At 39.3% G+C, this 144179-nt stretch overlaps 5 protein-coding genes across 8 annotated transcripts; 2 read left to right on the top strand and 3 right to left on the bottom strand.

Moving 5' to 3' along the window:
• Positions 1 to 2065: 2065 nt before the first annotated feature.
• Positions 2066 to 17436, bottom strand: LOC140237670 (cation channel sperm-associated targeting subunit tau-like). 2 transcript variants are annotated; one of them, XM_072317596.1, is made up of 13 exons: positions 17290 to 17436; positions 14843 to 14894; positions 13076 to 13209; positions 12422 to 12541; positions 11685 to 11729; positions 9097 to 9257; positions 8478 to 8572; positions 7909 to 7996; positions 7336 to 7444; positions 5823 to 5985; positions 4404 to 4462; positions 3895 to 4033; positions 2066 to 3497 (listed from the first exon to the last, which is right to left on the bottom strand). In XM_072317596.1, exons 1-13 carry the CDS (start codon positions 17371 to 17373, stop codon positions 3268 to 3270), a joined length of 1479 nt encoding a protein of 492 aa, XP_072173697.1. In that variant the 5' UTR covers positions 17374 to 17436; the 3' UTR covers positions 2066 to 3267. The 2 variants fall into 2 exon arrangements, with proteins under 2 accessions (XP_072173697.1, XP_072173698.1); XM_072317597.1 differs by lacking the exon at positions 17290 to 17436 and adding an exon at positions 15314 to 15353.
• Positions 17437 to 24938: 7502 nt separating this feature from the next.
• Positions 24939 to 30398, top strand: LOC140238142 (protein SPO16 homolog). Of its 3 annotated transcripts, none has more exons than XM_072318078.1 (6): positions 24939 to 25250; positions 26302 to 26440; positions 27101 to 27202; positions 27846 to 27924; positions 28144 to 28262; positions 28722 to 30398. In XM_072318078.1, exons 1-6 carry the CDS (start codon positions 25121 to 25123, stop codon positions 28864 to 28866), a joined length of 714 nt encoding a protein of 237 aa, XP_072174179.1. In that variant the 5' UTR covers positions 24939 to 25120; the 3' UTR covers positions 28867 to 30398. The 3 variants fall into 3 exon arrangements, with proteins under 3 accessions (XP_072174179.1, XP_072174180.1, XP_072174181.1); XM_072318079.1 differs by having other exon boundaries at positions 25133 to 25250; positions 26306 to 26440; XM_072318080.1 differs by lacking the exon at positions 24939 to 25250 and adding an exon at positions 25705 to 25725.
• Positions 30399 to 31286: 888 nt separating this feature from the next.
• Positions 31287 to 35419, bottom strand: LOC140238143 (NADH dehydrogenase [ubiquinone] 1 alpha subcomplex subunit 8-like). Its single transcript, XM_072318081.1, has 4 exons — positions 35230 to 35419; positions 34198 to 34367; positions 33321 to 33405; positions 31287 to 32078 (listed from the first exon to the last, which is right to left on the bottom strand). Exons 1-4 carry the CDS (start codon positions 35350 to 35352, stop codon positions 31944 to 31946), a joined length of 513 nt encoding a protein of 170 aa, XP_072174182.1. The 5' UTR covers positions 35353 to 35419; the 3' UTR covers positions 31287 to 31943.
• A 1658-nt stretch (positions 35420 to 37077) lies between these two features.
• LOC140238152 (dynein axonemal heavy chain 6-like) lies at positions 37078 to 100448 on the bottom strand. Its single transcript, XM_072318091.1, has 72 exons — positions 100366 to 100448; positions 97930 to 98222; positions 96716 to 96937; positions 96156 to 96406; positions 95596 to 95866; positions 94896 to 95030; positions 93692 to 93818; positions 92786 to 92927; positions 91778 to 91946; positions 91057 to 91328; positions 90503 to 90611; positions 89913 to 90033; positions 89199 to 89350; positions 88245 to 88397; positions 87552 to 87803; positions 86884 to 87012; positions 85780 to 85893; positions 84842 to 84985; positions 83992 to 84201; positions 83088 to 83300; positions 82537 to 82814; positions 81799 to 81959; positions 81117 to 81337; positions 80571 to 80681; positions 79144 to 79425; positions 78255 to 78554; positions 77367 to 77520; positions 76536 to 76807; positions 75424 to 75636; positions 73523 to 73708; positions 72853 to 73049; positions 72001 to 72184; positions 71405 to 71632; positions 70100 to 70321; positions 69500 to 69647; positions 68747 to 68904; positions 68471 to 68602; positions 67942 to 68113; positions 67021 to 67316; positions 66657 to 66736; positions 65638 to 65869; positions 64681 to 65049; positions 64100 to 64254; positions 63213 to 63393; positions 62422 to 62657; positions 61792 to 61954; positions 61214 to 61296; positions 58967 to 59204; positions 58368 to 58538; positions 57813 to 57944; positions 57078 to 57263; positions 56412 to 56584; positions 55833 to 56013; positions 55117 to 55296; positions 54641 to 54747; positions 53798 to 53924; positions 53214 to 53360; positions 52327 to 52506; positions 51692 to 51976; positions 50789 to 51029; positions 50066 to 50166; positions 49369 to 49473; positions 48600 to 48714; positions 48051 to 48172; positions 47470 to 47640; positions 46906 to 46992; positions 46055 to 46240; positions 45613 to 45673; positions 44698 to 44861; positions 43598 to 43633; positions 40299 to 40521; positions 37078 to 39378 (listed from the first exon to the last, which is right to left on the bottom strand). The coding sequence occupies exons 2-72, from the start codon at positions 98167 to 98169 to the stop codon at positions 39275 to 39277; spliced, it is 12663 nt and encodes a 4220-aa protein (XP_072174192.1). The 5' UTR covers positions 98170 to 98222; positions 100366 to 100448; the 3' UTR covers positions 37078 to 39274.
• A 17764-nt stretch (positions 100449 to 118212) lies between these two features.
• LOC140237548 (uncharacterized) lies at positions 118213 to 138231 on the top strand. Its single transcript, XM_072317482.1, has 4 exons — positions 118213 to 118576; positions 124775 to 126229; positions 136008 to 136242; positions 137276 to 138231. Exons 1-4 carry the CDS (start codon positions 118217 to 118219, stop codon positions 137587 to 137589), a joined length of 2364 nt encoding a protein of 787 aa, XP_072173583.1. The 5' UTR covers positions 118213 to 118216; the 3' UTR covers positions 137590 to 138231.
• The last annotated feature ends 5948 nt before the right edge of the window (positions 138232 to 144179 follow it).

Raw genomic sequence — 144179 nt, 5'->3', positions numbered from 1 at the left:
TAATGGTGAACAAATAAGTATGTTTTCGAAGGTGTTTGTTGATACATTATACCAAACAGAAACAACAATAAATGATATGAAAAGAACTGCTCACATAGGACCTGACGTGTAGGCCTACATATTGGTATCTGCTCCACGTAATGTGCGGTTTATTGCACATGATTGTTCTCGAAAACACCCCACAAAATATCCTGCATACAGAAATGATCATCCCTATTGTGATTATTAAGTGTACAAACATTTTACAAGTCACTATGATAAGGAAAAGTTGCTTGGTATAACAAATACTATTGTAGAGGTTTTAACATCTACAAGACAGTATCATATTGCTGCTTAAAGTCATACAAGACACTCGCACATCACGCGTTAACAACACACTGACACGAGACACTCACATATAGATTAGCTACCAAACCAAATTGTGAAAAGATGGCAATTTCACTTCTTAAATTTAGGTTGCCAGTATGATGGTTTGCACACATACCTGTCATTCCACCCCCCCCCCCTTTCAGTGCTATTTAATCCGTCATCTCCTCATCTGTCATCCACCTCTTCATCTGTATAACGCCTCTTAAAATATAAGCACACTTCATATTATGATGGAATCTTGTAAGTAGGGAAGAAAATTATATTTCTTTATTTATGACATGTTGAAATATAGGCATGCAAAATAAATGTACTTTTTCTATTCTAAAACCATAGCAAATAAAAAAGTTCTGATATGAATGAGTTGGTAAGCTATGAAAATATAACGTGACTCTGCTGATACACACTTCGCTTATACACACTGCACTGTGTCGCTTATACACACTGCACAGTATACCAAATCCTTTCCGAGCAATACAATATTAAAAATGTATCTTGACATGACGTGCATGATACATAAATAAGGTTGGTCACCTCAGAGTGACAATATGTACGTTATACATATTCGCCGAGCCTTTCTTCGCCATCATCATCTGATATTCTGCCTGGACGTGGTTGACACTGACACTCAAATAGCGATGTAAACAGGAACAAACACCACAATAACAATACTCTGCAATTCATTTTCGAAACTTTCAAAGCGCAATTCTTATAACAAGCGAGCGGAAGACGGAAAGAACTTGCTGATAACGTACTCAAAACCACGGATGGTGTGTGAGCAGACGACAGAAAGAACTGGCCTAACTTATCCAAAACCACAGTGGCGCTCTCATGTGAGACACATTTTCAGAAGCCTAGGCACCGAGTTACACTTTAAGACCGGGTTACACTTTAAGACCTTAACAAACGAGCTTATGGACTTCCGGCGAACCATTTCTGGCTCATATTTTGCATTTTGGTCGTTACCCAACTGAAATCGTATTATCACAGCGTTATTTTACACATTTCTTATGCATACTGCACATTTGGAACAATAACGTGAGTTCTGCGGGCATATGAGAATGTTTGGCGTCCACTGACCTAATATCTTATCACTGCAGCAGTTCTTTTTCGGTGCCGGATGCCACGATACGCCCACCGACGTCACAAAAACAGCAGGCTCAGCCTATAGTAGTACAATTTGTTGTAAAATCTTGTGCAAAATGCAATAATTTGACTGAATGTGAAAATAAATCGAACCAAACATAATGCAAACAAGGCTGGACAGTAGGATCTACTAACGAAAGTCATGTCATGACATGTACGAAAAAAAAAAAGCCTATTGATATTTTCCTGGAAGTTCAAGCGCACATAGGGCCTACAATCAAGACAGACAGACAGACACACACACACACACAGACACACACGCACACACGCATACACACACGCACACACACACACACACACAGCGCGCGCGCATTGCCCAAAACCAACCCACCAACCAGTGAACGTGACGTGATGTTCCCACCAAAGTTACAGAATATAGTAAATAGAAGCTAGCTTCTATACTTTGTTCACACTGTGTGAGAGTACCAGTACAATGAAAGCTGGCGCTGTTCGAATTTGAGGTCGGAAACCAAAGAGATTTTTCTCATCAGCTCTTTGTCATAAACAGTCCAAACACTCCACAGAAATGAATGACGGAGAGACAAAGATGGCCTTATTGTCGCACATTGCTGTAATGTGATCTCGCACTTCTTCTTTTTATCTCACACTGTCTAGCACCTTACAAGAGTACTCCTCTTACAGGGAAAAGTGATCGCATATAATTCATGAGAAAACCGAAAAAGAGCTGGGATATTTCATTGCCAGGGCATATAAATTTTCGTCGTCAAACACAACACCAGCAGGAGATATGGTGGAGGGTTTTTGTTGTTGTTGCTGTTTTTTTTTTCTCTCGAGAAAGATTAGGAAACCACTTCTCATCTGTCTATTCGCAAACTCACACCCTGCGGACTTATACTGCGAATTACTACAGTAATCTAAATGTCGCGTAACAAGACACAGAGCACACTCATATTATGATAGGACATGACCAAAAATCTGACATTTAAAAATTGTGTTTCATCAAACGTTTAGATTATGGGCTATCCATTTACATGTACAATGAATTAAATTCAGTGAATTCTTTTTATACATTCTGCAAGGCACAACACAGACATAATAACTACACTTTTTAAAAAAAGAAATAACGGAAGTACAAATTATAACTTTTTAGACTTTCTAAAAATAACAGACTGGTGGAAAATAAATGAGAAATTAGAACTATTCAACAAAATAGTTACTTAGATATAAGAGCAGTATTAAAATGGGATATTTGCTTGTCATTGTCTTTATCTGCACGCTTACCATAAACCTTATGGTATTAACTGTCCGTAACTCCTTTTTTTTCGGGGGGGGGGGGTAGGAGTGGACATCAGAATATTCAATATCCTGTGCAAAAACAAATGAGAAGATAAACAGATTAAAATGTAGTTGTACCTGAAATAGTTAGTGACGATGTTGATACAGGACGTATGGAAAACTCTGTGACGGATGTCAAAATACGTTTGATCAATATCCGCAATCAAGTAAGGACAAAGAACAAAGTTTAATGCAGAAAATATTTGAGGGCATGCACAGCATACGTACAATATCATTAATAGCTCATCGCTCATCAAAATAGTATTAGACGGACTACTGCCACGGGTGGCGTGTCCGATATCAGTGTACATCAAGATGATAACCAATGTGTTTGAAGCCAATAACGACAGGCTAATATCCCCGCTCTTCCTCTTCTTTGCAGAGAACAAAGATGACAAAGATTTGGCAGAATAATTAATGTTCACGCCGGGAGCTGCGATATCCGTCTTTATCGGTGGTTCAGTTGTCCGGCAATACAGGCGGCTCCTTCTGATGCGATGCCTTTTTGAGGAGCTTGACGGAGCGGTAGAAGTTCCTGGACTGGATGCTTTCCCTGGAGGTCCTGTCCGATGCAGGTCCATCCACAATGGTCACCGACTCGGGACGGCTGGGCGTCAGCGGTGTGGTAGCTGGTCCACCCTTCACCTTCCACAAGCGAAGTTTGTTGGCAAACGACATCATGAATTTTCCTTTACACGTGAGGAAAGGTTCAAACAGACTATCAGAGGTGAGTGAGTACTTACATGAACATGAAAACTACTTGTCAATACAGACATTGTTTTGAGTTAAAGTAGCGAAACAAAAACAACAGACCCAAGGAAATTATGGTGTAAGAGAATGGACCAATGCTAAGAATTATTAAGGGCCATGTAAATGTTAGTGTATCTTTTACTCTGCATCACGAGGACAACTTTGATTGTCGACTCGGAGACACAGTGCAACGTCATAGCTTGATGAGCTTGGCAGGTTTGCATCCGATTTTAACCAAGTCCATGACGGGTCATAGACAGTCATCACATACTAGTAAACACAAACAGAAACTCGGCAAACAACCAATAATCTCCCACTTTTAAATAGCGCCCTCACCTGGAAGCTCTGCCAGGGTGCTTCGACGTCTCTCCTCAAGGTCAAGAGCAGCTTTCTGCTCACTAGCTAGAGAACTTGCGTCATACCCAGGCTGCAACGACGTCGACGGTTCATCGCTGAAGTTATCTACACTTTCATCCTGTACATTCAAAGGAAACCCCGGCATAGAAGCAAAATAAACCCAAGCAAGTCAATATGTGCGAAAATCAAGTGGAATATGTTCTATGTTTTTAAACCAATTTATCGCGCGTTTAATAAATCTCCGGAAGGAGATACTTCAAACTATACTTTGAGTCTCTCGCATTAGTCGGAATAACCAATAGTAACCATATCATTACAATCTAATCCTCTTCAAATCGTACCTGATGTTCAATAGTTCAGATGAAAGTGCTTGATAAAGCTAATAGTTTTTTATTTGGGTCTCCTCTCTGAATTATGAATTCACACTGTGACCCATGGTAACTTTCAGAATACAACCAAACAGGATAACCATGCACACAATATTTCACCTCGTGTAACACGGACATGGATGGCCGTTGTCTGTCGTACCGCCCTCTTGCTTGGATGCCTGTGATGAAGAAAAGTGTTTAAAAAATAGTCTTCAGTGCTGATTTCTTTGTCATTAAGGTCATTTCATTCTTTGATTATACCGTGTTTAAAAAGATAAACAAGAGTGATTCCAATTGACACTAACTGGTATCAAATTTTTCTTCAGAAAAACGATGAAATCAGTGTCAATCATTCATAAATGTATATACATTATAGGCTATGTCAGATCATGCAGAGTGCCGTGTTAGATTTATCAAAAATGTCATGAAGATGATACAACTATCCCTTGCCCATCCGAATATTTTCACAGGTTCAGGGCCCTGTTTCATAGAGCTGTTCGTAAAGTTACGAACAACTTACGAGCGACTGGTGATCAATTCTGATGTGCTATATACTTATCAGAATTTCCATAATTCAGCACAAGAACTGATCACCAGTCGCTCGTAAGTTCAATTCAATTCAATTCAATGCAATTCAATTCAATTCGTTTATTCATCTCAATCATCATAAAAACAAATACATTGTGAGATCAACATAGCAAAAAAAAAAAGAAAAAAAAAAAGAAAAGAAGTACTGAGGAGGAGAACGGGGACTACAAAAAGCGATAGCTTGAAAAGGCGTAAAGCCCCCAGATTACAATGGTAAATAGAATGCATGTACATGACGAAGTGAATAGAATTTTTAAATGAAGTAAAATAATGAACTGCTTGAAATTGTACATAAAACACAGGAAAATACTATGCATTGAAATGGAAAAAAAAAAAAGTCGCTCGTAACTTTACGAACAGCTTTATGAAACACCCCAGGTTCGCAGCTGCCCTTCAATAATAAATAAACCCCTTGAAAAAGTTTGTTTAAATATGCTGGAAAATTTTGATAACCGAAAATAACCTGAAATCATGAGAAGGAAGCTTGTAAAAACTCGCTTTTACAACTCATAGAAGTCACACACACACACACACACACACACAGACTTCCTTTCCTCACTATTTTTTTAAGGTACTAGTATTGAAATAAATAAAAACAAAACAAAACATGAGCTTTCAAGTAGGCCTAAATGCGTATAGCTATAATATTTTGATGAAATATCGAACTGTCGTGGATAAATATTATTGTACTGCTTCTATAAGTTTGTAATTAAGACGTGCTTGTTTACGCTAATAGGATTCGCAAGAAGTTGATGGAAAATAGTATGAAATTCTCCTATATGACTCTCAATTGAAATATGATTATTGTTGACATTGGTCACTTCATTTTGGTATATACACGAGTGTTTTTGTTGCCTTACCGTTAGTTCGTGTGCGTATGTGCGTGTGTGTGTGTGTGTGTTTGTGTGAGTGGGTTGTTGTAGAAGGGGGGGGGGATGGGTGCGTTCATACCAGGTGCATTGGCAAGGAAGTTGCTTATCTCAGTGACATCGGTAGCAGAAGCGTGGTCGTCGTCGTCTCCGTAGGCCTGTAATTCAGGAGCCGCTACTTGGTCCATGTCCACCAACTCCGATTGTGCCGGCTTCGACAGAGCGCCGTCTTTTCCTTGATCGGCCTTCATTAGGGGGAGATTATCAACATTGTTTAGATATTACGATTAAAAAAGAGCCTCTGTGTGCATGTGTGTAGGTGGGGGGGGGGGGGGGGGTAGGTGTGTGTGTGTGTGTGTGGGCGTGGGTGGGCGCTTTTGAATGTGTGTGAAGTATACAGGGTGAGGGATTTTGGTTGTGGAGCTCCCTTTTTCACGCTCATTAATGAATATCAATAGATGTAGGATGTGTATGATATTCTTTCCTATATATTTGTCTTGTGAGTGATTGTCAATCGTTACCTTTTAAGTATATCCGAGACAATGCGTTGTAAGTTTCAGGTATGGTAGCCCTACTACATATCGACCACCCTTATTGAAACCGACCGCGTATAATTCGCGCACTGAACACTTAATACGCACTTCTCTGCGCGCAAAGCACATAAAAATGGATTGGCTTTGAATGTAGATTAGGATGGTGTGGGAAAACGCGATAATTCACTCTTCATTAATGGTTTTAATCAAGGACAAAATTTCGAATGAATATTTTCACCGAATCATAATGACAGCACAATGTAATGTCTATGGAAGTTTCTAAAAGGCTTCTAAAAAGCTTAGTACAACACGGTGTTCAATACAACTCGGTTTACGTGCATTGTCAATGCAAAATCAGCGGTCGATCCTAAAAACGCGATTTACCGCGGGGAGCTGAAACGAGGCCACGCAAGTTCGTCGGCGATATTTTTGCACTGAAACTTCGAATCGAAAAGGGAACAACGGCATTTGATAGAGCTGGATTTTCTCAATCACGTAGGTCAAGTTTTTTACGTGAATTTCAGTGTTGAATATTCTTATCAAGCAAATAAACATTAGGCGGTCGATTAGTAGTAGGTCCAACCCTACATGACTCAGTTTCTAAATCTTAAGTAGACGACAACTTGAAATGTTAAGCAGTCCGTTCGTTACAATATTATGCGACTGTGCATTAAAATTATAATGCACGCTTGCAACTTTGATTGACTTGATGAGTAGGCGCATGTATTATTTTAATGAAGATGATGAAAATCCCTTCAGACGCTGAATATTATTTTGAGATATAAGTGTAGTGCAGTATAGATAAAGCGTCAATGAAAGCAAAACGGTGTCGTCGTTCTTTTAATCATTCTTACAGATTACGCATGTCTATATATGTATATACAATACACACATACATATATATATATATATACATATATATATATATATATATATATATATATATATATATATTTATATATATATATACACACACATATATATATATATATATATATATATATATATATATATATGTCACAAGATTGGAGTCAGCATTTCTAGCAGTATATACATACTTACATGCTGGTTGCTACTCTCATCGACTTGACGTAAGATGAGTCTTTCGAGGAACTGTTTGCGCTGCTGTCGGCTGGTTAACAATCCGAAATCTGACAGAATTTTCTGCAGTCTAACAGCATAGAATGAAGAGCAGATGCTCAAGTCATATTTAGCTTCCCATGGGTCATTTATGCAGTAATGTTGACGGTTTCAGAATGGGTGTATACAATATAAAAACAAACTCTTCCTTGTCTCTCTCTCTCTCTCGATATTTCTGTCTTTCTCTCCTTCCCTCGAATCCCCCCCCCCCTTTAGTGTTCACTTCATGAGGTAGATGGTTAATGAATACCCGAAAAGTTGTTTTCACGGTAAGAAAGTCTCGTGTACTATGACTTCTAAACACTGTCACTAGCCATGTTCTTTATCATTTACAAACCGAAATGCATACAACAGAATTCTATGGTACTGAATGGGCGTGTTGAAGAAAATTCCTTGGAAATTCCATTCAAAGTAAAACCCCTTTATAAAGTGTATATAAGAGAGTAAAAGTGCAGCATGATTAGAGGGTGGTGTGTGCACTGACAAACTTGTTACCTCCGTTTCATCGTCCTGGCTAGAATCACAGGTTCCTGTTTATCAACGTCTGCGAACATGTCCAAGACTTGCCTGCCATATCGCTCCGCTAGCACAGGAAACAAAATGTGGACGTTGGCTGCAAGGCGTGTACTTTGTTCTACCTTATATATGCCAAGTATTGTTTCCAATCAGTTTACTAGTTCTGCTTTCATGTCAAAGAAAAATCTTTTGTTATTGCACAATCGTCTACATAATAACGCTATATTCATGGCTAACCTTGGAGATAGTCAATATAACATGGCTTATGAGCTCAATTTGACCTCATATAACCTTAAGCGTGTTTAAGGTTTTCCGAGACCAAGACCACCTCCATTGGAAATGAATAGATTTTTTTTTTTTTAAATAGCAATCGACTTTTAAAATCTCAGAAGTTTGAGGTTGGAACATATCTGGAGCAGGAAGGAACTTTATAGCAAGAAAACAAACACAAAAACAAAAACAAAAAAGCAAACACAAAAAAACAGTTTCTCTCTCCCTCTCTCTGTTCTCTCGGTTAAAATATCGATGTATGGAGCGTCTTTGTTTACCGAGTTTCTCTCTAACGGCTGGCGATCCAATCTCGACTTGTTCTCGAAGGGACAAAAAGTCTGGCAACTCCATTGGCACCGGTGCCATTGCAATACTGGAGAAGAATTAAACGCATTCAAATGTCACTTTCATGTGCAAGTTCATATTGACTACTGTATGGATATTTAACCTATACAAAAAGAACCCAGGCTTTCGTTTTCACCAGAACAAACAACGGACGCCCTTTTTTTATATTATGTTTATATATTTCATAAGAGATCTATGAATGAAATCGTGCTGTTCCCCCTTCTCTCTCTCTCTCTCTCTCCGCTTGGTTAGCGCATTGCCATTACCAGCATAAATCATCATGAGTTGCATTTCCCTTTTTATTCAACAGATATTGCTTGTCCTCACTCCGAAAGTAAACTCAGACAACTATACCGTCAATGATGTCAAATGAATTCCACTTTGATGGTCCGGCTCGAGTGATATTCACTTGAGGTCTCAATATCATACGCTAGACATCTCGAAATGATGGTACTTGTACATATTATACTGATCACTTTTGTGTTATAGGTCTGCTGCATCTTTGTAGCTGTGCATAGTTCGAGCATCTGTGAGCGAATAGCAGGTCTATACCTGTCTACTTGTCTCCTGTTGGCAGGCGGCTCCGAGCGGTAGAGGAAGGAGTGACTCACGATGTCCGCCGTGCGGCGCTGTCGGTTTTGAAGTTGGTGCGAGTAGCCGTAGCCGAATATTCCGTAGGCAAAGCAGATCTCGAAATCAAGGAAGGCCACGGACTGAAAGGAATTTGAATATAGAATGACGCTATCCATGTAATTAGTCCATCTGTAATACGAATTAACCAACATCGTCATAATTCCAAAAAAAAAAAAAAATAATAATAATTATTATTATTTCCTTCACTGGTTGTTTTCCGTACCAGGGCTCAAATTTCACATGTTCACACTTCCAATTGAGTTTATGTTATATTTCTACTACTAGTATCCTTAGATTACAAACCTTTCCATGAAGTAGCTCAAACATCGCAAAATATCGAGAAATATGAAATGAAATGAAATGAAATGAAATGAAATTTTTTCATATGAAATGAAATTTATTCATATTCCACATAGTGGACATTATATGATAAAATATACAGGGTATAACACATAGTGGATATAATATCAATACTATACAGAGTATATAACATGTATATACAAAATATCGTGATATTCTGAGATAAAATCACACCATGTACAAATGTGGAGGGGACTACTTAGAAGCACTGCTTGTTAAATGTAGTCCCCCTACAGATTATAGACAAAATAGTATCAAACATAAGGCTGAGTGGAATAACAAAAACACCATATATACACTATTTACAAGGGCACAATTATGAACCGTACTATGGATATACAATAAGTCATGTATATGTTACAAAGCACAGGTTTATGTATAAAGTGTTTACAGTGTACATTATATACCATTAGAATAATGAATGAAACAGAAGATAACCTTCCGAGTATACTTAATGAAAGTACTTCTAGAAAAAAATTGATTGAAGTATACATACGTTTTATTACCATAAAACTGTTTATCAATACTTATCAAGAAACAAAGTTTTGAGCTTATACTTAAAGCTATTCAAGCTGTGAGCTTGTTTTAGTGAACGATCAAAGGAATTCCAAAGCTTAGGACCAGTAAACATGAAATTTCTGTTACCAAAACTAGTTCTATTTTTAGGAAGATGATAATCATTCGCATTCCTTGTTGAGTAATTATGTATAACATTATTTTTTCGAAACATTTCCTTAAATACAGCAGGGGTAGCGTTAATTTCTACATTGTACATAAAACAACCCAGCTGAAGACGATATAAATCAGTAATCTTAAGAATACGGTTTTCTTTAAACAAGACATCAGTGTGTGATCTATAGGCGGTATTGCATATCAAACGCATCGCTCTTTTCTGCAAGAGAAGTACCCTGTCCATTTTTGTTTGTATTGCATTTCCCCATGCCATTACGCCATAATTAAGGTAAGGAAGAATAAGAGTTGAATATAACATAAGAAGCACTGACTTGGGGAGAATCCGTTTAACGTGATTAATAATGCCAATATTTCTTGACACTATCTTACAAATATTATCAATATGACAATTCCAAGTTAGCTTATTGTCAATTGTAATACCGAGAAATTTTGTAGTCTTGACTTCTTTAATGACAGAATTATCAAATATCACTTGGTCAGGAAGTTGTTTAACAGAGTTACTAAATAACATGTAATTGGTTTTTTGTTTATTTAAAGATAATTTATTTGCTTTTATCCAATTTGTTACATGTGTAAGTTCTACATTTAAAACTTCTACTAACTTATTAGGATCACTGTGAGTATAGAATATGTTTGAATCATCAGCAAAAAGGATAAAAGAGAGAACACTCGAAGAACATCGAATGTCATTTACATAAATAGAGAATAACAGTGGACCAAGAAGGCTTCCTTGGGGAACTCCACACGTGATTGGTACCGTAGACGAATTATATCCATCAATGGTAACAAATTGCTTTCTTCCAGAAAGATAACTTTCGAACCATTCCAGAGCCTTACCTCTAATACCATAGTGCGCAAGTTTGTATAACAGAATGTCATGATTTATAGTATCGAATGCTTTAGAAAAATCTAAGAACAAACCGATAGTATGACAGGATTTTTCGATTGAAGCTGAAATGGTATTAATTAAACTTAGAATGGCATGAGTTGTGTTATGTTTTTCTCTAAAGCCAAATTGGGAGTCAGATATGATGTTGTGAGATTCAAGGAAGGTAGTAGTCCTTGAATGAATCACTGCTAATTGTTCCTGGCTCTAGTGCAATTTAGTATAATTTTTATTTACCATCACCATTGATCACATTAAATCAGACAAATTTTACCCATTGCTTTAGATTGACATAACTGGTGAGAATAATTGAATGACAATAGTAACGCTTTAGTCAACAATGTATGAGTGGATGTATACAATTAACAGATTATTGTCATACCGTAATTTTCCCCATCACTTCAAGTTCAGTCATGTTGGCTTAAAGAAATTAATGTGAATTTGTTTGTATGCATGAAGCATAGGAAATGATAAGTATTTCCAGATAAAAAGCAAAGTTACTAAAACATAAACAGCATAATAGGCCTATATTCTAAAAGGAAAGTGCAACAATTCCGAACATACTTACGTTCTGTCTATATTTCAGCTCGTACGTCCCAGCAAGATACATATTCTGCAATAATGATTCAAAGCAAAGTGTCATTAACACGTCTGAAAGACATACCACATGATTTCTTTGTTTAAAATCTCCGAAATGTGAACATGCCATAAAGACGATGAAAAAGGTATGTATTCTTATACCCAAACGATGTCAACATCTTCAGTAGATCTCTTAAATGTCATACTTTGTCTATAACAGGGCACAGGGGTTTGACCGACGTGATTGCAACACTAAAACTTGCCGAGCGTATATAGTAAAGCTTGCTGTATAAGACGACTGGGATTAGGTATATCTTTAATCTCTCAGAATCATTCAAAGAGATTTGCATGGTCATGATGACTAACTCACATGTGCAATGTTCCTGTTGAAGTCTATATCACAAATTGAAATCTATAATGACATTCTAACCACATTTTTTGTAATCCCATCAATTTTGAAAAGGTTTTGAACAAATGGGATATTCACGACAGTTAGGATACACTAAGCATATGACAGCTTTGTCTAAAACAGACACTGCCAGGATGTTTACGTGAGGAAATCAAACAAAAAACAGTTTATGGCGATAGCTCACGACGAATTAACGCATAAAACACTCAATATCCTTAAATACAGAATAAACAATCGAAATTCATCAACGCTGAATAAACGTTACTGATCGGTCAATCTGGGAAAGCAGTCCATTGCTTTCAACTGATTTCGCTTACTCTAATGATGTCGTAGAGGTGCATTTCCCTGTGTCCTATGATTCGGTGAACGTGTGCCGTCTCTACCATGACCAAGTCGATGCGGACTTCATTCGACGGGTCGGTCCTGATACGAGAAATCTGCAAGAAGACAACTTGTTGGTGGAGTATAAGACTATAACATTGTCAGGTATGGAGGGAGGTTTTTAGGAATATAAACATAAGAGGTAATGTGCTCAAGTACGGCTCAAGTGGTAGGCCCTGATGCCCATGCTTTCAGGCATATACATGCACTGTAGTTTGTTCATAACACCACATTGTTTAAAATTAACAGACTGTATTTCATTGAAGAGCTCAATTCTAAAAGGCGATAAATCCCTTTTTCATCAAACAGAGAGAGAGAGATCTCTTCAGGATAAGGTTCTTTGTTGATTCTATCAGACTGTATTTCATTATTAGACATCTTTGTTTTTTCTGAAAATACGATCAAAAAGCATGGTACTGCCATGTGTCTATCCAGATTCATATATAATGTATAGGCCTACTTTAGCAATAAATTTGTTTGATCTGTGGCAATGTTATGTCTTGATAAAAAGTTACATATTGTATGAAATCTGCATTGATAAGTTTCCTTGCCCTTCTTTTCCTTATATAAATAACGTCTTCATTTCTTACCATTAGCGAGAAATGTTTGATGTCGTTGACAATGGCGAACTTGGTACCCATTGTCCAGCAGAAAGTTTTTGTGCACTTCGACAGCTTGCCCACTCGGAATCGAATGTAAAACTCAGGATTGGTCACGACTGCGTCTAATCGCGCAAAATTGCCAAAAATAGTCATCAAGGAAAGGTAGCATAAAATGTGCAAAATGACACTACATTTAATTATTGTGCGTATGTTTCAATAAGCATACAATCTATATGAACATGCCTACGTATAACATCATATAGGCTAAATTAATTGTGATGAGCTCTTTATTATACAATATCGCTTATCAATCAATTCCATTTTATTTCCCCCGGAATTCTCTGACCGTCCTGGCTTTATATAATTGTTCAATAAAGTTAATGTAAACGTATAATTACAGATTAAACATGTACAATTATTGAGAAAGTGAATGAGTGATCAAAGTTAAGATGTCAAGTGTTTTTCTTTCATGGAGATATATAATATTGTAATAAAGTATATTATGTGTTTATCTGCCTTTAAGATTTTCAGATGCGAAAAGTAATCGTCAGTAATGGCATATCACTCATGGTACAGGGCCTATACTTACTGATAACAAGATGACTGTGGAATCAATATACCAATTACGTCTCAACTAATCATTGTAGTATCAAAAGAGCAGAATGGGCTGTCATTGGTTCAATTTAAACAAGGAAAAGTAGAAATTACGCGGTGCGTAAAATATGTCCCCGCCGGAAGTAGCATTTAGTAGCAAAATGTACAATATCGGTAAAAAATCAAGGTCAAAGGTCAAAGAAGTCAAAGGTCAAAATTCTGTGTAGAAGTTTTGAAGCCCTCACCTAGTGCCATCACAAAAAGCAAACGGAATCAAAATCGGGTTAGAAATGGCGAAGGAGTAGCATTTTGTAGCCAATGTACAATATAGGTCAAAAATCAAGGTCAAAGGTCAAAGAAGTCAAAGGTCAAAATTCTGTGTAGAAGTTTTGAAGCCCTCACCTAGTGCCATCACATAAAGAAAACGGAATCGAAATCGAGTTAGAAATGGCAAAGGAGTAGCATTTTGTAGCCAATGTACAATATAGGTCAAAAATCAAGGTCAAAGGTCAAAGAAGTCAAGGGTCAAAATTCTGTGTAGAAGTTTTGAAGCCCTCACCTAGTGCCATCATACAACGCAAACGAAAGTGAAACTGGGTTAGAAATGGCGAAGGAGTAGCATTTTGTACCCAATGTACAATATAGGTCAAAAATCAAGGTCAAAGGTCAAAGAAGTCAAAGGTCAAAATTCTGTGTAGAAGTTTTGAAGCCCTCACCTAGTGCCATCACATAAAGCAAACGGAATCGAAATCGGGTTAGAAATGGCGAAGGAGTAGCATTTTGAAGCAAAATGTACAATATAGGTCAAAGGTCAAGGTCAAAGGTCACAAATGAAATTCTGTGTAGAAGTTTCAAAGCTCCCATGTAGTGCTATCATATAAAGCAAACAGAATCAAAATTGGCTCATAAATGACAGAGAAGTAGCAAATTGAACATTTTGATCACACACGGACGCACGGACGCACGGACACACGGACACGGACACACGGACGGACACACGGACGGACACACACACATACGGAGCCCGTTTCACAGTCCCCTGCTCGAACTCGTTCGGCGGGGACAATAAACTTGCACATAGACAACAAACATTACGGTTGGTTGGCCACTTTTAAAAGCTTGAATGCAATTGACTTCCCATCTGGTGACAATAAAGGATACGGGACTCATCGAGGTTCTTCAATCTCTTGCAATGGAAACTGAGCACACCACTCTGTAGATGACATTTAGATGGAAAACATAATACCTATAGGCCCTATATTGTCAGACAAGGCTGTGTTGCGGCAAGCCGGGAGCGGCAAGTTTTGTACGCGTAACTAACTTGATCACTTTAAAACAGGCATTTTGTAATATTTACCTCTTTAAAAGAATCCAGACATTCATCACTAGATCTATAATAATTATGATAAAATCGGGACTCGCAGAGCTACCAAGTCTCACGCATTCTGCGTGAGACTCAAGCATTTAGGGTCTGTCTCACGATCTCACGCATGGCACCCATTTTTCTCACGCATCTGGTGAAGTCTGCAATTTGAGCCAAAAATAAGGAGCATAGCTCAAAGGATTAAAATGATAGTTGCAATTGAAGGTATATTTCCCTTTTGCCTTTCAAAATTAGTAAAAAATAGTCACTTAAGTATGCACCAGATCGGGGTAAATTACAGAATACCGGCAGCCAATCACGGAGAGCGCAAATCGCTCTGAAAAGAGCGTAATTACGCTTGCCGATAGCAACCATTAAAATATCAATCCGATCTGCGATACGGTCCGTGATTCGGCTGTCGACGATTGCATTTGTTTACGTGTGTTTTCTTTGCTCTGTGCGGTGAGAAGTGTGGTATCTTACGTTGTTCTCGGGGGTTTCGGGGGTGTCCCCCGAATAATGTAGTTCTAGATCCTGACGATGCTAGTCTAGACTATCCGTTAAAATTTACCCGAATTTACGATGAATACTCACGTTTTTAGGAGTCGAGGATAGTCCGTATCCTAGAAATCGATAGCAATTTAGGTGAGACTATAAAACAATCACTTATCTAATTGCTGGTGCTAGCTTACAGTAGAGCTTACGCACTGTGTGGGTGCTCTTGACAGCCCACCATGTTGACTCTATGCAGTCGTACGTTTGTGGTTGAGGGGTCTAGATATCGCGCACGAAAATTTGAAATGCTCTTATAATAGAAGTTATTCCATAATCGTACCTGAATTTCTCAATGAATATCACGAAAATGCAGAAAAATCACCTCCCAGAATCTCCTGATGATACGATGACGGAGTAGTGCGCTGTCGCCGTTTGTATGTCGGACTTTTTTTAATGCGTTCACCTTCTCGGGGTATGTAAAGATCGCGCAGCTGCCCTATGTAGTTTCATGCGTGAAAGTGTCTGCCCCTCTCTGCGGCTGTAGCGTGCTTCGGCTTTCGTAGAATATTATCAACGATCGATCGAACAAATTACGAATTCTATCGGCTACGATCATACGAACGAGACAAGCGAGACGACACGTCTAGGCTACAACATCCTTAAAAAAAGATTTTAAGCTAAGGTAGGTAAATTATAAGGTAAAAAATTGGAAATTTAGTGAAAAATTTGTTCCAAAAAATTGGAAATTTGGTGCAAAATTTGTTTGAAATCAAAATTTCTTACCTGCTTTCTTCTCATGTTTAGCGGTTGTCAGGTATTTTTATTCCATGGGCGTATCGGCAAATTTTGCGCTTAGTCCTACGCGTAATATTGCTTGCTATACGCAGTTACGCTATGCGCGATCATTACGTCCCTGCGCGAGACCTAGTACCCTTACTATACAACAGTACCTACACACAACAGCTTATGATGCGTACGTGTGCAGTGATAGCGCGTATTGAGTCTGCAGAACGCGCGCATGTTTACTAGTACAGTGTACAATACGTATAGCAGTTGAGTGCGCACATGTCTCTTGACAATACGCGTATACGCGCTGCCTTGCCAAACTAGTGTGTAGAGTGATTGATCGTGAATGACTTGTGTCGAAAAGAGATGAAGGAAGGAGGATGTCAGCTGTGATGACGTCATCACGTTTAAAATAGTTCCGTCAAAATCGGCTCAATTTTCTTTATCGACGATTTACTCGAGTTATCTCGATTTAGAGCAGTTTTCCTCCGAAACCACTCAATTTTCATAAAAATTGTGTGGTCAACCTACTTTTTGACGGCCGTTCCGTTTCTGGGCTTTTTGGGGGCCCAAACGTCGGGAAAGACGAATTTCAGCCCTTCGGGCTGAAATTCATCTCTAAGGGAGAGCCGCCGGAGGCGGGGCCTTCCGCCTCGGCGGCTCTTATACGCACTAATATGCTAATTTATATGATGCAAAACCGGTATTCTGTAATTTCCCCCCAGATCGCATCATTAAGAGCTAAAAAGCTCCCTACCATGGGAGGGGGGCACCCTCCTCGTTCGCGTGCGCATGCGCGCGAACGCCGAGACGCCGAGTCATAAAAATCTCACTCATAAAAGTTTTTTGAACTTGGCATCTCTGGACTCGGGTATAATGTAAAGATTACGATTTTGAACTACATGCATGGTTCTCCGACAAAACAACAATGTAAATAGAGAGACAAGACAAATTGAATACTTACCGGAGGAGCAGTTACATAATGCGCACTACTTGGGTTGTAACCATCTTCGTCTGTCTCGACGGAAACTTGGGAGTGCTTCGACATTTTGAAAGCAAAAGAACATGGAACGACCTTACTCTAATAATTCATCTTGGCACGTGCTGCATGTGTGGGTCAGGGATGTAGACTGGCGTAAACACTCTGGCTAGTTACACCTAGCTGTCACAGCCTTACGTTTCTCTCTCGTGGCATAAAGCATGGGGAACACATTGCGCAAAGTAGCTCAAGAAATACGCGCCCGAAGGATCGCGCATTTGTAAAATTTTTGAGTGGCTCAGCGTCCATTGTGCCAGAGAATCTTCAAGATGGATTATCGTTTAGATTCATACTTGTTTAGGCTATAAACAGTCAGACCGCAACGTCCTGAAAAGCCTTCGCATTTATCGTACGCGTATGCATGGACCTCGCGGACATGAATACGTAATGAGCTGGGAGACCACATTTTTAGAGTGTCTGTAAATCTAAACGACATTATCAATCTTCATGATTTATATATCGATAAAAAGCTGAAGAGTTGTACTTTGATGAAATTTGACCACTTGAAAGGTTATGACATTTAAAATATACTGAACAAGGAAATTATAAAACACAAAATTTGCATATTTTCCATTCTTCTTAAGGGGTACATTAGACCGACGAAATTAAGGTGGACCAAAATGGAAGAGGTATAAAATGAAAGAGGAAATATCATTCTATGAAAACATAATGACTTTATGTGGACTGATCCTATGAACGGGTCAGGTTGGCGAATAAATCATTGCGTTGTACAGTTAATTTTTGACGAGATTTCAGTTTGCCGCGAATACGCGTTTCTGATTGGTTAATTCCCTCTGAGTGGAGAGTTGAACGCACCTCGCGGAATGACAGTAAACGTGTACTCTACATAACAGTAATACACTGTGTGTAGATGACAGTGTAGGACCTTATGGTGTGTGTGTGCGCGCGCGCGCACAATGTGTGTATACGCGCTCAGGTTCAGGCAACTGCAGCTGGTGTAAGATCTCCACGTAAACAACAAGAACAACACTCCACTCTGATCGACAGCTCAACTTTGGCTTGAACTTTTTTTTTTTTTGCCGGCACAACTAGATAAGAGTAGAGTGCATTAATAAGTAGCATACAAATCAATAATACAAGATCTAGCACTGTGTTTGCACACATGAGTTCTTTGGGGCTCTCTTTTTGGTATTAGAATAATTATTCCTTATTAATCCACTGTATACATCGCTGAGTAATTTATCTAATGATACCCTGGGAGCGCATGTATCTCAAATTGCCACACTATGATTTTTACTCGACGAGACTTTCAATTTTTATTGTTTTCTAAGCCAGGGACCAATTCAGTTCTTAGTGTGCTGTTATAACAGGTATATCTAAAACGTTGACTATCATTCATGTGGTGATTCAACCTATGAACGGGTCGGGTTGGCAATAAATAGAAAGCCTTGTTCTAATTTGTCTCAGGGTCGTTTGGAAAATATCGATATAATGCAGAGATATGAATAATGATTGTCGTTGTCATTGTTGTCATATCATCATTGTCTTCAATCTAATCTTTATGAACTACTAGTAAGTGGTAAGATGATCGCGGTGAGACGTCATGGTACATGTAGGCCTAATTACTATGAACATAATAGGCCCTCTACCTATAATGCTAACAAACGGCGATTGTCCAAATATTGCCTCCCGTAATCGGCTCTTTAGCACTTTGGAAAGGACAGCCGGACATAGGCCTAATATTTCGCCAACAAAGCAAAGAGGGTAGGGCCTACGCAGTGGCGTATCTGGGGAAAACGGCGCCCGGGGCAAGCACGAAAATTGCGCCCCTAATTTCTGAAAAAATGTTCAACCCCATCCCCATCCCGGTAGGGACTTTAAGTCCACATGATGCTTTTTCAAGCACTTAAAAGGGGTCTTTTGAGGGTGATTTAAATGTAATGAATTTTGATAGATTTTGGCGAGCGAGCGCAGCGAGCGAGCCGAAAATTTTTGTATTTCAGCTTACAAATATGGAATTCTTGTCATTTTTTGCTTACCAAATCTTACAGTTCTAATCAAGATATAGTGACGGCCTTATAGATAACGATTTATACCAAAAAACTGAGGACTTTAAAAAAATACTCTAAATTAGTGCGCGCGAGTGAGCTGAAATTTGTATAAAATTATGTCCTCGTCATCATCACGTATTGTTCTTATCTTTTTTTATATAAATTTTGGCGAGCGAGCGCAGCGAGCGAGCCGAAAATTGTTGTATTTCAGCTTACAAAACATGGAATTCTTGTCATTTTTTGCTTATTAAATCTCACAATTATAGTGACGACCTTATAGATAACGATATATACCAAAAAAACTGAGGACTTTAAAAAAATACTCTAAATTAGTGCGCGCGAATGAGCTGAAATTTGTATAGAATTATGTCCTCGTCATCATCACGTATTGTTCTGTTCTTTTTTATATATAAATTTTGGCGAGCGAGCGCAGCGAGCGAGCCGAAAATGTTTGTATTTCAGCTTACAAAACATGGAATTCTTGTAATTTTTTGGTTATTAAATCTCACAATTATAGTGACGACCTTATAGATAACGATTTATACCGACAAACTGAGGACTTGAAAAATACTCTAAAGTAGTACGAGCGAGTGAGCCGAAATTTGTATATTTCTCCGTCATCATTACGTTTTTTCTTATCATTTTTTATTTTTTTGCGCCCCCCTCCCCCGTATGTTCGAAACAGTTGGCGTCCTCCTTTGATCCAATCGGCGATCGATTCAGAACGAATGAAATTGCAGTCGCTGCTCCGTGTAACATTTTGCCTGCTAAATATAAAATGACATGAGTGAAAACAATAGACATTATCATTTTGTCCGCGTCATCGTCACGTTTTGTTCTTATCTTCTCTTTTTTATACAAATTTTGGCGAGCGAGCGTAGCGAGCGAGCCGAAAATTTTTGTATTTCAGCTTACAAATCATGAAACTCTTGTCATTTTTTGCTTATTGAATCTTACAATTCTAATCAAGATATAGTGACGGCCTTATAGATAACGATTTATACCAAAAAACTGAGGACTTTAAAAAAATACTCTAAATTAGTGCGCGCGAGTGAGCTGAAATTTGTATAAAATTATGTCCTCGTCACCATCACGTATTGTCCTTATCTTTTTTTATATATAAATTTTGGCGAGTGAGCGCAGCGAGCGAGCCCAAAATTTTTGTACTTCAGCTTACAAAACATGGAATTCTTGTAATTTTTTGGTTATTAAATCTCACAATTATAGTGACGACCTTATAGATAACAATTTATACCGACAAACTGAGGACTTGAAAAAATACTCTAAATTAGTACGAGCGAGTGAGCCGAAATTTGTATATTTCTCCGTCATCATTACGTTTTTTCTTATCTTTTGTGATTTTTTTTTGCGCCCCCCTCCCCCGTATGTTCGAAACCGTTGGCGTCCTCTTTTGATCCAATCGGCGATCGATTCAGAACGAATGAAATTGCAGTCGCTGCTCCGTGTAACATTTTGCCTGCTAAATATAAAATGACATGAGTGAAAACAATAGACATTATCATTTTGTCCGCGTCATCGTCACGTTTTGTTCTTATCTTCTCTTTTTTATACAAATTTTGGCGAGCGAGCGTAGCGAGCGAGCCGAAAATTTTTGTATTTCAGCTTACAAATCATGAAACTCTTGTCATTTTTTGCTTATTGAATCTTACAATTCTAATCAAGATATAGTGACGGCCTTATAGATAACGATTTATACCAAAAAACTGAGGACTTTAAAAAAATACTCTAAATTAGTGCGCGCGAGTGAGCTGAAATTTGTATAAAATTATGTCCTCGTCACCATCACGTATTGTCCTTATCTTTTTTTATATATAAATTTTGGCGAGTGAGCGCAGCGAGCGAGCCCAAAATTTTTGTACTTCAGCTTACAAAACATGGAATTCTTGTAATTTTTTGGTTATTAAATCTCACAATTATAGTGACGACCTTATAGATAACAATTTATACCGACAAACTGAGGACTTGAAAAAATACTCTAAATTAGTACGAGCGAGTGAGCCGAAATTTGTATATTTCTCCGTCATCATTACGTTTTTTCTTATCTTTTGTGATTTTTTTTTGCGCCCCCCTCCCCCGTATGTTCGAAACCGTTGGCGTCCTCTTTTGATCCAATCGGCGATCGATTCAGAACGAATGAAATTGCAGTCGCTGCTCCGTGTAACATTTTGCCTGCTAAATATAAAATGACATGAGTGAAAACAATAGACATTATCATTTTGTCCGCGTCATCGTCACGTTTTGTTTTTATCTTCTTCTCTTTTTTTATACAAATTTTGGCGAGCGAGCGTAGCGAGCGAGCCGAAAATTTTTGTATTTCAGCTTGCAAATCATGAAACTCTTGTCATTTTTTGCTTATTGAATCTTACAATTCAAATCAAGATATAGTGACGGCCTTATAGATAACGATTTATACCAACAAACTGAGGACTTTAAAAAAATACTCTAAATTAGTACGAGCGAGTGAGCCGAAATTTGTATATTTCCGCGTCATCATTACGTTTTGTTATTATCTTGCTTGATTTGGGGGGGTTTTTTTGCGCCCCACCCCCCTGTTGGCGCCTTCTTTTGATCCAATTGGCGATCGCTTCAGAACGAAAGAAATTGCAGCCGCTGCTCCGTGAAACATTTTGCCTGCTAGATATAAAATGACATGACAGGTATTGTGTGAACACAATAGACACTGTCAATTTGTCATCATCACGTTTTGTTCTTACCTTCTTTTTTATATAGATTTTGGCGAGCGAGCGCAGCGAGCGAGCCGAAAATTTTTGTGTTTCAGCTCACAGAACATGGAATTTTTTTGTGAACACAATAAACATTGTCATTTTGTCCGCGTCATCATCATGTTTTGTTTTTATCCTGTTTGATTTTGTTTTCTGCCCCCCCCCCCCCCGACCATCCTCCCTCCGCCCTTCCGGGCGATTTTTTTCTTTTTCTTCTTCTTCTTCTTTTCTTTTTTTTTTTCTTCTTCTTCGTTTTTTTTTTTCCTTTTTTTTTTCTTCTTCTTCTTCTTCGTTTTTTTTTTTCGTTTTTTTTTGCGCCCCCAAGGAGTGGCGCCCGGGGCACGTGCCCCCCTTGCCCCCCCCCCCCCCCCCCAGATACGCCACTGGGCCTACGCGTGGCATCCAATCGCCTCTTTGGAAAGATATCAGTGTTGGTGGCAGATTTCGACCTGATGGAATTTGACACCGTGAACAAAGTAGGAATAGGGCCTAATGCATTCAGCCGGCCAGGGGCATTAGGCCTAAGACATCCAACTACACTGTATGCCTACTGCAGTGGCAGATCCAGAGGGAGGCGAGGCGCACCGGGCGCGCGTTCCCGATTTAGTTTTTGTTAAAACAAAAGAAATAAAGAGAAAATGGGGGGGGGGGGGCGTGCGCCCCCTGTTAATTTTGTAAAGGCGCCTCCCCTTTACGATATTCCCGGATCCGCCCCTGTACTACTAGTATACAGTAAACAAACAAAATTAACACTGTAAACGAAGGAGCTAGGTTTGAAAATATACTGTAATTGATTTCGACTATAATGAAAAGAAATTACTGACACAAAGTACAACTGAAAAAGAAATGAAAATTAATCCACTGAAGAATAAAGCATTTTCTCTCATTCGGCTGCATGGTAGGACCTGACTCTGTGCCAGTTTTTGTCTTCAGATTCTGAAAGAAAGAAAGAAAGAAAAAAAAAGAAAAAAAAGTTTGAAAACGTTTGAGTGCAATGTGTGTGTGTGTGTGTTTTGTTGTTGTTTTTTCACTCACTCATTCATTCATTCATTCTAAAAAAAAAAAAAAAAAATTGCTGCTCCCTCTTGTGGTCATATATCACTAGCCGATAAAATTAATTTTAAAATGACTGGGGGGAGGGGGCAATAAATTTGGAGTCATTTTTTTTGGTCTCTGGGGTGTGGTTGCTGCGCTTCTTGAGGGATTCCACTAGAATTATTCTATGGCTTTAATATGTTTGTATGTATATATATTAGTGAGTTGTTATATTACATGTCTTAACTTACCTTTTCAGGGGTCTTATTATACAAGCTTGCTTTTCTAAGACCCCTCCACTTTACATAAATGCATCTACATGCATTGTCAATTTTTATTCAAATATTCTGCAAATTCTTTTAATCGCATATATTCAACAATGTATTCCTTGTTACATATTATTGTTCTTTTGTAATTTTTGTATTGTGGAAACTTTGAATAAACTTGAAACTTTTTTCATTCATTCATTCATTCATTCATTCATTCATTCATTCATTCATTCATTCATTCATTCATTCATTCATTCATTCATTCATTCATTCATTCATTGTGACGAGTCGGCCTCGCTTTTATGTACGCGCGGGTACGGTACTCTATGATCTTTTCGGGTACGGTGAAGCGCTCCTCTGATGATAATCTTTGTACTCTTTGCTCGTCGTACCTAACCTGCGGACCGTGCCCGCGCGCGGGGGGACGTTGATCGGATCCGGCCGCTCGCTGCGCGCTGCATGCATGCTACGCTGTTTGACTAGCATCAAAGACCCTAAACACACTAGATCTACGTCGTAGAAGCTTTCACCGATAGCATGTACAGTAGGCTCAATATGATGCTACGTCACATTAGCAAACTAGAAATGTTGCTACGGCGACTGGTGTATGCCTCCGCCATAATGCATGGTTCTCCTAATAGGTCTATAGTACAATGTCTTGACAATGTGTGATGACAGTTTCACACAATTGGCAAAATATTAAACTGACAGGTTTGCCACAAATGTGCTGAATGTTCACTTTCCTAGAACTAGGTTCAATTGGATGAATGATTAAAACGTCAGAGTGCAGGTATTTGGGGAACTGATGATTTTTACTCGACTTTTGACCCTTTCACAAGTTTATGCATTGAGTAATTTTCAAGGTATTGAGAAAAAGTATAATTTCAGTATCAAATGGTAAAATAGTATTATCGAAACCTGGCCTTTGACCTTTGACCCCACAGTTCCAAAGAGAATCACTGTTAGGTAGAACATGCATAAATATGTAAGTTTCATGACAATACCTTGAAGGAGGAAAAAGTGCAATTTAGCACTTTCACTTGACCTTTGACCTTTTGACCTTTGACCTATTGGCAAGAAACTTCCCACAGAATATATATTGGGTTATACATGCATACATCAAGTTTTAAAAAAAATCCTTCAGGCATTGCATAAACATAAGGAAAGTAGAACATTTTGAGGAGTTGACCTTGACCTTTGACCCCCTGACCTTTGACCCATGACCCCCAACTTCCATAGATAATCACTGCCCATCGGTACAAGCATATATACTAAGTTCCATGAAGATACCTTGAACCATTTGCGAGATATGGAGAAAAACATGAAATTTCAATTTTTTTTCACAAAATAACCTGTGACCTTTGACTTTTGACCCTGTGACCCTAAAATCCACACAAAGTATTATCCCCCAAGGATATACCCTCATACCAAGTTTGATGCAAACCTCACGGTTCTTGAGATATCGACAAAAACAAAAGGGGACGGACGGACGTACGGACGGACGGACGGACGGACGGACGGACGGACGGACGGACGGACGGACGGACGGACGGACGGACGGACGGACGGACGAACGACCCGAAAACATAATGCCTCCGGCCACTTCGTTGGCGGGGCCCGGGGAGGCATAAAAACATAGGTCTACGTCTAGCTCTAACGTTATACTCTTTGATCATCAGTTTCAGAAAAGAACGAAATGGCTTCCAAAAATGATTGTGGCAAGATCTCTGAAATCAACGCAAACAGCAAATGGCCTATTGTCATACACAATGAGCAGAAGAATAACGAAATTTCAAGACTTCTTCAACAGAGGCACAAAGTAAGGTGTAAGTAAATTTGTGATGACGAACAGTGACACATCGGACTATCTACGTTAACTTGTTAGAGCTCTAACCGTTAGAGTAGGGCCTAATCAGTGTCTAGAATGACGTTAGATCTAGACCATACGTCTACCTCCATGTATGGCAAACATGCAGTTGTGATTTAGGGTAGGACTAGGTGGGTAGCTAGCTGTAGCCAACACAACTTGTGGCCTGTAGGAATTGCAGATATACGGGTAGAAATCTAACGGTTAGTTCGTCCCGCACTAGCGCTCTGCAGCTGGGAGCTGGGCGCGCCAGCCCTACCCTAGTGGCCCTACCAGTCGGTGCCACTGACCAGTATACCAGCCAGTGCTACGCAGTGCCGTATACGGCACTGGTGCTACGGGCACGTGCTAGCTGCAGCTACTACAGTAGGCCTATACGATGTCCTTGTGCCCTGGGCACGAGCATGGCAGGCGCAGGCTGGATACTTAACTTAGTAGGTTGCGTGTGACTTGGTCCCATGACAACGTGTTGTGCTTTCCAGTGTTAGCACGTGTATGTTCTCAGTAATGTTGATTTGTTAAGAGAGAATGAGAGAGAGAGATGTCATGCTCTGTTTGGTGTAGAAGATTATGTTTTATGAGCGATTGTGAGTCTGTTTCGGTGCTAACTGTCGTTTATATTCGAAGACGCTCTGCATGTGATACATAGAGTAGACCCTACCACTACACTACGTCACTATAAATATCTAGATCTAGGTGGTAACGTTAATAGTAGAAATTAACTGTTAGAAGTCTAGTTGTGCAATGCCAATGGCCTTTTGTTGTCCCACATGGATATGATTTGGGCAGGTACGAAACTTTTGATATACAAAATAAGCGAGTTAATAGAGAAGCATTGCTATCTGACACTAACCTTTCATAATGTTTCTGGTATTTGTCTTTTTTTTTTTTTTTTTTTGAGGGGGGGGGGTGGACCATGAAACAAGTTGACTAATAGACATGGCAGTTAATGGTTTATCTTTGTTCTCTTTGTGTTTTTGAAACACATTTTGCACTCTCCGCACCTGCAGTCAGTGACAGCACAGTCCCAGGTACTTTCATCTTTCCACTGTCTGCCATTGCATTCATGGTCACACCACTTGACAAGGTATCACTGGAATGGCCACCCAAGTCGGGTCATATCCAACTCGACCATGACTTCATTGACAGGTTGGTAACAGACTGGCATTGTGTCTTCTGCAATGTTTCTTCCTAATCTACTGTCATTTGTATGGAAAGTCATCACAATGAACAAAATGTCTGATTGGCAGTACACCGTATAACCGTTTCAATAGTGGTGAAGAAAATTGAGGAAAAAAAATTGATATTGGGAATGTGTTAATTAAAATACAATTGAGTGTCATAATAGGCGTGCTGATTGCTCATTGACAAATACAGTTTAGTTAGCTTAAATTGATTGTACACATTCCTAGAAGAAGATATTTCTCCATTAAGAAACTTCAACTTGACATTGCTTTTTACTTATTGACCATAATATTCTCATTTACTATGTCATCAGATGGTACAGTACTGGTGAACTTATAATCATAATTGGTCATTTAATTCAACAGTTTTATTAATATTATTATTTTTTTTTTTTTTTGGTAGCTACATTGTAAGTAATCATCAATCTGCAGTTAATGAGTTATGTTCAGTTCATGGAAGACCAAAAAAAAAAACTTAATTTTTTTTTGTTAATCTTTTAAAGGTACCCAGGAGAACCATTTGCATTGCAGTAAATGTAATGAGAAGATCATATCCATAATTTTAATTGTTGTTAGGTATGTCACTCTAAAACACTCCTTTCTACATGTCATATACCGTACCAAGGGTGCTCAAGTTCATCCAAATTCATCGCAACAGCTACTTGGTGGTATCCTCTGCATTACATGGTCCACATGAGATGGAGGTCATTGCAGCAATTCAGCAACGGTAATTCTTATTCTTATCCTCCTCGTTACAACTGGGTAGTTCGTAATTAAATTTTGCCATTTGCTTAAAAATGTTTCATGCATTATTAGCTGTCTAGTTTAACAGCACATTCATGTGATATGTTTCAAGAAGCTTTGCCATGAAAGAGCATTAATTGACTTTTACTTAATGCTCAGCTAGCCAGAGAATCAATGAACTTTATCGTTCCTTTTGGCAAAGTTTTACTCTACAGGGAATATCTTGGATTCTGCAAATACAAATACAGGTGACTCCCATTATAATGAAGTTCTTGGGATTGGCAGTTTTCTTTAATTATAATGAAATTTTGTTATAACGGTACAGTAGTCCCATAGTATATAAAGACATAAGATGATAAGTTTGAAACAAGAATTTTTTTTTTTTCATTAGAATGAGAACTTCATTATATCCATGACCCAAATTTTATCATAAGTTATAACCATATTCATTACATTCCATACTCTGACCTTGATCATTACCTGCAGTCAGGTCTATTCCAAGGGGGAAAAATGAAACACTAATAATAATAATTAAAAAAAAAAAAGAGTAATGTTCTTTATCCATGATAATGTTAAAGGCATTGTGTCACTCTTCTGATGTTGTTTACTGCATTTCACAACCCCAGGTTTGTGGATAGCAACCTCAAGATTCTACCCGTGCATAATGATGCAGAGTGTGTGCAAACAATTCAGACAATTGCTCAGGTGAGGATTCTGCAGAGTACCAAACTTTTTATTTTCATTTCAGCTGAGTAATAGAAAAGGCACGAGTTTGTTTGTTTGTTTGTTTGTTTGTTTGTTTTCCTCTGAAACAGCATCAGTCCTTTGAAAGTGTTTGTTCAGTACACTTGTTCATATGAATAAAGTACATCTACAGAATTTGCTCATTTGTAATGAAGTTCTACTCATTCTCTCCTCTATCAGGCCACTTGCAAACCTACTTCAACCATACTGAAATCCCGACTGGATGGCATTCTATCTCGTCAAAGCAGAGAAGAAGTGGTCCTGAACATCCTATCACAGATCGGACTAAGACACCATGATATCCTTATGAACCCTAAAGTTTACAAATGAGCCTGCCATAGAGTTGGCAAGAACTGAAAAGAGGATCTGCACATACTTGATGTTCCTTTGGTTCTAAATTCTGGTTCTAAATCCCTCAGCCAATGTATTTGTGTAGGTTTATGCTTGTATGATAAAGTATGATTAACAAGAGAGAGTTGTGCTTGTTTTTCATTGGTTGATCTCACACATGCAGATGATCCTATTGTATGTGTGTGTGTGTGTGTCTGTGCATTCGCTTGAATTGCAAACAAAAATAAATGAAAAAATAGTAAAAAAAATAAAACAAAACAACGATCAGTAAAAACTGTACTTGTCATCAAACCTAGAATTGTGAAGGTGATAGTATTACATTTCTTAATCATTCTTCAGAAAAAAAGTAACCTTGTCACCTGACCATCATCCATGAGACTTTTGATCAACCTTGACTTCCTAGAACAGTGCCTAGTGCTACAGCAGGGTTTCGGATCTCTATCTGCCATTGCTATGGCAACAAGGGAACAGCTAATGGACTGCAGCTTGGACAACCAGACAGCCACAAAAGTCCAGACTTTCTTCAGAATGGATAACTATGCAGAGGAGTGATGCTTTTTTTTCTGCAAAGAGGCTTATACTGTAAATCCAGAAGTTTTTGTGCACATGAAACTTTCACAAATTTTGTAAAGTGTAAAGATTTGCAAAAGTAAAATAAACGCAAGTGTTTCATTTACAATGCATTCAGTGCCAATGGCAATTCACAAAAGTTTCATGCTGCGAAAAAGGCAGTTGGCTACAATTCGCGAAAGTCTCATGCTGTGAATAATTCTGGTTTTACAGTATTTCCAGGATATTCTATGTAGATTCATTTGTTCAGTGACCTATAAATCACAAATTAAATTAATGAGAATTGGACAGGCTAGAAGTGCAGGCCGTACTAGTATACAGCATGTCATGTACACAATTCAAGGGTGCCCATGGTTGCATTTAAAAGTTTTTTTAATACATTCAGCTTGGTATGTTCCTTGCTTTTCTTCTTCATTGCATCCTGTTGACCAAAAGATCAGTCTGTATTTATTGTTGGGAATATATTCTGTGGAGACGTAAGTTTGGCTTCATGGAATCTCTCTCCTATACAGACTGAAGACTCTCATTCCTCATACTGCTGTATGGGGATGCTCTACCAACTGAAACCAATGTTATTGTCGAACAAATGCATTTGCCAATGATTAGTCAGCATAGTATTAGTGTGCCAACGAGCTGGTAGCTGTATTTTTTCCATGAAAAATCCACTCAAATCTGTGGTATTTCAAACATAGTGGTTGTAGTGTATTTTATTAGATGTTAATATTACTTATTAATATTACTTATTTAGGTTTGAATTTGCTGATCCACAACTCTGAATTGGACATACGAGTAACCTAGGAAGATAATGCACCCAGCACGTCCATAGGGACAGAGGTTAAGCATCCTCCCACAGTGGTGTCTATGAGAGGCTTCCATCTGCCTTGGAGGAGAACCATCAAAGTAAAGAAATGTTATAAAACTCCTCCAGACAGATAGATTTTTCTGTCTGTGCATCCTGGTGCTATTTTAATCAACATATTTTCTGTGTGAGGAAACTTAATCCCACTTCTGTGCAGAGTGCAATTCAACACAAGATGCTCAAGAAGCAGAATGTATAGCCATGTGAATAACATTGCAGTCCACTGGAATTGATAAATTAATATTTTGCCAAAAAAAAAAAAAAAAAAACTACTTACAGGCATATATCATAGGTTTCAGCAAAATTTCCATTTCTGTTTCTCTTCAGTGATACTATTACTAAATGAGAGACCCCCTCATGCCCAACCCCTTTTAACCTTAAAATCTTCAAAGCTGACATAGATACCTGAACCTCTTGGATTTTAAAGATTTGAACCTGATATTGGGACAATTTTTCAAGCAGAATTATCTTCTTTTATAATATAAATTTTAACAACATAGCCAGTAGACAGGGTATCTCACATTTTGTCACAAAAACATTGTGTATTTTATTCCCCTACCAGAACAGTGTGTATCTACCCAGATGTATCCTCCTTTCTTGTGTATGATGTGTTAGTAATGTGAATAAACTATTGATCATTCAGTTATCAACCAGAGATCAACCAAGAAGTGTATGTTGCATAAAAGGTGAGAGAGAACATGGTAAAACATTGTCTAAAACTTGATGACTAATCAGAATGCATATACAAGTACCAATAATTCACATGTATTATGCAGACATGCATTAACAAGATGTTATGCAATGAACATCTATTGATAGTTTTGTATACTGTAGCTTCAAAACAGAGCGTCATTCTACCAGTATGTGTTCAACAAAGAAATTCTAGCCCCCTGTGCTCTCAGGATGGTACGTTCGATGATGAATGAAAAAAGTGAGGATGAATTGTTAGTCTACCTTTCCTATAATCTGCAGAATGGTAACCTACTGAAAAGGTCACCTCATACATGAAACATGTTACAGTAGCAGGGGAAAATAGAGTTCTATTCTCTCCAATTCTCATTGACTTTGTCATTTACATCAACAGGTGAAATTCAGTGCCCATGTAGTTATGGAATGCAACGTAAGAACAGGGTGGTGTACTTCCCTGATAAAACATATAAAATGTGTGTGTGGGGGGGGGGGGGAGGGGCTACAGCTATAAGGATGCTGGGTTCTGAAATTTAGCAGTTTAAAAACTTGCTTTCAGACAAATTATCAATTGTGAAGAACTTGTATACAATGAGTACTTCTTTTCAGCATACTTTGTCCTTGAACAATACATGTATTTCTAATGTTTTCCTTCCACTTTTGACAGTCCACTCATATGGAACTACAGTGTATTCCAATTTTTGTCAACACATCATTAGTAGAAAATAAAGTGTAAACTCTCTGGACTGTTTTTGCTGTTTACCAAAACCTCATGTGGGCAATGAGCCATGAATTCAACATCGATAGATAGAATTCACACACAAATGAAAGGAAGAGCATGAGGACACATGTTGCATTTGTTTTAAAATTTACAATTTAGATTTATTACAGGTGCACAACACCAATGCTGCATTCACAAAATGCAAAATTACATCTCTTTTGCAGCTGACAATTGCACCCATTGGGCTATTATCAGAGTTTGAACAACACGTCTGGAAAAAAAAAACAAAAAAACAATCTTGTCAAAGCATGCATATTTGTGATGAACTAGGTGGCTTGTTTCTTGCATGTTGGTCATGATAAAGTCATGTTCCTTCTCGTGTCTGAATTAATCCCCACCTTGTGAACTCCACATGAACATCTAATAAAAAAGGGAGATCTGAAATATTAAATATGGTACTTGGGCAAACTAATCCTCATGTACTTTCAGAGAAAAAGTCTTTACAACCAGATCAGTTCTGGGAACAGTAAAATTTCAACATCACAAGAAAACAATGGAATATTCATGTTCTCATGCCCTGGTAATGGGATAATTTGAACTGATGAGGACTCTTCCTTGGTGGTTGTTGCGATACCTAGTAACATGTAGTCTTTACATACCACACTGCATTTTTGTTGGCAATTTTTTATTCAACCACAAAAATGATGTCTGCGACAGTAATGCTGGCACTCTGAAGAGATAATTCACTATGTCTAGGAGATAGCTATCAATATAATATCATACATGTACACACTACCAGAAGAAGAAAAACTTGGATCCTGTCTTTGAAGCAGGGAGGTTTGCTGGTGGCACGGGCTGAGGCTCTGGTGGGGGTATTGGTCTGAGGTCAAAGTTGGGAAGTGGTCTTTCTGTCTTCACAACAGTTACCTATATGGGGAATGAAAAACGGCAGATAGTACCAAGCAGTTGAGAAAACTTGTAACCATAATCACAATTTTCATTGGCAGCAAACGTTCACTGATGTTCTCACTGATTTTCATCTGCTTGTTAACCTCCAATTTTGATATGTCACTAACGGGAACTAAGGGTTAACCCTAATGAAAATTACAGTATCTAGGAGACAACACATTAAAGGGACTGTACAGTACTGGTTGAGGTGGGGATTCATGTTTTGAACATTTCTAAGTGAGATAATGAAAAGCTTCTTATGAAATATGAAATAGTATGTAATTTTAAGAAGGATTCAAAGTTTATTTGATGAAAATTGGTTTTCAAATGGCTGAGATATCCCCAAAAGTGCTAATAATAAAAGGTGACATGCCACAACTTTATCAGGATCTCTTTGTTTCACCTTGTTTTTGGATATCTCGGCCATTTCAAAACCAATTTTCATCGAATAAACTTTTGATACCCCTTAGAACTGCATGCTCTTTGACATCTCATAGAGTGGTTTCTGAATATCTCGCAAAACGTTAACAGCTAAATCCTCACCTCGACCAAAACTGTACACACCCTTTAATTGGGAACGCAATACTCAATAATGCTGCTCAAACCTTTGACTACATCAACAGGCATGAAATGTGTGTATCTAGTGCATTTCATGGCAATACTAGCACATTCAAAATCCCCATGACCTTTATAACATAAATCTGAACACATTTTCACTCCAGATATGTATCATACACATGTACTTATTATTCTTATTCATACCGTACAGAAGGGAGATGGACTTCCACACAAAAAATCCTAGGTTCATATCGTACCTGCTGCAAACATCCTTGGACAAATTAACTGTTTTATCCACTTAATCTCTTGAACTCTGTATACCTTACAGTATTTGGGCTATTGTGGCAGGATGTACGGCTCTTGAGTGAACAGTGCTCTCTATGAAGGTGCTACCCTGAACCATATTACTTCAATACAATCATTCATCATACATTGGACAACTCCAAAGTACTTTACAATGAAAAGAGGCATATAACCTGTGTTCTAATCAACACAGCTACAAGAGCTCCTTGTGTGATGGAATTTGGTCTGAGCTGCACTTTGCAAACCACATCAGAACTCCTCATTGAGATGGCTAGTAATGGTGTGGGGAATGCATAAAATGTGCTGGGATTTGCAAAACATCTTGAAACTCTGTTGAGCATCACTGAGCATGTTACTTGCCTTTCCTAGATCTCCAAGCTCTGGTCTGACCCATCCCATGTTGTCGAACACACACTTGTCAAACTGCTGCTGTGATGAGCGACATCTACAAAGGAAAATTTAGAACAGTTGGATCATTTTGCATATACATGAAAAAAAGAAAATCATAATTTCTCATGGAAAACAATGAACACAAAATGCAATGTTGACATAGTAGTTGACTAGGAAGGACTTTTCATTAATGTTCTGTCATGGATGATTAAGAATTTTCACTCAGTGTAAAAATATACATAAGATATTGCAGCCACAGTGATTGATGTACTGTACCATTTATATGCCTGTATCTGCTCATCTCGTGTTTTCATCACAATCCTTCTAATCAGGAACTGGAGAAACCTCAGTCTTGGTCCTGATGACCACTTCAGAAAACAGTCCCCCTTTGTTTCCACCATGATATTCATACAAAGTACATACAGTGGATTCCCGTTACAACAAAGTCCTCGGGACCGGCAGTTTTTTTTAGTCGTTGTATTGAAATTTTGTTATAATCAAACAAATTAATCAAACATAGAGTGGATAATGTTGCAGCCTGAATTTTTACTTCGTTGTAACTGGAATTTTGTAATAACCGTGTTCGTTATAACGGGAGTGCACTGTACATAACAGGTTAAAAATAGGCTGCACACGAAAATTATCTTCTTAAATCTGGCTGCTCAGTACTAATGAGGTATTAAGGTTCAGAATTGTTATCATTTATGATACTATTCTCTATACTAATTACATTTGAAGCTTTTCTACGATATGGCACTGAATTACATTCACCAGAAAAACAAACAAACAAAACAAAACAAACACACAAAATCATGCAAGTCTGCTGCTTAGAAAGCAAAAGTCTCACCTCCTGTATTCTTGTCTGTTATGATCAAGACATGTCCAGTACTCGGTGAAGGATTCATTGCAGTGAGCTCTGATCTGGTTGAAGAAATTGAAAGCACATGCCGTCACTTTCCTCCCTTCCTCCAAACATTTGCGCGGGTCCTTCTCCTCATCCTTGCACAGCATGAATTCCTGCATCATCAGGAGCAAGACAAGATCAAATCGACGAGTAAAATGTTTACTGTTACAGATATTGGGGTATTGGCAAATAATGAATTCATCAATATTCACATTCAAGTTCCTTGATTAGGATACATTTTATATTATCAGCTACTAATACAGTGGACTCCTGTTATATATTTTTATTATTAAATTTATTTAGATCTTAATTACATGTGGGAACTACAATGGCACCTGCACCAAGGTTTGACCTTCCGTGCAAAGGTTTGACTGTGCGCAAAAGCATAATAGATTCTATTGTATTTGTGGGTAAACTCGGCCCCTGGTCTCACAATCCCAACACAAGGGGCCGATTTTACCTGTTGGGCCGAGTTTACCCACAAATACGGCATAGGCCTATAGGTTCTAACTGTTGGGTTTCTACTTGTAACGTCAGTTGTAACAGGCGGTCGAATTTGGACGGCATTGTGGGTGGTCGAATCAAGGGCGGCTTGCGATTTTCTATGTGAATCTTGAAGTCCTCACACTCACAGCACAGTGTCACTGTCAGCATGGTCAGTGGCGCAGTGCCAATGACATGACTGAGTGACAGTGCAGAGGTGCATGATAAAGGACAACTATAATTATCAACGTCTGCAAAGATTAAATCAGAGATTCTATGAACTATATTCTACATGTCTAGACACAGTACTTCCCTGTAGGCCTTAATGTCTAGATAGTAGAAAGCCTAGAGGCTAGGACTTTATATCCGAATAGGTTGAATTGAGCGAGCTACGACTCGTACGAGTAACTTAAGCTTGCACAGTCAACATGGTTACGAGTATGTGGGACTGTAGTAGCTAAAAGTGTGTTACCCCACAGACGATTCACCAACCTTATTTTCTCTGTCACACTGGCGTCCATAATGAAAAGCTCCAGCCTTCAACGCTGACGATGTGAGAGGAACATCGGGAACATTTAGTTCCTCTTTTTCTGGCAATACCACAACTTCAGGCATATCGACAGAATGTAGAATGTCACATCTAAAAGGCGATCCTTGTCAGTATCGCAAAGAAGGCAAGCGAGCGAAAAAACGATTTTTTTTTTTTTTTAACTGGAAATGCTGCCCTCTGTGTGGTCTGATATACAGTTTGCTGAAAAAAAAAAAACAAAGAAAGAAAGAAAAAAAAAAGCTGCTTTCTTCTTCCTCCTCCTCTCCTCTTCGTCTTATTTTCTGCTATTTTTCTTGTATTTTCTTCTTATTTTCTTTCATTGTAAAGTCTCCTTGGTATGCATATATGTCAGCACAAAATGAAAGCAGGCTTGCCGGAGGGAAAAAAAAAAAAAAGGTGAGGATTACTACAATGCGAAAGGAACTGACAATTTCCTGTATTTCAAGTACCGTTAGGACTAGAGAGTATTTTCATTAATTAACCTTTTTACGTACTTACGGGCTAGAAATTAATGTGGCATGCAGAGGGTTGCCACCTTGTTTCTAGCACATCTTTCTATGTAAATATTCAGTAAGTACAAGGCCTGTAGTAATGTGTAATATTTGGCTTTTGGTTTCCATTGAGCCGCTTGACAATTCAAAATATATGAGAATAGGAATGTAGTAATGAAAAAAAAAAAAAAATCAAACAAAACCTAACGACGATGGCAATAATGTTGATGATGAAAATAGTACATTCATTACGAGCAGCGAGGCAATTTTTGATTTTACTTTAAAATTAAATAATCATACTAATTATGCAAAAATGTAGTTTTGATGATCATGTAGTACCATTTATTGTTATTTTTTTTTAATCCTACCACTGGAATGCAAAGTCATATTTTTAGCACACAAAGTGGGTATTTACTGGCAGTACTAGTCCTTTCAAAGAAGGTACTTGTACACACACACACCATGTACAAACACACATATTTATTGTCAGATATATAGTACAATATATAGTAGGGTGGAAAGTGTTGCTTTTTTAGTGACTTAACTGGACAGTCTGTTTTGACCAAGTCCTCATAATATGAAGTTTGTTCGCAAAAACCGATAAGTCCATTTTTGAAGATTTTGAAGTACAGCCTCTGTCATAAAGTACAAAATAATACCTTTTAAATGATATATTGGTCACTACATATGAAGGTACATTTTTGAAGTTACGGTCAAAAGAAGCAAAAATTTTCTTATTATTCTCTTTATTTTCCTTGACCTTTAATCGCAAATATGGAGTTATCGGTTTTTGCGAACAAACTCTTCATATGCTCCTGAGGACTTGGACGAAACAGACTATCCAATATAAAGCAACACTTATTTCAACCCTACCACATTGTAATACATGAGCTCCTATATGTAGTTGTGCACCGTCGGCTGTTGCAGTTCATACTTCGCTTGCGTACTATATGATACTATTATATATATCTATATCTGTCTCTCTCTCTCTCTCTCTCTCTCTCTCTATATATATATATATATATATATATATAAACATACATATATATATATATATAATATATATATATATACATATATATATATATATATATATATATATATATATATATGAGATTAAAACCTAAAATGGCATTAAAACGCTTTATCCTGGCGAAATATATATATATATATACACTATTGGTATATGAATTACTGGGCCCTTTTTGCAATTTACTCCTGGACTACTTTTTATTTTGATAAAGTAGAACTAGATTTGTTCACTGAGATAAATAAAAAACAAAACATGGAATCAAAATGTATTGCTCAGACCATGAAAATAGGACTTTATTGAAATACACTTCAAATCATTTCTTTAATAGATGACATATTATTTACAAGAAAGTGGTTTGATACAGAAATCCACAGTTTTGTCACAAAGTCTGGACGGAGAGCATTATATATCTTTATACACACAAATACAGTGTCAGTTGAAAAGGCACAAATTGTACAGAAGCAAACTAGGTTTGTGAAGCAATTAGAGATATCATCATATTTGACAAGGATAACCATTCAAAAGGTAGATATGATTTCTTCTTTCAGTTCTACTAATGTACAGACATATCACAGACTTTGCAAATCCACTGGTGAGCCTGAGACTGCAAACCACATTTTTATTCAAGCTGACAAAACATCTTTTTTGGTTCCGCTGGAGCTGGTTTAACACAAGCTGTACACAACATGTAAGCTCTCACTGCATACCAGTCAATCTTTGATACATATAAAAATTTTCAATGTTACAACTGAATATATCAAGGTGTATGCAGATATCCATCTTAATCATAATCACTTGACCTCACACATATCTGAGTGACAAGGTCAAGCTTATTATTACCAAGGTCTCACTTTAGAGACAATCTTGACTTTTCACAGTAATACATTGTGTGCAAGACTGTCTCAGAATTTGTTTGTTTGTTTTTTTAAGATCTTTTTGTGGCTGACATAAGTATTTCCTCTGATCCATTGAGCACAATTACTTCAAATATTTGAAATTACTTCAAATATTACACTCACCCTACTGAATGTAGATGTACACTGCAAAATGTATGCACAAAATGAGATTTACATGTGAGCAACCCCTGAAGGCATTCTACAATAATGCCTCCGGCGACACTTCGTGGCGGAGGCATAAAAATTGCCATGCATCACTCCCCCAATGAAAGTTGCAACATACGAGCTGCAAGTACACTCTTTTTCAGACCTGTTTAATTATAATAAAAAAAAAATACTGCACCCTGTTTGCTCAAAGATAGTTTCTGTGATCTTCCTCTTCTAAATGGACCTCATTTAGTGATGTGTATTTAGAATACACATCAATGTCAACATTCCAGAGACAACATTATTGTTTTCTGCAGTCAGCTAATGTTTATACTGTACTCACAATAAAATCAAAGTTAAGAAGTGGATTCACATAAATCCACACAGTCATTTCCATATAAATGTGAAATAATAAGTGATCTTCCAAACAAGCATATATGTCAATGGTGAATACGATGCTTTGGACTCCACATAATGCCATCGATAAAATGTTGCTTACATAGCTGTTTCATTTCAATAAGTTAGCTCCATAATAGTAAGATCTGTGTCGTCTTCTTATCTTGAATACAAAGTTACAACATTCATCAAGGCTTTGTTACAAACTAGATTATGTACACAAAGAAATAACAGAAAATTTCCTATAAGAAATGCAGAACAGAGGAATTATTCACAATAAGCTGCAGGCACAAACTGCCTGGTAATAAGAAAGTTTGTTGGAAGATGGATCATGGAGAAGAAATTCATTATTTCAATAGCTGTGAAAGACAGTCATTAAAATGTGATGCATAGGAAATTCCACAGGCCGAAGAAAAGTTATTGTTTGCTTTCTTGTGCTGGAGTAGCTGTTTTGAAAGACTGTTCAGTACATCAAATGCATAGGCAGTCACAAAGAGTTTATCATCATGCAAGGTGATTCATATCTTAAATATACACTATCATATCTTTAATAAAATATACAAATTATGTTTTATATACAGTCACAGATCATATACCCACTTCAAACAATTTGGGAAAACAGGCTTTCTTTCATTGTTGCTTTCTGCACACTGGTGTAAGTCTAGTTATGTACCTTCAACTACCCTTTAACAAACAGCATTATAGAGAATAAGTTGTTAAATCCCAAAGCCTGTCTACAGCTGAGGAGGTACAAAGCCACCTCTCTACTAAGGCTTAGTGTTGCTTCCTGTAATTGCATTAATGACATTTTGTGACTACATGACTTTGAATATGACTTTGATCCAACATTTGACATACAGAGTAAGCTGGTGACACTGAATGCTAAGTCTTGGTGAAGTTATCCGCATGTACTGTAGGTTACCGGTACTCCCAAATAGAATTTTAGGGCAGAAGCCCCTGTGTTCGAATTGCTTGCATGATGTCTTGGAATGAAGCCATCATCTGCTTGCCCAACTGCTTGGGGCTACTCATTCAGCTGGGTGAGCAGGGCAGATCCTTTGGAGATCCAGTAGTCCTGGGGCTTGTCAGATGGCAGATGAATCGCCACCACAAAGTTAGTAGAATGACCTGGAGCACCAGAGAGCAGGGGGAAAATGCTTGTTACTATCAGTCCCTTCAAAATAATCCTTCTCAGCTGTCTGAAGTGACTTCACTTAATTTTCTGCTCTTTAAAAAAATATCAGCATGACAGCTTTGTTAGCATATTAGAATCATTCACTGAACTAGGCATGCTATGGAAGTATCTCAGAGAAGTATGAAATCATCTTTCTTTTTCCCTTACAAAAAGATGAAGAAGTTATGTTGTCTTCTCACAAAAAAAAAAAAAAAATCAAATTGAGGGAAAAATAATTTTCGGTGAATATCCAATTCAATCCAATCCAATCCAATCCAATCCAATCCAATCCAATCCAATCCAATCCAATCCAATCCAATCCAATCCAATCCAATCCAATCCAATCCAATCCAATCCAATCCAATCCAATCCAATCCAATCCAATCCAATCCAATCCAATCCAATCCAATCCAATCCAATCCAATCCAATCCAATCCAATCCAATCCAATCCAATCCAATCCAATCCAACGTTTTTCCCTCTGTCATCTCCCCTCTATTTCATTCCCGGTTATAATGATATTGAATTCATAATTAAGCACCTTATACCATAAACGTCTTCTATATCTTCTCTTGGATCCTTGTTGTGCCTTTATTTACTGGTTCACTAATTCTGAGATGGGGTGTGTCCATTCAAAATATTTAAAAAAAAAAGAAAATCAAGAAACCTGTTAATTTAAATAAGTCATTTTACAATTATAGCCAAAGTCCTATCAAAAACATTTCCCATTGTTACTTTTATTAGTTGCATCAATTTATTCTTTTTTTTTCTCTGCTTCATCAATCACAGTACCAATGTTTGGCAGATATCTGCTTCTGATTTTTAGCCCATCCCAGGAGACAACATCACTGCACATCGCAGGCAACTCTTCCTACCTGTGGTCGATAGTGTCCCTGCCCTCAGGCCAGTCTTATACAGTGGGCTGATGTAGTCGGCCTCATCTGGCTTGAAGTTCATCTCTGGTTCCATGTGAATGACGGGCAGGGGAGGATTCATCTCGCCGAACTTGGCATCGGCGAGTCTCATGTTCTCATCGTCCCAGCGGCAGGCGTCCATGAAGAGACCGTGAATGAGAACGCCGTCTTTGATGTCAGGCAGCTGTTGGGGGGAAAAGGCACAAATAAGTGACGCCAGATTAAAATGTGGAGTACACTGTATTTTCAATGTGAAGAAGTGAATGAAGGAAACGAAAAGCCATGCAGAACTTCAAACACACAGACCTCATTAAACAAGCAACAGCAATTGGATGCCCTTGTCCTAAATGTAATACAAGTAGAATCAAACTTGCTCTTGCAGACAGAAAGGCCTCCTACCTCTGGTTGAGAACATGGTCAACCACCGATTTTGCAAACACTATGATAAACAATGCATGCAGTATTACTATATCCTAATACCATGTTATATCAAATGTAGCACTGAAGCTTTTGATTTTGATTTTGATTTTTTTTTTTAATTCAGGTAGTCCTTTGTTCAGTTGGTCTCTACTTTCATGCAAAATCCAAAACATGCAAGAAATAGAAAACAAAACACAATTCAGAAATAGTTATGCATAAGTTTTAATAAGATTTCTCCTTTTTTTTTCTTTTTTTTTTTTTTTGAATTGGCTATAAAAAATATGAGAGAAAAGTTTCAAACTTGACAGGAACTAGAAATCATGCACCAACACTCCATCCCCATCCATGCATGCAATAGGTCAATTTTGAACTCCACTAAGGATCTCAGTCAGGTTGTTAACACCCAATAGTGTGTGGCCACCTGAGTGACAGAAACAACTATCTCCACATACATGTACGAGGAAGTCTTAATATTCATCCATGTCCGTCTCTGGCCTGCTCATCATAATGATCTTCACAATGTGGTATTACGCACTCATACTTTTATACCACTGAATGAGAGCAGCCCTCATTTCCACATCGTCACAAGGCACCACCAAAAGAAATAGGATCAACGAGGCCTATAATCAGTTCATGATACTTATGAGATGTTTATATTTTTTTGTTACTGTTGTTAATCTGAAGGCCATGATATGTCTTATGAACTTCAAGATATATAAAAGATACATATAAGGATTACAATTTCTGCTTTCTGCTTCACCTACCTTCAGCTCAGCGTAAATTTTACCAGCAACAGTCTGATATCATATAATTATGAAATGTGGTGGAAAATTTGGCGGCGGTACAATTGGATAGACTTGCAAAGGAGGGCTGCTGCATGTGCTTCTACACAACTATTTCAATACACTGTATCTTTTTTTTTTTTCTTTTTTTTACTTTCATTTTTAATACAGACATCAACTGTAACAACACCTTGGTAATATAATCACAAAAGGCATATTAGTATTTTCAAAGAGGCACAAGTCACATAAACCAGCATGACCCAAACTACTGCCGATGTTGCAGATGTTAGTGGACATCCACTAACTGTGCAGCTGTAACTATCAATGGCATTCTGATCTCACTGGATCCTACAACATGTGCACTTTTCCTCAAGTTTGCACGACTGGGGGCCTATATGCAACACTGCGAGACAATCTGTGCAACCTTTAATGGCTTATAAGTGTGGTGAGATTGAAGGTAAATGTGGCAAGATCATATAGTTAGTTCATAGAGAGATCATATAGAGTTCTTGTCAGATAGTGAAAACCTGTCATTGCAATGAAGTTTTGTTTTTTTGTTTTTTGCATAGTCATATGGTGGTATGATGACTTGCAGAAGTAGCATATATAATTTTAAAGAGAAGAGCAATGACAAACCATTAGGCTTTTACTTTATTCTGCTTTTGTTTGGTTTCGGTGATTTCACAGAAAGGAGAAGAAAATTTCAAAATTGATGGTCCTTTTCCTTTGATGTACGTTTTTTTTTTTTTTTTTTTTCTATAGAAAGGCAGTTGAATGTGGGGGAAAGGAGGCATTTCTAAGCTACAGCAGTGCATGAAAGCTTTAATTCCTTACAACACTGTAGAACAAATCTTTGCAGGTGGAAGACCTGGTTGATATTAAGCAGCAACTCGATCTTATTACTACAGAAAGCTTTACCTTCATTCATCAAGTTTTTTTTTATCATTGTTATCATTATTCTGTGCTGTTAGTATGCCATCTTTCCCTGGTAATAACACAGAATATAGACACCCACTCACACACACACAAACTTTTACAAATAGAGAAATCAGTCAAGTGAACTTATGCACACTTTTGATAAAATAAAATGCAAAAACTGTGTAGTTTTTTACTGCAGCTACATAGTCATCATTGGTAGTCACTGAGTATGGTAAGATACGATGCCCATAAAAAGTTTCAAAAAGTTCCATGATAGAATACATGGATCATGACAATTTTGCTTTTGCATGTACAGTACGCCTCTTTAAAATGTGACAAAATTTCAACATCAGCATTCAAATGTAGAAATATTGTCAAAAGGGAATGCATTTCCAATGTCAGTAATATTGGCTGAGTGAGTTGATATCATATTTCATTTGCAATATTTGCATCGAGTTGATGACAGTTGAAGAAAAAAAGGAGGAGGAAAGATCAAGGAAATCAGTCACTGTGATTTGAAGTCAGCCAGATGAAATGCTGGTATACATGATGTTCTCTATGAATTGCACTGAATCCTGTTACACATACAGATAGGAGTGACATATCCTTTTATTTTTGTAATGAGGACATAGGATTTATAACAAGTTGATGTCTTGAGATATCATCATCCTCCCTTACTAACAGTATCCCACATCTGCAATTCAAGTGGTGTCACAACAGTACACACAGTGCTAGTGCAAATTTGCTCAGTATGCTTTAAGAAGTCTGTTAGTAATTTCCCAGCCACCATTATTCATCCCAGTGTTGAATGCATCTCCTGTATCTGTGCTGCGAGTGAGCGACACATATGCCCATTCCTACGTTTGAGTTAATAGCAGTGTCAGTCCCAACATTGTGCAACAATCAAGCGTCATGATAGACCCAATTCAAAGGGTATTATCTTACAAGGATTTCATAAAAAGAGTAGCCACTTAAAAATTTTCATTCTCTCTGTATTAGTCACATGGTCTTCTTCCCTGGGTGTTTAAGTGTGAGTGCTGAGGGGGCGTGGGGTAAAGGGTATGGGGAGTAGTGAAGTCAGTGCACATCAAATGAACGTCATCCAGCAGGCATATCCCTACCAGTCACTCTGCTACTTACATCATCATCAAGATCTTTACCATCACCTGCTGGTTTCTGTTACATCGAATGGGGGGAAAATTATCAACAAACGTAATGAAGTGAAATCTGAAATAGGCAACAATCAAACACAAAAGAAACAAAAACAATAAAAGCTCTCTGAACATGCAACTTTCAAAATGTAGTTTCTGTGAGGAAATCTAAAAAAAAGTGTCAAATTCACCATGAAACTCATTGCACACTTACCTTGCATTCATAGTATCATACTTTGCCATTTTCTGGGAGAACTAAGAAGTCCTCATTTCAACTACAAGATTTTTAAGGCTGGGAAAAATGTTTTGTCCCAATTCTTTGCTTACATCTGGCATGCGACACTTGCAATCTATGTCCTCCTTAGCTTTTCGTTTTCTCTCCTGACATTGACACAGAGCCCACAACACACAAAGTGAGATGAAAGGACACCAAGAAGGATGGTGGAAGATACAGAAAAAACAGAAAGATGGAAAGAAAGTAGGGAATGAACAGACGAGAGACAATTACAGGGCAAACCAAAGAAGGGAAAAAAAAAAGGGTTGTGAGAACAGTAGAGTAAACGAGATATAGGCAATGGTTTTGACTGTAGAGAAAGTAAGGATTGAAGACACAGTGAACACAGATGACAATTTGGTCACATTATGTCATTCAGGATTAATCAAATGAATATAGCTAGTTCATACAAATATGACATGGAAAATTATACTCCAAAGTAAAACTAAAGGCCAGGAGCTGGTTATATGGTATGACAGAAATATGTATAAAAAAAAAGTTGAGAGAGCATGTCTATTTATCTGTACTGTATGTGAAACATCAGGAAAATCTATTTCTTCATACTGATAGCTGACTTATGGGACATTTTGACTTGGAGTATCTCAGATAGCATAAGAAACATTCAAAGAGGACCGAAGAAAATAAGGAAAAAAAAAATGTATATCGACATAGGTCATCTGATTTTTTGTACTGTCTAAGAAAAGAAGCAAAGTTCATGATTTCTTATGCCATCATCACTAGTTTGCATAGACCTAGAACAAACCCAATGATCTGAAGAGATGGACAACCCAAAACATAGGAAGTGATCATCTTACCTCCTTGTCCGAGTCAGCGACCTGGCCAAAGCCCAGCTGGTCCTGCTGTGCGGCCACATCAGCCTGGTCCCGGTACTGGGGAAACGGGCGGAAGTGGAAGCTGAGCTGGTCGATGGGGTAGTCGTAGGCACGGGCGTAGTTCTGCAGGGTTCCCGTCAGGAAACCTGTCAGTGAAAGAGATGAGGGCAGCTATTCACATCACCTGTTCTATATTTCATTCATCTTTACATTGCAGGATTACAAGTATATATTGGGAAATATATAATATCTCCTTTAGGACCTATTGCTACACTTATACAACCGATAAGTTCTACTTATCTCAATAAAAAGCCTATAATATGTAATAATATGTCTTCTTGAGGCATTCTGGGACTAACACTTTTATGATGCAACTCTTTACACACACATAATAGTTTGATATTTGCTTCGCCACTGTTCAGTGCTAGTAAATGTCTCTCTCAAATTATCCCTTTTCAAACCCAAATAAAACCAACACGTGCTTAAACCTCTGCAAATAATAGCTTCTCAATGTCTCGCTATAATCTCTTGTTCTATTACAAATGAAACTCAATACTTGTGTTACCCAAAGAGAAACATATATACAATGTACTTACAGGTAAGCAGAATTAACTGTGCTGCAGTGTACTATACAGCATTTCACCCATTTTCACTCTGGATTTAGAGGTCTGCTCAGAGACCTATATGAGGAACTGCTAGTGTGAATTGTGGCTGGTTTTGTACATGAATCATAGAGATATACTGAACTACTGTTCATGCAGGATTTAAACAAAAGAAAGTATGTGGGAATTGTTGGTTTACTGACTTCAAGGTGGAGTTTAAAGGACATATCATCTGAGAACAAGGTTAATTTGCACAGGAAGCTAAGTGTGGTTGTAAAGGGGGTGTCAATCTCACCCTGTGTGTAGAAAAAGCCTGAGATCCAGTAAGACTTGGGTGGTCCATGAACAATCCAGTGCTGTGAGGGGAGATATTAAAAACAACAACAACAACAACAAGTGAGTTTACGATCAACACTGCACTGTCTATCATTTTACCAGTCCAGGCAAAGTTTATGTACAAACATATAGAAATGGTTATTCCTGCATGTCATTAAAAGAGTACGTTTGAAAGGTCATTAGCCATTGGACCTGCTAAAACACACACACACAAAGTCACAATTATGAAAATGATACAATAAACTGGCACTTAACATGAAAGTTGTCAGATGATTTTCCATCACTGCCGATTCGTTATGTTGAATTCAAGTTTAGTCTTTGTACTTGTTTTCAAATAGAAGCATTTAAATGTAACTGCATCCTGAGAAGAAATTTTAGCTTCAGAAAAATGGACCACTCACCGCGATGAAGCCGACTCGGAGCAGAAGGTCCTTGACCCAGGAGGCCAGGGGCTTGAGGGAAGGGTAGGCTGCGTCCGACCACATGGTGGGCACCTGGTTGTTCAGGAAGCTGTTGTAGACCCTCTCTAGTTCCTCGGACATCACCACCAGACCCTTGATGGCCTTCTGGATGGTTCTCAGGGAGGTCTGTAGTCGACACACACACACACACACACACACACACACATATTAGCGTTCATGCACAAAAGACCATGGGAGGTGGGTGTTGACAGGAAATCATGTAGGCAAAGAGGGTCTGAACTTACAATCCTAGCAGAATCTTCGTCTGATTGCCTGTGACAAAGATTCTGCAAGGAGCACTAGCTCAGGGGCTTCTGATGAAGATTCTACTACAAATGAAAGCTCAGGTCCCTTCAATTGAATTTTACACCACTGGCTTGCTACCACTGGATAAACAGTTTTCAGCAGCTATTTCTCTTTTCTGTGCGAAATCCTTTAAAAAGGAACCACACCATCCGCCATAACTTTATCAACTATTTGTCATGTTTTCCTTGGTTCTTCTTCGCTGCATCATAAGAACTGTATGCTAAACCATTCTACTGCTGGGTACATTATATACGAGATACACCCCATTGGCAACAGACATCATAAATTGGGACAAGCATGCTATCAAGAAGGGCGAAATAGCCTCAAAATTTCATCTACCATGCCAACAACTGATCAGGTATCGCAATACCTGTGGTTGGTCCCTTGGTTATCATACAATCAAGGTATGCTAAATAGAGTAGGGCTTTTACAGGATAGGCACAGTTGAAGGCACATTGGGGAAGGAGTTGAAGTGGAGGACATACCTTTAGCACTTTGAGAAGCTTGTTGAATCTGTCCACCTCCTGCACAAGTACAGTGGTGAGTGAGTTGATACGTCCCTTGTCATCAGGCTGCGGAGAGGCAAGAAAGCAAGTTTCTTTTTCATAGTCCTGATTAGATTAGGTAGTTGATGGGTACAATGACCGCTTCAATCATATGACTTTATGCATTACACATATTCATTGCACTTCGTCTAAACCTATGACACAAGTTGCTATCAACCCTGCATAAGCATAAAACTTGGCTAAGATAATTCATTTGCATTAAAAAGATAGGATGGTAAATTGGCAGTTGCCATACTGTGGATGTAGTAAAAATTCTTACTTTGTTTTACCTCTTCTATTTCTTTTTGGAAAGATCCAAGAAAGTTCATGTCTCCATGTGAGAGAAATAAAGCAAGACGGCTGCATATGACACATGTATGGCACAATTACACAGAAATCTGAATGAAAGTAGTATTTTGAAATCACCTACGCTTAGCTAATGCCTGGAAAACCTCAAAGGTCAGATTGATTGGCCTGTTTGAAAACACAGAATGATTCACACACCTTGAACATCTCCTGCCAAGCCTCGTCAATGTCCAGCTTCTCTGGCAGCTTACTCAGGATGTTCTCTGCCAGCTCGTAGACGATGTCATCATTGGTCTTTCCTCCGCCTCCAGCTGACATCCTCGGCTGGACCTCCAGGATGGTATTGATAAGGGTCTGTGTCTCTTGGCGCTGTGGGGCAAAAGTGAATTCACGTCATAATACCTCGAGTATTAAAGTGTATCCTAAAATATACCCGAGAAGCTTCATTTGTGGCAATCAAAAGCAGTAGCCCTCAATCTACCAAACCATTGCTGCATGTCTCAAACAGAAACTAACTTACTTTTTCGCTGAAACTGGTCACTCATGTAATGTAAGCATGATACCATGTTTGCTCTACAATTACATGCCACAGGGAGATTGAGATTTCAATGTTCTTGTCATAAAAGATAAATGAGACTGTCTTCAGTGGCCACAATGTGGAGGGGGGGGGGGGGAGGCCAAAGTATGATTTCATTTCCCACCACTACAATCTTTGGTTGACACCACAGGCTGGTAGTACAGATAATATGGAAGGAAAAAAGGTGTAGAAGTTGGGATACCTGGAAGCTGATGTTGGCGTTTTCATGCATAGCGAAGATCTCTGGCTCATCAATGATTGGCAAGTCTTCAATGTACTTCCTGAATTCTGATAGAGTGTCCATGTCTGGGGAGTAGTAGATACCTTTGGAGAAAACATTAAAAAAAATACAAAGTTGATTAATTTATTGCTAGGATATTCTCACACGATTCAGAGTAAATCTCATGTTCAGAGTCAAAGGTGGTTTTAATTCATGAGCAAATTGTGCAATACTGTAAAAGTGGATATTTTTGCACGAGTAATTTTTTGCCCTCAACTACTGGATCATATGGCAAGCAAAAATATTTGCATCGTTTTACTTTTGCGCTAGTTTCTGGTTGCACGAAATGCGCAAAAATTTTAGCACCACAAAAATGTCCACTTAGAGAGTAACAAAATTTCTTTTATGTGTTGCTTGACAGTGGATGCTGCGTAGGAGTGTCATGTTGTAAGATGAAGAAATAGGAGCAGTTAAGAAGAGTAAACTTGCATGAGAGTTTAATGTTGAAGAGAAGACAATGATAAAGCTCACCTGATTCAGAATATTTGTAGTTGCTCTCGAGGGTGTTTGGAGCAAAGAATCTCTTGAGGATGGTTCTCAGACACCTCTGGTCCCATGCGTCCGTCACTCGACCTCCGTATGTGATCTGTACAGGTTTGTTTGAGAAAGCCTCATTGATTAATTTACAATCAGAGAGTTTTCCCCTTTGACAATGGCCACTGGACATTGTCCAGACCATTATGGAGACCATATGATACGTAAGACTGATAGGTGTTGCTAAAAGCATTATTTGACATTTTTGTCACAAAGCAAATGACAAGGATCTTGGAAATATATGGACTGAGAAAATCAACGACAGTACCAATCACATTCACCTGGAAACATCAACAATTCACATGGAGCACTTTCATCACTTTCAAGCATCAAGAACACCTATCTCAGCAATGAATCAAGTTATCACTGTGAAGCAATTGTGACTACAGAAATTAATCTTCTCTTCCAAGAGATCATGAACAGCAACTGTTGTTGAAAACCTGTCCATAATGCAAGCACATTTGTTTATACATAGATATGGAAAGTGCGCATGTATTTCCTAGGTCAAAGGTTCCTCTGTTTTATTCCATCTTTGGTCTCATTTCTGATTAAACACTATTCATACTTCTTATACAAATGACACCAATTAAGCACAGTCATTCTGTGGCATATTTGAAGACAGTACATGACTTGACTGTACTAAACCGGGTGCAGAATAAGAATTATGTAATCAATATGGTGTAAGGCTCTTCGGTCTGAATCTCACCTCTCCAGTGATGTAGATGAGTGCATCCCATGGGATTTCCCCATCAGCCAAGAACATCTTCAGGTTTTCCAGGGCACACTCCCGGTCACTGTCATTGAACTCATACTACAGAGAAGAAGAAAATGCAAAATTGAAACGCTGTCATTGATACAATGTATGACTGACACAGACAATTGACTGTAACAAGTAAATAAATGTCCTCATTTAGGTGAGCAGTACATGTGTAAATACACACAAACTTGATTATAAAGGAAAAAGGATCAAACACCTAATGATTGTATCAACTGACAAAAACAACAACAGCAACAACAAACTAGTTGCAAACTGATGCATATGTAAATGAATGATCACAGGAACTACATGGTCGAACAAACACATTAGGCATTTGCTCCACCAAAAGTAGATGGACCATTCTTTGAGGAGTGGCAAGAAAATGCACCTGCATTACATTTTTATCTTGCGACTGGCATTCAACACACTTCACTTGAGACTTTAAGAGCTAACATTTGTCAGAATTTCACTCTCCAAGTAGAAAATAAGGCTGATGGACTAGATATATACGCTATGATTTTTGCCCCCCAACATCAATGTTTTGCCACATTGACAACTTTTGTGGAAAGTAACTTCCTTGAGAGCAAACAAAACACTCCTTTGTGCATAGATGGATCAGTAAGAGAGTCTCCACCCTCCACTTTACCTTGATGTTCCACCCGAGGGGACCAAACTTCTTCCTCTCTTGGATGATGGCGTGGAAGAAACAGATGCCAAACTTCATCTTCCTCCATGAGATACCCAGAACTATGGAGAAAGAGCACACAGCACAGAATTACTCTTCCAGACTTTAAATTCATGTAACACATAATGTATCAATTATTGCCAAAAGCTATGTGCACACATTTGAAAATTTCTCCCCTGGCTTTGGATTATGAAATATGTCATTTTCATAACTTCCCTACACAATACTAATTGCACGGAATTGCCTCCAATGACACAAGTTATACACCATCATGAATGATAGATAATTAAAATCAAATTGAATTGAAACTCTTCTCATTTGACACTTCCACATGCATAACATACACATAAACTGACACCAACAAGGCATTATCACATCAGGCACACATCATTCACAGAATATGCATCAATCCTAGAATATTCGTAACTGGTAAAAGTATGCAGAAAAACAATGTAGGCTCTAATCTATATTTTGACATTTTATGATGTATCTATCATATTTTTCACTGTGAATAAATTTCCTGTCATCAACTGTGCATATGTAATTACCTAGAAGGAAAACGCTACGGCAAAAATTGAATCAAACTGAATGGCATTCAATCTGTAACAGCATGCTTCTTGACTGGTCAAATCGAAAGCAATCATCATTGGCATGATATATTGCATCTCACACAATTGTACTCACTGTGCTCTTCGAAGTCCTGGGCACTCATCTCAGAGAAGGCCCGGCGGATGTTGGCACGGAGCCCCTTGGGAGGCTCGTTGGTCACCTTGACGCTGTTCTGCAGGACAGAGACGGGGAACTTGTTGGTCGGCATGGAGCTGAGGAAGAGGCGGAAGTCTTCGTGGATCTCGGCTCCCGGCTCGCCAAAGTTCTTGATGATCTCCTCCAGGCTCAACATCCATGATGCGGCCAAGTGGCAGTTCTGGAGATTGAGGCCAAAGATGCGTGTCATGGTAAGTAAGAGACTTAGTTGGACATTCTGGCACAGCAACACAGTCAATTTTTACTTTGAAATAAGGCATTCGCTAGTAGTGTACTCATTCACATAGAGGTATGAAGCAAATAAACAGTCTTGTTTGCTTCGTATCTCTATGCAAATGGCTACCTGACATAACGTTTGTCCCAATTACATATGTCTACCTTACGAGGCTCAGAGTAAATATTGCACACTTGAATATAGGCCATGAGTATCACTGCTCGCTATAAATGATAAACTTCAAATACAGCAAAACAGCTGCAAGAAATTAACTAGCTCATGTCAGAAACTATTGATGATAGCTTTATACATTTATGATTTTTTGCAAGTGGCAATATAATGGCACAAAGCATTGCTATAGCCTTAAAAACATGTCATTTTTTAAGAGCTTCAAACACTAGAAAGAATTCTAAAATGCAATGTTTGCTTCACATTACAAGGAATGGGATACTGTTTGTCTGAGCACATTTGTTTTACTCTATACAGTGTACCCCCACTGTAAAGAACATGGTTATAATACAATTCTAGTTATAACAAAGTGAACATTCAGGGCGCAACATTATCAAGGACTTTGTTATAGTGGGAGTTCACTGTAATAGGACACTTACCTGAAGGAAGACCCAGTCTCCATTCTTGGTGGCCGACTCGATCATCTTCTCAGCAACGGGCCCCTGGCCCTGACCCAGTGAGATGGCCTGGATGTGGTCCAGGTAGCCTCTCTCCTTGGCGAATCGCTGGAAGGCACCCATGGGATCGGAGCCAGTGCTGAGGATGAACACCAGGGGTGTGGAGGGATTCATGTCTGCATAGAGGGTGGCCAGGTCGACTGGGGGGCTCTCAACAAATGTCTTGCCCAAGTTCTCACTGACAAAGTCGGTCACACAAAAGACCACCTAAAAAGAACACATCCACAAAAACAAAGAAAAGATGTCTTACAGAAGTCACTTACAGAAAATAATAGAAATAGCAGGCAAACAATCATTACAAAGAAAAGAAGTTTTTTTTTTTTTTTTAAGGATTTTGAGCTGTAACAGCAAAGATTGCACGGTAAGCATTTTCAATACACAAAGTTTTTGCTTTTAACATCGTACTGCACAAGGTACTGCTGGCATAAGATTGACATATATAACAGCGATGTAGACTAACACTCTACCTCTACTCAAACTCTGATTACTAAATTTTGTATGTCGCTCAAACTGAGAAAGAACTGATTGACGAGGGAAATGCATGCTGGCACACTTACACTCTCTTCCATGAAGCACTTGACCATCATGAGCTTCTGGAAGCTGGACAGTCGCTCCTCCCAGTGACCGAGGACCTTCCCATCATCCTTCTTGTCGTCGCCCTCTTCTCCCTCTTGTGGAGGGACCCATGGGGGTGGGGTGGGTCCATATCCCTCCCATGACTCTGGGTTGGCTCTTACCTGCAATGGGCCAAAATTATATGTCACATTCTTGGAAGTGGCACAATACATGATCATGAAAAGATTGATAGCACTACATGGAAATCTACAAGAATGCATAATACTAGTATTACATCCAAATTTCAAGCCAAGAACATCTGAAAAGTACTTACTGAAACTTGAAAATGCATATCATCACTGGGGTGGCAAGACCTTGTATATCTCAAATTTTGGTCAATATCACCTTTTTGGATTTTCCTTTTTTAATTGTCAAAGAATAACTTCAATGATGTCCCGTCCAAATCCTAGCTGTTTCATCCACAAAATGAAGCGATCACGGCATGTCAAAGGAAAGGCGATCCCATTTGTTAAAGTGCTTTGGCTGCCATTTTTTTACTCTCCTAAAAATTTGACATTTTTTAGATTCAAGGTTTTGTCTTCCCAACAGCAATTGTGTACACTCATTTTTTTAATTTGTACACAAATTGCGGAGTTACATACGGCACATATTTCTTTGCTGATATATCACATAAACACAAAACACAGGGACAGGCACAAAAGGAGTTGTAAAAAAAAATGATGGTATTCCCCCCCCCCCCCAAAAAAACAAAAACAAAACAAAAACAAAAACAAACAAAAAACAAACAAAAACAAAAACAAAAACAAAACACAAAACAAAACAAAACAAAAAACAAAAAACAAAACAAAACAAAAAACAAAAAACGTACATCTAGTCTTCCCATCTTGCAGAAGATGGGCGTGGCAGTGATTTCCTTCATGATGCCCTTATATGCTGGAATGGAGTCATCCAGTTCACAGCAGGTTTTCCACATGACGTCTGTCAGCCATGGAACGTCCGGTTTGGGCGGAAGCTCCTGGAGATAAAAGCAAGTACATGTAGAGTATCATCAAGACAGAAAACACATTTTTTATTTCTCACCACATACTGACAAAAGTAAAAGTGACTCACACAAATCGCCTGAGAAAGTGCCTAGCAAAGGAGATAGGAAAACGAGCCTATTTAATCACACTTTAAGAATCAGTGTCTTCATGGTGGGTTTACCCAAATGAAATACAAGAAAATTGCTGGGATCATACACAGATGAAAAGATCTGCTACACACAATGTTGAATTTTTTTTTTTTTTTTTTTAATAGTTACTTTACAACTACTGGTAACTGTGCAATCAAGGAACCATCAATGATTTCTTGATTTTGATTGGATATGGAAGAGTGTTGCGATGGCAGTTACCATTGATTTTAAAGCTACCATAGTTTTATGCAAAAGATCCCTGGTGATTTGAGCGACTCTACCTGATCTACTCCCGGTGCACCTCTGAGGAAAAAGTTCCATTCATCACCGGTCACTTTCCCTTCTTGTCGCATGATGTCAATGCAGAGCATGAAGGAGAAGACCAGCTTGTGGACTTCAAACAAACCCCTGCGATGAACAAAACAAGCAAAAGACAAAATATACATAAAGTGACTGCTTTTATACTGTCCATGCGTGTGGGTAATATAAACTTTTTTTGACATTAATTTATTGTCCCTTTTTTGTCTTCTTTTTTTTTTACTGCATTGATAAGGTGATGCTGATGATGATCATGTTAATGTCTTGAATATGTTATTTGATATGCCAGTTGAGAGTAGTCCAGCATGCTAGCTCAAATATGCATTCAAATAATGTGAGGTATTCATTGACAGTCAAAATAATGGTCCTGCCTCATCCTGTTCACCATGAGGATGAGATATGATGAAATATCTGTTTTCCTGAAATATCAAGAGCATTCGAAAATGATTTTAATATGTTTCATTATTTAACAAATGACTTGCTTTTGCACACTGGGTTGCTAACTGGTTAACTTATCAACAAAGAAACTTCAACTCACTTTGCACCAATGCCAAACTACCTTGGAGGTGGAATGGAAGTGTAAGTGAGGAATCTTTACTGGTATAAAATAACCAAACTGACTGCTGGTTCTCACACTCCGTGACTGTTCATGTCCTGCACTATCTACACGACATCAGAGAAAACATTACAACCAAATACAGGCAAGGACAGAATTTTGTTGGAGGAGGTTTGATGTTATTCCACACAATGACAACAGATTCACTATCAAAGTTTTGGTCCCTGATGAACGAAGAAGCAGTACGCACCTGGAGACGTTGGTGTAGACCTGAATGGTTGTCTGTCTGAGCAAGATGTTCAGTCTCTCCTGAAGGTCACTGTTCTTCTCGCTGTTCTCGATACACAAGTTGAAGAGCTGGAAGGGAATAAAACATACTTCACAGTAATTTAATGTGATGACTATTCACATCAATCACTAACCTTATCCTGGTGACTTGTTACTATTGCAATGTGCTAAAAAAAGGTATCAATGTAACTAATGTTTGCCTGGTGTCTTGGAATCTTAAATTCTCTTGTTCTATTGACACTGAAGGAATATTGCTGCTACATGTATCAGTAAAGTGATCTTTCCTCACAAGCATGCTTCAACTGAAGCATGCTTGTGAGGAAAGATCACTTTACTCAGTAGGTTACTTGCTTCACATTCTATTCAACCAAATAAAAGCCATCTCTCTAGATATGGATTATGAAATAACATGGATTACGAATAAACACTGAGACTCACATTCTTAAAATACTTGAGGGAGAACTGGTACATTGGGTCGATTTCAGCCAGTGATGCGACCACAAAGTACATGACTGATCCCCTGGTGGCAACCACGCGATACTTCTCCCTGGCGATGGTAATCTTCTCCTCGGTCTGTTCAGCCTCCGCAAGACGTTTGGTGATGACACCAGATGTCACCTGGTTTAAAACAAGCAACGGTGTATATGTTCAATCAGTTTCCCTTCATTATAAACACGTCTCCTGAAGCAAATGAAATGATCTTTAATTTTGAAAAAGAAAGGAGCCCAACGTGTGCCATCTGTCCATATCAAGGAATAGGAATGTCAACAAAAGAAAAACAGAGATTGGTCTGACAATTGTATTGGCATAAGTCAGAGAATTTGGTATCGAGGCGCCAACAGGGTCTAAATGGCAACAAGCTCTTATTGCATGATAATGATGAAGCACATTTCCCCCAGATCAATTGATGGTACTCATTACCAAATTACTATTTCAAACAGCTGAGGAAAACAACATCTGATTCTCTCTAGTATCAAAACATGCATTTAAAAATTCACCTGTGAGCTCATGAGAAAGTGTCTTTAGTCTACTGATAATGCACGCTATTATATCTGACTCACTATCACAGATAATGAATTTTTTACTCTGTGTTCTTGCAGTGAAATTCTTCTCAGAACTTTCACATGCAAGCAGACACCTCAGGAACCACAAACCTTTGATTCGTTCAGAGTGTTTATGAGATCTTCGTTATCCAGGATGTTGCCCTCTGACTCAAAGAGCAGCTTGAGGATGCGATCCTCAATGGCCTTCAACTGGTTCTTGTCGGCATTGATCCTCACAATGAGCTGATTTCTCTGCTCCTCCAGATCTGGCCTCTCAAGTCGAACGACGTCACTGATGGGAGACAAAGAGGTGAATTTTGTCTCAAGTTAGAATTTAAGGCAGCCACTAAACATCTAGTGTAGAGATATTACTGTGATCAATCATATACAGGTCATGTCGTCTGCACAAAGTCTTTTAAAAATTGGTCATTCTTCAAGCTGTAAGATCAGGCAGCTGAAATGGAAATTCAATAGATTTGACTGCTCTATTTTTCAGTCAGGTTATTTAACTTCCCCTGTCCCCCTATTGCACACACCCTTTCTCCCTTACTGCAAGCACACTTAACATCTAAAACACAAAGCAGTTAAATCATCTAGAGGATTCACTGTTGGATGGAGGTAATTGCATTGGGGGTCAAAGGGGTCACTGTCCAGTAATCATTAAAATAATCATGCACATTGCAGACTGACCTGAGCAGCTGGTCCTCCAGGCCTGATTTGGTGACGGTGAAATTGATGATGGTCACTTTGATGCAGACCTCAGGCAGGTAGTGGGGATTGGCCATCTTGGTGGTCATGTAGAAGCGGAAATTCTTGTCATAGTCGATGTCGCTGTCTCCAAGTCGGATCAGGAGACGACCACCCTACAGAAGGCAAAGGCAACCATTACAAGGGCCATACAATGATATAATTCCATGATGGGCAATAATTTTTCAGAGATACTAAGAGTCCAAGATGAATGAAAGCCAGCTTACGTTGTAGTATCACTCTCTTGTGAGTCTCAATATATATTTCCTCTGCATTACTGACATCGGTTTGGAAATTACTCGTCTTGAAGTCAACAAACAAATGTAGCTAGTTGTGGCACTGGCAATCTATTGTTCTGTAAATATATATTTACTTTTTTGCTGTTAATCTCTGTTAAATGCTAAAGGCAATGCCAAAGCAAGATGTTCATAAAATAACATCAATTGTAACTTTATCCTTGAAAAAAAAAAAATGTGTCGCATGTGACTACACTATCCTTAGCTTCTAATGTGACAAGTATTCCCTTTTTGTGACAGAAATATATTCTTGATCACATAGAATCATACTCTGGACTAGGGTCAAACTTAACTCTCTGGAGTGTCACTATACCTGCACAAATGTCTGCTTCAGGAGAATGGGCTCCAGGGCGGGGTCCAGTGTCTCGCCGAGATCCTCCAGGAGTACCGGCAGACCGACTCGCACGGCGTTCTCCAGGGTACGCAGGAAGTTGTTGTCGGTCAACTTGATCACCTTCAGACCGTTCTTGGCCTCTCTGTTGCGGATCCAACGATTAGCCTGGGATGAAAAAATTGGGGAAACATGAAAAGCAATTCTGGGTTATGAAGACATATTGTTCATGACTTTAAAAAAATCTATTTGTTCAAACATGAGAACACACTGAATAAGTTTGCATTTTTCATACAATTGCTCTCAATTTTTTAAATTAATTTATCTAACCTAACTCTGGCAATGACTAAGGTGGTTACTGCTTTTGGTCTCTCTATCGACACAACACGTTTCGTAAGCAGTTTGACAGTTTTCTGTCTATGTCTCCAACTTATCTAATATCTTATCTTATGCACTGGCTTGATGGAGACAAAATTTCCAACTTCCAAAGTTAGTTAGGGATGACAGAATATAAATCTAAACAGCACATTGTAGGACTTATAATGTGCTATAAGTACTTGGCATATTTTTTGAGAGAAAAGTTGGCATTCTATGTTAACTTCCTGCAGAGCATGTCTCTTTATGATATTTTTTTGGGAAAAAATAAATGTTATTATGGGCACCAGTGAGTGATCACTCAATGGTAAATATTGTGTCTCTAGATGTAGACATATTCACCTGTTCTTGTGGGTCAATCATGAGTGGCCAGCGGCGCCCCCTTGTGACCAGAATGGCATTTTCTGTAGACACTGCATCCCGAGGGAGGCCATCCGCATTCCACTGACGAATTTCAAATGGATCGGCCAAGACCTGCGAGAGAAATGCAAGCAACAGATTTTATCATCACTACTACACCATTTGCTGATATGCCTTAGTGGAAAAGACCCAAAACTATTAATCTGAGGTCCCTGGTGGGAGTTCCTCGGCAGTTGCAGTTTGTGCCCCAGGACAATTAATATAAGACACTTTATCCTCATTGCCCAGTCCTTTGGAGGTGGCATGGTTATTTGCTTACAAGCATTCATTGCTTCTTTAGAAGCCACATAAAAGAAATCAAAATCAAAAATCAATTGAAACAAATCAATTCATCCAGGAATTTTAATAAAGGACTGGACTCTGTTAGTTTTCCTTCCTTCCATCTACTGCATGATACTGGCATACATCTCATGCATTATATTGTTTTTTAGTGCCAAAAATGACAGATATTGCACAATCAGAATCAAGATGCCATACCTTGATTAGAGAAAGTTCCTCTGTGACAGGGATCTCCAGTTCCTTGCACCTCTGGGTCCAGTAGTCCACCAGCTCCACACGGTAGGAGCTGGTGAAAGCCCCGTAGTACGCCACACAGGCAGCCGCTACAAACACATTCCCGACAACATTGCCAATTTCCTTGTTGAACTCCTGCAAAGGCAACGCAAACATTGGTATTCACAGGCCATGTTTCATCTACTTGTTTATGCAGCACAGTTTTCCCAATTTTGTTGTGACAGCATTTGTTTTGGGAGAATGAGTTTTATTGCGATGATAGCTGTTTTAGGAGAATGACCTTGAATTATCAATCAAGCAAATAGCACCATCACCATGAAAAGCTACAACAAAGATGCCTGTGTGATTAATAAATTACCAGTAATGTTTGTAGTATCATAGAAATTAACATGAACACAAGAGCTTGAAATCAAATTGAAAGCAGCAGAGGGATGAACTTGTGCATTGAACATCCACAGACTTTTCAAGCACAGCTTGACAATTAGCCACAGCACAATAAATGTTGTGACAAGCATTTTTTCGTTTGACAGCTGAAAAAATGATGATGAACATATGTGATGTACCTTGACCGTCTCATCCCAACGTCCCTGTTCATCGCCCAGGGCAGTGGTCAGTTTGCCGGCCCTCTTCAGCCGGGCGGCCGTAGTGGCCATGTTTCTGGCCAGTGTCTCCTTCTCGTTCACACTGTGATCGTACGAGGCCTGGAGTTCAGCGATCTGGGCCTCGACGTTGGCCAGTTTCTGCTGCTTCTCACGCAGGACGGACATGGTTGCCTCCAGCTCAGCTTCAGCCTCGGCAAGCCTTGGAGGTAACAAAACATTGGATTTATTAGAAGTGGTTCTCCTCATATCTCCTTTCATTTTTTTCACCTTCCTATTTCAGATGTCTGTGATGAAGCCATTTTGGGAGGTGTCTTTCTCAAATGATATTCTGTCTTGGTTCTTCACAAGTTTAGTTCTTGTCAATGCAAACTAAATCAAGTCTGGCAAAGCTGCCCATACTGGTGCATAATGAGTTCACAAAGTTCTGAAATTTCTCAAAAACGCTACCCTGAAAAGCAAATAAAGGATATTTATGTACTTAATTTCATTGCCAAGATAACAAGGAAAAGTAGAAATTACGCGGTGCGTAATATATGTCCCCGCCGGAAGTAGCATTTAGTAGCAAAATGTACAATATAGGTAAAAAGATGAAGGTCAAAGGTCAAAGAAGTCAAAGGTCAAAATTCTACGTAGAAGTTTTGAAGCCCTCACCTAGTGCCATCACATAAAGCAAAAGGAATCGAAATCGGGTTAGAAATGGCGAAGGAGTAGCATTTTGTAGCCAAGGTACAATATAGGTAAAAAAAATCAAGGTCAAAGGTCAAAGAAGTCAAAGGTCAAAATTCTGTGTAGAAGTTTTGAAGCCCTCACCTAGTGCCATCACATAAAGCAAACAGAATCGAAATCGGGTTAGAAATGGCGAAGGAGTAGCATTTGGTAGGAAAATGTACAATACAGGTCAAAAATCAAGGTCAAAGGTCAAAGAAGTCAAAGGTCAAAATTCTGTGTAGAAGTTTTGAAGCCCTCACCTAGTGCCATCACTTAAAGCAAACGGAATTGTAATCGGGTTACAAATGGCGAAGGAGTAGCATTTTGTAGGCAATGTACAATATAGGTCAAAAATCAAGGTCAAAGGTCAAAGAAGTCAAAGGTCAAAATTCTGTGTAGAAATTTTGAAGCCCTCACCTAGTGCCATCATATAAAGCAAACGGAATCAAAATCGGGTTAGAAATGGCGAAGGAGTAGCATTTTGAAGCAAAATGTACAATATAGGTCAAAGGTCAAGGTCAAAGGTCACAACTGAAATTTTGTATAGAAGTTTCAAAGCTCCCATGTAGTGCTATCATATAAAGCAAACAGAATCAAAATCGGGTTAGAAATGGCGAAGGAGTAGCATTTTGAACATTTTGATCACACACGGACGCACACACGGACACACGGACGGACGGACACACGGACGGACGGACGGACGGACGGACGGACACACGGACACACACACGTACGGAGCCCGTTTCATAGTCCCCTGCTCGAACTCGTTCGGCGGGGACAAAAACTAGTTGTCAGCCTGGATTGCAGGTCTTTGTATGGAATGAAACGCAGATATCCATGTGCATTGAGAGAATGCAGCAGTATCAGTAGAACACATCACTAAAAGTTTGACCAAAATCGGATAATCCGTTCAAAAGTTACGCATTTTTAAAGTTTTGGTGCAGCTGTAGCTGGATGAGAAGACTTCTAGTTCATTACACCATGTAGGTAGAACAATATAAAGAAAACATAGACAGAATTCTGCAAGTTTTCATTTTTTATCAAAAGTACACATTCCTTTGACTTGCTACTGACATACATGTATGTAAGGGGTAATGTTATTTCCCCTGTTTTCTGAAAGAAGTAAGTCAAGTGTTCTTTCATTATGCTACATGAGTGAAAAAGTTTCTTCATAATTTCTTTACATCTTTGCACATATGTTAACATCACAAAATATTGTAGTCTTCTCATCCAAGATGTTGGCACCAAAACTTTAAAAATTCATAACTTTTGAATCGATTATCTGATTTTCCACAAACTTCCACTGACGGTGTTCTACTAATGTTGCTGCATTCACTCAATACACATGGATAATTGGGTTTCATCTCCTTTAAAGATTTCAATAGTTCCCATAGTTCTAAAATGTTAGGAACACTGAACAAGACCACAACAATGAAACTTGATGTGTTCATTAAGAGGCATGAGAGAAAGCTACTCGTGTCCTGTAGGACATCCACTTACTTCTGCTTCTTGGGTTCCACGGTCTTGAAGACTTTAGCATAGAGATCCATGGCTCTCACCCACATACACATTGACTTGCAAGCCTGAATTTAGAAGGAAGTTGGATTTCAAAGCAAAAAACATTCAGTGTAAACTGATATAATGCTATTAGAATAACTATTCTGTGTTTAACATATTCACTGCAAAGGGACAAGGAAAGAGAAGTTAAACTCAGCTACACTTTTCATTTTGAGCAGTAATTCTGTTTGTTCACCTGATCTGAATCTTTATTTGCAAAAAAAGTGAGACAAGTCTACCTTCACTATTCAAACTTTGTAGATACGCAAATCAAAAACTAAAACCACTTCATGTAATCACTATTCATTCCTTGCAGATAGACAAATTATGAACTAAATCATGATAGTTTTATGTAATCACTATCTATTCATCCTTTGCAGATATACAAACGCTAAATCACTATCATAATCATTACACACAATCAATTTCTGCTGGTTAAAAAAAAAACAAACAAACAAAAAAACCCACAGCATGCAGACCAAGATGAGCAGTGAGTCTCCGCCCAGAAATGCAGCACTCACCTTGGATGTCTTCTCCACAACTTCGGGCACAAACTTTGGGTTCTCAATGTACTTCTTCAGCTTCCTGAGAATGCTGTCAGGGATGTTGTCCTTGTCGTAGTCCATGAGCTTCTTCAGGAAGGTGGGATCTCCCAGCAAACCCTTGGCAGTTGGCCAGTCAGGTCTGTGGAGAAAAGAAGATATCAGAAGATTGGTGACTAAAATGATAATCATGAAGCAATATACCAGTGCCCACAATACTAACATTAACACAAAAATATCATACTGATGATGACCATTACTATTTCAACAATGGTCTATCCAACTGAAAATGAGATAAATATCAACATTAGCAGCAGTCAATGATAATCTTCATCATCATCACCATCATCAGTATCATAATGACTGTAACTATGATAAAGGTATTGCAATCACGATAAGTAGATGCAACAATAATGCAGGTGAAGCCAAGTTTGTTTGTTTGTTAGTTTGTTTTTACAGAAATCACTTCCTGCATAAATAGGATTACCAGTCATGATGGAATTACACAGAAGTTCTGAAGATGTTGATTCTCAAGGTATGGGTTCTGCTAGCAAGTATTCTCTTTACTGATTTCTTGCCCCCATCGAGGTTTACTCAAGAAGAACTCACTTGACTGTGAGGAGGATGCAGATGGTTTCCATGACGGTCATCACCATGTCTGGTGGCTTGTTGAACACCTTGATCTCAGCAATGTCGTTCTTGTCCAGGGCGTCGAGAGCCTTCTGGGCAGACTCCAGAGCAGGCAGGGCCTCGTCAAGGTCCCTCTGGGCATCGTCGGCGATGGCCTGAGTCTCCTCTGCCTTCACCTTGGCTGTGGCCTCATCGTCCAACACCACTTTCCGTACCTGTCGCCCAAAATATCAAACATGTTGTTACTCATCATCTACACCATACGAGGGTGACACGCTATTATTGATGTCCCTACGATAACAGTGCAACCTGTCTTAATATCAAACACTATCTACCCTGTACTGAACATTTAATCAGCATGATTGTTGCTCACATACCACGTGAACGACTACTACTGAGTCTCCATTCATTCACAGATCCACATTCGAGTTCTTGTTGATTATAATTACATAAGAATCAAATTGAGTAATGTGAGCAAAATCCAATAATAACTTTCCTAGATAGTGGAATCCAATGCCCTCATGAACTTGCAGGGGAAAACAGCTGAACCTTAACCAGGACAAATGCTCTCAGTACAGGGGAACCACATCATAATGTTGACCTAAAAATCACAGCAATTGCTGTAACATCAGTATTCTCAAGGTATGAAAACAAGGAAATATAAAGAGTTGGGACCTACAAAATCCCCTTGTTTCTTAGAACAAATTTGTTCTATTTGACCTCTTTATAGCGAGGTTCAACTGTACAAGCACAACGCCAACTCCACTCACCTGATCAGCCTTTTCCTGATCCACAGCTAGCTTCTCCATGAGTTTCTCTGTGTCCGCCGATTTCTGTTTCAGCTCAGGCTCGAGGGCGGTCAGCTGGACCTCCATGTCCGCCACAAGGTCATTGGTCTCCAGCAGCTTGGTCAGTCCGTTCTTGACACGGTCTCGGGCATTGACCAGTTGCCTGGGGGTGGCACAGGACAGCACAGGGATGCTTATTTAAAGTTTGCACACATTTTACAAGTAATCATATTCCCAAGTGTTCATGGATTTCAATTCACTTGACAAAAACATTACTCTTACAACACTTTGAACAAGTATTTTACTGCAGTGTCTCACAAATTAAAGGAAATTGCTTGTTAAACTTGCATTTTGTAAAGCTAAAAACTAAAGCAAAGAGGAAAAGGAAGAAATTAGAAAGAATGATAACTATTCAAGAAATACATTATGATAGCCATCAGCCCACTTTGTGTGCAATCTACCTATTTCATAACAAGACATTCTACGACTCTTCTACACATAGCCAAGGAGAAAGACAACAAAAAAGAAAGAAAAACATTACATAATTCCAGGACAGCTTTAACTGAGATTGAGGTAGGTTATAAAAGTATCCATGTCCGAAGTGTTTAGGACTTAGTTGCAATTAGCATGAACAAACAACTTGCCATCCTCATTTCGCAACTCTTGCATGGCTATAAGTAGGCATACATCTGAGGATCAAAGGTGTCTTGAAGGATCATTTGAAGAAATTCAATGGCATGTGGGCAACAATGAGACTGTAATACAAGGAGTATATGAGTCAATGCACATGTCTGCAAAGACAAGAATTACAGCACTATTAAATAGGACTCCACATACAGATGGCTTAGCAAAGCAGTAAGTGCACATACCGCCTCTTCTCTGATAACATGGAGAAGTAGAGATTGATGAGTTCCAGGTAGCTGGTTGGAGTGGTATAGTAACGTCTCCTCAGCTCATTGTAGTACCGCTCTGCCATGGTGCTGACACTGACGTGAATCTCCACGCACATCTCCGCTACTTTCACCTATCGTGAGCAAACAATCACCAGTTCAGATAGATGATTCAAATATACATACACCTGAAATGCACACAGTTTGGTAACTGTCTTTACAAATATACTTACTTTCATTTTCCACCAAATTTGTCTTGTTCCAGAGTTTCAACATGTACATGGCTTGCATGCAATGATCAATTCATGAAGATGTTTCACAATGAATGTTTAAAGAGCATTCTGGTTTCAAAATCTGACATTTCATATATATAAATGATATATGATTACTATAATAAGGGCAAAACAATGATGACCGATTTCATTCTTCACGTCGTAACTTGAATTCGCCTATAAATATCTCAAGCTTGGGTATCAGTTGTGCACAATAGGACTGAAGCAGGGGTAGCTACAAATTTGCCCTTGGGATGTGTGAGAAAATCATCCGAGACAGATCCTTACCTTGAGTTCGTCACTGCCTAGGTCAATGCTCTCAAAGAAAGTGTTGGAGACAGACAGCAGGGCCTCCTTGGGCCACTCCACAAACCAGTCGATGGTGCAGCAGTTGACGAGGGAGGGGAACATGCGGCAGCGGGCCCGGAATGAGTCGCCCACGGGACTCATGCAGAGCACGATGTGCAGGTTCTTGCGCACACGGCTGATGAAGAAGTTGTAAATCTCGTCCCGATTGCCCTCCGGTATCCCTGCCTCCTTGGCAGCTGGCCTGCAGCCAATGATCACCCTCTCGTACTCGTCCGGCTCAAACAGGTTGGGCACCTCTCCAGAGTTCAGAATGTTGTTGATGTCTTCCAGGAACTCTTCCACCACAATCTACCGGCAGAAAGGATATTTAGCATCATTGTTTAAAATTTTGGGTCAAGTCTTGTCAACAATGCAACACTAATACATTTGTACATGCAAAATGAATAATGGATAGGTGATAACTCTAAGATATACAAGATAACCCCTCTTTTCAAAGAAACTCGGTCTTTTTTTTTTTTTTTGGTGTGGGGAGGGGAAACTGTTAGTAGCTACCTCAGACCTTTGGATTGACTAGAGCATTGATGCATCCAATTTAAAATATGATGCCATTTTATAAATTGACATTACAGTGCACACAAAAGTAGAAATCATCATTCAGATAATTTCCTGAGAGGGCTATCGCGTCGTTGTATTTCAGATACAAGATCAACTTAATGATAAAAGTCGTGTGTGGTAGCCTTCATTGTGTTCCTGACTACTTTTAAAAAAAAAATGCAAGGTATGTACAGAAGTGCACTGCCCAAACCAGACACAAAGGAGGTACTAGGCCACTGACAACTTGCAATTCTGCCTGATTTTTATTTTGCATAATGACTGAGGACATCACATTAGAGTAAAGCACTGCACTTGACGCCTTCATGAGACAAAGTTCTTCACCTGGGTGTCTGTGAAGAGGAAGACAGTGTTCTGGTTCTCAACGCCGGCCATGTTGTAGAGCTTCTTGAGGTCCTCGTGGAAGGAGTCGTAGTTGTAGCCGCGGGACAGCTCAATCTGGAAGCACTTGTAGCCACAGATGTGGGAGGCCAGTCGAGTCAGGGACTGCTTGCCAGTACCACCCACACCCACCAGCAGGGCGTTGCCTCGCTCCTGACGAATCACTCGGATGATCCTTGATGAGGAAGCACACATCACAAATATCATTTGAATTTGTTTACAACTTGAACAGAAGCAATACTGAGACTATGATAAGGGAACTCAAGTTTATTCCTTCATGCTCTGTTTTTCAGTCTGTGTCAAGAGAGAACAATCCCTGAAATGGATGTTTTTAGCACTGATATCCACATCTTTATCACAGAGTGAGTAGCTGACAGCAGTCGTAGCTCATGTTTTGTCCTGAATGCAATTCATGTGATCTTTTTGATAACATGTGAAACACCGAGGGACTTTTTGAACAAGAATGCTAAAACAACAGAAAGTTATGTTACCTTGAGTTTTTATCAAACATATGATTTCCCCTACCTGAAGACCATAATATTCCTGATGTATTGTAACGAGAAAAACAGAAATTGTTCCTTTCCTAAATTATGTGAAATTAGTGAAATTCATGCATTAAGCAAGACAGCAGTCTTATTGCAAACAACAAGTACTCTTACAATCCGTTTTGGTCTTCATGCTAGCTTATTAAATTTACTGTAACTCTGTAGGTCGCATTTACCGCATAATTGTTGGGGTATACGTGACTGCTGGTTAAGTGAAGTGAAATAAACAGTAATAACATTTCTTGTGGCCATCATAGATATTAAGATGTACCACATGTGATAGTTCCATGAAATTTCAAAGTCAATTATGGATGCAAAGTATATGCAGATTGCGCATTTATTTTCACTCCAGCTGCTGCTTATACCCGGAAGTCTGACCATGAGAATAGGACTATCTGTACATGAGTGAGTTCTCACCTGGAGACATGCTGGATGGCGTCCATGAAGAACACTAGCTTCATCTCCTTGGAGGAACTCATGTTGTAGTCATCCAGGTACTGTCAAATGCAACAAAGAAAGTAAAACATTCATGTCAATGTCACAAAACACATCAAAGTATGAGCACTAAAGATGGATACAGAACACATTGCTAAAAGGATGAGCAACAATGACAATATCACAAATATGGGAAACAAATTCTTCTCTTCCATGCACATATAAGATACTGTCAACAACCCTAAAACCAAAGTACATTAATACTTGTTTACATGTTTGTTTGTTTTAAAAAAAAATGATCAGCTAAATGTGTATCATGTCAGCTAGTTCAAAATGTGACACTCACATCCCCGAGGACATTCCGGAGTTTATTCAGATCCGCAATGTCTTCATAAAGCTTGTCCGCCTCGTCGGCCCCCATCTTCATGAAGTCGCCGAAGATGATGGGCTTGGTGACGAAGGTCTCGGGGTCGATGTTCTGACTGAAGTGCTTGTTGGCCATCTCAGCCATGATCTCGTTGAAGTACTTCTTGTCCTCGTTGTTGATGAGACGGTCGTGGAAGACACGCTGGCACTCATGGCAGAAGATGCGGAAGATGCCGACCTGGTCGCGGATGATACCCGGGTCTGCCTGGAGGACACCTGGGGAAAGCATTCAAAGCATGTTGACTTTGGGTAAGTGATTGAGCAAAGTGCAACATATCTACACGGAAAGTTCAAACAGATTTGATGATAACAATCATCATCATCATCATCATCACCATCACCATTACCATCACTATCACCATCATCATCATCTTCATCATCATCATCATCACCATCATCACCATCATCGTCTGCTATAAACTAAGCAAGGCAGAAAAAACAAGATACTAATGGCAATATGTATTGAAACGTTTGCCTGTATGACCAACAGTCTAAAACCACTTATTACTGATATCACTATCATGTATATCACAATCTTGTACTGACATTTCTGTGCACATATTTGACAAAATCATGATATCATCAACATTATTACCCACTCTGCTGCAACATCCACTAAAAAATGGGAAAGTTAACTCATGACACCTTTGGGAAATATGTTCTACGCACCTCAAGAAAACCACAACAGTTCCATGGAACATATGATCACTTGTTGGTTCAGGCCATTACCATCACTGTTGCAAGTCAGTGGTGATAATAATTAACACGGATCAAGATTGAACTTCATTTTGATCCAGTGATTGTGCTGTATGTACCTGGACCATCGAAGAGATAAACTTACCCTGCACACATTTGGAGAGATCTCTGAGGTTGAAGACGTAGTGAGATTTGGCTGGTGTGGGTAAGAGGTCGGTGCTCATGCGGCCGTAGATCTCCACTGCTGCGCCTACAATGGCATCTGCCTGCTCCTTCACGGCAGGGGGGAACTCTGCCAGGAAGCCGCTGATAATGGACTACGAAACGCAACAGGCAAACAAAAAGCAATGAAACAGAATATCACAGAGTCATCCTAATATGATAGTGCAAACTTGACTGTTTTCAGCTTCCAGGCTAGTAATATAAATTATGTCATTAAGTGACTCAACAGCCATGGCTCTCCTGCAATAGGAAGCTACAAGTGTAGTCCAGCAAGTTATTACATATGAATGTACATTGTCATTTAAAAAATATAATTTGACTGTTTTTTGCACATTACAAAAATATGGGCACATTCAATTTCTAGAGGATTTCTTTTCAGCATTACAAGCATAAAAGCAAAATCAAATGCATATTTCCAGAGGTCATGATGGCTGAATGGCTGTAAAACTGACCTTGAAAATGTGCTTGAGACTGTGGTCGGAGGCAGTGGGTACACACAGCATGCTGAAGTGGCGCATGAGACGAGGTGTGACGGGGTTGCGACCTCCACCCGGAGGGGCACACGCCGAAGCCAGGGTCACATCCTGAGAAAACAAACAAACAAATGAAGTGCGCAATTAATAAAAAGGCAACACATGTGGCACCATACATGAAGGTTCAATGTGCAGAAATAACAATTAACAGAACTTTGCTTACATCAAAATAGCGTAATTTTCTCTGAGGATTACCTGAATTTCCTTCCAGAACATCTTCTCTCTGTCATACAGTCCACCAAAGTCCTGGTACTGTCTGAGAAGTTCGATCGGCGGCTGAGAGCCATAAGTGTCCAGCTTGGGCATGTTGAGATCATCAACAAAGATGATGACTCTCTTGCCAATAGGAGCACCTGAAGAGATATGGACAATATTACATAATCAAGGATCAATCAGGACACAAGTACAAACCAAAATGCAATTGTGACATTTTGGCTCTCTTGAATCACAATGATACTGCTTTTAAGCAAAACAAGGGTACATGGACATAAACTTCATGCTCCTGCAAGAAGCAATATTTAGTGAATCCTGTGTTTCAACAAATGAAAGAAGGCATGCAGTTTTTACCCAAAGAAATTCATTTTCTCTCAAGTAAACTACTTGGTAAATACTTGACTGTTTGCATGAATTACCTCATTCAGGAGAAAAATTAAAACTTGGTGATATTAAAAGAAAAACACAGAAACAATGAGTGAGAATGTTGAGCTTTGCCATAGCAACATCATCACATGAAACTTGAAACAATGAGTAAGAAACTTGTTTGTTTTATTGGGGGGGGGGGATGTCTTTGCCCATACCAAGGATGGTCTTTCTCTAATCTAAACTTGGTGATCCTCAAAACAACAACAACAAAACAATGAGTAAGAATGTTGAGCTTTGCAAGAGCAACGTCATCACATGAAACTTGTTTGTTTTATTGGGGAGGGGGGGGGGTGCATTTGCCCATACCTAGGATGGTCTTTCTCTTCTTCTCCAGCTTTCCCTCGATGATCTCTTGAGTCCTCTGGCTGCTGGTTTGGGCCGAGAAGTTCATGAAGATGGGGACGTAGTCTGCCTTCTCCGCGATGCCTTCCAGAAGACCACGGGCAATCACAGACTGTGGGTAACAACGATGTCACACAAATAATGTACTTATATCTTCACACAATTGTTGATCATAATGAGACCAACAACTCTACTTTTTACATTTTTTTTTTCTCCTGACTAAGTTGCCTATCACATCACTAAATCAAAGAATTAATTTTTTTTTCTTCGATAAACAAATGACTTTCGAGAAAAAAAAAATAATCTGCAAAACAGGTAGTCTACCAACAGTCAGCTACAGATGACTTGTAATCTAGAAACTTCATGGAACAAATTTCTCATCAAATTTCACTCCTCCCAGTTCAAGTCTTTCACTGTCCCATCCTCCCTCACCCCTTCAAAATGAAAACAAAAACAAAAATGTGGAGCTGAAGAATCTGTACATCTGAGAAAGATTTTCTTTCATCCAGGTGACACTGAAAGAATTCTACAATATTTTGAAGATGGAAAGAGAGAGAGGGATACCTTGCCCACTCCGGTGGTGCCAGTGAAGAGAACAGAGTGTTTGACGAGGAGAAGCTTCTCCATGAGGTAGCCGAAGCGCACCGTGTCCATCGTGGGCACAAGCATTTCAAAGAAGGGGATCTCCGGATTGTACTTGAAGGCAGGCACTATCTTTTCCCACAGGTCCATGCGCTTGGAGTCAAAATCCATGTAGCAGCTCCACAGGTCTCCATTGGTGGGCAGCTAAGGCAGAGGGGAGAGTGGTAACAGTGAAATAGTTTTGTAATCGCTGGAAACCATCTTCTTGAAAGTGTCTTGATAACTAAATATTTAACGGCTGTTTCAACCGCTGTATAAATGAAGTAGTTATGCAGGCAAATTATTGTGTAAAATGGATAAAGCACTGCATCAAATCTACTAGGTGTGCCAAAGGAGTTAGCAAATTTATAATCAAAGGCATTATCTAAGTAGAAAAAAGGGTCATTAACTCCAAAGAAGACACTGTTTTTTCCCCTCAATTGAAGAATTAAATTTGAACCACTTATGCAATAAAATGAGTATGGTTTCATCATCTTTGCACCTATGCAAACACAATGCCCCTGCCAAAGCTTTTTATCTTTATTTCAATTAGACAGAAATATGTAAAAGCATCTCTTGATGATGATGATGATGATGATGAAACAGCATTTGTATGGCGCCATTTATCTGTTAGAAACATTCAAAGGCGCCCAGCTCCTAAAAAGTGTCACACATCATTCACAAAGATGCCGGAAAAGATGAGTCTTCAGTGCAGACTTGAATGTATTGAGGCTGCTGCAATTCCGAAGCTGAACTGGTAGCGAGTTCCACAGACGTGGTGCAACAGAAGAGAAGGCTCTATCCCCATACATCTTTAGGCGAGTATTGGGAACATGGAGTGTCAGTCCAGTACAGCGTAGCCCTGGTCGTCGCTGACGTACACTGATAAGCTCAGACACGTAGCCAGGAGACAAGTTGTGGAGAGCCTTATAAGTAAGCAGTAAGATCTTATACTGTATTCTGCGTTGCACTGGCAGCCAGTGAAGCTCACGAAGTATTGGAGAGATATGGTCAGACTTCTTGGTGCCGGTAAGAAGGCGCGCAGCCGCATTCTGTACAGCCTGGAGGCGTTTGATTGATGTTAGTGGTAGGCCAGCATAGAGACAGTTGCAGTTGCAGTTGCAGTTGCAGAGACAGTTGCAGAAGTCCAGTCTAGATGATATCAGGGCATGGATGATGCTCTTCTAAAGCCATGAGAGTGATGATAAAAACAAAAGAAAAAGAGGGACAAGGATGAATCCTACTCACTTTGGCATCTCCGTTATCCTCAAACTGGTTCCTGATGAAAGTGTCGAAGGAATCCCAGCAGGACTCTATGAGGTTGCCACCGATGCCCCACAGGTAGCAGAAGACAAACGTGGAGCAGACGATGGGGTGTAGCTTGGCCGTTTCCATCCTCAGGTTGGGGCATCCTTTGTCCTGGAAGAGGAGGGCTTCCAGCAAGCAGCACAGGCTGGTCACTTTACTGATGTCGACCTGAGGAGTAAATCAGATGGCATCACCTTAGAGTATGATACACAGTAAAGTTCTGCCTCCAGGAAAGTACCACTTCTCACAACAAATGTATACACACTAACTTTGAGCACTTTCAACATTGTGAGAATACAACTCTCTGTTATTTGCTTCCTTGCATTGTGAGCATGCTAATTGCACATGCTGAAATAATGCATTCAAGTCACCAGTAATGTTGTACAATAAACTAAAAAATTGGCGATGCTCACACATAAACATCCCCAGGTATTCAAATGTGAGTGTTAGAATCAGTAACTTCTGACTTTCAGTGCCAGTCTTCTATAAACAGGAATTCAATTCAACAATCTTGAACAGGCACAAAGCAGAGTTACCTGGTTGATGGCTTGTGTGCATTTCTTCAAGATGAACTTGAGACCATCTTCCACATAGTTCCCAAAGAGGTCAAGGATGTAGTTGTAGGTCTCCTCCTGCAGCTTGTCTTTGAAGCGGGCCAGCCAAGTCCTCACGTACGGCATCCACTTCAGCTCTCCAGGGTCAATGTACACCATCCCACACCTGACGCATATGATGCACGGTGAGGAAACAACTGTCAAACTTGTGCTTCAAATGACAGTGAAATCTAGATTAACACTGAATGACGAAGTCAATGTCCTGACCAATGTAGTGTGGTTATCTACATAACTGCAGGAATTGAATGCCTATAAAACAGTTGAGGTTAAAATGATTTGACTTGCTGCATTTTGTACCTTGAATCATGTCCAGATCACATCCAGAAATATATTTAAAAAACCTTACAAGGTAGGAAATCCCACATGTACAGCAAGGAGGGGAAGGTTCCATAATTATAGATTAATTTATGCTAGCTTTAAATCACATAAAAACACTAAAATGTCTGAACATTAAGCTCATTGTTTGCCTAATATATCAGACTCTTTATTTTCTTGCAAATTCAAAGAAAATTACCAGAAACTCAAGGGACATACTCTCATCAACTACAACTACCAGCATTAGTGATTTGAGCTAAAATTAAACATACACTGTGTGGAAAGCAAACACCACGCTCATACTGAATTCAACAGATATTTGGAGAGATCATTAAAAAAAAGGGGGGTATTACTGCTTCTTTTGCAAGAGTAAAATTTGCAACTGCAAATTATATACACATTTTTATTTTCCCCTGCTTCATATCTACTACAGATTTTTAAAGCAACAATGGTGGTTACCTGCTGACTGTGGCTGGTGAGGCTACAGCCAGATCCTGGACCTCAAACACCATGTGGATGGAGGCCGAGAGCTTGATGCGCTCGCTGTTAGCCAGACACAGCATCTTGTTGTCGTCCAGCACAGTGTTCATGTTCTCAATCCAGAGGGCGTCTACTGGACCGTCGCAGATGATCCACTTGTGGTCATCGGTTGTGTCCTGCAGGTCAATTTGTGACAATGGAGAAATATATAAAACTTGGTGAGTAACAGTCAATGTTGATATGACCACATAAAAATATCCATACAATCATTAATCACCAACACTTGAAAAGTTGATAAATATTATCAGTATTGTCTTATTATTTCAATAATTCCTATTGACGGTAAGAAAACTGAGAAAACGTAGTGTATATCTTAGCTAAGATGACAATGCTGCATGCACGTTCACACAGCTTATCTTGGCTCTCCGCTTCGTACAAAAAGAGCGTTGGCAATTCATGGTCACGATCTTGATGACTCATGCCAAGAAAAGTATCAGAATGTACAGGGAGAAACATTATTGTGCCCGTATATACTGCTTTATCTTTAACCCAAAATGCTTCGTTAAAATCATGCCAATTCTCTTGTGCAATCAACAAATGATAATTTCAAAAGAATGTGACTTTTGGGATGTTGCAGCAGGCTACTTACAGCTGAAGCCTGTCTCACGGTGAGAGCCATCAGCCCGTCCTGCCACTCCAGGGTAAGTTTGTTGATCTCCCCGTACAGCTCACCCATGGTGACCGACTTGGGGTTCAGGACGTAGGTGCGCACTGGTTGGTAGTAAGGCACGTCTTCACCGGCGGCATGGAGGTCTGTCAGGGTCTTGGCCAGGCACTACCAGGATGGGATGATAAATCCATGTTGTAAAACATAATGCAACAGCACATTTCATGAATGAAAGTAATTCCCACGATGGCAAGCAGCCTATGGCTTATGTTCACAGGCCTCGAATTAACCGACGGCCACCGACGGCCATGGCCGTCGGTGCCCCTCTCGTTGGCCGCAATGCCTTTTGTTTTTTTATCAAAGTTACGGCCAAAAAAAATGTGCCCTTTTTCTCGGGGCCGTGGTGCCCTTTTAGAATGAAAGTTATTATTTATGACGTATGATATGCCCTTTCTCAAAGTCTCTTTAATAAGCTTGAACAACTTTCCTGATCTCAAATATCATACCTTCAGTTCACTCACGTCCCGATGTATCTGATTCAAACTCAAAGTATCTTTCCGAGATACGAGACGACGTGTACGTACATGTAATGTACGCCCGACCAGCTTTTACCGTCCCGACTGCCTCCGCAGCGCAGCGCAGCGGCCGCGAGTACTCAGTATACTAGCTAGGCAGCGCATATTCAGATAGAGTAGTAAAGAGTGAACTCCAAGTTCACCAAGAAAAAAGAAAAATCCCACGATGCCAAGGTGTGCCAGACTGGGGAATGGGGAGGGGTGGAGAGAGAGAGAGACCAATCAACAGAAGAAACCGCGCGTACTGGCGCATTCTTGGAGGTCATGAACAGTCTGTCACAGACTAATCATAGCAATCGACACGCGCACGCAAATTCCTTTGCCTTGTGGTTTTGCCAGCCAGCTGTCGGAATGTGCTTTGAAGTTTCATGGCAGCCTGGCTGGCCTGAAAGGGTGTCGAGTTTCAATCAATACCTACACTGTTGTTTTATTCCTGTTTTAAAAAATGTTGTTTCACCTGATAGAAACGCGGAGATCGGGAATGTGTTACAGCTGTAGGGAAGAGGTTTTGTTGTGTGTTGCACTTTGTGTGTGTGTGTGTTTTTTTTTTTTCTCGCTTTGTTTTTCTTCTTTCTTTTTTCATAAACACCAAACATGCCCTTTCCAATGTGGCCTTGGTGCCCCTCTGACTGACTTAAGTGCCCTGGCCTCTTGGAAAAAGTGCCCTTTTCTAAATGGCCTTGCCCCTCCAAAATCCTATTTCGAGGCCTGTGTTCAAAGGATTAATATCATCAGATATACTTTTTCCTGTAAGCATAGAAATGTTTTTCTTGTACTCCTACTTTCGGAACAAGTTATCAGTTTGGGCAAGAATTTCATTTTTAACACATTCTTATTTTTTTAAATCAAACTGATTCATGAGAAACCACTCCAATTGCAACTTCATAGTCTGAAATAACTTACGTGTAAAATATATTCATTATTACATATAGCATGTACATTCACTGATTACTCTATTTACCACACATATCACTGTGAAGTATATGTAATAAACACACACAGTAACAAGAAAATGGGTGACAGGGATGATACTATCTGTTTTGTTACAAGGTTGAATGTGCCAATTTATCAAATAGTTCTGTAAGTATTGCTGATTCCCTTTGCCAGTGGGTGAGAGTGAGGTCAGTCATCTACACACAGGGGCACATACAGGAATTCCGTAAAGGGGAGGCGACTTTACAAAATTAAAAGGGCGGCGCATGTGCCCCCCTCATTTTTTTCTTTTTAACAAAAAATAAAGAGGAGACACGCGCCCGGTGCGCCCCCCCCCCCCCCCCGATCCGCCACTGACACACCATTGCCTCATACCTCATACACAGTGGTCTTGCCTCCTCCAGTGGGACCGACGAGCATGACGCCGTGTCTGACGATCATGGTCTCGTACAGCTGGATGACCTTCTTCACCATGCAGTCCTCTGGCTGGAGGTTCTTGGCCACCAGGGACTCGATGATGGTCTTCTGCAGCAGGCCGTAGTCGTGCTCAGGCAGCACCGAGCCCGGGAACAGATCGGACAGGATGCCCTGGAGACAAACGAGAGGAGAGAAAATCAACCACATTTGAAAATGATTCCATCTCCTTTTGCCTAAAACTATCAGATGACTTCATAATATACAGGCTCATTAGAGGCCAAACTACATTGCACAGCATAATCTTTCTTTTTATAATCTATTGGCATTTCCCTCATAATATAACTGTGCCATATTGCTTCTTAAGGCATCCATACAGTCATAACTATCGCTCAGTTTATAGTTGACACATACTTTCTTCTCTTCGTCATGTAAGATATTTCCAATAGTGATAGCTAGTTCAGGCAAATGCAATTATGAACTGATGTACTTTCTTTTTAGATTGACTTTGCTATGTTTCTTCACTGTAATTGACTACGTGGAACAGTCCCTCACACATGAAATTTCCTACCTTGAATACTATCAACTATTCATTACATTCCATAGGAAGATTTGCAACTTTTCTTTTTTAGCAAAACTGGAAAGCTGCAGATTCCTGATTTAGGCCTTGCAAACATTCTTTCCCTGCTCATCATATCATATTGGCAAGTAATTATGATTTTTGTTCTTTTTCTTAAGTGATATGTCTCCATGATATTGCTGGAGCTAGTTCAGTCAAGAAAATATGCACACTTCAAGTTAATAGAATTGTTTCTGTATAAGGCAATTACATATGTATTTGTAAGGCAAAAACAAATGCATAATCATGTAATTACCATTTCTACAATACCATTCCCATAACCCGTTGAGGACGAGTCCCTAGTATACTCAGGCAGGTGTCTACGGGAAATGCGTGTTGTAGCAAAATCGAACTGTCCTCAACGGGTTAATATCACACTGCTTCTCATGGGTCCATGGTTACGCTGGGCGTATGGAATCATCTCACTTGTTCTCATGGATCTCAAGAATGTTACCTTGAAAAGGACGGCATCATCCGCCAGGAACTTGGGCAGGTTGCTGTCCCTGAGAGCTCGGATCAGCACGATGTCCTCGCCAAGGTCGGGATTGCTGCGCTTGAGGGCGCCGGCCATCACGAGCACGGACTTGACGGCGCGCATGCCAAAGTCGTAGTGGTCCTGCTGGGACAGCTGCTCGGAGCAGAGCTTGTACATCTGGGTCATCTTTCGGGCGAGGTTGCGGGAGGACTCAAAGCCCTCAGAGTACAGGATCACTTCAGCGATGAGAGCTGTAGATCAAAGCACATCAGATCACATCAAAATCACGATGATTCATTACCCAAATCTGGCAGATTAGCATAACATGACAAGGATCACTTATTTTGTAACACATTCACAAAGAAATGTGCAGGGGGTAAAAGGCAAAGACCCTTTGCCTCTTATTGGGAAAGACACTGAATAGTAGAGTAGAGTATGGAATAGTGCCAACATGTCAAATACAAGACTGTTTGTACAGACTACTGTATCAAAACAATAAGCAGCACATTTCATTATGCCAGATTCTGATTTGCTCAAAAAATAAGTCTTACATTTTTTAGATGTTTGGTTTTATACACAAACTCAGTGAGATTGGCCTTGAGGGACAAGACCTCTATTCCTAGGCTTCCTTTTTTCTTTTGTTTTAGTTTTTGTTTCTGTTTTTGCCTTTCTGGAAGCATTTTCCAATGATACAATCATGGGGTTGACACAGACAATTTTCTTAGCAGAATACTCTCAATTTCAAGGCCTATATTTTGAAGACTTTTCCTTCTTCAGTTCTGAAGTATAATTGACAATCCCAACACTTACCGTAATCTGGAACCATCATAGAGATGGGCCTGAAGAGAGCCTTGAGGTTGTCTGGCAGCTCAGTTCTCCCAGCATACCCAGGGTTCATGGTGATGAAGGCAGCACATGACGGAATCAGCTTGATCTCACGACCCTCAAACATGAAGCGGGACAGCTGTAGGAGAAAGCATATGACATATACTAGAATTTGTTGGCTATACATTTACTTCCATGAAAGTTGTGGGAGTGTTTCCTGTGAGGTTTGTACTCGTAGTGCACTATACTTTAGTTGTAGCTTGTAATGCTTACTAATATAGTAATCTCCTAAAATGACAGTCACTTTTAGTTGCAACTTGTAATGCTTACTGGTATAGTAAACTCATCAGATGACAGTCACTTTAGTTATAAAAAAGAGTAGGCAGGGAATGATCATCAATGTTAAAGGGACTGTAAAGTACTGGTTGAGGTGGGGATTCATGTTTTGAACATTCCTAAGTGAGATAATGAAAAGCCTCTCATGAAATATGAAAGAGCATGTAATTTTAAGAAGGATTCAAAATTTATTTGATGAAAATTGGTTTTCAAATGGCTGAGATATCCCAAAAAGTGCTAATAATAAAAGGCGATATGCCACAACTTTATTAGGATCTCTTTGTTTCACCTTGTTTTTGGATATCTCAGCCATTTCAAAAACGATTTCCATCGAATAAACTTTTGAGACCCCTTAGAACTGCATGCTCTTTGACATCTCATAGAGTGGTTTCTGAATATCTCGCAAAACGTTAAAAGCTAAATCCTCACCTCGACCAGAACTGTACACACTCTTTAAGTCTCTCCTAGAAGGGAACACGAGTCATTTCCAAGAACAAAATTAAATGAAGCGAAATGACAAGAGAAAAGATTGCTCACCTTGGCAGCCTTGGCATTTCTGATGGTGATGAGCTGCTGAGCGATGACAGACAACACCTCAATGTCGATCCTGTTGAACTCATCAAAGCAGCACCACGCCCCCGATTGGGCCAGACCGGAGAAGAACCGCCCCATCATCTTGTAGTCAAGGCCGTCGGAACAGTTGAAGACCACGCACTGCTTGGCCAGACCCTTGGCTAAGTCCTTGGTGGTCTCGGTCTTACCAGTGCCTGCTGGTCCGGCCGGTGCTCCCCCAAGGTCTAGCTGGAGGGCACCCATCAGACAGAGGTAGCATCGATCCTGGACAGACAGAAAGGATATTTAGTATTCATGGAAACAGTCACAACGTCACCTTTAAATACTGTGAAGGACATCCTCACGCACTTCCTAATTTAGTTACTTGCTTCTTTTTATGTATGCAGATGCAATTGATGATACTGCTTGTTTGCTGGAAATGCAATGCTATCAGAAAATGACCAAAACTTCTGTTAACTTTTTAAAGAACAAAAGAATGAATGCCAACCTTTCTTACACAAAAGAACATCTTAACCAACAGTGAGCTACGGGGATTGGAGAGGGTTCTATCTCAGTCAAGTTTAATCTTGGATGATTTAACACATTTTCTTGCTTTTTCATGCATGCTGGTGCTATGGGTGATACTGCCGTTTGTTGGAAATGCAATGTTGTCAGATAATGACCAGAACCTACATCATCTCTCAAGAAAATATAACAATAAATACCAAATTTCATTACAATGTTGCAAAGGCACGTTAAGGAACAGTGAGGTAGGGTGGGTAGAGAGGGGATGACTAAACATATTTTCTATATATACATTTTACATGAGTTTTAGAACATCTACTTTCATGACAGCAAAGTGCTTTCAACTCACAGTGAGTGGGGTGATGACCAGACGGGGCGAGGCCCCGAGGTACTCATAGCCATAGATGTACTGCGAGGTGGACATGCGCACCACGCAGTTGTCCAGCTCCAGGTCCCAGTAGTAACGCAGCTGCTTAACCCACTCAAAGTTGTTGGAGGAGTCCACCTTGTTCTTGACCATGCTGGTGATAATGTCCCTGGCGTGGACATCGATGGTGATCTGGGCTCCTAGGATAGCTCTGACCAGCTTTGGCAGTTGGCCTCGTACCATGGCGGCCAGCTGGTTTAGATTCTGCAAACCAAAACAACAGACACTCATTGCAGGATTTCTTTGCTGGGCCAGGATATTGCAAAGAATGACATCAAACTGAGAGTTGGGAAACATGATCTAAGTCATGACACTGATAGTTACACATCAACTCAACGGTCCAGGATTGGGGTATGATGTTGATTTAAGAAGACATGCATTGTGCTTTGAAACACAACATATTTTTCAGTATGTCAGAAACAGAATTATGATTAGTATAGATATCAAAGGGTGACTAAATCCAAGAAGCCTCATCAAAATATCAAATTGGCTTGCACCCTGAAAAAGAAGACATGACCCTGCAGGGCTGTATTTGAGATTGATGAGACATGGTACAATCTGAATTATACCATCAAAACATTGAAATTGATTGTGAATTTATCACATATTCAAAGAAAGTTATGTCCTCAATGACTGAAATGTAACAAAAGATATCAATACAAACTTCACAGTTAAACTCTGTTAGAGTCTGCTCTATTTTGACAGGACATCAATAGCTGTCACATAATACTCTTATTGAGGCAAACTGATCCCTTAAAGGTAGGGAATCCCGTTTGCATGCCTTAAATGAAGAGTTGTATAAATACAATGGTATGTTGAAGAGAGTATCATTTTAGAAACTCCCATAAAGTATTGAAAGTGGAAGGTAACATTTTGTACATTTTTTTGACCGTTAGATTTTGAATAGAATTTTTTTCGGGGCTCACCGTAAATTCCAGTACATTACTAGGCTAGCTTTGCAGACCCATGCACTGCATGTGTGTTCATCATGTATATTTTGTGAGGAAAGTTCATCAACACAAGCCTCATTTCTACATACATTCTTGCCACACACTCTATATGTTATTACATCAGCTCTTGTACTTTTAGATTTGTGATTATAGATAACAAATACAGAAGACTGCAACAAAAAGGCTTAAGCGTGGCTGACACACAGAACTACTGAGTAGTTGAGTTTTGTGCATTATTCAAATTTTAGATAACTGTTGACTTCCAAATTTCTAAGTAGTGGCCTAAGCAAGTCCCCTGAGGTTCATATTTAATGTTTTGCTGCATTTTGGGAGGTCTGTAAAAGGTATCCCCTACCTTTAATATCAACTTAATGAAACAGGCCTGGCTACACGACTTACGTCAAAGTTCTTCCCTTCAAACTCCTTCATGGCCTCATGTCTATCTCCGTCTGTCTCCAAAACCTCGGTCACATCTCGAGCCCACATGGTTTGAGACACAGTCAGAACAACCTGCACATAACAGACAGTTTAGTTAATCACAGTCACTTCAGAAGGGTTCATGCATTTGTGCTGGGAACATAAAACTTTTCAAGATGTAGCATGAGACTCACTGATACAAAATATTTAGCAGCAGCAAACTATGATCAATGTGCTGTACATGCTTACACACTGGAACTAAGTGAGATGAAATATGACATATTTCCTTGATTACTGATGCATGCTTATTTGCCAAGCATTTGTTTTTTATTTCTTATTGTACTGTATGTTGTTGTTGTTGTGTTGTGATGTTGCTTTATCAGTATCAGTATCCAAATTATATACACCATTGTGCAAGGCTTAAACCATCCTGGCAAACATCCACAAATGAAAACACAAGAACGCATTTATAATAGTACAACAGAGAGAGAGATAGAGAGAAAAAAAAAAAGACTCGTCTGACTGCACCTGTGAGGGGTTGTTTGCGATCCACTCTTCCTTGGGCTTGAGCTCATAGTCTGCCAGCGCTGCCTTGGTGATGCGGCGCAGGGAGGACATCATGGCCTCCTCCACCTTGCCCAGCCAGTCCTCCACGTTGCCTCTGGCCTTCAGTCCCTTGCCCAGGCCCACCTTCTCGTTCTCCGGCGAGATCATGGCGATGATGTCATTGGTGCTCGTCGTGGCTTGATCTGGAATGCCATTGAGGGAAAGGAAAGCACATTTATTGCATTAGAGGAAAGTCACTGAATTTGCAAATGTTGTGAGAAGATGATACACATAATATTTGGAAATTGAATGAGCTAAGTACAACCAGTTGTCCCTCTGAAGTGTATACAAGAAATCGTTTTTGGCTTCATAAAACAATCAGTGCGGAGACATTTTAAAATGCATAGTTTGATGTAACTAAAGTATGGTATGTCAATGGTCAAGTTTCAAGAGGAATCAAAATAGCTAAATGACAATCACCAGATTAAAGGGCAAGACATAAACACAATGACAGAGGGTTGTTTGTTACTCTTTTTGAGTTAGCACAACCACAGGTGTTTTGGGGGAGTTGTTGTACGCGGTATTCATAACCCACTCATGTCGACTTCACAACATTGGAAAGAAGATTAGTTTTAAAACAAGACAATTCTTAAAACTGACAAACCTTTGTCCCCAGTAGGGGAGCTCTTGCCGTCGGCTGCCACTGTGCCAAACTCCAGCTTGGCAATGGCATCAAAGCATTTCCTGAGATGGGGCTGCACAGCGTGTGGATTACGGGTCTGAGACAGGATCTCCAGCAGCTCATCATTAGACAGAAAGTAAAACCTGCAAGATAACCAGGCAAGGGATACTCTTCATGGTCAGCCATGTTGAAGTTCTTTTACATCTCGTCAAAACTACATAACTTCATCATCTCCCATGTGAAGTAAATTCATGTTATCATTGACAATGGCAAGAATACAGTGCAAACCTTATGTTTACTTACTGTTGTATTAGTCTCATTTCTCACGTTTCCTTCAATACTCATATTTCTATAAATACAGGATGATCATGACGTCTATTTTTTTTCTTTGCAAGATCAAAGTGAATCAAACACAACCAGTATATCTAAGTTGATTACAAAACAGTACTTAGAGTATGTCTGAAACAAAGATTATGTAAGTCAGAAAAAAAAAGGGGGTAATGACACACTACCAATACACCACTGCATATCAGCACAAAGATTTGCACCATATTGGATATCACTACTGATGGCACCACTTTGCCCTTTTATCCATTGATTGGTACTCAATGACAAAGCTGAAATCAGCACGCATCTGTTGGTACAGCATGTACAGATAAAAGCAATGACGTATACACAGGTGTACAAGGGAATCAACAGGTGTCCAATTAGGGCACTCACCTCGGGAACACGCATCGCTTGGACTCCAAGTATGCCTCGAGGCATTTCTGGATCTGGTCCAAGAGGGCGTTGTTATTCTTGAACGTCTCGAGGAGGCCAGGCTGGGTGGCGGCACGGATGGCCAGGGGCAGACGGTTGACCTTACGCATGATCTCCTTCCAGGACTTGTCCACCTGCATGAACATCTTGGCCTCAGCGGGCAGCTGTCGCTGGATGTCTGGAGCACTGAAGATGCTCTCCAAGTAGAGCCAGTTCCTCTGGCATGTCAGCCACTCATCCTAGGGGGAGGGGGAAGATGAAGGGACAAACTTGTGAAAGTCAGACTACACTATCTGATGATCAAAATAGATCAAGAGAGACAGAAAAAGAAAAACAAACACAAGAAAAATATCAGAATTACTGGTAAATGTCAGGTAGATAGGGAAATGATACAGTCAACTATTACTGATGTTTAATATACTGACATGATATTATTCACTGAGGCAGCATCACTTGTTAGAAGATATTTGAGGGGAAAAAATAGAGAGAGAAAAAAAGCACCACAGTCTTACCAGTGTCTCATTGAAGAGGGCAAGATTCCTGACCCACTCATCCACTCTGGGCTTGATGGGTCCGACGTGGCGCGAGCTGGCAATGGTGGAGATGTTGACCTGGGAGTCGTCCAGGAGAACCTGGATGTCGTCCGTGCCTCCGAGGATGAAGACATCCTTGGAGTCGCGGTGAGGGAGCACGACAAACTCTGTCGTCTTCCACGAGTCTTCCACCTGTTGGATGATAGCATACGACAATAGTCCACATAATCATCTCTTCGCACAACATGTAGATGTCTTGTCTAATCGAACTTAAAAGTTTAGGTTTAGACGTGTCTGAAACTCAACAAGGGCACTAAAAGGAAGCTTGGATATATGAAAAATGGCACCCAAACATACGCAGATGAAAATGCTTTGCCATTGGGAGGTACATCTCACCATAATATTTTCTCAGGTCACAAAGAACAAAAAAATTCTCCTCCATGTATAACACTCTCATCCTTATCTGCAACGGCTAAATAATACTTTTTTTCCCCTCTCTCTGCTTAAAAACAGAGAATATATCTTCTATATGAATTTATATGATTATAAACCCTGGTCATTCAATAAAAAATACCACCTTAATTTCTATTGTGTTCCAGATGTCCCTTGAATGCTTGTTAGACATGAGGGAAATGAACATTTGATCATATCTAAGCATGTTCCTGAAATGAAATGACACTTTGAAAAACAGAAGACATCTTTGAAATGCACAATACCTGCTCCAAAAGCTGTGCTCAAATTTAGAAACCTTGCACATTTCTTCTTATTTTTTCTGTCTATAGAAGTCATGACATGAATTTCAAATGATTTCAATTTCAACAAGGGAAAGTAAGAGGCATGCTTGAATAAGAAGAGTCCATTCTAAACAGAGGGGAATCCTCACCTTCTTCAGCAGAGCCTCAAGGGCTGCTTCACTGGACGCCTGCCCAGAGACCTCCTCGATCTCCTCGGTGAAGTTGAAGGCTTCGAGCTTGGTGAGGAGGCCCAGAGTGAGGGGCTCCTCCGAGGTGAACTTGTGGTTGAGGATGGTTTCCACCTTCTCCCAGTGGCGCTGCTTCAGGGACGGGTTCCGCAGGTTGACGATCACAGGCAGCTGTGGGAGACACAAGAGACATACAGCCAAAGAGTAAGAGTTTTGATTGGGGACAGGCCTTGCAAAGTCAAGCTGTAGATATACACATTTAGCTAATACCACACATCTTGCATTGAAATTCCAAGAAGAGACAATGCATTTCCTGTACAGTTCACATTTACAAGATATCCACCACTCCTTTCAAATAAGAACACAAGTTTATATTGCAATATAAAACAGGGCATCCTTTTCTGTGCATTCTTTGATGTTTCATTACTTTTTTCTAAAATATTTTTTTCACACATATCTACTTGGGACAAACATAATTTTTTTGAATGTTATTTCAGCTTGAATGCATTGCTATTTCCGATTAGGAGCACAGTCTTTTATCAGATATTGTTCTTAAATGATTTCCCATGCATTGGTATCCTCTGAAAAAAAATAACTTACTGAGCACTAATGATGGCAAGGTGCTGCATAGAAATCAAAATAGAAAATCTGGCAAAACTGAGCATTCTTTCATGTACATGTTCTAACATGAATGAAACATGTAACACATGTTAGAAAGTAATGAAACAAAGTGAATATTGCTGCAAAGGAGAAAAAAATCATTAACAAACATAGTACAGCGATATGAATTGATGGAAAATCTGACAGTCACCTTCTCTCGCATGGCCTCCACCTTCTCCTTGAGTTTGGGAACCACATGGTTTGGAGGCAAACCTTTCTCCAGCTGATGCACCGACTTGCCGTACTTGGCGACGTTTGTCGACAACTCCTCTGGATCAAGCCCATTGAAGTCAGCCTATGGAGTAAAAAAAAAAAAAAAGAGCAATGGAAGTGCAAAAATGTTGGACTTTTTTTTTTTTTTTTTTGGGGGGGGGGGGACACAAGCTGGCATCGTGACATAGGACCTTGTAGCATAGCTGCTAACAGTACTTACCCACGATAATGGCGACGGTTTTTGCATTAATTACTTTTAAGGCTATGATTGAGTTAATACATCTTTTGGAATTGGTCTGAGACACCTTGCAGGTCCAAGCCTTCACTTACAGAGGTGCAACTAGAAATGGAATGAGAGTCCTTAAATGATATCTCATGTGGGTTAACATTTCAAGATATTCTTTTCGCAGTAACAATGTAACATTACGAGAACAGATTTAATGAAAGCAAGAGATTATCAAGCAGAGGGGTGAAAGATATGGGGTATGAGTTTTCTTCAATTTGTCTCCCTCTGTACAAATGACATGTGTAAGATCGCAACTGCTGATCTACATTTTCAACAAACATGTTGGAAGAAAGTAACCAGCGGGAATCGAACTTGTCATCTACTGCTTTCTGAGCAGCGACACTACCACCAGGCTGTCCCTGGTTGTTGGCAATGACACAATGAACTTGGAACAAATGCCCAAGCTTCAAATTTCCGACATTGTTAGGTTGAGTAGTCTAAGGCGGACAAGGCATATTGAATGTTAAAAATGTAGATCAGCGGTTACAATCTCACAAATTTCATTTGTACAGATGGAGACAAATTTAGTGTTCTTGTTATCTTCCTACAATGGGAAAACACACAATGCAGCAGTATGTCACCACTCTTACCTCCGTCCATCCATTTGTCATGATGTCCCACTCATCCAGTGAGTCCCACAAAAGCTGCTTGAGTTTCAGCTCTGCGTGTGTCTCCTCCAGCTCCTCATACTTTGTCACTTCCACCTACAGGATTCATACAAGAGTACATCATCTTGGATACACCAGCTTCAAATTCTCTCCTTTGAGCACTTTGTGCATGTATTTCACACATAAGAAAGGCATGCTCTTTTGAGAGAAGAGTCTCAGTGTTACATAGGAGAGGTTTACTGGTTCAAATCTTAGGCTAGACTCAGACTTTCACTCTGGCCTGTGGCACAACTATGGTGGCCAAGGCACTTTACATGGAGGTAGCATATAGTAGCTCCAAAGAGATACTGTACAACATTGAACCCTAAGATGAATAGATAATGGCACAGAGCACAATAATTAAGTCAACTGTGCTGTCACTGCTACTGACATATTGTAATCAGTCATCACTTTCACATCATGCCACATGAAACCTGGTTTCAGTCAAAACATTTTTCTAATGTGGCAACAGCCAGTTGATGTTGCTTTTAGCCTCAGGAGTCTCTGTAGCTTGTTTTTGCCATTCCTACATCTATGATTGTGATAAAGTTTGAGTAAGAATAATTGTCATCACTAATGCAAGGAAAGAAAGAAGTTTTCACACGTTGCGAGCAGTCCACTAAAGTTGATGTGCACATGTAAATAAGAAGACACAGAGCAACCACAGGAACATATTGAAGCATGCCAGAAATACATGCACAAGAGAAGTAGATCAAAATCCCTAACAAACCACATCAGGGTCCCCCTCTCCTAATTAACTATGACAAGGCTCACTGGCCACTATCATTCCTTCTCTATATTTGCAATTGTGAATTGACTGATCAGAATAGTTTATCAATCAGAGGATATAATGGACCGGTAAGGTTACTGTTACAGTGCAGAGGGTAACTTTGTTAATCAAACAGCTATTTACTATTTCATGTCCTTGCCAATTAACCAATCTTGAAATGAGCTACAGTAAACGCACTCTCACGATGGTGCAACGACAATAAGATTGCACTGCTGACCGAGGAAAAATTATAGCAGAAAGGAGATGCTATTCTTTACCTTGAAATTCTTCTGGTATGACTTGAAGGTGAAGGCTTGCTTCTGCAACTCATCAAGGGTGGTGCCCAGCTTGGTCAGGATGGCTTTGACTTTCTCCTTGTCTGCATTCACATCCAAGATTATGGGATTCTGCAATACACCAAAATATAGGAATTTGTTATTGGCATGTTTATACTCTCATACTTTGAAACAGCAAGTGAATAAACTCAAGATGATGGGTCTGTGCAAAAAGTTTCAGTGCATTCATTGTCAAGGGTATTAGCTTTCCTGTATAGGAATGATTGCTGAGCTCTCGATAAGATAAAGGTGTGTTTAAATTTCAAGTATCATCTTGTATGGTGAACAAAGCAAAATATTGAAATCACGAAACATCATCATTTGCTCGATATTTTGATACTTTATTTTGTGAGAAAGCCAATAGATGTAAGAAGCACTTAAAGAAAACACTAGGAAATTTGTATATGTTTTCTCATGGATTGTTGAAAAACTCCTAAATAGAGACATACATTCTTTTAAATATTCTTAAAATCTTAAATTTTCACTTTAAATCACAAAGATGCTACACAAGTGAGCTATGTAGAGCCAACAATCGTGTCAAGACAGATGGGAAACATGATACGGAAAAATTGTTAAGTCTGCACAAAAAAGAAGCCAATATTCACACTAACCTGCGATTCCTGCTTGACCCCCTTGACCTCGCGGTTGAGCTGAGAGATATCCTTGTCCATGTGGTTGCAGAACTTGTCAATGTTGGCGTCCCTCTCGCCCACCGCCTTGTCTATGGCATCCTTGACGGCCGTAACCGAGGGCGACAAGGTCTGGTAGACGGCAAAGTCTTCCGGGGGCGTCGGCACTTGGTACTTATCAATCAGGTCGTACATATCCTTGACGATGTTGGCCTCTGCTTCCAGAGCATCAATCTAAGAGCAGGCAGACGAGAATATATAAACACAAAAACTATTAATAAAAATACAACAAAAAAAAATTAATATAAAATTGCATCCTAAAAAAAATCACTGCTACATCCCTTCGTATAAGAGGAGATGGAACAATAAGGAATTGTTGTTGTTGTTGTTGTTTCATATATATATCACTTCCATACCAGATAACAGCCTTTTCAACAGCACTACCTGTTTACATCACATAAACCACATGTGAAATTTATCAACATCACTCCTCGTATATGACAAAGTGTATCAATCTCGAAATTTTAAAAACATAAATAATATACCACTAGAGGAGAAAAGAGAGAGAGGGAGAATTATGCTATCAAAGAGAGAAAAATGGAGAAAGACAGAGAAGAGCATGATCATTTTGCTTCAAAAAGAAGAGAAAAACATATAGGATGACAAAAGACTCACCCTGAGCTGAATTTCATCCAGGAAGGTGAGGCTCTCCACAAACTCCAGTGTAGTCTGTGGTACCACCTCCAGCTTGTACTGTGCATCTTGGCACTCGGCGATCAGCAAGTCCATCTGCTTCTTGGACTGCTTCGGCAGCATGTCGTTGATGACCTGCGATGAGAGAGAGAGAGCGAGCACAGAAAAATTCAATACCCCACATGCTATCACCATGGAATCTATGATGTGATTAAGTCTGTGATCTAAACGTCAACTCCTGGGTCCAGGAACTTCAAAGGGTACAAAACATAAAGGCTCGAATTCACAAAAGTAGTTTAAACCTGGTTTAAACCTAGACCATGGTCCAAAATAAGCGTGAAATAGGAAAACCTTTGACATGGATGTATGAATGCACGTTTGTTACTGGACGTCTGTTGGTGCATGCAATCTATCAATCGTATTTGCATAAACTATGGTTTAAATTTGTACCACCTTCGTGAATTTGGGCCATACAGTCTGTGAAAAGAGGAAGGGAGTAAGTCGTCTTCTTCAATCTCAAGCCATTCATCATTGTGGAGTGACACTGCAAGACATATTTCATGAATATGCATGTATGCAAATTAATGAATTCATCCAAGGAAAACCATGTGGATGAAAAAAAAAAAAGTTTCTGGAGAGAGAGAGATTGCACACATGATGCTTGAGAAATATAGTTAGTTCTTGTCAATTCCTCCTAAATATTCAGTGGTGCTGAAGCCTATCATTGTTCAGGTGTTGCAAAGATGATGAGTTTCCTTTTGATTACCCCATCTCCTCATTGAGGTTGTTACACATATAACAGCGAATACTGATAAGAAACTGTCTGTCACTGTTTCTACCCCTTCTATTTTTTCCTGACCCCCTAAACTCACATTAGACAAACATGACTAGGTTCTATCATCCCACTGAGAAGTATGCTAGACTAGAGCAACTCACATTGAGACACCGGAGTGGAGACGGGATGACTTTGCTCTTCATCTGGGCGCCGTCCACCAGCAGCATGCCAATGCTGCGACGCTCCTTGATGGACACTGCCTGCTTGTGCTGGGTGTGGTAGCGGTCAAGGGCCTCAGCAAAAAACTGGACATCTGGAAGTGAGAGGAGGATTTATTGCGCTGGGTTAAGATATCAGATCTAAATTCACAAAATGCAAAAATCACAGTAGTAGGTGGTTCCATTCTGTTTTCGTTATCGCTGATATTGGTCTGATCATCACTAGGTATTATGGAATCAGTATTTACAAGTGCAGGAAAGTTTCAAAATGACACACGGACATTCAGCAAAAAGAAAGAAAATACTGATGGTAATGGAGACAAAGCACACAAAATGTGTACCTCTGCATACCTAAAATGCACAACAATCAAGGCACAGCTGATCAAGTTCAATCATCGCACTATTTTTACATGTGCTGTTCTCTGAAAGGACCATGTGGGTGAGAGTTTGGTTGACTGATGGGAGAGACCAGTAATTTTAATATCTATCATGACAGCATGAAGATTTGCTCCAGCCTCAAGTAAATTTCATACTCTGCAAATGGTTTGACAATACACCCATGCAGACTGTCTACTTGAAGATACATTACGTGCAGGTTGGCATAAAAAAAAGAGGAAAATACACTTAGGGCTTATTTCTCTCTCCCAGTAAACTTACCAGGTTCCTGAGCACTGAGAGCATCCAAGTCTGTGCTCTCATTCTCTCGGTAGAACTCACGGAAAGGTTCAAAGGTGTCAGCGTACTGGTTAGCAGCATCAAATGCCTTGTTGACTGCATCCTGCATGGAAAACAGTACAGGAGTACATTGTCAGAGAAGTACAAAGCAAAGTGTTCTCAAAATCAGACAAACCAGTAGTCATTCACTGGTAATTGATGTCATTCTTTTTTCTTTTTTTTTTAATGTCCTATTGATTTTATAGTATCTATTCATTTTATAGTATCTATTCATTTTTTTTTTTAAAAGAATGATCCATTTAATTCAAGTGTCATTATGCTATCATTGCTGATACTTTGAAGCGTACCGAGTGCTGTATCAGATTTGCTTGGGTTGTTGTTTCTTTTTAGAATTTCTGTCCCAGTGAATTCTGTCCTTGAAACTCTATCTTGGTTCAATTCCAAAGCATATGAGGGAGAGAGAGAGATCTCTCTTCTCCACCCCCTCATTCTTTCTATTTCTCTGTAGACTACAATTCATGACTAGGTTCAGGACATTTTCAAGTTTTCAGGTCACAAAGCAAAGGACTTACTCTGATGCTCTGAATGACCCCTTGGAGATGTTTGTCATCCTCAAACATTGTGTCCAGACTTGGGCCATCCCCTGCCGTCTTCTCCTCCAGCTTCCCATTGATGATTGGTCTGCAAGGCAAGAGATGTAGAGGTTATATCATCATCATCACGAAATAACATCATTTACTATTTTGCTAAGAAATAGACCTGTTTAATCAACTATATACATTCAGTCTGATTCTACACCAGAAGTCTGCCAGAAGTTTATTTTGTTGACTGACAATTTCCATTCCCATGATACAACATTTAACACAATCCACCATCAACTGGAGTAATCTTAGTGCTCTGTCCATTCTTACCATGATTTTGAAATCATAAGTTTATCCCCCATATACCCATAATGCACGGGACATTTCTTTTCTCTTTTAAAAAAATATTGCTATTTCTAAATGATATCATAGTACTATCACTTGTAAAATTGCACCTCATATGACTGGTCTTTGTACCCGGGTAAAATTGTGCAAAATTTTGTCATGGCAAATATGGGCGGCAGGAACAAAAAAAAAAGTTTTACCTTGTGAATGCATCAAAGTATGTGTCTGGGACCAGGTTCTCAACACCGAGCACACAGTCCTGGAATCGCTTGATGGTCTCTGCTATCCCGTCCTGGTAGTCATCCACATTAGGACTGAAGAGGATGTTGAGGGGCTCCAGGACAAACTCGGTGAGGTAGAGCGGGGCCAGGACTGGCTGTTCGGTGCCACCGATGCCGTCATCTGCCAGGTTATTGGCTGGGGGGCCACCGTTCACCGAGGCAGCATTGTTGGTCCCACCAACAGTTGTGGCCTGCGTTGAACGGGAAAGCAGATGGTGAAAAAGACGAGAAATGTTTTCATTTAATACAAATCAGATGATGAAATCAGGCACACTTCATATCTGGTTCATTTATAGTATTCCATAGCATATTTGCATCTCTCAGTGTTTCTGTGCTCATTAGGGTATGTAAAGGACAAAGGTATAATGTAGATCCTCAATCTTAAGGTCTGCCATCTACTAATACATTTGTGGCAGAGTTCTGAATTCCATGTCAACTGGCAATCACGGCTGTAATATCAACAAAACATGCATTTTGAAAATTATTAACAGAGAAAAAATGGGGAGGGGGATGTCATGAATACTGGTACGCAGAGGATGAAAAGAAATATGAAGGGAAATAAACAGCTTCAGGTGTAACCACACTATCAACAAGAGTATCTCTGAAATCTTCTCATTTTGAGTCTGAAGTCAGAACTCACTTTGTCATCATCTTTGTCCTCCTCCTCTTCCTCCTCCCTGCCCTGGATCTGGGCCAGGGTCGGGGTGTTCTGCAGCTGCTCTCTCAGGTAGTTGAGCAGGGTGGTGACAGAGTTCACAGCCAGCACGTGCATGGTGTTCACGATCAGGTAGTCGGCCAGGCGGATGAAACTGGTGGGGGGGGGGAAAAAAGACAAATTAATGTATCACATAACACACTGGAGAGAAAAATGGATGAGCACTTTGATCAAGAGTAACAATCAATTGTAAATAATTGCTAATTTTGAAACAACCATTCTGATTGGCTCAGGGTCTGCCCTATTAAGAAGACATGCATGCAACAATGATTTTGATTGGCCAGTGACAATCAGTTGCAAGTTGCGTTTAAACGCAAAGTTTCTAGCAACGGGGCCTAAGTCATGTTAAGCAGCATCTTATGAGAAACTTAATGGATGGCTGTCTCCATTTTATGACCTTACTGTTACTTGTCCTGTGCTTCACACACTAGCTCTGTCTGCAAAATGACAGTTTTTCATGTTCACATGCATGCCACCTATTTACTAAGATTACAGAAGATCATAATGTTCTTGGAAGGCCCTATAAACTGAAGTAGTAGATGAATTTGTCATTCATTTATCCCCCAAACCCCACTTTTTATGTTTTTGCTGACTTTTGAAAATATATCTTTAAAAAGTGTAGTCATATATAATTTTGTCAATCCCTGTGAGCTTTACTGTTATCATACAATGTATATTAAATTTTCTTTCTTGTATTTTCATCAGCAGAACAACTTGGACACTTAGAAAATGCCATCACAATACAACAAGTGCTTATCACAGCCTAATATTTCTTTTTTCTTTGTGTGGGTTTAAGGACTGCTACAATGGCTTTATAAAAGTAGCCCTCTTATTCGGTCAAAGTGAGGTATATAAAAAGACAGAGAAGTCTACAGACCTTCCCCTCCCACCCCTTCCCCATCCCAATGGTACCATGAAGATGAAGACTCTCACCATGTCAACCTCCTGCAGTGACTTCGCTTGTTGGCTTGCTCCGTGTACGTCATCTTGTCTGGGGCATCCTGGTAGAGATCCATGTCAAAGTTGCTCTGCATCATGTAGCTGGAGTCGGCTGTACCAGGAGGCACTCCGTCTTCTGTAGATAGGGAGAATAAACAGACCCTTGAGAGAAGAGGCAGAAAATGTGACTCTAAAGGCATGTCTGTATAGTTCCTATCACATGTCCCATATATGCAGCGTACCAGATAGGCGACATGTGTGACATTGCAGGCTACAACCTTAACAAATTCCGACATTCATGATTTTTTACATTGTTCTTGTTTTTACCATAATCACTTTTCTGTCTTCATTTCTTTATTTGTCTTGTTTGTTTTGTTTTGTTTTGTTTGTTTTTAGTTTTTTTTTGTATTTTTTTGTTTTTTGGGCTTTTTTTTTCTTTTTTTGCTGTTATGACTGTGACTAGAAGATAAAGAGAACACCACTGAGATTGATATTTATTCTTGCATGAGGAATTAGCAACGAAATTGAATTTAAGAACTCATGTGCATGATCACAATCACACTTTCTAACTGCCTGCAGAATAGATGACATTTCACAGAATCAAATTTGAGAGTCGATGCTTTTACTGGGACAAAATAGGAACATTACAAGTCACTGCTAAAACTGTTACCATAGTTTGACTGTTCCCAGGAAGTTTCAGTAGTAAACTGACATAAAAAGGGAGGACTTGTCCAAGGGGAAAGGAATCTGCATGAATAACAGTCAATGACCAATGAGAGCTTTACCCTGTTGAAAGCAATGGAAAGGAAGTTTCAGAAAGAAGTGGAGCCTAGAAGCCTGAAAAGGGAGAGACAGTTTGAAATTCTGATAAATAAACTGGAGGTTATGTTGAATCAATACCTCCGGGAGTGTCGTTGTCCAGGAAGTAGTCGTCTGGGGTGAAGCCAGCTTCCAGGAGGGCGGTCCTACAAGCACTCCTCACCACCTCCTTCACCAGCTCACGGAACTCAGCCAGACGACCAGACACCTGCGAGGGACAGATATGGAAAAAAAACAAATATGCGTCTAGACATCTGTCTCTCATTGGGGGAGGGGCATTAGATAATTGGAACAGCATAAAAGGAATAAATCTGGTGTTTCTGGAGATTTTTGTCTTTTGAATACTGTTTGGGCACATAGAGAGCCACATATAAATATGACACGAATTGAATTCTGCCCCTCTTGACAGCAAGAACTTCACAATAGTCAGGCACGTGCTGTGTGTTCATGCATAATAAATGGTATCATAAGTGCATAATGGTATCATAATGATTAGGCTTGAGCATTTGAGCAGATACCCAATTACAAATGACACATGAAGTACTTGAAATAGCAGAAGTCTTCCCCAAGTTTATTAAAAAGACTACAATTCCATCTGACAGTTACCATTTACTTGAGCAGTGGCCTTCTTGTAAAAAGCCAGGCTCACAAGCATTGACAATGCTTACAGGAAAGCATAAAAGGTTGACAAGTAATTGGTACCTATTTCTTCTGTAAGCTTTGCTAGACTGTAGGTCTTCAGTTTTCAGGTATTAAAAATAACAGATGTAAGTAATATTAAATCAAAATCATCTTCTGCCCAGGTCTCTCAGTCTGGCTGGTCAATTGAGCTGAGACCAGACTGACATCAGGGGTGTCAGAAACACATCCACTTCAGGGGAATTACCATTACTGCAAATTACTCATTATGGTACATTGTCACAATTATATACGTGTAAAACAAGAATCAATTATTGCACAAACAAACAATGGTCCTAATAGTGGAGCTAGCATGCCTCCCAAATGTTTTAGGCATTGTACTTTGGTTAGTGGTACGGCGTCGTGGGAGTGCCAAATCAAGTTGTGCTATGTGCAATCTCGAGCTCCTTAACTAATACATAATAGCTTTGAGAATAGCAATGTCACTTGCCGTGCAATTCACAAATTGCTCTTTACATAGGCTATGACTTCTAGAAATGCTTGCAGAAATGAGCCGCTACAGTCTACTGCATGATTATGTAATATTCAGAAAGAATGAGAGTGTGCATGCAAGAGTCCTGCAGTCATTCCAAGGGAAGTCCCATACCTCATTCAGCTGTGTGAACTGAGCCATAGTGAATTCATTGAGTGTGTAGGTGTGGCCTTTCTCCACCTTGCAGAGACCCATGTCACTGATGCGGTAGCACATCTCTCTCACGTTCAGCAGAGCTGGCCTCAGGGACTGGGGTAAAGAGAGAGCGTATCTCATGTTATGACATTCCTTTCCTGCAAGTAACATGCATGTAACTTTACTCTCTACACTTCTCAACTTGACAATATCACTTCACTCCATAGAAAAACAAGGGTACATTCTTAGACATTCCAGGAATATACTAAAATATCTTTGAGGGATAATTTTCAAAATAATTCCACTGATGATTGTTGTTGTAGTTGTTGTTGTTGTTGTTGTTGTGGTTTTTTTTTTTTTTGGTTTGGTCTTGGTTTTTGGAGGGTGCCCTTAAAACTCACAAGTCTCAAATATGTAATATCAAAATTCTAGGTGTTTAGATATTGAAGCAAACACTGCATTTTATTTTTTCTAAACTTAAAGAGGTTTCCATGTATACATACTAACATCTAGATGCCACTAGAACTCAAGTGTGTTGGGATAGAAAACCTTGTCTTAGCTTATGTTGGTGTCACCTGCTACAACAAATGTTCACCTACCATGTGCGATCAAAAGTCCCTACAGACTCTCAATGTGAGGTCTTTATAATTTGCCAAGCAGGTTGATTCAAATCACTTACAGCGTTGACAATGAAGAGGTTCTCCTGGAGCTGCTTCTTGCAGGAGGTGAGCCGGCGGGAGCGCACGTTTTTCCTCCACGTGGAGAACGCCTTCCACTTTCGGAACAGCGAGAAGAGGGGGATTTTGATGAGCTTGGTGTAGTAGTGATACTCCTGCTCCCAGCGGTTCAGCTCGGTGAACTCTGCCTCGCTGCCATTCCTGACTCTGGTCACACCTTTGCGGCTGATGGTGTAGTAGTCCGGTGCATAGATGTTGTTGTGTGACACAATTCTGCAGGAAACAAACACAGAATACGGAAAAATGTTTGCAAGTGAGTTGAAGTCTTTGCTCAGTCATTCCTTAAATAGACAAATCATCAGGCTTTACTCAAGTCTTTTATACATGAAAAAACCCTGAGTACAAAAACCCTGTTCATCTGTGTAACATCCTACGCTTCCATGTCATGTGAATTACAAAAGATCATGAAGGAAAATTATGGAGTAGGGTGATAAAGTATGAATGAGCGATTATGAACAGAAGAGCTCTTGAGAGTAAAAGAATGTGAGAGCATTCGGCTTACTTGAGGTTATATGGATGGTACATGATGGATGACTTTGGCACTGCTGGACTCATGTAGAGAAAACCGAGTCGAGGCTTTTCCCTGATGGCCTGAATGATGGCAGCCATATCACTCAAGCCGACCAGCATGTCTGACCCTTGGGCCCCTGTTGGCAGGGACATGGATACCCCCTTGCTCTGTCCCCGTGGACTAGCATCCTTGGGTTCCTTTGGTGGTGTGGGTGAGCGAAGTGGGTGGCCACTGAGTGACTCCTGCAGGTTGAAGGTGAGAGAGATATTAAAGCTTCATATAAATCTTTGGTTGCTTAAATTTAGGTACAACAGTAAAGTATTCAGCCGGGGAGGGGGGACAACGAAAGACTTAAAATAATTTGATGATACAAAAGGAAAGCACAGTGATGTTGAATAAGGCTGTTTAAGAATGTCAGTAACTGAAAAGTGGCGTACAGTTTTTATTACTGGTACCTTGAGGAGTATTTCATTAATGCCATTGATTTATCAGGCAACAGTTGCAAAGCGCTGTGACAGGTACAAGAGACCAGCAATTTGCACGAAACACACCTGTTTCTGCCTCAATTCATCTGGCAGGTCTGGCAAGGGGGACGCTGAGGTGGGTCGGTCAAGCGGTTCTACCGAAGTGCACCTCTTGGACTTCTTGGAGTCGGGCTCCCCTACACTCTGGGCGGGTTGGGGAACAAGGTGGCCCTTGGCTGCTAATGCTTCCGCAGCCTTCTGTCTGATATACTCTGGCTGGTTCTCTGCTTGGAACTTTGCGAGCCCAGGCTGGCATGGAAGTGATATGGGGGTGAAGCTAGTTAGAGAAGTTGCTGAAGGATGCACTCTTTAGTTGAAGTGTAATACTGCAGCATATAGCACTGCACTGTATACATTTCAGGTCAACAACAATATACAATAAAGGACAGACATCTATAAATTTGTCTGATGTGCTCAAACATATCATCTCATGCATATGCTACTGATATGAACATAACACATATTATCCTATGGTACTCAATATCATTAAACCAGTTTTAAATATCTAAAGTGAAAATCAACTTCATGATCAAGTTGACTTTGATGATACAGTTAAATCAAGCAAAAGAAAGTGAAGGCAAGCTCCATTACAAAAAACAAATAAAACATACAAATAATTGTGGAAGTGACAGTCACATTCGAAGAAATTTATGACAATTTGAAATTTCATAACTTTCTCGTTCTTTCATGTGAGGTTTATAAAATGTATACAAATCATTGTGCGAGCAATAATCTCTGTGATTAACTGTCATATTCACAGAAATTTTTGACATTTTTTAAATCTCATAACTTTCTCTTTCTTTTATGTGTGTAGATAAAATGTTTTCTGTCAAGTCAACTTGATCACATGATAGGTATTATTTTATCATATTGATGGCTGAATGATAGTGGAGCTGCTCATGCTGCTATTGGTACATATATATCAACACTAAAAATACTAACTAATGACTGTGATAATACATGACAGCAAGAATGTTTTATGAAGTTCACTTAGTATCAGTGCATTTGTATTTACATACTATTTCATACCTGTTCAGTTATCTATGACAAATACATACGATACCTTTATGATATGATAGTATTGATACTTCACATGGGATGTTGTATGCTACAAAGGAATGCATTATCCTGTATTTTTCATCTGAATTTAGATAAAAACAGACATTAACTGCTGGATCTTAGCATCAGTCAAAACCAAACGACTGCAAGATTTCAACTGCATGTTGCAGGCCAGCACATACCAGGGGCTCTAGTTTGGCTGTAGTGGGTTTTGCCCTGGTGATACGCTGCGCTGGTGTTGTCCTTGCAAACTTCAGGGCTTTCTTGTTGACAGAAACTTGTTGCGGGGCGTAGGAATACAGTCGACCTTTGAGCTTTTCTGGGTCCACTCCTGGTAGATTAAAGTTCTTTGTAGGTGAACCATTGGCCCGACTGTTGACCCCATTCAGCCGTCCATTCATCCCATCCATTGACTGTGACATAATTACAAGCTGTGCCCCCTGGTTTCTTCTTTTTTACCTGTTTACAGAAGGGTCTGTAAAAAAAGAACATGAATTAAAAAGGTAGGATATTAGATATCTCTGCTGTGACTTTTCCATATACCAGGCAACTGAGGTATGGTTGAGGGGTCTAGATATCGCGCACGAAAATTTGAAATGCTCTTATAATAGAAGTTATTCCATAATCGTACCTGAATTTCTCAATGAATATCACGAAAATGCAGAAAAATCACCTCCCAGAATCTCCTGATGATACGATGACGGAGTAGTGCGCTGTCGCCGTTTGTATGTCGGACTTAATTTTATGCGTTCAATTTCTCGGGGTATGTAAAGGTCGCGCAGCTGCCCTATGTAGTTTCATGCGTGAAAGTGTCTGCCCCTCTCTGCGGCTGTAACGTGCTTCGGCTTTCGTAGAATATCATAAACGATCGATCGAACAAATTACGAATTCTATCGGCTACGATCATACGAACGAGACAAGCGAGACGACACGTCTAGGCTACAACATCCTTAAAAAAAAGATTTTAAGCTAAGGTAGGTAAATTATAAGGTAAAAAATTGGAAATTTAGTGAAAATTTTATTCCAAAAAATTGGAAATTTAGTGAAAAATTTGTTTGAAATCAAAATTTCTTACCTGCTTCCTCCTCATGCTTAGCGGTTGTCAGGTATGTTTATTCCATGGGCGTATCGGCAAATTTTGCGCTTAGTCCTACGCGTAATATTGCTTGCTTTACGCAGTTACGCTATGCGCGATCATTAGGTCCCTGCGCGAGACCTAGTACCCTTAGACTTAGCCCGACCAGACGCTGTTACGCTATGCGAAAACAGCGTCTGACGAGCGCGGCATGCAGCCTCAAAGTGAGGAACCTCAACACAACTACAAAACTTAGGAAAATGTATACTTTTCTCCTTTAAACAGAATACTTTACTCACGTTAAATGCATGTTTCTATTACAGAAGAATAGTTCGCCACACTGGGTCCATGGAGACCACTTGCGATAAGTCCGTGGAACAAATAAATGACACTTTCTGGCGCAATTCCTGACCGTCGGTACGTCGCGACGTACCATGTACAGCGACTGGGCTGTGTATAGTTAGGCCTGGCGTGAAAGATTGTGTACCGTGTGGACATGCTGGATATGATGATCAATTTCGGTAAGTTTCATTGCGTACATTTGAATACTGATAGCATCAGATGTAGAGTAAATATTGAAAAGTATACTCGTTGAGTTTGAGGTGACAAAAATGATGTTAAGTATCAAAATTCAAAGCTATCGTAATACGATTACGTCGCTCTCCTAGTGGTTGGTGGTCGCGCGCGTACAGCCCTGTCGCGACGTACCATGTACAGCGACTGGGCTGTGTATAGTTACCTTAGACTCTACTATACATCGCTACATGCATATATTTCATACAAAAGAAAGCCATTGCAGGAAAGGTAGTTGATCTACATAAATGTACATAGACCCTATACCTAGACTAGGTGGTCAATGAGTAGAATACGATACCGAGTCGATAGTAGTAGACTCACGAAACCTAGTGTAGGAACCTATTCTAGTATAGATAGCATACAGGATTTTGGCTTCACAAAGCCGGGCCACTCCACTTATTTGAGTCCATATTGGCATTGCCTCCTTATTCTTGTAAACAGCTTCCTATTCATACTTGTAACAATGTCACAGATTTGTACTAACAGGCACTTTTATGCATGAGGAGCCCAAACAAGTCCAAGACGTCCAAGTTCGGCACTAGATTTAGACAAATACACACCTATCACAGAGGGGCCTAGATTTCTAATCATTTTCTGTCAAGCCTAAGCTAAAATAGAACAAGCAGCTTGTTGAGCGTTTGATCTTTCTAGTTTGTGATCTATGCCGGTACGCGGTGTAGCCCATATCAGATCGCGCTGCTCTGCTCTGCGCCCCAGTCCGTCAGACACCAGCAGAGGTAGGGACTGCAGCCCGTAAGTCTCTCGACAGTCTCCGGCGAATCATCACAAGGAGCAGCAGAAACGAGCTCGCGTTAGCTGCTGATTGACATTTGATATACGATCGCGATCGCGACGAATTATCAAATCAAATGTTGCAGTAACAACACCTAGATCAAAAAGAGATAAATGCCAACCATAAACAGAATCCAAGAGAAAGTGAGAGTGTAGGGCAGGTTTCAATGCTTACCCAATGATTTACCGTTCGTTCGAAAATGCCATCCAATTCTCTTCGCATCGTTTACTCCGCCATGTTGATTCGCTTCTTCGGACCATGGCAACACAAGTTGACGAAGTTTGCCGAAGTTGCCCGATGCTAGATCCTTTTGGGATCGACAGATCCGAGTTCACGCATATGTTTGCCTCCCTCAACGTTCATTTACCATACAATGTTTTTGTAAACGTACCGTACGTACCATGTACAATGTACCACCATCCATCCACCACCACCCATACGGAGGCCCCTGCATGTTCCCTGGCCTTCTCTTCGGCTCGCTGGCTCGCTCTATCTGAAAAATCTAGCTGTCACTGCGGTGCACATAATGCACAACACAACTAGCTTTTAGTTTGATTTGCAAAGGCGTAAAGTCAGCATGAATTTGTGGGCCATCGGAGAGAAAGACATGCTTACACAGAAAATCTTCCTCCCCAACTTGATCACCAGCTCCAGCTAGACAAGCAGGAGTAAAAACCACCGTTTAGTTGTAATAACGCTAACGTTAATATTAATACACAGCTCAGCTCCGAAAAATTTGCCCTGACCTGAGCTGAGGTCACCCAGTGAGGAGCTTCAGTTTCATTCAGATGTTGGCCGACAAAAGCGATGTGGTAAATGCCGTAAATGCATGAGAAGGTAAATAGACCATCTACTCTGCTGCCTGACATATAAAGGTGATATATATACATTTAAAGGTGATGTAAAATTCTGTGCAAGTAATTATATTTGTTTGTAAATTGGGAGCCGTAAATTGTAGCACCGGTAATCATGGTCATGTTCTGTTACAATGTAGTTGTAACGTTAGAAATAGTTCATAGTTGTCAGTTTCTAGCAATAGCAGTGTCCAGGACCCATAACAGTAACACTGTTAGATCTACAATATACAAGGTCAATGGGACAGGATAATTTAAGTAACGTTAGAGTTCTATTCAAACACTAAACGGTAAAAGCTAATATTAGAAGACGTCTAGAATAGAAACTGTGTAGACAGATGAATCTGTCTGTCCGGAGGAGTCTTTTATTTTTTTTACTTTATCAGTCTTTATTCCGTGAAGCCAGACGCAGTCTCCACAGAACATATCCCCGATGACCAGATACAACTGATCTTTCGGTCAAGATGACCAGAAACTGTCTGTAGCTACTGTACTCAATAGGCGTTTTCACATCAGCCGATAAGAATCCAAGCTCGAGATATTTTTCGCGATCGCAATTTAGCGTGCTATTTCATTTCCTATTCACATCAGCCCGAAGAGAATTAGCCTGAAATTTTTTTCGAGCTAATTCGACAGCTGAGCATGCGCAAACAGTGTCGGGTATACCAGTAGATCTAGAGCGCGCACTTTCAAAAAAATTCCCCGCGTGATCGCCATTTATGTGTGCGGGTTGCCTCAACCGATTGATCGATTACACCACGCGATCTCACTGATTTCCTGCTCTAGATTTGTTCAGTTTTGTGTTTTATTGTATTCATTCATTGGTCATGGAAGTTGACGAAACCCTGCATATCAAGTAATATTATGATGCGAAAGAGAAGACATCATGAGGAGAGGAATCATGAACGATGCTTCGAATTTTGTGAAGAGAAGGAACCGCTCATTTCTTCTCCTCACTGCCATGGTGCATTGCCGGTCGGATCACACACGCTTGCAAGGCCTGATGGGATGCATCACGCTAATTTCTTGAGGCGATTTCACATTATCAAATAGCGTGCTAGTTTGCAAATTATCCCGCTATTTGCGGAAATTTCCCGAGTTGGACTCGAGAAATTTTCTCAATCAGAGCGATAAAATTAGCGCACTAATTTGTATTCACATTTATTATCAAATAGCGCGCTATTTTGTGATTGGGTTAATTTCCCAAGTCAGAAAATAGTGTGCTATTTCAAAACATCAGGCTGATGTGAAAACGCCTACTGGTACTACTTGTGTGAACAGCAGTCTGCAACTTGGTGCGAGTGTTGCTTTGTTGATTAACAATCTACCTTGTTGACATTACAGCAATCTGTGTTTAATAGTTTGAGAGGCATTCACACTTGTGTACAGCAACAGGGCTGTGTATTGTTTGAGAGGCATGTGATTATGATTGTGAGTGACATGTTTATAATGGGCTGACTCTTGCTGACTCTTGTGATACGAAACATTAATCTTCTGGGTCTCTTTGTTAATTTACATTAGTCCAGTTGCCCACAACCCTTTTATTTGTGAACTGTATCCACACACAGGAGTGCAATACGTAGATCTACAAACATTTATTTTATGTGCCACCATTTACATTGTCATTTCATGCCACAAAAATAAAAAAAAAAAATGATAAGAATAAAGAGAAAATCACTTGCCTGCAAATGAAGTGCTTTAAATTTCTTAACTGCACTAACTATACACAGCCCAGTCGCTGTATTAAGAGCGACAGGGCTGTACCGGAACGGCCCACAACACAAAGAGAACTCAGCAGTCGCTTTACCATCGCTTTGAGGTTTGATACTTGATGTCAGTTTTTGTCATGTCAAACTCATTAAATGTAATCTTCATTAATGACGCTACATAGCTTTGTTATCGATATTGACATACACATTTCGCAACTTACTGAAAATGGAGATTATATGCAGCATGTGCGAACGGTACATCTGATAATCGAGAGTTCACGCGATCGGACCGTGCGTGTTGCTATACAAATGATGCACAGGATAGAGTGCATTAGTGGCGTATAGCGCACTCGAGGGTATTTACAATTGTGAAACATGCACGAGGCTTCGCCTCGTGCATGTTGCACTACATTGTAAATACCCGAGAGTGAGCTACGCCTCCACTAACGCCACGAAATAATCCTGTGCATCATTTGTTTTATAAAATGGGTCAAAAATTCCAAAACTAACAGTATTTTTCAGCGTTTTTCACGTACCTTTGTGGGTCAAGACGTCCGAAGATGTTCGTCCCAAACATTTACGCACGTCGCACTCGGAAATCCCGCACATACAGTATAAGTATGATGGGGGGTTGGGTCTCCGGACACTTAAGTTCCCGCATGAAAACTTACTTATTTTACATAGAATATGCACCCTTTACCTTAAAGATAATAAAAAGTTTTGGTACCTCAAAAGTTTCCCTGAATTTCCATGTTTCAGGTTAAAGTATCTATCATATAACTAACACTGTGAGACTTACTTGCCCCAAAGTGCTCTCATTTCTTAGTAATCATGCAATTAACTGCGACCAGCAGCCCCATACGCATAGCGTAATGGGGCTTCGCATTGTAGCATTCAGGATCATGACAGATTTAGTATCGCGGGTAAATATCAACTTAAAATCCACAAAATTCTTCAATTTGAAGACTTACCAATTAAGTTGAAGTCTTCAGGCTTCGGGCAACGTTTGGTTCTGCCAATAGTCCCTTTCTGTTCGAATTGATGACTGAATGTGACTCTGTCGAGAGGACCTTGGGAGAGCTACATACACTGATTACTACGACCAGCGCATACGCACACATCACATGCGAACAAATTTCAAATCCATGAACGGATAAGATGTTTGTGTGCGCATGCGCTGGCCGTCAATTCAGTGTAGCTCTCCCAAGGTCCTCTCGACCGAGTCACATTCAGTCATCAATTCGAACAGAAAGGGACTATTGGCAAAACCAAACGTTGCCCAAAGCCTGTTTTCAATACTTCAACTTAACTGTTAAGTCTTCAAATTGAAGAAATTTTTGGATTTAAAGTTGATATTTACCCGCGATACTAAATCTGTCATGATCCTGTAAGCTACAATGCGAAGCCCCATTTAGCTATGCATATGGGGCTGCTGGTCGCAGCTAGCTACACAGTGTGCGTATGGGGCTGCACACTGCTGGTTGCAGTTATCTCGCACAATACGTGTACTACCTCGCCGCCGTCGTACGGCGGCGGCTCTGGTACGAAACCATTATTGAATGATTACTAAGATATGAGAGCACTTTCGGGCGAGTAAGTCTCACAGTGTTAGTTATATGAAAGGTACTTTAACCTGAAACACAAACTAAGACAAGGAAATTCAGGGAAACTTTTGAGGTAATACCAAAATTTTATATTATCTTTAAAGACTTCATATAGACTCCTCATATAGGCCTACTAGACAACATACTCTGAAAACGGCATGAGGATTAACCTGCTAAATCGTTGGTTGCCCTTCAAAGTGACTCCATGTACGCGTCCGGTCCCACAACGCTTGGTCTGCTGTACTGTACAAAGTGTACGTAAGAGTATACGCACGCCCAAGGCACGCCACACATGTTATGCACAAGGGAAGAAAGACTGGCCAGCCGGCAGCCCGAACTAGAAGTTGTTTACAGGATTGACAGCGCGTACTGTATGTATGCAATTCAAAGGAGACGCCGCGCGCACAGACGATCGGCAATAGGATTTAACACGCAGTGCGATGGGACTAGAATAATCAAAGAACATGTGACTCATTTCAGCGATTCCTATTGGCTACATTCATGAACCCATTTTATAATACCGAAGAGCGCACGCACTCAGTAGATCGCTGCACTTCCAGCCACGCATGTGCGCTCATAATTTGCATTTGCTGAGTGGTCAATGCGCCATTTTGAATTCTGCAACGATGAACCCCGACGGTCGGGGATTGTGCTAGAAAGTGCCATTTTTTTTTGTTCAATGGACTTATCGTTAGGGCTCTCTATGGACTTATGTACAATTGTACCTTCTGTAATATAAGCATGCACTCACGAACTTACAAAACTTATTGTTATAAGTTTTGTAGTTGTGGTTCCCCACTTTGATGGTGAGGCTCTGTCTGTCTGACACTGTGCAAAGCACAGCATCTGGTCGGGCTAAAACTGCGCATGCCTAAAATAATTTCCAGAGCATGGACCCAGTTATCTGAGCGTGGGGAAACACTGATGTTGGGAGTTGCATAAGGGATTGAAAAAAATTGACGGTTTCATTGTGTGCAGTTCACACACATTGCACAGGGTATCCGATATTTTGTGGCGAGAGATTTAAAAAAAAATCAAGCTGGATTAATTTTTGCATCTGATTCTCAATGTGCACTACGAGAATGAACTTCTTTTTTCTTTCTTTTTTTTTTTTTGATCCATGCACATGAATTCACACTTCTTTTTTTTTCTTTTTTTTTGTACATTGCATTGAAAAAAGCATGAATAAAAATATACAAACACTTTAGTTTCAAGTGCATGTGAAAAGGTGTGTTGTGTGTACAGTTTAGCCTTGCCTGATGTCTGTAGTGTGCTGCTTGTTTTCACAAACTACACAAAGTGGCCTCTGGATTTGTCATTATCAATCATTTAGAAAAATGTTAGGTTTGGTTTTAGTATCCATATTACCGGTATTGTGTCATTTTTCTTTGTACATGTAAGTCTCCTCTCTCTCTTCTTTTCCAGTTTAGTTGTTGTACTTGTTGCATAAATTATTGCACACCTGGCTTTGCATTCTGCTGTTCTACCCACCTGTTTTGTTTTGTTTTTTCATGCAGACTTACTGAATTCCATACTGAATTCCATTCCATACTGAATTCTGAAATGCCCATAGACTTAATGGAAAGGCTACCAGGTTCCCATACGGAATGGGTTAATTAACAATTGGTTGATTGCCCTTGAACTAGGTGATACGGCCTTATGTATCAGTATCACCTTATCAGTATCACATTTATGTGTCTATTACAGTGACATCGTGCCGCAAACACTGCATGGGAAAAAGCTGAAACTGCCAGCTGGTGATTGCCTGCATCTGTTTCACCAGGGAGGTCCCACCTCCCTGGTTTCACTCTCCAACTACCTATTTGCACGTGATAGCTACATCAGGGCAAAGCTTTAATGACGAGTTCACTTTAATACATTATGTACATGTACATGCAGATTGAGAGATAGCAGCAATATTAGTAGAACATCAGTGACATTCTATAATCCATTCCAAAGTTATAAATGAACTTTTGAAGTTTTATTGCCACCATTGCTGGATGAGAAGACTACTACAGCATGCGATGTCACATGCGTAGAATGTTGTAAGAAAATAAGAAAATTCAAGATATTTTCACCTTCCTCGATTATTAAACTTAGAGCATTTGACTTGCCTCTTTCAGATGGCAGGGGAATGATATTACCCTTAAAATTCATCAGTAACAAGTTGAGGGAATGTGCACTTTAAAAAAAAAAAAAATGTTGTTTGGAATTCTTTTTAACTTTCCTGATATCGTTCTATGCATGTGACATCATAACCTGGAATAGTCTTCTCATCCAGCAATGACTACGGTACACAGAACATTCAGAACTTTTGAACGGATTGTCTGATTTTCCTCAAATTTTCACTGATGCGTTCTATTGAAATTGCTGCACTCATTCAATTCACGGTTTTAAACTTGTTGAAAACGAGTCCTGAGCATACTCGGATAGGTGTCTATGGGAAATGTGTGTTGTAGCAATATCAGCCAGTCCCCTTAAGCTTTGCATGGAGATGCTGTTGACAATGTGCTTATTAATACAGCCAATAGGCACTCACTATACACAGATTAGATTTTACCACGGGATACAAAATAAGTGGCCACTGGCCATGTTAGACAGGTGGCCACTATAATGCACAGAATCTTCAACATGGCTTTTCTCACAGGGAGTTTTTTCAGGGGCCGTATACTGTAGGTGGCCACTTGGACAGGTGTCTACTAACTTAGGCAGGTTTGGCTGTAAATACCTGCTAGTAACCATTGTTAGGATTCAGTGCAATTTGGTGGGAAAAACACAGAGCTGGAATAATTGTTGTGTATCAGGGAAGTAAAATCACATCTAAGACATTGATGGTGTTCATACTTACATTATGTACCCATCACTAAGGATACAAATAAATCTAAAACATGTATGACTAGCCATAAACATTAATATTACCCGAGGTACTAAAAGAGAAAGAAGGAAGAAAATATTACATTTGCTGATTGCCAAGAACTGACTGCAAGATAACCTGTAGACACCAAGATAAAGCTTGAAATGGCTAATCGTGCCAGATTACCCTTACTGGGGTTTCCTTTCACCCATGGCTAGATGTAAAATGACCTGATAATAGGTGTTGTTTTTTCCTAAACATAACTTGTCTAGAAGTAAAATGACCTGATAATAGCGATTTTTTTTTTTTTTCACAAACATAACCCACATTGCACCCACCATGCACTAACGATACAGTCTGATTACAATGTTGAAAAGCCTAGTGAAAGCCCTATCTATAGCTCTGGATGTCTTAAACAATTCTGTTCATTCTCATTTAATGTTTCATTGACAAAAATAGTCAATCTTCAAGGGATAGTATAGTTTTGGTTGAGACCTAATTTCAGGTTTCTCACATTTTTTGGTGAGATAATGAGAAACCTTTTATGAAATATGAAAGAGCATGTAATTCTATGACGAATTCAACGTTTATTTGATGAAAATTGGTTTTCAAATGGCTGAGATATCCAAAAAAGAGCGATTCTAATAAAGTGTGGGACCCACACTTTATTACGATCGCTTTGTTTTACTTTGTTTTTGGATGTTGCAGTCATTCCAAACCCGATTTCCATCAAATAAATTTTGAATTCCCCTTAAAATGGTATGCTCTGTACTATAGCATAAGTGCTTTGTTGGTATCTCGCAAAAAGTTTAAAGCCAAATTCTCATCTCCACCAATACTGCACTATCCCTTTCAGTATCCAAAGTACATCGAATCTAAAAATTACTAGACATTGCCTGACATCGGGTGATTTGAAGTTCAGAGCTATTTCAGGCTGGTGTTAGTGCCATCTCATCGCTCACACTGAAGATGATCCCAAACTTGAAGTCAGTCACTGTCAGGTTGACCTCAAAATTAAGATACCCCATTTATACACAAAGTTTGGTACAGGAGCGCTCATGAAACACTCTGACATACTGTAAAACAAGGAATGTTTGTGTCGCATACCACTTCAGGAGTGCTCTAAACATTGATGACTGTTTATACAGGGTACAGAGCACTTCAGGAGCGCTAATACTAATGCAATCCTGGTAGTCGCTCTGTAGTACTCTAGACATGGCCACATAATCATGTAAATCTATGCCTATCTATATTTAGGTGATCCGAGTATCCTCTCGGATCACCTTCTGTATCTGTACTGAATCTTTCTTCTTTCTTTGTTTCTTTCTTTATTTCTCCTCAAAAGTTGTGCAGAGGTTAGCTCAGAAAGTGCATTGCCTCCCAATGTCAAACTTATACCATATACATTGTATGTATCATGTCGCAAAGACGACAGCACAAGTAAAATCAGTGATCAGTCGACCGTGACGTCACTATGACGTCATTATATGAAAACACATTTTCATGCATATCTCATTAATGGAATAGAATATTTCAATGAAATTTACGTCACATATATTTCAAGTCATGCGAATTCTACTCATATTCTCAAAATTCATTTTTGTCTCAAAACGCGCGCGTACGCGTGCGTTGAAATATTTGTATGCTCAAATCGAGCTCAAAATTTTTTTGCGCACGTTTCAGACCATTTGGAGCATTTTTTGAAAAATTGAAAAATTGAACGGACGCGTACGCGCGCGCACATATTCGCACGCACAGCTCATATGAAATAGAAATTTTCAATTTTTTCACACGGATCGGTTGTCCGAAATGTCAAGGAATATTAATACCAAGTTTCAAGTCGATCCGATTCAATATGACGTCATACGGGCCCGTCAAATTCAAAATTCTGCGCGTGCGTCAATGGGGATACACAGTGCAACTATGCCAAAAAACCGCCAATTTTAAAGTGGATTTTACTCGTCAGGATGGATGGTGACCCCCCATTTTCTTGACATATTCTGAAAGCTGATGAGTTGTACATGTCATTTCATGGGCTGGCTATGCTGACAAAATGATTGAAAGATATCAAATTTCTTAATAAAGTAAAAAAAGTAAATTTTCAAAATGACGTCATCAAATTTCAAGTTTGCTCGAGCGTATCTCACTTATCCTTTGCCAGTTTTCACCTAAATTTCAATATGTTGTAGCTTATAAAATGCTCTTTCATAAATGTGATTACACAATTTTGATTAGATGACGACATCACCTCGAAAAAATGGATTGAAGGTAACCTTGTCAAATTTGACCAGTTTACGTGTAATCTCTATGGGAGTGCAATTTTTATGGAAATGAAAATTGACATGACTATCTTTATTGAGCACTAGCTCACTTATGCTTCGGTGAATTTCTCTAAGATTTTAATATGTTGTAGCTGAGACGTGGGGCTATTGTAAGTGTGTCATTCGTTTTTTCATACGTTGTCGGGATCACGTGAAAAAACTTGGTTGAAATTAAAGCTTATCTTCGATGTATTGTAATATTTCTTTCTTTTTACAACTTTATGTGCAATAACTCAAGAAAAACAGCCCCTATCACCACTATATTTTGCACATGTTTAGTTCATGTCACGAACATTATTTCATAAAATAACAACTACTTGATCAGACGTCATCTTGGGTATGTAAATTAGGGTCAAAGGTCATAAATGTTATCCTGTATCTTGGTGAATACATGTCCTATCTTTCCCATATTTTGCACACGCAAAGATCATGTTACAAGAATCATTTTACAAAATAACCACTCTTTGCTCAGATGCCATCTTGTCTGTGCAAAGTGGTGTCAAAAGGTCATCTGTACTTCTTTCTGTTTCTTCGTTATGACGTGTTATCTCTATGGGAGGGAATTTTTCTAGATGTGAAAATTGACATGATTGTCTTTATCAAGCACTAGCTCACTTACCCTTCGGTGAATTTTTCTCAGATTTTAATATGTTGTAACTGAGACTTTGCGCTATCGTTCCGTGCCCTTTGTTTTTTCATATGATGTCGGGATCATGTTACAATACTTGGTTGAAATTAAAGCTTATCTTCGATGTATTGAGCTATTTCTATGTTTCTGCAACTTTCTTTGCAATAACTCAAGAAAAACAGCCCCTATCACCCCCATATTTTGCACATGTTTAGTTCATGTCACGTACATTATTTCATAAAATAACAACTACTTGATCGGACAACATCTTGGGTATGTAAATTAGGGTCAAAGGTCACAAATGTTTCATCCTGTATCTTGGTGAATACATGTCTTATCTTTCCCATATTTTGCACACGCAAAGATCATGTTACAAGAATCATTTCACAAAATAACCACTCTTTGCTCAGATGCCATCTTGTCTGTGTAAAGTGGTGTCAAAAGGTCATCTGTACTTCTTTCTGTTTCTTCGTTATGACGTGTTATCTCTATGGGAGGGAATTTTTCTAGATGTGAAAATTGACATGATTGTGTTTATCAAGCACTAGCTCACTTACCCTTCGGTGAATTTTTCTCAGATTTTAATATGTTGTAACTGAGACTTTGCGCTATCGTTCCGTGCCCTTTGTTTTTTCATATGATGTCGGGATCATGTTACAATACTTGGTTGAAATTAAAGCTTATCTTCGATGTATTGAGCTATTTCTATGTTTCTGCAACTTTCTTTGCAATAACTCAAGAAAAACAGCCCCTATCACCCCCATATTTTGCACATGTTTAGTTCATGTCACGTACATTATTTCATAAAATAACAACTACTTGATCGGACAACATCTTGGGTATGTAAATTAGGGTCAAAGGTCACAAATGTTTCATCCTGTATCTTGGTGAATACATGTCTTATCTTTCCCATATTTTGCACACGCAAAGATCATGTTACAAGAATTATTTCACAAAATAACCACTTTTTGCTCAGATGCCATCTAGGTTGTGCAAAGTGGGGTCAAAGGTCATATGTACTTGTTGCTGTATCTTCGTTACAAGGGCGCCGGAAGTGGGGGGGGGGGGGGGGGGCAGGGGTGGCACTTGCCCCCCCAAACAAAATGTTGGGGGGGCAAAACGAGTTTTTGCCCCCCCAAAGTGCCCCCTGTAACAAATAATTAATCACTTATTTAAAGACCAAAATGAACAATAAAGGCATATTTCTTGTCTAAATGTTGTAATTTCATAACTGAAAATGCAAAATTTTCGCCCCTAACGGGGCGAAAATTATAATACACTAACAACATACATTATTGTATCTATACACTAATAGTAACTTATGAGTAAAGTGTATAGATGGTAGCCTCGTGTCCTCGAGTGTGCCCGCTGAAACATACCTTTAGTAAACCTTACATTTTTCATTTTCTTCTTTGCTTTCCAGCAGTATAAGGATACTTTTTATTGTTCGAATGATGCGATCACGTTTAAGTTTTTAATGAGTACATTTCAGATAAATGGCAAAGTGAAAGTGGCTCGCTCGTTCTGCCCGTACTTATAGTAAAATGAAAAGTTTTCATAAGTTATTATCATAGTCCTTTGCAGTGATTTCTTTAACTATGTTTAATTCCTCAGAAATTTACTTTAAAATGCTCTATAAAAGCGACTTTTATACTCTGTTTTTTACAGAAAGTCCCTACCGTGGGAGGGGGTATCCCCCTCCTACATCCTCCCCCCGCTCGGTCGCTTCTCTCCCTCACCAAGGATCTCACACCATCACATTATTATGTACTCCCATATGTTATGATCATAGTCCTTCAAACTGGTTTTTTCAATATGTTAATTCCCTAGAAATTTGCTTTTAAATGCTCTATAAACGCGACTTTTATACTCTGTTTTTACAAAAAGTCCCTACCATGGGAGGGGGTTTTCCCCCTCCCACACCCTCCCCCCCGCTCGGTCGCTTCGCTCCCTCGCCGAGGATCTCACACCATCACGTTATTATGTACTCCCGTATGTAATAATCATAGTCCTTCGCACTGATCATTTTTTTTTACTATGTTTAATTCCTTAAATTTTTTTCTTTTAAATGGTCTATAAACGTGACTTTTATACTCTGTTTTACAAAAGCTCCCTACAGTGTGTGTGTGTGTGTGTGGGGGGGGGGGATCCCCCTTTCCACACCCCCCGTCGAAAGAAGTCCCCGTCGAGATTTTGCCCCCCCAAAACCAGAAGTGTTCCGGCGCGCTTGCTTCGTTATAGTGTATACAGATTTGGTACCAAAGATGGCAGATATGATTCCCGTTTCTAAATGAGAATCCAAACATCACACGGCCAATGTCTCTGAACACAGATGAAACCTGCATGGCCATGCCTATTGCGATCAGGACTTGAATCATTGATTTAAAAAAAAATCGGATCACCTTAATTTGTCAGTGATGACAAATTACAATCTCTAGTTTACTTTGGAGATGTTACAAAATTTGTGACATTCTTATTCTTTCTCTGCATCAATTATGTCATTCAAAACTTTCACAGCTGCATCTTTTCACATTTGACTTGACCCAAGTGCAATCACCTTTTTATCATTCATGCAATTCCTGCAGGACTTTGTGGTGGTGCTGAGATAACATTGAGTCATTGCTATCTAAGTCAATGTTTTCTTGGAATCAGATACTTAAAAATGGCAAGTCATTTTTCACTTCCTGCTGTACATATAACTAGTTCTTGAGCTCTACACTCTCTTACAGCCATAGTATCTATCATAATACCAACACAAAAACATACAAGTGGCTCTAAACCCAAACTACATGTAAACAAGAGTACTTGTAACCTTTTTCTTGGCTGGACTTACATTTGAGATGATTGACTGGCAGAAATGGGTGAATAGCAAATACATATAACAGAAGATGTTTTCTTAATAAAGTCAAAGCATACAGTTTTGTCTTTGTGGCTTTGATAGTTTACTGGAAATATCCTCTAAAAATGATCATGACTTAGCAATATTGGTGCAGTGTGCTACTTGATCACACAGCAATGGAGAGAGATTGTACCAGCAAATTTCAGTTGAAATGGATAATAAATGAAATGGATAATAACTTTAGTTGTGCTTGTAGTATGCTGTTCGCTTCAGATTTTGGTTGTACTGTTGTAGATATGGAGCTTGCAAAATTAGCAGAGCTCACTAGAAGTGTTGCCCCAATATCAGACTGTGTTTTGTTGTAGCTGGTGGTGGTTTTTAATGGCACACATTCAGGTGAGCTGGAAAACCCTGCTTCCAAAAATGAGATCACTGTCATCCTTAGGAGTGAATGTTCCTTACTTGGCTAGGCACATCAAAAGTGCCTGTAGAAATTACATGGTAATCCAATCTAAAGCAAAGCAAAACAAAACAAAAAAAAAAAAAAAAAAAAAGCCTAAATGCTCCCATAATTCCATTAGATTTTAGAACATGAAAAAAAAAAACAAGGGTTAGTTCTCTGTCTGAGCATTGAGGTTTGGACCACAGCTGAAATCTCACTCTTTGCACACACCTGGATGTTTCTACAGAGCACTTTTAACTGCCAAGGGCAAGTTTGCATGACATATGTGTGAGTTATAAGCAATGTGTGTGGTTTATGTCTATCTTTTGATAAGGGGCATTAACAATGTCACTTTGGCGTCATTTGGCTTGACACCAACAATTTTCCTTCAAGACCAGTTACCTCCCTCTCCAACGTACCATGGTAACAATGATAAAAATCATTGGCTTCAAAGACAGGCCCTCTGCAACTTCCAATTTATCGCAGACATGACGCAAATCTCTCGTTTGAAGAGGCTACACCCCCGTAAATAATGCCAGTGTATATCTTGGCAATCAATGACTTAAAAACCAAAGATATAAAACACCTGGCCTAATCTAAGCATCAGTCATTGCCACAGCGCCGGGGGGGGGGGGGGGGGGGTACCGCGAGGAGGAGATTGTTTTGGTTTTGTCATGGGCTATGTAGCTCCATGGTGCGTGTGTGTGTGAGTGTAGACTGGCAAACTGGCAATGCTCTCCTTCTTATTCCTGTATTTTCGTTATTTACGGGTCAATTTTTTTCGTTCGAAATGTAAAATGTATGACCATAGAATTTCTCAATAGAATATAAAATTGAAAACTTTAAAAAGGATAGAGAAAATTGAGTTCACTTTGAATGGTCTGCCACAGTGCCACAGGCAGATATCCTTATCATGCTCTTACGTAATACGACAGCTGCTGGAGTCGTCAAACCCTGGCTTGGCCTCCAGGTTTGTCACTCCTGAGCAGAAAGTTTACCAGGGGGGTATTTGCAATGGACAAATACTTCGACTCCCAAATGAAAAATCTTTAACGAGGTATAGCACCCCACTTTCTTTGTGGAAGTTGGGGTCTCGCCTCAAACGAGGGATTGTGACGGCATGTCTACCCAAGCAAATTGCTTGTTCCTCCCGTGAAAACTTATGAAATGCTGTATACACAATATATGCCTTACTGTTGGTCTCTCTCTCTCGTTCCGTGAGGATTGGGGTTTGATATTGTGCTTAAGACCCTAAAGAGAGTGCAAAATATGTGTGTATTTCACGGTCACAGTGAGGGAGCAAACTAAAGTAGGGAGGAGGACTCGAAGGCGTGGTGTTTTACAAGGAGGGTCCCCCTTTCAAGCACTGTGCAAGTAAGGTGGTGCTCTGACTCGGTGCTTACAGCTTTGTTATAATTGCGTATCGTACCTATGGATAGAGCTTGATTCTGCAGTCTAAAGAGAGAATTTTACTTACTGTATAAAGATAAATTTGACACCTATTAAACGTAAGGTACCTCTTTCGGTATCTTTGTTCAGTGTCCCCAGCCCCTCCCGGACTTGCATCTTGTGTACAGTCCATATACGTATGTGTCCTTACCCTGTGTATATCTACATGTATACCATCATTTTGCCTCTGACGAAGATTCTACTCGGAGTGAAAGTTCAGGACCCTTTTGAGTGGACATTTTATTCCACTTGCAAACCACTATTTGACAAGCAGTTTTCAGCATCTTGGTTTTGCTGCATTGTAGTATGAAGGTTTAGTTGGTCCTACTATTATGACTGAGGAGGATCAATAAATTTAAGTTTGCAGTGTATGTGAAAATAATTGCAAAGATTTATCCCAGGGAGACTCACAGACTGCTTGCTTGGTCCTTTAGTATGGACCTTTCCCACTGGATACATGTACCTTCCAACAACAGTACCATCATAGGCAACATATTTCCATAGAAGTAAATTTTGGGCTGATGTACATCTGTGATTTTATAGGTACAATGTACAGTCAAACCTGTCTTAGCGACCATTCGTCTATAGCGGCCACGTGCCATAGAAACTTGACGATAACTAAAAACAATTCCCTCAGAGAGAAAAAGAATGTTTGAGAACCTGTCTATAGTGGCCAGCTGTCTATAACAGCCACTTTTTTGTTTCCCTTGGGTGGCAGCTATGGACAGGTTTGACTGTACTCGGTACCCTTCATTTACAAGACATCTCTATGCCCCATGAAGTTGGTATTGTATGGCAGAACATCACATCTTCACATCGAGCCATAATATATTGAAGGTATGGAGGGATGGCTGGATCTGTGAGAAATCAATGTACATATTCTTCAGCTATATTTAAAAACAAACTTAAATGTATACTCTTCCCATATTACAAACTTAAATATAAACCGTATTACAAGCTTAAATTTTGCCCTCGCACCTGCAACTGGTGATTGCACTTTTTCCATTTGTGCCTCCCTTCTCTGGAACAACTTCCTTACTCATAATCAGTCTTCCACCTCCATAATTGACATAAAGAAACTCAAAACCCATAATTTATTTCAAGAACAGAACTGATGATTATATACACATTGTACATCACACTTGTAATTGTGGTCTTGGTTGATTATTTGTAATTGTAGTTGATCTACAGATGTTCATTTCTCTTTTGTTAATTGTAAAGCACTGAGAAACATTTTCCTCATTTCATAAGCACTGTATAAATTTCCATATTATTATCATTATTATTATTACCTTTCTTGTACTTCAGCTCTTGGTGATGTCCTGTGGTTGTCTACAGCTTTGTAAAAGTCTTTCAATACAGGAGTATTCATATGAACTGTTACCATGAATCAACAATCGTGGTCTGTTTACCCAAGGAGTCATGAGTTCAAGTCATGTCAATATTCTGTGTGTATCTTCTATCAGTGCTTTCGTAAATGAGAGCTCTACTAGCTCATATATTTCTCTGTAGCTTTGATGGGGCTGTGCAGTAGAGATCATATAGAACAATTCTGTGAATGGGCTATACCTCAGCTTAAGCTGTTGAGGACATTTTGATTTACAATTTGTAGCTACAACACGCATTTCCCATAGACACTTGCCCGAGTATACCCGGGACTCGTCCTCAACGATTTTTTTTTTTTGCAATTGGCACTGTTACAGTTTGTTAAAGGTCTGACATTGTAATTTGATGTGAGTTGATTGATCACCTCTGACAATATATGTTTACCCGATTGTATTGTGTGATCCCGAAGAATTTCTGAAATGTGTACAAAATGAAGTATGAATTCTGAATCTTAATATCCCTTTTTGTAGCATGGCAAAATTCACCCACCCCTGCTTTTGTTTCTGAGATGGTTGTGATGTGTGTGTGTACGTGTGTGTGGAGGGGGGGCAAGTTCGTTTGTCACATGCGAATGCTCATGCTCGTACATGGTACATGTACATCCGACTCTGGTTTCTGTGCATTGTTTACATACATGTGTAATATCATTGGAGCATGAAGACAAAGCACATGAGTGTTAGGAATCAATGACCCCTGACTGGGCATGGCTTGCGGGGGATCCAGTGACTGCGTAAATTGCATGGATGCATTTCCTCTGAAGCATGACGACATGGTAACGGTAAACATACACTGCATGTACTTGTATGTCGTCATTGCATGGTAAACATACACTGTATGTATGTCGTCATACCGGTGTGTTCTGCTGTACATGTGTACATGTGTACGTGACAACACGCATAATATGCCCAAATTGTGTACACGTGTATGTAGACAGTTGTAGTAGTAGTTGCAATAATGAAAGAAGACAACATATTTTTTTTTCTATATTTTTAATTTGATCCATGATCTGATGTGTGACTGTTACAGCAGAGTGAAGAATTTAATTTTGACTTGTGATATCAAATGAAAATGTAATTAATGGAGCATCAAATGAATAATGCCTGTGTGGGGCTGTATTGCATGAGCTTGCAAGTTATGCTCCCATGTCAACCATTCATTGTCTGTTCTGCATACTGTACCGGTACATATCTAAAGATGTCGTGAGAACTGATGCAAGTGTTGAATGAAAGCATGTATTGCAAAAGGAAAAAAAAAATATGAAGAAAAATAGATGAATGAATCAAAGTGAGGCGAAATATTCAACCACAGGAAAGCATTTGTCCCATTCATGCCTCTGACAGTGCTCACTGTCATCTAGACTTAAAGTGTACCAATACCCTGGATATCAGATTTGTGTACAGGTAGGCTCTGTAGCGCCGGTACTGATGTGTGCGTGTTCTGACTGTATACGACGTACCTTTTTACGAATAGTTTAGAGATTCCATGTTGATCAGTCAGCGAGGTATCGATCGAAATATATGCGCACATATCACTATCGTTCAAGACATTTGAAATATTTGAAAAAAAAAATATTGATAGTGCGATCATTCAATTGATGATGATGATGATGATAAAATTGATAAAGACAAAAAAAGCAGGTTAATTAGTGTAATTGATGTACAAATGTACATTATATTGTTGTCTTAATTGCAATAATGAAGGTCCCCTTCGTATTAGTTATACAGTAGAGGTCTGCTCATCTGTTTTTCTATTTAGAACTTACATAATCATTCAAAATACTGCTATCGTAAAAGCATGAAGGAGATCATTAGGGATTCCAATTCACACACTTATGATACTGTATCTTATACATTGCAGGTTGAGTGAGAGATTGATAATTGTTTTCTGTATGCTGCCCTCTTGTGTCAATCTCATCCCCCACCCTTTCAGAAGAGCTAGCATGGAGAAGGGCTGTGAGAGGGTGACTTACAGGTGCCGGCTGTGCAGGCAGCATCTGTTTGACAGCACCTGTGTCCTCAACCCGGGCACAGGGTACCACCACCACCCCCACCACCACCACCAGCACCATCAGGAAGTGCCTGGCCCAAGCACGGCAAGGGAGTCAGATCTCCATCAGGTACCCCTACATGAGGGTCATCAGGGGGAGGATTCCAAGCCGACAACCTGCGGTGGCAGTGACAACGTCAGCAGATCAGTAGGAGTGCTAGCCCCGTATGGACAAGTGACAGTAGGCCCGAACCCCCTCTGGTTTATCAACGAAGACTCCACCCCTCCCTGGGTTCATCGCACTTTGGACAAGGTACTGTTCAATTTTGCCACTGGTTCCTGATCAAAGAATTTGATTTAAAGCCATCAAAAAGGAAAGAAATTAACTTTCTATCCTCCTGTGCCTCTGACTTTGGGGCCACATCATTGTCCCCGCCGAACGAGTTCGAGCAGGGGACTATGAAACGGGCTCCGTACGTGTGTGTGTCCGTGTGTCCGTCCGTGCGTCCGTGCGTCCGTCCGTGCGTCCGTCCGTGCGTCCGTGTGTGATCAAAATGTTCAAAATGCTACTCCTTCGCCATTTCTAACCCGATTTTGATTCTGTTTGCTTTATATGATAGCACTACATGGGAGCTTTGAAACTTCTATAAAGAATTTCAGTTGTGACCTTTGACCTTGACCTTTGACCTATATTGTACATTTTGCTTCAAAATGCTACTCCTTCGCCATTTCTAACCCGATTTTGATTCCGTTTGCTTTATATGATGGCACTAGGTGAGGGCTTCAAAACTTCTACACAGAATTTTGACCTTTGACTTCTTTGACCTTTGACCTTGATTTTTTGCCTATATTGTACATTGGCTACAAAATGCTACTCCTTCGCCATTTCTAACCCGATTTCGATTCCGTTTGCTTTATATGATGGCACTAGGTGAGGGCTTCAAAACTTCTACACAGAATTTTGACCTTTGACTTCTTTGACCTTTGACCTTGATTTTTGACCTAAATTGTACATTTTGCTACAAAATGCTACTCCTTCGCCATTTGTAACCCGATTTCAATTCCGTTTGCTTTAAGTGATGGCACTTGGTGAGGGCTTCAAAACTTCTACACAGAATTTTGACCTTTGACTTCTTTGACCTCTGACCTTGATTTTTCACCTGTATTGTACATTTTGCTATTAAATGCTACTCCTTCGCCATTTCTAACCCGATTTCGATTCCGTTTGCTTTATGTGATGGCACTAGGTGAGGGCTTCAAAACTTCTACACAGAATTTTGTCCTTTGACTTCTTTGACCTTTGACCTTGATTTTTTACCTATATTGTACATTGGCTACAAAATGCTACTCCTTTGCCATTTCTAACCCGATTTCGATTCCGTTTGCTTTATGTGATGGCACTAGGTGAGGGCTTCAAAACTTCTACATAGAATTTTGACCTTTGACCTTGATCTTTTTACCTATATTGTACATTTTGCTACTAAATGCTACTTCCGGCGGGGACATATATTACGCACCGCGTAATTTCTACTTTTCCTTGTTTTTTTTTCAACTGTTTTTAAAAATGCTGATGAAAATATAGCAAATTCATTTTTTTTTGTCCCTTTTGGCAGCTTTTTTTTAAAAGTAGCTGCTACATCAATTTTGTTTTTTATTTGCTTCTTTTGGGTTGCTGGTGTTTCATTAAAGTACCACCAAATGCAAAGTTTTAGGATTACAGTATGAAACATGATTTTAGGTTGTTTCAATTTTCAGCCACTGGGAAATATAACCTCCCTTTTAGTATCAGGAAAATTACCATGAATAGGAAAAAATAGGTGAATGACATCTTACTATATGCAGAACTCAACATTAGTGGTGGTCCTGTAGCCCTTGGCCCCGGTTTATCAAAAGATATAATCGATTTTAAATTTCCCTAGCACACAGGCTGCCGTAGACTTACCATAGAAATCAACTTTAACATCAGTTTTAATTCTTCATAAAACAGGGCCCAGGTCACTCAAAATTGATGCTGTGCCACAAATATTTCAAGAAAGGTTATATTTTGGTGGCTTGATCTGCCAACTAAGTTTCAAAATGGATTGTTTTTGTATGTTCTTATTTTGGGCCACCAAAATTTCACATTTAAAGATTTTAGAGGTTAGATTGGGCCACCAGAGAAGAAGGTTTGTGTTGGACCCTCCTGAATAGGGGGAAGGGGGATATTTATGGCAATGCTTGTCTCAAAATGTTATGAATTGTGTTTGGAAGTCTCAACACCGTTTATGAAAACTAATCACGTGTGAGCTCTTTCACAGTCACACGACCATGATGACCCTTTCATGGGGTGATACGACCAATTACTTCTCAACATTCTGAAATGGTCTGCATCCAATTTCACCCAAAGCGTACATGATCTATGAATGCAATATTTTCTGTGTGCACAGAATAAAAATTTCAATCTGTTTGACGTCTATATTGGTTTGTACACTGTAGGACCTACGTGGCCAGTGATACAAAAATTTGATGGTTTATTCGTATTTAAACATAGTCAAGTGCATGCAAAGTACATTACGAATTAAATCTGAAATTTTAACTAGTGTCTGACATTTAACAATAACAGAATAAAACCCTGCGTACCACTTGCTGCAAGTCTTATTACTTACCAGTATGTACCATATTTCTGGTATATAAATTATCTAAAAGGACTGTACAGTACTGGTTGAAGTGGGGATTCATGTTTTGAATATTCCTAAGTGAGATGATGAGAAACCTCTTATGATATATGAAAGAGCACGTAGTTTTAAGAAGGATTCAACGTTTATTTGATGAAAATTGGTTTTCAAATGGCCGAGATATCCAAAAAAGTGATAATAATAAAAGGTGACAGGCCACACTTTCATTAGGATCTCTTTTTTTTCACCTTGTTTTTGGATATCTCAGCCATTTCAAAACCGATTTTCATCAAATAAACTTTTGATACCCCTTAGAATTGCATGTTCTTTGACATCTCATAGAGTGGTTTTTTGATATCTTGCAAAATGTTAAAAGCTAAATCCTCACCTCAACCAGAACTGTACACACCCTTTAATCCACACTTTTTTTTTCCGATCAAAAAAACTCAGAAAAGGGTGCTGCCTATTCTAACGTATGGGTTGTATACCAGAAAATACGGTAATACCTTTAACGAGAGAGATGAGAAAATACACACAATGTTATTGTGATAGCTGGTCTTTACGTGGGAAGGCACTATTCTCAGGCAATGCACAATTGCAATCAGAGGGGGAAAAAAATTCATTTCTGTCACAGTAAAGCACGTAGACATGTGTGTACATATGACAAAGTCCTGAACAAACTTTTCCTATAGGTTAGCAAAGATTTGTACAAACTTGATGAAAAGTATCTCGCCAGTATATTCTGTTCTTCACTTTGAGGCAGAAAACATTCAAGCAAGATTACAAGTACTGCATACTCGAATACAACAAATACGCTGTGTGACATATGCTGTGAAATCTTGTTTGAATGCGTAGACACTTTGTTGGTGATTGATATTGCCGCTACGCATACATGAACATGCTTATGACATTGTTGACATTACACGGGTACATATCGTACAATTTACATTATTATGTCCATGTGTATGCAGTGCATGTGTTTGCACTTATCACAAACACTGAGCAGCAGGCTAAGTACAGTGCATCCAAGGAGGTGGAAAGACATTTCCACCTCCCCGGTGCATCGAATCTTCTGGTTGCACCATTACAAACTTTGTAGTAGAGCCTACCCTGTACAACAATGTTTTCATCAGAAGTATCCCTCCTGCATACATTATATCTCGGCCCTGTAGCAGCTCCTGCTGAAATAGCAACTTCCCATAGCAACAGCCAATCATGAAGCTGGATTCTTGTTGTTACCATGACAATTGCCATTCCAGCAGGAGTTATGTTGAGCTATCATAGCGACTTTTGTGTGTTTGTGTGCGCATGTGTGTGTGTATGTGTGTGTGTGTGTGTGTGTGTGTGAAATGGGGCCCTGGAGAAGCTTATGCTGGATAGATCACAATAAAAAATTGATAGATAGAAAGAACATGAGAATGCCACAGCAGCATTGCCACCATAAATCCTATGACATACATTGTACCATTCTATGCATTCTGTACTACCGTAAAGCAAGATATTTATGCGGCATGAAATTTTCACGAATTTGAGCTGATGGCCTTTTTGGCAGCCTGAAATTCTCACAAATTGTTACTGGCATTCAATACATGAATCTCTGTGAGTGATAATAATAATAATGATAGTAATGATAATGTACATTAATAATGTGCCATATCTATTGTGTGTGATACTCTTGCTGCAAGAGATCCTGCAAAAGACAAAGCATGCACACAAAACAACAACAACTAGTGGTAACAACACTGAAAATGCAATATTGTGTGAAAATTTTCCAAAACTACAAGGAAATGAAATCCGTGGTCAGAAGTCAGTAGATTTGATTTTCAGGGAGATTGGCAAGTATTGAATTGCAAGTCGAACCTGGCAGATATGAGAAAGTGCACAATCTCATCTGCTGCTCTTTTGGATAGGAACTTGTGGAAGTGTAAAAGGTTTTGAAGTTGGCACCTGATTGTCTAAGTGACATGCGATATAAGACTATTTAAAGTCAAATTGCGGTCTATGACAACCCCAAGAGTTATGAGAAATGCCGTCATCTCGGTTTTGGCGGTATGGTCATGTTTCATGAGGGATCATTTACAGTTTGTTTTCAGGAGGGAGTTTTGTTTTTTTATGCCTCCGCCACGAAGTGGTGCCGGAGGCATTATGTTTTCGGGTTGTCCGTCCGTCCGTCCTTCCGTCCGTAATGAATTTTGTGGACAAGGTAACTATTGAAACCTGATGAGGTATCCTAATGAAACTTGGCATGTATGTGTATTAGGGGGTGAAGTTGTGCCTATCAACTTTTGGGTGCACATGCTCAAGGTTAAAGGTCAAAAGGTCAAGGTCAAATACATAAAATTTCACTATTTCCACCATATCTATTGAATGCCTGAAGATATTTTTTTGAAACTTAGTGTATACATGTATTACCCAATTAAGATTCTCTGGTGAAAGTTTGGGTCATGAAGTCAAAGGTCAAAAGGTCAGGGTCAAATACATAAAATTTTACTATTTCCACCATATCTATTGAATGCCTAAAGATATTTTCTTGAAACTTAGTGTATACATGTATTACCCAATTAAGATTCTCTGGTGAAAGTTTGGGTCATGAGGTCAAAGGTCAAAGGTCAAAAGTTCAAGTAAAAATATTAAAACTTCTTTTTTTCTCCGTACCTTGGAAAATTGTTCAAGGTATCTTCATGGAACATAGTATATACATATGTACTGACTGGAAGTGATTATCTAGAGAATGTAGGGTTCATGGGGTCAAAGGTCAAGTGCAATACTTCAAAATTTTACTATTACCCTCATATTTATGCAATTCCGGCAGGGTTATTTTTTTACACTTGGTGTATGCGTGTGTAACCTAATAGAAATTCTCTGGAAAGTTTTTTTTTTTTCTCTTTTTGCCTCAAAGGTCAAAAGGTCAAAGATCAAGTGAAAGTGCTGAACTAACTTTTTCCTCCATATCTCGGAAGTGGCTCAAGTTACCTTGAAACTTAGTACATATTATGCATGTTCTACCTGAAAGTAATTATCTTATGAATTTTAGGGTCAAGGGCCAGATGAAAATGGTAACAATTTACTATTCAATTCAGAAATTTCACTTTTTCTCCACACCTGTACCTTGAAAATTACTCAATGCCTAAATGTATGAATGGGTCAAAGTCAAGTTAAAGTCCTTAAATCCCTAGATACATGCTCTCTTATTCATCCAATTAAACCTAGGTCAAGGAAGGTGAACATTCAACACATTTGTGACAAACTTGTCATTCCAATATTTTGCCAATTTTGTGAAAATGTAATCACACAGTGTCCACATGTACTATCTAGACCTATTGGGAAAATCATGCATTATGGCGGAGGCATACCAGTCGCCAAAGCGACATTTCTAGTCTTGTCATTTGAATCTTCAATGACTTAGATATTGTTTCTTAGCAACTGTTTTGGATACGCTGTGTACAAAACCATTGCACACATGCTAATTTCTTCATTTTTCCTGTTCAAAAAAAAATCATATGCATGCAGTTGAAAAATTATGATAGTATACAACTGCCAAGTGGTAATGATAATAAACTCTATATATATAATGATAAACATAATCACCTTCATGCATGTAAATTACAAAATCTTACCAGGTACCACATGTACATATATTCATATGACAAAGTAGAACAGCACATTAAAATTGCAAAATCCAATCAGATACTAGTAGTCTTCAGGTGTTTCTTTAAAAATATTTATTAAAATTTAGCATAATTTAGACTTGTTTGGAGGCTTTTAGCTTTAAATATAATGAAAATGATAGTATTCACTTTGAAATCTGTCATATCTTCTGTTCCTGAAACCCTGTGTCTGACTCTTCTTTTCTACAGTTTCAGTGGAAGAGAGGAAAGCTGTTGTGTCCTAAGTGCAATGGACGAGTAGGTTCCTTTGACTTTGTCACTCCGTACAAGTTGCACTGTGCCACTGAGAAGCCCTCCCGCATTCACATCATGAGGAATCGAGTAGACTGCGAGTCGTCTTCACCAATCATTGCCAGAATCAGACCAATGCCCCAAAATCCACCAAGTTCCTCAAGTGGAAACTCCCTCAGTGAAGAGGGTGACAGCTCCACAGCCACTTGGACCAGCACTGTTCACAGACCAGTAGCGGGCGGAGCTGAATATGACACGCCTACCTTTGCCGAAGTAGATTCCTCCATCCTCATGACTGCAGCATCAATTATGCCCTCCACTTCAGAGTCACCTCCATGCAATTTCCTGCCAGATGCTTTTTCATCAGCATCCGATGAAGAGGCATCCCCCGGTCAGCCGTTACGAAATGACCACCAAAGAGTGGGCCCGAGATCCTTGCCCCTGGACTCCCTCACTCGCAGTGAGAATCCCCTGTCAAGGAGCCCCTCGATGATTCTGCACGTTGGACACCCATTCCATTCGCAGAGGGCTGAAAACTTACTCCCCAAGGGCACGTCTCCTTCCTCAAGAAATAACTCCTTCATGGCAGAGGGTTCAGAAATCCGTCAGAGGAAAGGGAGGTTGAAAGTTCCTGTTGACCGACCAGTGTCCTTTGGACTTGAATCAGGACGCGGCAAACTTGAAAATGACATGTTGCTTAATGGTCTCACAGTAGAGCGAAATATAGCATATGTTTCTGGCACAAATAGAGGCAGAGTGATTGCATCCCGTTCTCAAGAATCTCCAGTGACTATGTTGCCCGGTATGTCGAGTGATGCTTGTGTTAGAGAGAGTCAGAGGAGGAGCCAGCATCAAGTTTGGCCATACAGCAGCAGGACTGTAGATTCAGAAGATGGTGGCCTGGGTGACAGGAGGGGTTACCATGTCAACCGATCGGCGGGTAGTAACACCTCCACAGCAACGTCAATACCCATCTCTTTCCCAGCGGACATTTCTGCCAACGTATTCAAGAATAGCCAAGGTTTCTTCAGCCAGGCAGCTGACCGTGGCCGTACCATGGAAAGGCCAAGGAATCCTGGTTCCTCCGGCAGCCAGTCCCCGGGCCCGTATTCCCAGGTCTCCACCTCAGAGCAAATGGAGTCACTGGGCTCCTCCGCTGGCAGGGACCGACATGTGCCGTCGCTGACCCACGCTCAGCAGCAGGTCAGAGAGAGTGAGGATGAAGAAGACCCAGCCCTGGGAGATGATGTGGTGGACCAGGGTGAAAATGTTCAGAGCTCTACCGGTGAGAGAAGTCCCCGCAAACAGAGGAAGGAGAGAAACAGGAAGAAGAAGGAAAGGAGAAAACAGAGACGTTATGAGAGATGGCTGGAAAGACAGACATTAGGAGCTGAGGAGGAATCTGCCATTCAGGTGAGAATTACAGATATTTTGTAATTGCTGACTCATGGTTTGCATCTATGGCAAGCCAAAAAGAAATGCATCTAGTAAATTTGCCAAGCGTCGGTAATTGTCAGAAATATGATTAAAACAATGGATTTTCCTTTACTGACGCATGGTTTGCATCTATGGCAAGCCAAAAAGAAATGCATCAAGTAAATTTGCCAAGCGTCGGTAATTGTCAGAGATATGATTAAAACAATGGATTTTCCTTTGGCAATATTTTGTCCTCTGTTCTGTAAAAGAGATGATATATATGTCATTTTGTGCATCAGTAAGGAATAACGTGCATGTGATAACTCTGAAATTTGGTTTAATCCCACTTAATTCTGCATACGATTTCTGCTGACACACTCAGAATGACAGACCTGTGCATCATTTGTATGTCGAGCCCAAAGAGATTTTTCTCACTACCTACAGAGGGCGAACTATACAATAATGTCTGTGATCACATTGAGCTGCACATGTGCCCTATGTAGTAATGGCGGACTTTGCTCTGCATGTATGTGCTCAGTGCACTCAAGTAACATTTGTTACAGGATGTACTTGAACTTTTGAACTCCACACTCCTCGATTTGGCTGCTCCTCGATGCCGGTATGCTACATGTAGCATGCTTCCATGAGGGGTAACCTTCAAGTCTCTCTGTGCAATCACAGAGCAATTATACAGGATGTATGGCAAGTAAGCACTCCAATATCTACTCATATAGCGTCGCTTGGTCGACAAGACCTCGTATCTCAAAAGTGTCAAATGTTCAGGAGAGCAGGAAAAAAAAAAGGCAGCAGCACTACCAGGTATATCAAATGGGATATCCCTTCCTTTGACATGCTGTAGTGGCTTCATTTTTGGGGTAAGACAGCCAGGATTTGGACAGGACATCACTTAACTTATTATCTGACCAGTAATCCAAAAAAGTCATTTTCACCAAAATTTGAGATACAAGGTTTTGTCACCCCTGCGACAATAAGCTCTTTAAATCCAGTTGGCTTTGTTGAAGGATTGGTCACGTGTAACACCAGATACTACTTGTAAAACAAAGATGAAAGTTTGAAGACTCTTTGTCAGTTGTCCTTGATCCATGGAAAATTTGCTACAAAGTTGATGTCAAGAAAAACCATCTAGTGAAAGTAGCGGACTGGTGAAATTCAGAGCAAAGCCAGAGAAGTCCATGAAATGTTGCGACTGGTTGGTAGTACGTCATTTTATTTTAACATGCAGTTCGATGTGTCATTCAAAATAGCATTCCTTGTCATGTGATGATGAAGACCTCATCTGCAGATAATTACCCTTCACCGGCGTTTGTGCACAACATTGCAAAAAATATTTCACTCGAAGCGGCATGGAAATATTTCCTAAGAAGACCAGAATGATCTACTTGAAATTTTTGGGGGAATCATGATGAACCTATTACTAGTAATTTTTTTTTCCCCGATAAAGAATGAAAGTAATGAAATCTGCATGCAGAGGATTTGAGAAGTGCTATTCACATTACAAGTGTTCGATTATGTCACAATCACAGTGCAGTGGTGGCTATTTTGAGATACCCTCGAGACACTATTGAAACTGACTCACAAATATGTGGTAATAATGTTCCTTACTCTGCTGACAGTTTTTTGCTGAGTTGTGGCACCTTTTTTACCTTCATGAAATACTAAATCATCAAGGTCAGATATCTTTCAGAGTAATTCTAAGAAATGAATATTCATTTTACTTTTTGTTTTGTTTGTTGTTGTTTTTTTCAATTTCTGTTATGCATTCATTCATTAATTATTTTTTTCTTTGCTCCTGCTGACTCCTTGTCAAAGCTCATCACATTTTTTTTTTTTTTGTGGGGGGGGGGAACTGTTGTGTAGTATTGTTTTTTCTTGTATCTGAAATGCAGTGTTCTCGGACATCAGAATAGCATTGAGTGCATCAAAAGTGAAAATTTGTTATAAAGAGGAAGGCTTGAAAGCATTCCATTCGTTTGTACAATGTAAATGTGTATGTAGATTATCGCAAAAATACTCCAGAAGTGCCCCTCCCATTGCATTGAAACTTTAAGCATATTATGCATGTGCACAAAAATATTCACAAGAGACTTCATGGACCATTTATGCTCTGGTTGTGATTATGGCCCCTGACGTGAAATGATCTTGGTTTCACATTTTAAGAGATTCTTCTCCGATTTAGCAGTACCTGATTAAGTGGAGAGTACTGTATTACAGATATTGTGGGAATGGCTACAGAAGGCATTTCTTCAAACATTATGGTTCAGGGCAATTCCGCGGTTAGTAACGTTACATTTGAACAAATTTAGATATTTGTTTTTACCACTAAATTACCATTTATTCATTTCAAGTCAAAATTATGTCAAAAACATGTTCATCCTTCCCAGGTTTACGATACAGAAAAGAATGAACACAATCCAAGAAATATTAGAATTGCTATAGCAACTTAAAGCGCTGGTTAGTAACGTTACGAAAAAAGGACATGACAAAAAAATCAATGTCTTGTAACAAAAAGTGTGCAAAAATTCAAGTTACTTCAAACAGAGTGTTGCATTAATTTCAATTATTGCATCATGACAAATGTTCATGCAAATTTTGTTAGCAGTTCGACCGATAATTTTTTAGCTAGACCCCCAAAAGCATGGTTAGTAACGTTACGGTTAGTAACGTTACATTTGTCCGGAGTAATTCCGCAGGTCATTTCACCCTTTTGTAATTGACAAAATGTCACATGACTTCTGGAGTATTTAAATGTATTCATCTTTTACCCTTTAGCAAAACTTTGAAGAAAAAATTTCAAAGGAACCCACTGTAATTTGCATTTAAGTGAATTTCAGCGTCCCCAGTCCCACATGTACATTTTAAATGATGGTTTTAGATCTCGCAAAATCAATAAATACGAAAAATAAAATCTACTGAATTTGAAAGACCCTAATGATTGGTGAACATCCATGGCATTAGTTGATACCTAGATCAAAGGGTAAGATAAAGAGGCACATTTCTTTTATCCATGTCATGTCCACCTAACTGCGGAATTGCCCTTCAACAATTAGAACACAGGATAAGTTGTATCATTTTCAACTTGCATTTTTACTGTGTTACAACATGTCAAACAATAGTTTCTTCGAAGGGTAGTGGGTCAATTTCCATTCAAGCAACGACAGAGGGAATATGTACAAAATATTGCAGCTGACGAGTCGTTTGTTTCGTTTCCAGTATATAAACTCTGCCTGTGCAGTATTTAGGGTATCTGTACAATGTATATATACTCCTCCCTATTCACTTACAGGCCAGGCCAGCCAGCAGATGTACTTTCTCTGTTTGTGTGTGTTTGAGGTTGGACGCCCCACAGACTTAAGTTTAGATAGAGTGAGTCAGTTCCTTGAAATATTCATCATTATTGAAAGCAAGTTTCAAATGAAATGATGAACAGACTTGAGTGAATTGTCATGCATACATGCACATGACTTGCACACTTGTTGCCATGGCAAAGACAGTTGCCTCTGCCCCTCCTTGCCAATCTTCCAGTTTATTCAACCTGTGTATGTGTGTATCTGACCCAGATTTTGTCACACTGTGATGCCAGCTGCTGCGTTGCAATCTTTTCACCGCTGGAGGTTGTTATTCAACATGAATGGTTCAACCCTCCAGGCAACATTCTGCAATGTCATTCACCCCAATCGTGGTTCTAAGAATGAAACACTGATAACAGTCTGGGTCAGCAAGTTGGCATAGAGATGTCTGCATGTTGTGTAAATAGATCCCTTTCCAGATCTTTGTCTTGCTTATCGTCTGACTTCTGTCATGTAATGCTGGTTTTAGTTGTGATATGATGCATTTAGTGACAAAAAAAAACCCCCAAAAACGTTAGGACCAGAAGTGCTTTGAAAACATGCTGTGATTCTCTTCATGCCTTTGCGCTGTAGAGTGGCAGAATAACTATGTTTTCAGGTTTTCTGTCTGTCTCTGTAAGCTGGGAATTACAGGAGAATTCCAGACCAGTTCAGAATGAATTTGAAAAGAAAGAGTACACTATGACAAGCACACCAGTGAAAATTTGATCAAAACCAACTCAAAAGTGAGGAAGTTAAGAAATTTCAAAGTTCGCTAAATTTTTGTACAACCCTTTTTAAACAGTTAATATGTAAATGTTCAAGGTGATAATGCCATCACTTAACAACTTTCCATTGGTCATTTGAATAAAAATGCAAAAATAAATTTTTCTGGTTTAAAAGTATTAAACATGCATTGTAATATTATTCCCAATTGAAAAACTTCAAAATAATGATCAGTCCAATATATCAGGGTTTGAGACCAGGGCATAATTGTGTTTAATCAAAAGCCAGAAATTTCATGATTTTATACATGTGCATGTACAACATACTGTACATGGCAATTGTGAGGGGATAACATCATCTATTCACTAATTTGCATTTTCATATTGACTGTTCAAGAACTGTTTTGTGAAAATCAGCCGAAGTTCTCAGTTTCATTAATTTCTTCATTACTTTTCATTTAATTTTGGTCGTACTTTCACTGTTGTGCTTGTATGATTTTAACTCTTTCTTTTTAGACTAACCTATTTATATTTGTCCCAGATTTCTCCTTTAAGATGGAACTTGAATTTTCCTGTTGAAGCCCTGCTTAGAAAAGCTGTATACGCTGAATATTTCACGAGGTTTTTATTTTTGTGAATTTCACGAGTCAGGTGCTATTCGCGAATTTTAAGACACACAAAAATATTGACTCTGATCCCGACATGAACGTGATGTGCACGCATACAGTTCTCCATTCAGTACTCTACTCTACAGTCGCGAATTTAACTAGATTGCTGGCAAAATCGTCGTATTCACGAAAATTCAGACTCGCTAAATATATGGCATATACAGTACTATACAATCAAAAGTCAACTTTTAGGTCACTGGAGACCTTTTGCTTACCTTAAAGATACAGTGTATGTATAATTGCAGTAACTTCATCTAAGAATGTCCGGTGGTGATGAAATATTCAGAAATGGTATGAATGATAAACACACACACACGTACACAAACATAAGAGCTATAGTGGTGAAATTCAAGGCCATAGATCACTGTTCATTTCCCACCATATGTCATTTGCAGCGATTGCTTTTACCCATGAACATTCTGGTAATTTCATTATTGTGAAAAGGGTAGATGTGAATATATTTACGATTAGTTGTGTGAATTGACAAATGACAAAGGTCTCTGAAATGTAGCCAAGTACTACTGTACAAGTGGTTATTTTTGCACGAGTAATTTTTCCCACTCTCCTGGGTAAGATGAATTTCATGTGTTTTTAATTCTGTGAAATCAAGACATTTATTACTGGGGCATATGACATGCAAAAAAAAAAAAAAAAAATGTGTGTTTTAATTTGTGCGCTGGTTTCTAGTCACGCAAATTGCTCCAAAATTTCCAACTTGCCCGGCCAGGCAAGTGAACATGAAATGTGCACTGCTTGCCCAACAGCAAGTGTAGGCTGCCCTGGGCAAGTAACTAATTTTGGTTTGTGTACTAGTAATTATGTTGGTAGCACTCTACACTGAAGGTGGCAAAGCAGTTTTACACACGTGACTAAGTAGCCCCATCAATGAATGAATGCTTGGTGGTCATGGATAGAAATTAAAATGATGTTGATGTAAATCAAAGATGTTAGAAAGCCATTGGTGAAAAAAAAAAAAAAAAGCAACAACACCAAACAAACCTCAGTACTGATTCTTAACTATGATGTAATATTCCCACATTACCAAAAAAAAAAAAGGAAAATGCTTACAAGTATATATTTGACATCATTTGTCACATCTGAGTACAGTGACGCCCCCCCCCCCAAAAAAAAAATAATAATAATAAACTTTGTTGTTCAGTGATAACAAATGATACCTAGAATGATAAGCCCGATCATTGATAAAGCAGCACAAGTACACAAGTACAGGAAATTATCCTAGTGTGTGACAGGAAAATAGATCATAGACAACTCATAGACATCTAATTGCCTTTATTTCCAGTAATGTGTCTCACTGTCATTCGGTGGAATGTAGGAAGAGGAAGAGAGTGTGGTTGAGAGTGAAATAACATTTGTTGTGGCTCTTTGCTCAGTTTAAGAGAATTTCCCAGGATGTTATTTATTTTTTGAGAGTGGGGAGGAGGTCATTCTCCTAAAAAAAAAAACACCCTTATCATTAAGATCTTCTACCTGGTTGTAGTTTACCTGTGCTGTGGCTCAAGTTTGATAGCTATTCTGATCACTTTTCGTGGGTTAAAGTGATGATGACCATTATGGACTTTTCAATTTGCATGTCCATGTCCTGGACTGGGTCATGTGATCAATATAAGTTTAACTGATTGAGGACGAGTCCCGCATATATTTGGGCAAATGTCTATGGGAAATGCGTGTTGTAGCAAAATCAAACCAACCTCAACGGGTTAAGGCAATGTGCATGTGCAGCAACCATCCACATACTGTATGTTCTCTCCCAAATTCCAGGACACATTTTCCTTGATTTTTACGTCATTCTGCAACAGCAGCCTTGTCACCGCTCATGCTTTCCATTTTTCCACCACAATATCCGCTTGCACTGATTTAAAAAAAAAATGGATTTAGTCACCCTTATCCTCCAAGAGTGCAGTGTTGGAAATGTTAATTTTAAGAAAAGTACACCATATTTCAGTCTATAATTCACATACAAATGAAATGATTTTGTCCTACTGCAAAATAATCTGTCAAATCATAGCACTTTGGTGACGCATCGCAGACAGGCGATGTCTGCATAGTCCCTTAAACTACATTTTGTGTTGTATCGAGCGCTTTGCATCGCTCTCGAGCATCGCTACAACAGTGGACAGCCATTATAAAGAAGTCCTTGGGACTAGCAGTCTTCTTTAGTTATATCAAACTTTCATAATAACTGAACAAATAAACAATAGAAAGCCTCTGTGTGTCGCATTATTTTGAGACGGCAACATAGTCATGCTTTAGGGAAGCATTCTGTTTTTCGCATCTATTCAATTTTTATAATTTTGTGTTTTCGGGGACATGTAATAGGCGATGACACTGTAGAGTAAATGCTAAGCATTGCTCTGAATTAAATTGTTTGACTAGTCTTTGATTGTTTTTGTTTCAAATGACCAGTAGTGTAGAGGCATGACTTTTGCACACAAAACAGTGACCAAAACTTATAATTTACTAGCAAATCCAGTAGGGAACACCGTTTGATAGTCAATCACCAAATAAATGGCATGCTACAGGAATGGAATTACGAGAAATGGAGATCATTGTTATGTGGCATTTGGTGATTTATCGATCGGTTTAGGACAGCATGGCAATCCCTGGATGACGTTGGATGTTTTTGACCTCCAAAAGTTGCCATTTTGACCTCCCGGATGTCCTCAGATGTATACGGACATACACGGATGTCCAAGGATGTCCAAGGCGTCAACACGGATCTCTCCTTGGATCACCCAGGATCATTTTCGGGGTGATCCGAGATGTCTATGTGACTGGGGCTTTAAGAGTTAACAGCAGCTCAAGTTCATCTTCTTATGACTGGCAGCTATTATAGAAGCTGGCAGATTCACATTCATCTTGCGAACATGCGTAGGAAAAATTAGAATGGGTTTTAACTGGCTGAATGTAATGAGTTGACTGCAATCATTTTGCCACTGCTCGAGGACAAGGATGGTGTCTTCGTCCTCCCAATCGAAAAGTCCTTAATGTCCGTAGTGAAGTACCTGCTGAGTCATTCACTGTAGATGAACAGATGAACACATGTGCCTTTTGCTTCCTGCACTTATTCCCACGATCAATTTTCCACATGTATTTCCCATTTTCTCACCACACTCAACGATTTGTTTTGTGGTATTCTGATTGTTTGCATTGAAGTATTTCTTAGAAATTCAGAGGAAGGGAATTGCACAGTAGCAAGCTCTGTATCTTCAATTAATTAAAAAGATGAAAATGATACAAAAAGGGCAGGAATGAGGTGTAAATGGGGCACATGTCCATTTATGAACAAGTATTGGCAGTTTACAGCTCAAACTTCCACTTGTTGAAATCGATAAATTGTTTCCCTTTCGTACAAAATGATTTAATCTTCTATGTCATCCTCATCAATCCAATAAGACCACAGACAGCCATTTGAAGCAAAATGCTACTCCATCTTTGTATGGACTTCTGTGAATGCTGGATACATCAAGTATTTCGTGAGATTTTTATTTTTGCAAATTGTGCTAGTCGAGTTCTATTCGTGAATTCAAAAGCAAGTGAAAATATTAAAGGGACATAGTCCCGGTAGCGTAGAGGGTGCTGTTGATGATACTGCCGATCACTGTTAGCATTGATGCAAAGATTACCGAAGTTTAGTTGTCATCAAGAGTGAAGCGCGTAGGTGTTGCTAAGTAACGTTGCCTTTGTTGTCTTCTCTGCGCAACGCGCAGTCTGTAGTAATGCCAGGGTGCGTGCATATGTGCTTGTTATTATGACATCACAAAAGAAGTTTGCTAAAGCTGTCATCCCCCTCAGCCGAATCATGAGCCAAACTGTGATCCGACCACTGACTACAGTGAATCGGACTTCTTCGGACTCGGGAAAGTGGGCCAAAGCGTAAGCGCTAAAGAGGAGTCAATAGCGTAGGTCTCTATAGGAAACTTGCGCCATGCGCCCGCGTACGCATTTGACTAAAACACCGGGACCATGCACCTTTAACTGTGATCCTGACATGAATGTGAATTACATTTCTCCTTTCAGTACTGTACTCCACAATCATAAATTTAACCACTCACAAAGTTGTCGTGAGGTAGATTAGAATTGCTTAATATAAATGGTGTATGCAGTTTAGGGTGAAATGAAAAAGACAAATGGTAGAGTTTTCACTGGACTTTGGTATACAATATGGAAGTTACAGAATATTGAAGGTCACACATTTTTCACACGTATTTTTGTGTGTTATTGGTCACAATCTCCATGCATACATATGTAGGCAAATAGATGAGGTGTTAATGTTGCCAAAGTTTTCTGCTAACCTGTGCACAAATCACTGAATTTTCTCTATTGATACTGGATCAAAAAGAAATTAATATGTTTTCTTTGCATGGAATTACTGTAGAATGGTAAAAAGATTACCAGTAATGACTTTTAAGGAGTAGGTGGTAGAACCTTGCTAAACTACCAACCCAAAATATTCTTATCAAAATAAGTTTTTAATTGATAAGAAGAGAATTGTGATGCAGTGGCATCATTACTTTATTAATTTTCATTATTTATGCAGCTTACCAATGTCACGCTTTCATGAAAACACGTGACAGTTAAAAAAAAAAACAACTTTAGAAAATGCTCTTCCTTCACTTTCATCTGATTTATTGAAAGGTCTACTAATATTCTGTTTGCTATTTTTTACTATAATCAGTCAGTACATTTGGGTAAGCATGACATGGCATGACACTTTTAATCATCGGTCACCCAGCTACAGGAGTCCATCTGGCATTAGTTTGTAATTGTCTTTCTACGTTATAGGGCAGTGCTGCTTTGGGGTGTTCTCCTGTTAGGAATCGAGACATCCGCAGGAACATGCATATCATCTCAGTCTCCTGAGCGAGGTTTCTCACTCTGCAACAAGTTTCTGTATATTATGTCATTTAGGTGTCAATAAAATGAATAATGTACTGCTGTTGGAAGCAGAAGTGGGAGAGGCATAGGTCACATGGCAGGTGTATAAAGTCCTCGACCCCTTATCTTTCTCCTTCAGGATATCAGTGCAGCAGGGCTGTACTCTCTCCTGGGTCCCCGCTGTGCTGGTAGCTCGTTGCGGGAGGTCACAACGTGCTCCGTGTGCCTGGACATCTACTATCAGCCCCACACCTGCTTCCCCTGCGAGCACATCTTCTGCGAGCCGTGCCTGCGACAGGTGGCCCGCTTCCACCCCGTGGTGACACCGTGCCCCCTGTGCCGCACAACCATAAGGAGCGTGAAGCTCCATGACCGTAAGTGAGCTTGCCGCAGTTGCTGGACTAAAGATTTGATGTTCAAGACCCTGTTAACCCTTTGAAGATGATTCCCACAAATACTTAGGCAGGTGTCTATGGGAAATGCATGTTATAGCAAAATCAGTCCGTCCTCAACGGGTTAAGCAAAGAATGTAGGTAGTTGCAAAGTGGACCACCCTTTCTCAAGAATAGAGAGAAGTGGCCTTTGGGCTGGCTTTTTGTGGCTGAGTTGTGACAGCCAGGGCATTTCACTAAAATGAGACTGGACGCTTTCACAACATGTTGTAACTCTTTTCCTTTTCTTGTGTATGTTGGTTTAAAAACATGAATCTAGTCAAAGATGTTACAGAAACCTTGAATGTAAACAATAAAGAATACTCCATGAGTGCATTAAAAAGTTACCTCACTTTATGAACCACCTTGATACTCATCAAAATTAGAATTATTTTACCTCCAGAGATGAACCTGAACTAAGGCACAGTATACAAGCTGTAGGTCTGTTTCAACAGACATAAATGTTGATGGCTCCAAGGCTGGTCCACATTAGTATTTTGAAGATACCAAGTACTGCTGGTAGAAGTCTCCTGTGTTTTGGGGCAGTCAGTCACTGGTCACAGAGTGGCTATAGCTAGTGAGTTGATAGCACTGCAGTTGAATTTGTGTTAGCAGCCAGCAAGTTTTTGATTGTCAAGTGTTGTCAATCTCTTTATGATACATGTCCCTGAAGTTAACATGATTATACAGAAGATGACCTATGTGTTGACTTCTTCTTTTTTTTTTTCTGCTTCTAAATTGGGACAATGTGTATAATGCCACGTTGTGCAGTTCTTGAAATATCAACAACAACAAAAAGAATTATGAAGCTTCGTAGTCTAAAAGTGTTCTTGTATTTACACCTATTTCCAGATCAAGATATTACATGGTTGCAACTGATTAAGAAGGTCTTGTCCTGTGTCTTCAAAATTCAGAGAAATTGATATTTTGATAAAATCTTTGCACTTCATCATTTGCCGTCTACATCTCTCCACAGAACTGACATCAGCTGTCAAGCAGCTTTTCCCACGGCAGTTTGAGAACCGGCATCAGATGGAGCGGAGGACTCTAAACCGTTCCTTCCCGTTGCCTGGCAACCCAAACCTACCGCCGTGGTACCGCATGGGCTACCAGAATAACCGCAACCAGGTGGACTTTCTTGCCTCTCGCCGCAACGCGGGCTACGTGCATGACTGGGGGATGCGCTATCTGCAGGGAGTGGTGTGGAGGGTGGTGGCCTCCACTTTGGTCCTCATCGTCGTTTCTGGTATCTCGGTCGGATTCCTGCACTTCATGTTTGATTTCTCGTGATCCCTTGTGGGCCGACGCCCAGCACCCGATATCAGGGTTATGGGTGGTAGCACACTGAACATGCCCGGTCGCAACCGCAGCAATGTAGCAACAGTATACAGAATCTGTTGACACTAACCTCAGCACTGTCCAGATGGAAAAATGTGCAACGTGTTATAGGAGTGTTGTGAATTGAAAGAAAAAAATCCTCAGAGAATCACTGCCTGTGACTTGTTCCGTTCCTGGTTTGTTTTTGCCATCGGCCACTGTAAAGCAAGATATTTTCGTGGCATAAAATTTTTGTGAATTGGAGCCGACGGTCTTTTTTGCGAAATAAAATCCTCGTGAAATTAGCACTGGCATTCAGTGCATATAGTGTATTAAAAAGAACTTTCACCTGCACTTTAATTCTGTGAATCTTGGCTCTTACAAAATTGAAATGCATGCAAACATTTCTGGTTTTACAGTATTCAAGGATTTTTCCTGTGTGATTAGTCTCAATCTCGGACTCCCAATGACACAGCCGTGTGACATTCCACGCAATGCGTCGCCATTGCAAAATGGTATCGCTGCAATGGTTCAAAACTTCTTTTGAGTCTCCTGCATCTTTTGACACCAAATTTGTGACCACAGGCCCAACGTTTGAAAGTTATACATGATATGTAGGTGAGGTGCATGTCAGAAGAAATATGGCTAAAAAATGTGAATTCATGCACAATTTGAATGCAAATGCTGCTTTCAAATTGTTAGAAGCATGATTATTTTTACTTTTATTGATTAAAATCAATTATTAACATATTTTCATGCTCAGAACTTTGTGGCCAACAAATTTCATCAAAAAAAAAGAAGTTGAAAGCAAAAGTCGAGAAACAGAGAAATATCAAAAAAATAAAAAACAATAAAATACTTCAGAAATTATCTTTGATGGCACAATTTTTTTTTCACTTACATTTGCTAAGAACACTAGAAAGAATATGTACACCAAAAAATATGCCTTTTTGGAGCTTGCTTAGTGATTATAGCAATAAATCTGATTTCACGAATTCATTATGCATAAAGTTAGCATCAATGTTATTTTTTTGAAAATCAGCTGTACAGCATTGTGCAGTTGCGGGGAGTGTGTGGGAGCCCCTGCCACATGTAACAATACTTTGTAATGCAGCATCAACTAAATTGTTGAATCAGCTCTCCAGAAGTGTTTTTTTTTTTTCCTCGAGATTGCACAAAACACAAAAATTTTGTGTAACTTTTGTTCTCAGGTTACATCATTGGATTACTCCATGTGAAAATTGTAAATGGTGTAAGGGGTCAGATATGATCATTTCAGTGAAGAAAGGTATGAGTTGTCATATTTTCCTCAGAACAGTTCATTTTGTGTGGAAAATGTAGGGTGCTTATCAACTTCTGAAGTCTGTAATGGTAATTCTTCAATAATGTCTTGCCTAAATTCACACAGAGCATTTAGTTATTACTTTATTATTTTGAATATACTCTCTGTTTGCAATGTTCTCAGTAATTTACTTTCTTGTATAGTCATGTTTTTTATTTACAAGTGTAAAGAATATGTTATGCTATGCTTGCCCTGCAGCAATAGTCTAGTTACATTAATAATCTGAATTTACCTTTTGAAGGAATGTTATATGGAGAACTTGAAATTATTCTGGAAGCAACAGGTTGATTTCAAATATGAAAGTTGCATGAACTGTATAATCCAGTTTAATCCTCTCTTAATTCACTGATGAGAATTGCATTACATACAAATGAGATATTTCATGCATTTATTTATCTCTGTGAAAATTTCTTCTCACTGTTGAAAAATTCAAAGCAAAGGTGTGGGTAGATATTGTGTGGGGTCTTTACCACACCCCGAAAAATGTTATAGAATACACACAACTGTTTTAAATACAATACAATCACTCAAATGTACAATTCTGTATTATTCAACAGTCTCAACCATCTTTTCATGTGCATAATCTATTTTCATTTGCTTGTGTTGCATTTAGTTGGATCTTTACTGTTATCCCCAATGACTGAATTGTTGCCACATATTCTGTGTAACATGAATGTAATGACAGGATACTGAATTTCAGTAAAATATTGGACCAGTGGCCCATTGCTAGTTTTATGGCAGCTAATGATGTTTTGATTTAGTTTGACATATGTAAATGTTTAGCAGATTTTAGCCGAGTGTAAATACTCTCTTTGTGGGCTGATTGCTTAATGATCATTACTTTCTTTGCAACGGCACAATATTATCTTGCTTATATGCTGCAAATATGCGATTCCTTCTCTTTCGTTCTCTCTGTCAAAAAAAAAAGAGTAAAGTAGATGAAATTAGCACAGATATTGGATTAAAACGTGTCTATTTTCTCTCATGAGTAGGAGGGTACAGTCAGTCCGCAGCACCTGATAATTCGCTCGTATTTATTCAACTCGTATGCAAGCCCGCTCTAGGTTTGCATACGTAATGAGCTGCGTAAAGGGATTTTGTCCTTGGGCTTTCGGCAACAAAAATACACCGTATGTTCACAAATTTGGTAACAAATTCAAGGAAAATATGTAAACTATCGTCACATGTTACTCAAATTATTGTAAATGAAAAATATCATAGCGTAATTTGAGCTTGAAAAATTATGAAAAAAGTAATTCGGGCAGTACACGTTGAAGAAGTCAAAAAAATATCAAATTCACCTTGCGTCTCGATGAAAATGCTTTATTTGGTAGTCCATCTCCTAATCTTTGTATCCATGTAAATATCTTGACAATTTGTTGCTTAATCCGGTCAGGAACCAGTAAAATATACTTCGATGTCAGTGCTGATCAGCTTGAAACCGTGTAATCTCAAGAGTAAGCTCTCTCATTGGACAGCGCTTGCATTCAGCGCTTGCATTACGTCATTACGCTGCTACATAACGGTTTCATGCCACTTGCGGTTTCTTGGCACGCGTGTAGTTCAAGCGCTGAATGCAAGCACTGTCCAATGAGAGAGCTCTTTCGCGCCACTGTACACTTTGTGTTGAGCATACTTCCGGCTTAGGAGTGAATTTTACAGACATTTCAAAACGGAAAAACTAATATAAATCATGCTTGCGTCTCCTTGACTCCAATATATGATGAGCATCTAAGTTTCCTCTCTACGTAAAAGCCAAAATCAGAAACAACACTTTCTTAATCCGGTCAGGAACCAAAAAAGAACTTTAGACGACAAAATCTTCTGTGAAAAGCAGGTAAGATTTACGCAAATTCAACTGATTATATAGTCATAATAAGATCCGATATTATACGCAAATTTAGTATCAAAATAAAGATCAAAGTCTGGAGAACAATTTACCGTGACTTGTAGCCATGACAAATGTATGTACAAGTCGCTACACTGTGAAAACCATAGCCCTATCAAAGTCTCGCAAAATCTCGCATGACGAGACACCTTTCGAACGCAAAGATCGTCAACGAGAGTGCTGAATAAATCTTGCTGGATCGGCTCATTAGCATACGTGCTGCGGACTGACTGGGTATTGGCAATTACTAACTATTAAGCCAACATATTGATGTAAATTTGCTGTAAGGCTGCATTTTCATGTATCACTGTGTTTTTTATCTCAACTCATGATCAAGAGATTTTTAGCTCACCTGAGCCGTAGGCTTAAGTGAGCTATCATGAATTCAGAATTATGTAGCAAGCATCTTTCTACGTTGACATTGCTGCATTCACTCAATCCATGCATATAATTTGGTGAACTTGTCATTTAGCAACAAATATTTTAACAACATAGATGTTTGCTTCATGTATATGAATGGAGCTCATTCTGACCATAGGATGTACTTACAATTCTGTGTATAAGACAAATATACCTTAAGGAAGGTAATGAATATATCAATTGCTCCTGGCTAGTGAACCAGGTAGATTATCAAGATATGACTACCCTTGGGGAGTTAAAGTACCTTAACACTTTTTTTTTTTAGAACCATATAACAATATGTGCAAAGGATGAAATTATGCAATGTACTGGTATTCTGTCCCATCATTGTAAGCATCTGACTGAGTTAGCTTTTCTTTTTATGAGGAAAAGCTCTAGAAATGAAATTTACAATATATACAAATCTACCATATTTTGTTGGTTGGTGTATTTGCCATTTGTTGTGAATATAATGCAGATTTCAGGGTTTTGTTTTGTTTTTTGTTTTTTGTTTTTTTTTTTGTTTTTGTTTTTGTTTTTTGTTCTAAATACAAATGATATGTTATGCTGGAATTTAGCATTGCCTTAAAAAAAAATAAAATGATGTCAACCTTCGGTCCTTTAGAATCACATAATACTCCTCACTCAAATTGAAAAATCTCTTTTGAAAGCAGAAGAACATTAATTGGTCCAAAGCCCAGAAGTCATGATGTTGTGATAATTCACTGGAATTGTAACATGACAATGGCTCTGGAGCGATCTTTTGTGTACTGCTGCCAGCAATACATGGATGTATGTTTCAGTGGATGATAGTTGCCACTGTTCAACAATAACTCAAGAATGCACAACCATTGCTAGGCAAGAGCAGACCAAGATACATATAGGCACATTTAGCCAGCAGTTTGTGAAATAACATCATTATATGAAATTTGGTGTGAAAGATGTCTATTTTAGGTCAGTTTCTAGATGATCATTTCATTCTAAAATTTTCAGGGTAGCGGTGCTCTTTATGCCTGTATTTGAATTCTGCAGACAATACTTATGACAACAACAACAACAAAATACAGCTTAGATACTTCTAGTAGATGAAACAGAAATTGATGGTCATTTTGTTTTTGTTTCACTACTGTAAAAGTGGATATTTTCGCGCGACTAATTTTTCGCGCTAGGCCGGGTCAGAAGAGTTTCGCGTGTTTTTAATTCCGCGGAATCAAGACATCACGCACAGGAACGTATGGCAAGCAAAAATATTCGCGTGTGTTTATTTTCGCGCTAGTTTCTGGTTGCGCGAAATGCGCGAAAATTTCAACACCACGAAAATTTCCACTTTTACAGTATTTGCCAGCTCATGTTACACAGGATGTCATACCAGAATTTGATTGTGTATGTAACGCTTTGATTGATTGATTGACACAGTTTATTTATGTATCTATCCCATCCCATCGTGTAGAGTGTGTGCCAAAATCTGGAATATGTGGTAGGAGCTGATATACAAATAATAGAAAATGAAGCTCTGATTATCTTCAATGAAATGAAATAAATTAGACCTCTATCAGGTTAAGAACTGTATTTTTCTTTTTGTGAATTGACCATCATTAGAACGTGTTTTTTCCTCGTTGCAGACACTGCATGTGCTTGATTGGTATGCCAAACATTTGGTGATGATCATCAGTCTGAAGGTTCATTAAAGGACAAGTTCACCTTCATAAACATAAGGATTGAGAGAATGCAGCAATATTAGTAGAACACATCAGTGAAAGTTTGAGGAAAATTGGACAATCGATGCAAAAGTTATGAATTTTTAAAATTTTTGTGTTGGAACCGCTGGATGAGGAGACTACTAAGGCTCGTGATGTCATATGAGTACAACAGTATAAAGAAAATATAAAGAAAATTCAACATATTTTCACTTTTTTCGCATAATAAAAGAGCACTTGACTTGCCTCTTTCTTAAGGCAATGGGAATAATATTACCCATAACATATGTCAGTAACGAGTAAAGAGAATGTGGACTTTTTTCAAAAGATGAAATTTTGTGAAATTCTCTTTATATTTTCCTTATATTGTTGTACGCATGTGACATCATACACTGCGGTAGTCTTCTCATCCAGCGGTGACTGCACAAAAACTTCAAAAATTCATAACTTTTGAACGGATTGTATGATTTTCCTCAAACTTTCAATGATGTGTTCTACTAATGTTGCTACATTCTCTCAATCCTTATGTTAATGAAGGTGAACTTGTCCTTTAATAGTAATAATTCAAAAAATGCATTAATGTTCATTATTCTGCAGCTGAAATACACAAAGTCACTACACCTCGATTTTGTTCATCCAAGAAATTGGGTTCGTTAAGCCAAATATTTGTGGCATTGCTCTGAAGGCTCATTATTCCGAAGATTCATTAATCAAAAAAATGAAATAAGGTTCGTTAATGTGAAAATTAAATAAAGTTTGCTTTTCAGAAGGTTCATTTATCCTTAAATGAAATAAGGTTTGTGAATCCAAAAACAAAATGAAGGTGCATACTACCAAAGCATAGGAATTACAAACGTTATAATCATTTTCAGATTAACAAACCTTATAACCTTTGGAATACCAGACTGTAACCCCAAACATTAATCCCATGTACGCGTTTACTGTGAGCAGCTCTATGTGCAGATTTTTCAGTGGCAAAGAATTCAGCAGAAAGAAAATGAGAGGTGAACAAGGAGAGGAAAAAAAAAACACACACACAAATGGCAAAATGAAGGGACAAGATGGCTGAATTGTCAAAAATCTCAAAGAAATGAAGAAATAAAGTGACATCATAGTTTTAAGGAGTAACTTGGCAGTGATGAGCTGAGACATCCCCAGCAATGCAATATCTACTGCTGTAAAAAAAAAAAAAAAAAAAAAAAAAAAAAAAAAAAAAGAGCATGAAACCAGTTGAATG

The sequence above is a fragment of the Diadema setosum genome, chromosome 14 (assembly GCF_964275005.1).
Source record: "Diadema setosum chromosome 14, eeDiaSeto1, whole genome shotgun sequence".
In the NCBI taxonomy this organism is placed as follows: Eukaryota; Metazoa; Echinodermata; class Echinoidea; order Diadematoida; family Diadematidae; genus Diadema; species Diadema setosum.
The sequence above is the reverse complement of the archived record's forward strand: the minus strand, read 5'-3'. Positions and strand labels throughout refer to the sequence as shown.

What these genes read in the sequence shown, in the direction of transcription:
- LOC140237670 (XM_072317596.1), bottom strand. Translation starts at nt 17,373, where the DNA reads ATGTCGAAGCACTCCCAAGTTTCCGTCGAGACAGACGAAGATGGTTAC. An exon ending in ATTATGTAACTGCTCCTCCG is followed by an intron (nt 14,895 to 17,289) that starts GTAAGTATTCAA and finishes TGTCATCTACAG; the next exon opens with AGTGGTGTGCTCAGTTTCCA. An exon ending in AACAGGAGACAAGTAGACAG is followed by an intron (nt 8,573 to 9,096) that starts GTATAGACCTGC and finishes ATTCTTCTCCAG; the next exon opens with TATTGCAATGGCACCGGTGC.
- LOC140238142 (XM_072318078.1), top strand. Translation starts at nt 25,121, where the DNA reads ATGGCTTCCAAAAATGATTGTGGCAAGATCTCTGAAATCAACGCAAAC. An exon ending in ACAGAGGCACAAAGTAAGGT is followed by an intron (nt 25,251 to 26,301) that starts GTAAGTAAATTT and finishes CCGCACCTGCAG; the next exon opens with TCAGTGACAGCACAGTCCCA. An exon ending in CAATTCAGACAATTGCTCAG is followed by an intron (nt 27,925 to 28,143) that starts GTGAGGATTCTG and finishes CTCCTCTATCAG; the next exon opens with GCCACTTGCAAACCTACTTC.
- LOC140238143 (XM_072318081.1), bottom strand. Translation starts at nt 35,352, where the DNA reads ATGCCTGAAGTTGTGGTATTGCCAGAAAAAGAGGAACTAAATGTTCCC. An exon ending in AACAGACAAGAATACAGGAG is followed by an intron (nt 33,406 to 34,197) that starts GTGAGACTTTTG and finishes TTTCCTTTGTAG; the next exon opens with ATGTCGCTCATCACAGCAGC. An exon ending in AGCTTGGAGATCTAGGAAAG is followed by an intron (nt 32,079 to 33,320) that starts GCAAGTAACATG and finishes TTCCCCATATAG; the next exon opens with GTAACTGTTGTGAAGACAGA.
- LOC140238152 (XM_072318091.1), bottom strand. Translation starts at nt 98,169, where the DNA reads ATGTCACAGTCAATGGATGGGATGAATGGACGGCTGAATGGGGTCAAC. An exon ending in CAGCCAAACTAGAGCCCCTG is followed by an intron (nt 96,938 to 97,929) that starts GTATGTGCTGGC and finishes CTTCCATGCCAG; the next exon opens with CCTGGGCTCGCAAAGTTCCA. An exon ending in GTCTACACCAACGTCTCCAG is followed by an intron (nt 53,925 to 54,640) that starts GTGCGTACTGCT and finishes TGTTCATCGCAG; the next exon opens with GGGTTTGTTTGAAGTCCACA.
- LOC140237548 (XM_072317482.1), top strand. Translation starts at nt 118,217, where the DNA reads ATGGAGAAGGGCTGTGAGAGGGTGACTTACAGGTGCCGGCTGTGCAGG. An exon ending in TTCATCGCACTTTGGACAAG is followed by an intron (nt 118,577 to 124,774) that starts GTACTGTTCAAT and finishes TCTTTTCTACAG; the next exon opens with TTTCAGTGGAAGAGAGGAAA. An exon ending in AGGAGGAATCTGCCATTCAG is followed by an intron (nt 126,230 to 136,007) that starts GTGAGAATTACA and finishes TTTCTCCTTCAG; the next exon opens with GATATCAGTGCAGCAGGGCT.